Here is a 143,770-nt window from a genome sequence, read left to right on the forward strand (position 1 = left end):
TTGTTCCTCCAAGTAAAACCTTATGCTGGTAAAGGTCAAGTTCAACTGCTTTGAAACTCTGGATATCAGTAAAACTCTTTGTGGTGCAGATAAAAAGGAAGTTTTTTTCCAGACACAGGTGGTTTTGAGAGGTGCAATACAAAAATGTCTGTCCACCAGACAGAGATAAATGATCCAGCCTAAATTCTGAGGTTTCAGGCATAAAGGTTATTGAATGTATAAAAGAGAGGTGGTGAAGATCTGAAAAAACACAGGTGAGGTAGGAAAGCTCACCCTTACTCAGAACATTTAGCCTGACCCCAAAAACTAGACAAGAGATCAATTCAAGAAGAATACTTGTATTTGTAAGCAGATTCTGTGTTTTATTTTCTGCCGTTTGTTTGATTCACTCTAGGCGCAAAACCCACTTGGCTTCTTCACCAGTTCCTTCTCCCCTGATTAGAGCAGTCAGTGGGACACCAAGTTTAGATTAACTGCTTTTAGCAGAAGGGTGACAAGCACCGTGCCGTTCACCTTCCCTCTGTATGTAGCTGTACCAACAAATTCATCTGTCCAGGCTTCTGCAGTCTCCTACAGGAGACAAGCACTGTAGAAGCTATGGTTTCTCTGACAGGAAGTGGGACCAGCTTCCTGCTTCTCATCTCCTGACACCCACACTGGATCAGTGTCAGCAGAGGCTGCTCATAGGTGACACTCTACAGAGACACAGCACGTCAGCTCCACCCAGCCTGGCAGACGCTCAGATGGACTGACCACATCCGTTATGTTCAGGTCATGTCAAACTTCCTATTATTTGGAGGGAAACACTATCACAGAGGAGCACACTGTGCACTTCAGAGAGGTAAAGATTAATGAATAACAACAAATGGAACATAACTAAGTGAAGTCATATTTTGTACATTTAACCCAAAAGAGCATGTAAGTAAGAGCTTTTTAAAGGATGCTCTTTCATTCTATCCACATGAATTTGTTACCTGTTTATTAATCCTGTTCACAACTGAGAGAAAACTGAGCTGGCTTTCAGTTGTTTATCTTCTCTAAAACAGTTACCTGCAATTATTTTTTTTTGTAAGAGTTCTCACAAACCCAAACATACTAACAGGTATGTCCTTATTCAAACAAAAGTCAGCAGACTGGACTACTTACAGAAAAAACCCTCCAAACCTGCCACGCCTTGCTATACCTAGAGTATACTCTTCTGTCCCAGGAAAAGACTTCTCAGAACAGTTTTTTTTTTATTCTTTTTTGTCAATATTATATAGCTGAAGATTATTAAAGTCTTCAAGAATGTTTTACTTGAGTATACACTCACTCTACAGAAGGCTGTAGTGAAATGGCTGCTGGACAAATTAGTACAAAATTAAAGAGTGACACTTTTAAGATCACAGTTTTCATTGTTTTTACTGTTGTTAGGCAGCATTTGATAAACTCAGCGGAAATCCTTCCTGCCATCATACCAGGAGCTTGAGCGCTTCCTGTAACAAAGGAAACTATGTTCAACAGATGCTGTCAAACCTTTTGAAACTTTCTGCACAATTTCTTGGCACTAGTTTCCAGGAAAATTCCACAAACAGCCCATCTGTTTTGGTCTGACTACTGGCTTGTATTCTTTCCCAAATGGATTCTTTGAAAGAAGGAAAAATGCTCGTGGACAAGCCATGCTGAAGAAGGATAGGAGGAACTCTAAAACCTTAAAAGAGCTCCCTTACCAAGATACAAGAAGAAACTTCTGCCCTAAAACTAGAGGAGGGATGGGAAACTTTTTGTCCAGGGGATGCCTACACTTCAGTTTAATTCTTTGTGTTACTATTGAATAACACTAACATGTCATTTTAAGTATTGTCATCTTTTGAAAACCACAGGAACAGGAAGATATTTTTGAATTAACAATTGCAATTAGTTCATTATCAAGAGGAATATTATTCAAAATAATTATTCTGCTCTTCTGACCTTGAAATATTCACCTTTGTGGATTTTTACAAGAGGATGCATGTGAGCATTTCAGGTACTTCTGGGATGGAGTACTGAAATGCAGCTAATACTAATTACTAAGACCAGGGACAAAAAAGAACAGAGTAAAACTAGGCAGTTAGTGAAAGATTATTTCATTATTCAAATCGCTACTTATTCTCAACCCTGCTCATTCCAGTGTTGCGTGGGAATAATTGTGAAATGGTACTGTTGGGCTGTTACTAGGAAGTTGAAAGACATTTCCAGCAACACCAAGCCCTGGAGCAATAGCTAAATATTAGCTGACACATGAGAAAGCCCTGGTAATGGCATTTGCTCAATGAAAAGATACATCAAAAGGAGGAAATGACAGATGAAAATAACCTTTGCTACCTCCAAGCCTTCTGTGGAAAATCCCCACCTATAAGCAGTATTCATGCAGAAAAGCCAGTGCTCATATCCTCTTTACTTTAACCTCATGGGTACTGAGGTACTAACTTTTGCTGAGTTTTATTTCATGCCTTTGCCAGGTATCACCCAACCATTTCCTAAAACATGAATCCATTCACAAGCAAAGGGAAAGCAGTGAGGCTGCAGGAAGTAGGCCAGGGTTTTGACAGGCACGTTGTTCTGCTGCTGGTTGCAGCCCCAGGAGAGGCCGGCGTGAGCACAGGCCTGTGCGCATGCACGTGCAGCTGCCCGTGGGGGCACACTGCAGCATTGACATCCCCGCACGGGCACGCGGCCAGCGTGGCAGCACAGCATCAACCAACTCCTTCTTTTTCCAATTAACATTTGTCAAACTTGGAGAGAAGCCCAGGATGCAAAATTTGGATGCAAAATTCAAAGAGCACAGAAGCTGGAAATGTTCACACACAGGCTCTTCATTTATGCTTAGTTTTTTTTATAGGTCATGCATAGATGACTTACTTGCTCTTACTGTAACTCACAATTTGCAATACTAATCATTTTTTTCTATGTCATAGTGAACAGTAGAGCTGTACTCCAAAAAAAGGTGGCAAAGTTTAATAGTACGTGGACATAAAGGTTTTCCCTTTAAAGAAAAAATTTTCCCTGCAGTTCCTCTTTTGGGTGGGTGAAGAGGAGAAGGCCTTTAACGCCATCAGCAGACAGGAGTGAGAATATTTGGACCAGCTTTGCGAGTTGTTTGTAATAGTGGTTTCTCAAACTCACTTGAACTCATTCAGCTTCCTGCATAGCACTCAGCATTGCAAGTTCAGATTATTAACCCGACTCAGTGCTGAAACAATGAATTCTCAGCACATGCTTGAGAGGCACTTTTCAACTCTTGTGATTTCCTTATTAAGTAGCCAGCTCTATAGAGGGTTCTGTCTGAGAGAACCTTCTCTCAGTGCTTCTGAGTGCACTTTTTATCAGCACAGCAACTCATGCTATCTGCTGACTTTAGAAGAGAATGGGGACTGGGGTATTATATTTATTAAAGTAAAAAGGTAATGCATGCAATCACTCTCAGGTATCCTAAATGGCCTATAAACCTCTAATAGAGTACCTAGCACTAAGGCTATTTCCAGTTCCCAGCAGGGCACTTACATCCTAGCCTAGACAAAAGACAGGGAAATAAGACACTGGGTTATGTTATGAGGTTCTGAGATATTTCAGAGCTGAAGAAACCCTAAGAAGCAATATGCTACAAGTGTTCCTTTCCTGGAACTTTGAGGAGTACATGGAAGAGCGTGAGCAGGCTACTGATGAACCTTCCTCAACGTGTTTCCAAAAGCCAAGTGTCAGCTCATACCAGGGCCACATACAAGACTGAACTATTGCAGTCCTTATGGCAACGACAAAACCCCTGGCTTCTCTAACCAAAGTGAGCAAATGAAGCTCCTTCTTTCTCTCTCTGCATGATTTCTGGGTCTGTCTACAGCCAGCTTCTAGGTCAAATCTGAAAATGACACTTTGCATCCATGCTGATGTTCCAGAGAACTGAAAATGTTAAGAGACCTTGGAAGAGGACAGCTGTATACAAAACTTAACTCCTGTGAATAGTCGTTTCCTAAATCTCCAGATGAAGAGAGACTCTTTCATGGAAGAGCTTTATGTGCATCCTACTAACTTAGAGACATCTTTGTTTTCTTGTTCTTCCATTCTGACACTGCATTAGTTAATGAGTAGTGCAGGAAGTAATGTGAACCAAGTAATTTAATTTTAATGTGGCTTCAGCTTCCTGCACTGATTCAGCAGGACTAATTACACAGATCTTTGCCTCTCTAGAAGGGCCTTTCAGGCTGCTTGTGACAAGCCTCACTGCTCTCCTCTGCTTTTAAGGAAGATGGTGTGGTCACTTACTGGATTAGTAAGGCTGCTTTCAAAGCAGGGTCAAGTACTTTTACTGTCTCAAGGGGCAAATGCCACTCTGCCAGATGACAATCAAAGACCATGTATCACTGATACCAGTGATAACAACAGAAATGTTCTACTTAAAAGAAAGCAGTTGCAGACAGTACCTTAAAAAGAATGTAAATCAATTCCAGATAATTAGCAGGCTATTTTAGAATTGCTCTGGCACAAAGTAGGCTTTTCTTCCGGAGATTTTGGTCACATTAGAGGGTTTTTTGCCATGCTTGTCTTAACAGATTCACTTCTAATAGAATAAGAGGCTAAGTTCAGAAGGAAAGGTTTTTGATTAATCATGTTTGTTGTATTAGCGTGAAGTAGGAGTTTTTTTGAGGAAAGTGTTTACATAAATAACATTTATACAACACAACATTGCAATCCAAAAGCATCAGTGAGCTGCTCTGCAGGCGATGCAAAAGGGACTTGCTTTATCTTAAGCTGAAGTAAAACCACTGTTAAAGTAAATATGCAGTAGCAACAGCACCTAACAAAGGGAACATGAATAATAACTTTTCTAATTTCAGCTGAATGTGGGAGGATCGAGGTAGGCAGCAAAAGGAGCTGGAAACCAATTTCCAGTGTGATTCATGGAGATTTTCAGCAGTGGCTTGCACAGGTAAATTGTAATACTTGACATTTACAGATAGCTTTTCACTTATTAAAATCCAGTAGTTTAGGGCTTTTTCTTTTTTGGCAAATGAAATACTGAAGCACAACAAACTTATATGGGCTCATATTACTGACTCTGTCAAGTACCTTGACTTTCAGACACAGAATTGGTTCACTGATTCTGCAAAATACTGCTCACCTTTAAATGAGAGAAATTATTTGTCAGATGAATGGAATACCCTGCAGAAGTTCGGCGAGGATTTTAATGCCACTGAAATTGTACTAATATTGTTCACGGCTCATGAACAACCAGAACCAAAAGGATTTACTAGTACTTTAATAAGGTTATTTCTTTGCTTCATGCTCCTTCATTATCACTAACATCTAGAATCACTCCCTACCTACACATTTACTAAGACAAAGCAAGCTCCCTGTTGCCATTACATTCCCAACCCCTTCCTCCTACATTTTTCTTCTTGCTCTATATTATTCAACTAGATTTGGCAACATTTTTCCTTCACAGAAATCAAAAGTGGGTGTTCTGACACAAGAACAGAAAACAAGAATAATCCAAATTATGTCCACAGAGCTCTTCTAAATACTATAAACAAAAGCAGCATTTGACCCAATGCTAATAAAAAGTGATTCTGAAAAAGTGATGGCACGTGGAAAAAAATTAGAAAGCCAAGAGTGATTTCCAAACTACACTTTTCACCTTCTTTGATCACATATAAATTTTTATATTGTTGCTGATGTTAGAGGAGTTTTGCAGCTGATATCAGTTTTGACCCAGCCTGTTAGAAGGGGTAATGCTGCATTATTTCAGTATCATCAATTAAATACCTTAAAATGTACGTAACTGGAAATGACAGACATTTTACCTTCCTTGCAAGTCCTTTGCAAGCAATTTCCTTTCAGCGCTGCAGAGTATCAAGATTACAGGCTGTCAGCATCATTCTACAGACTTTCACACTACATAACATTCTCCAAAGAAATAGAGACATTTTCACTAACAAGAATTTATTAGTACATTTGGAAGAGATATGCAGTAAATCTTTACAGCACAAAACTAAACATGGCTCCCTCTTGAGTTTAAAGTGTGTATGTTACTTCTTAAAAAAGTGCATCTTTTAACAAGCATCTTGTTCAAAAGGAACAGGAAAAAAGACCATCCTCCTACCACAACATAAACAAAACCTCTGAAGTCACAAAAAAGCAAATGGTAGAAAACTGCATTTTGGGTAAACCAAGTCAGGTCCAACCAATTTTAATAGGTACCTACTGTGGCTTCTGGAATCACTGTTGCATGCATATCTCTAGTCATATTGGATTTCTCTTTCAGCTTTGACTGGAGCAATGTGTGTTCCATCACACCAATCTGTATGTCCATCTGAATGGTTTCTTGCCTCAACTTTGTTAAGGCCTGTTTAATCTTCACTAGAGGAGCTGTCCAAAAAAAGATAAACAGTACAACTCTGTCAGCCACCTAACACAAAACCATTGTTTGCTGTAATTTACTCCTTAAAATGGAAGAGTTGAATGAACAAAAGGGTATTCTACTCTAAAGACATGATTGTACTGATACATGATTTTTAATATGCAAAACACTTTCAAGACAGAAATAGGCAATGACAATTTTGCTGTCTTCTTGACATCTAAGAGCTTCATAAAAATGTGCATCAACATTAAGACAGGTTTTTCAATGATGTGTTTTGCTCAGCTGAAAAGCCTTATCCCCACTGAGGTTTAAGAGAACTGACTTGAGGTTTGTTAGAGAACTGAGGTTTGTTAGAGAACTGAATACACCTTTAGCAGGGTGTGAAAATCTTACCTTTGAAAAACTATTAAAAATTTTGTGCCTTACATTTTGTTTCTAATTCCTCCCTTCCCACTAATATGATGCTGCTGCATCATCTTGCTCCTTGTAATTATTTTAATGAAGTACATATAATGAAACTGTCACCAAGAAAAAGGGTGTGTTGTCTGAAGCAAAAATGTACTTACCACCATCAGTCATACTGCTTCCTTTCTCTTCTGTTTCCTGCTTTACTTTCTCTAATGCTTCTGTAATCTTAAAAGAGATTTTTTTCTTAATTAAACCAGATGAATATCAAATTTAAAGTCTCTGCTGAATAACTGCTTTTATTTTAAAAATTAACTAATCCATCTTACTTGTTATATAAAGAGCAACAATTTTTCAAACATTCAGAAATTTTTAACTAAAATAATGTTGTAAAAAATTACAGAAAAAAGGTAATCATTTGACCAAACACCATGGTGTTGCTGAAAATCTGTGCATCCCCAATAAAAACAGCAATCTAAGTGTTTCAGTGTGATGCTGGATGGAAGAACAATGGAACCCATATCCCTGCAGATCAAAATTCATCAAAAAACCATGCCCACTGCCCTTCTGGAAGCATCAGGACTTCAGCATGTGACACTGGGAAGCTGAGAAACATGCTGCAACAAAAGAAGGGGCAGCAATCCAGCCTGCTGGCACTGGTACAGGTACAGGTATGTAAAATCCATGTTTGAAAAACAAAAGTGTATTTCAGCAGTATCTAGCAACCAGTTTGCTTTTGTAGACAACAGAAAAAAAGCAAATACATGATTCTGAAGTATAGCCAAGGTAATAATTTAGTATTCTTGTTGATAATGTGAAAATAGTCCTTCATTAAGGCTTCAATAAGCCTTTTCAGTAACAAAAAGGAATCATTGCTGCATTGTTACTGAATACCTGCAGTGGTAAAGGTATTGCTGGGTGTGCTGAGGTCTGACTGCATGCCTGAAAACAGATCAGTACTAACAACCAATGTCTGGTTTACCTCGGGCATGTGCCAGTGCACCTACCACTGTAGTCTGAAGGATGCCAGCTAGTAACATATTCACCATTACTTATCAATCAGCTCCCAAAGCACACACTGTAAATCTGAAGTCATCAGAAAATACTTTTTCAAACTTACTTCCTTGAGAGTGAAATAGAAAGCAGCTCTAATTCTGCAGAATTCATACACTGAGAAATCCTTGCTAGAAAACTCACATTGAACTGTTGTATTACTTACTGCACCTGCACTTGGTATCACTGTAGATCCCCTCCAACTCAACTGTTCTATCTGTTCTAAAACATCTGAAACTTGTACAATTTCTAACACATTCTTTTTGTATGTCCTATTTTATGCAACTATTCCTGAGACTTCATTGTCTAATAAGTAAATCTAGTTTCTAAAACCCAAACAGAGCCATTTCAAAAATTTGTGAATTGGATAAAGAGTTGAAATATTTGGAAATCAGGCTGTAATTCTAAATGAAATGCCATGAAACACTCAACATGGTGAGGCAAGGAGATGTTTATTTCAATTTTTCAGAGCACCAATATAAAGGAAAAAAGAAAATCCACAACAACAACAAAAAAAAAAAAAAAAAAAAAAAAAAAAAAAAAAACCAACAGATTTAGGTAATCAGATAATAGGATGTATGGAAAAAAAAATACTATTTAGTCAAATATTGCTTTTAAGTGCCTGGAAGATAAAAATTTCAAACTGTTAATTTTAACTAAAAATAAAAGTTAAGCTTTTCTTCTTCCAAAGAATTTATGGGCATGATTTATTAATCGCCCATAATTCTAGGATACAGGTCATAAAATACAGAACATTTAACTTCATTTACAAACTGAGCTCACATTTCTTGAGTTAAAAATCAATGGCAGCCTGGATTTAAAATTTAAATCACCTCCCCCAAACAAAGAATAATCTTTAACATGAGAACAAATCAGAGAGAACTAGTTTCATTAAACTGCAACCACTAAATGCCAACTCTCTGAAGACTGTTTTAAAGTAAGATGTGTTTTACCTCGGAAAGCACTCTAATCCTTTCAGTTACTCCTCCACTTCCCTCCTGGTACTTCTCTTTAGCCTGGAAAAAAACATGTCTTATCTGTAATGACAGAGTTGAAGAGATGTATCCAGATAGCTCAGAGAAAATTTCAATACTTGCTCTCATATGTTTCAATTCCAGAAACTCTCCCACAAAGCCCCAGTGAGGTTTATAAATGAGGACAGGCTTGAAAGAGCCCCTGCAATGACTGTCATTCAAAAATGTAAAGCAGCAAATAGTCCAAATACACACTTGATAAGAACTATGCTTTCTAATCATTTACATGAGGAAATAAACATGAAGAAAATATGCTATAATGCAGAAAGCATTGAATAGTGAAATCCAGAATAATACTTCATCAACAGTAAATCACTATGTCGAAAATACCTTGACAACAAAGCAAACAGAAGGTGCAGAGGTCAAATTCTTTTAGCATTACTGTCAGCGTGGCCACAAGCAGGAGGGCTTGCCAAAGGGCAGACTATAACACTTCCCAGACAGGGGATCAAAAAGCTTCTTAGACAGTTCTCTATTGGCATAAAAACTAAATGAAGCAAAGAAGTAATCAGAGTCCTTTGTGTACTTTAGCACCAGTACTCAATCTAAGGGATGAATGTTGGACTCAGACTGTAGTCTTTCCACTCCTGGCAGATGTGTGAACTTCGCAGGGAAAGCAGAACTAGCAATTTACTAGCTGCTCAAGACTGGCAACAGCTATACATAATACTCAGGCAAAACCATCTATTTTCCCCTGCAGAACAGTTGAATAAAAATTGCTAGTTTAGCTTAGGAAGAATATAATTTGACAGCCAATCGACATTTCCCCTGCTTTATATCCAACAGCAGAATTCATAGATAGCTCACTCCATGTCATCTTTGCCTCTACCCTTACTTAACAGCAAGTTAATACTGCAGAAGGCAACAACAAAAGATCAGCAGTACCTCACTCAGCAAGGCTTGTGCTGAACGGTATTCTTGAACCAAGTGCTCCAACTGATTGTTGATGTACTTTTCCCTGCTATTGATCTTTTCCAGTGTTCTGCTGATTTCATTATGGAGTTTGTCAAGGTAGCCCTAGAAAATCACATTTTGTGGGTTGACAGTATGCAGACAGTATGGAAAGAGTATTAAAATGATGCTGCAGTTAAGGAAGGCTATGGAAGCCTACAGACAGAGAAAAATAGTACAGAAATACCGTGTTTAGCCAACAAAAACTTATTCCCAATGGGTTCTGGTTTGCCCACCTCCAAAACATGTATTTCAGTCTTTACTGCTTCATCACTCTCCCCTCCTCAGTTAATTACAATGTCAATGTCAGTAAGTTACTCTAGCAACAGCATTTGAGGGGTTTTAACAGCACCTTCTAGATGGTATTATTCTATTTTGTCCTCTGTAGTCAGGATGCACTTACGGTAATGCATTCACTACTAGACCCTGATAGCCCTGTTAATCCTCACCCATACAACCCTTTCCCAGAAGATATTTTGCCACCAGCACTGTCCTTAATGATCATTGTCATATCTTTCCCTTTTTAATTTTACAGCAATAGCACAAACAAATAGAAGAAAAAAGAGATTCATTTAGTTCTTAATGCATATCAAATAGAAAATAAAAATGCTGACAGTTAGTAAAATACTCTGTACATACAAGACATACCCTAGTTTCTTTCAAAGAAGAATCAATTCCATCCTTATGCTGATGCATTTGATCTACATGAATCCTCCAATCCTAAAAAAGACATCACAAATTAAAACACAGGTAAGTGCAACTTTTATCCTTCTCTGGTTACTAAACAACGGCGGGTATGCAAAGCAGGGTCAATTCTCTTTTATACTATTGCCATGTATCATCCTGCCACTGCCATGTTCATAGCCAGCGGCACTGGCTCAATGTGACACAATTTATAAACCTCCTAAATGTCACATGTGACACTCAGATCCATAAACAAACACTGACATCCTCACTGACACCATAGTAGCTATGCTTTTTAGAGTCTGATCTTCATGGAACTATATCTGCTAGAAACCACTCTGGGCACAAATACTAAAAATATTGATTGTAGCTGCACTAGTTCAGTTTATTCTTAGACAAAATGACTGTTGATGCCCAACACCTTCCAATTCTGGACTATCTGTTCTTTCCTTTCTATTTCAGTCCTTACTGTTACCAGGAGAAGAATGGAAAGAAAAAGAGGCAGAAATACCAAAACTTGGTTTTGGTAACGGGATACAGTTAGAAGGGGGAAAATTATTTCCAGCTTCAAGATCATAGGAAACGTACATGGACTCAGGGGTGGGGGCTGAGAAAAGGTGCTGTGAATTGGCCCTGAACACCAGGTAATGAGTCACAAACAAAAATATGCTTACGTTGTGTTTCACATTTGCAGGAGACTCCTGATCTCTTGTTGGTCTTATGACAATTGCTCACAATTTGTCAAACTTTGGAGTTTAAATAAAAACAAAAGGCACACAACCCACCCCCACCTCTGTCCAGGACTTTACAGTTAAGTTCTAGTTTCTAGTGCCATTGATTAAACCATTAATACTCTCCTGGCACCATGTTTACAGCTTAGGAAACGGAATATGTTTTCTGTCACAATGGAAAAAGGCCAAACACTTCTCTCCAATTATTTCTGAAAGAAGCTAGAAGAAGAATCATTCTCTTTTTATGTTCATTTTGACATATTCCTTAAGGCAGAGAGACGGTGCATTAAGCTGGAAGCTAGTAACCCTCAGATCCTACAGTGGCTTTAATTTTTCATCTACGTCTTTATTAAGTTTTAATTCCTCACTGTGAGACTCAAGCATCATGTTCTCTGCAACAGATGGGCTTGCTGAGTATCACAGCAGAGTGGTTCAAGCCAGGCAATTCTTGACACAGAAAAATGCAGGATGGTGTAAGACAGTCATGCAGCTCAGCAGACAGTTGAGCTGTCCCCCAAGTTGAAGATTTCCCCTATTTTTGGCAAGATAATTATCTTTCACTGTATTAATGTATATGTATTGTATTGCTGTATCAGTGGTGCAGATTGCTCCAACATCCCAACTACCTGGGTCACTGCAAATGAACAATTCCAATACTGTACTGATCTGTGTGTGCTACACAAGCTCCTGGAAAGAATGCTTATGGCAATGCCAGGAGCAGGCACTAGGTTTGGAATGCCAAAGGTCCCTTCTAAGCTGCTGATTCTAGGCTCCTTAAAATAGAACTGTGTATTTCTCTCAATAGTCTAAGCCATGATTAATTTCATCCTGAGACAGCAGGATATGGTGAGCAAAAGCAGTTGGAAAAATGCTCACTTCTTTTCACTAAACATAAGGAGAGTTCAGGATGACTAGACCAGGGTACAGACCTACTTGATTGTCATGTAAAGTTCATCAAGAGGAATTCCATACAATCAGTCTTTCATGTGGTTGAAAAATGGAAGAGTTGAAAGGTAAGATCATCAGCTGTCCTCCAATAAGATGTTTTAACAGCTGTTAAAGTGAGGATATAATTTTTTTAGAAGTGTGGATACATTGGAAATGTCAAGAGGACTGAAAAAAATCCTCACTGAATAAATATGTAGAAATAAGGTGCTTTGTAAGCAGCAGAAAAAAAAATTAATGTTGAAAAAACACCTTACTGAAATTTACTGCTTCTAGGGTCAAAGTAATTGACAAAGGTTCAGATAAGGTAGCACTGGAGAGCGCATTACTCACACGTTTTTGCATGACAAAAGACAACTGCAAACAGAAAGCAAACAGCATCGACTGAAATCACATTTTAATCACTACATGTACACAGGCAAATCCATTCTTCCATACCTTATTGTCAGTCCTGACTGTGACTTTCAGCTGTGGAAGCACACGTTCCACTTCCAGATTCCACTCTGCTGCATCTGTTGTGGACTGTAAAATCTCTTCCTGCTTTGCAGTGTCATTCAAGTTCTATGTAAAAATCACAAAGTTTATACACAAAATATCACTGTTATGCACAGTGAGAACTGTTAGAAATCACTATAACAGTTTGCAGTGTTAATATTAGAAAAATATTTATATCCAGAACAATCTAGACTACAGATGAAACAGATTTCTTTAATGGCTTTCTTTGAGTTCATAAAGATTTGGAATTAAAATAAGTATATATTCTCATCATACTTAAAATTGAAGACTATTAAATGTATATATTAAGAAATTGTATTACATTTCAGAAATGGTGTATGTATGTGGGATTAAAATATATTCATGAAACTAATACCATGTTTCTCTAGAAGTCTCTGCAAAAAAATTCTTGCAAATGTTCCCAGCAGCCCTTCAGCAGTATCAGTTTAGAAACTGGCTGCACATTGTTCTTTCAAAATTATATTAATATGTAATATTGGATTCATTTCAGATGGGTTTTTTTCCCAAGTCAATACTATACAAGGATTTTTAGACTTAAATCCAACAGACAGAAATTGCTGCTACAGATGTAAAAATCTCTCATGAGAGGACTAATGGGTAACAACTTACTGATCTGTACGTTTGTGCCTTTAAAACATTCAGGTCAATATAATCTTCTTCATTGTCTGACTCTTCTTCCTTAAGAGAAGTTTCAAAGCAAGACATCAGTAACTATTGCACAATCTGTCTGCATAATTTTATTTTGCAGGAGAACAAACCAAGGAGTATTAAGTTCCATATTTCTGAACAAAACAAGACATGGAGAATTTATGATATGGAGCTTATGAAGAGACATAATACATGGGACAAGCTGAAAGATCAAAGCTACCCCATATTTCCTTCAGAGTGGCACAGTATTACAAAAATAAACCAACTACCAACAAAACCCAAACCTAAACCTAAAGCCTCTGACATTAAATGTCCCATTATCAATAGTTGTATGGTATTTGTATTTTTTATGTATTTCTTAAAGCTCTACCTTAAAAATAAAGCCCCATCAAAACAAAAACCAAACCACAACCACACCTCAACACAGTATTCAAGATGTTGTTTGCACTACATATTTGGAATTACAGTATGATGCCACATCTTAAGTGTGCACACCTGAAATTGAGGCAATTGATTTTTTTCTTGCCCATGAGAACACACACTCTGTTCATGTGCCCTATAAATCTGTTACAGTCCCAAAATTCCCTAGTTCTCGTGATCAGCTGAGAGCCCATCACCCATAAGTAACAATGCTTTTTCTGTGCATTAGCCTTCACTTAGCTATACTGTACTTCATCTGCCATTTTATCATCCAGATCTTCACCCCTATACATCTTGTCCCACTCTTGACTGTCTTTTCCACCAAAGTAAAATTTTATCATCCACCTCCTTTCTACACAAATCACAAAAACTGCAATAACACAGGTCTTAGGGTAAAATTCTTCAAGACTCAGTGAAAACCTTGGAGCTTATTTCTCTTTCCTCTATTTACCCAGCTTTTAACTAACATGATTTTCTTCTGGCATGTCTAACCCTGAGTTCCCTGAATACTTGCAAGAAGTTAAGACCACATTTAGACTATCTTTTGCTAAATAGACAATACATATTTGTGCAGCATGTAAAAGAACATACCACCAGAACAAGAAGAGTGGTTATCAGAACTGAGAACCAAACTGTGCGGATTTCCTTGCACACCCAGCCTCACTGCCTACTGCTGGCCACCTGATACAGGCTATACCTGATTTACAGAACTAGGCTGTCTCTGGCAGCCTCATCATTTTTATTCAGAAGAATCAAAACCAAAGAACAATCAATGAAACTCATCATTAACATTTAATTGCTGGAAATACTGCTAAATTCAATTATGGATACAGCTAATATCAATATACTGGCAGCTAAAATGGACCGGGCAAGAAAAAATTACATTGGCATGTAATTAATCCCTGTAGAATCACTTGGGGCTCTAAAAAGTGAGTATCCCTTTGGTATGAACTGCGTGGTAATGTAACACCTAGTAAAGGAATAACACCTCAGTGGTCTTATTAACACATGTACATTCCACAGAGCTAAAAGAACACATTAGTTATGAAAATCATGGCCTAGGACAATACCTGAGAACAAACCCAGAGGTTCTTTGAAGGATTTCAACTGTGCTTTAGTTAACTGTTTCATTCCCACTTCCCAGTTTAAGCACCTTAGACCTTAACAAGATAGTGAAAAGACCAGACAGCTGTTTTCCTATTTTAAACCTTTAGTTTAACATCAAGAGTAGATTTATCAGTAGAAAAGAAACTACTCTGAATCTCCGTGTCTTTTAATGCACAGTTAGATTCCACTGCACATAAGAACATACACTCTGTCTTGAAGAGTTAATCTTATCTGAAAAGCAACAAAAAACCCTACAGAGAATCTGACAATGCACGAATAGAGCTGCAGGAAAAAAACTTTAACAGCTAATAGATAAGACTTCTTAAACAAAGCCAAACAAAATAAACAGTGAATAAAAATTTCCTCATAGTTGACCAATAGTAATAGAATCAAAACCAATGAAATAAACCTACTGCAACATCCTCTTCCAATTTACTAAGTGTTAATTCTGCATCATCTTCTGTTATTTCTTCTTCTTCTGGTTCTTCTGTTGGGTATGCTGGCCTGAAATTAATTCAAAGAACAGCAGAACTTTTAAACACAATAAATTGTAAATACCTCTGCAAACAAGTCATGTCATGAGAAAAATGGATGATATGGAATATACCTAGATAATAATTAGTGTTTCACAACTTAAATAAATATATACTCTGCCTTGAAAGTCTTGTTCATCTTGGACTGTCTTAAAAGTAAAGGCAGTACAATACATTCACACCACAAAGTCACCTAGGAAGTAAATTTAAGGGTTTTTCTCTATTGGTCTAAGATCTTAAAATTCAAGTGCAAGTCATCACAGGCTTATTTGCAGCCTGCAGTGGAATTAGTGTACTAAAGAGAAGTAACAGTAAAATATTTCCAAGGTAGAAATTACTTTGCTATATCTATTTCAAAACCCATTTGAAGAAAAGAATGGAATAAAGAACACTTTTAAAGACATTTTCATATACTTGAGATTATTTGTCATCTAATTTGTACTAAGATTTCCTTCAGATTAAATAAAATTAGTCTACTTGTAACACAATCATACTGTGCACAACTCTGGGAATTTACTACTGATTGATAGAACCTAAAAGGACAAGACATGTTTCAACTCAAATATAGATTAACAAGGAGTTATGTGTAGGGAAATAACAAAAAAGAAAGTCACCAGTTAAACATTAATTAGCTACATCTGTGTGAAACTGCATTAGGAATTAATTGGTCACCCTGCTTCAAGCCTAGTTGAATTTTCCATCTCATGAAACGTCAAGTAAAATGGTTTTAGTCATTCCCATGTTTTATTTTACCACTACAACTTACATCTGTTTGCTGTAAAACAACGCATAAGGGACGACGCTTATAAGTGTACTGTACCTTTTCCAGCTAAACCCAGTGTTTTTCAAGGCTTCTTCAGCTAAACAATCCAGAACATAGCACACTTGCTCTCCGCAGCCTGTCTTTAATTTTGAGGGAGGAAAATCCACAGGCCTTCCCTAAAATAAAGAGACAGGCTGTTTACAAATGGCCTACCAACCCAAATTTCCTCAAAGGGAGGTAAGTTTTGTACACTAAAGCCAAGAGTCTTGTGTATGAGATTTTATTAATGACAATTTACATTCTTCTCCTGTGCAGCTCCAGTGAGGCAAAGGAAGGAAAAGCAGATGAAGCCAAGGAACAGATGCAGTGTAGAAATCTTTAAACACATGGTAAGAGCATACTCCCAGGTAGCAGAAGAGGCAGAAGCCACAAGAGATCTGGATAGTCAAGCACACGAGTGACAAGGCAAGAACAGCTACAGAAAAACTCAAGTATTGAGACCTAACTACCAACTTTTCAACAGTGTCCTGCTTGCTCCAGATTTTACTTATAAAATATTTTAATTTATTGCTGTTATGCAGAATAAACATAGTAGTTTGATATAGTTTAACTCCTTCAGAGTGTCCTTAACATAATTCACACTGCAAAAGAGTATTATCTCCCATAAGAGCATACTTTTGTCAGTTGACATAGTCTCCTGACCTTTGGAGTTTGGCTTTTTTCATTAAAAAAAAATCTCAGTAGTTTCTGGCAGTTTGTATTCCTTTTACTCTTCAACAAAACAAAACAAAACAAAAGACACAAACACTATTCTAAACCACTTCCTACACTACAAAGACACTACAAATTAAGTCATTCACTTTGGCCAGAGCAGGATATCACAAGCTGTGTAACCCTTCCAGATAAAATCTCTGAAAATTATGCTACTATAAATTAGCAACATATGCGGCACTACAGAAGGTAAGCCTGGTTTAATCCATTTTACAGACTGCAGAACAAAACTAACTGGAATCATTTATAAGACCATTTTTGTAATGTTAAAAATAATAGCAAGTAGGTAATGAGACAGAGTGAAAATTTCACAAAGTAGAAGCCTATTTAGATTTAAGTGAAATGTGCCGCTTTAAACTTGCTAACATAAGTGAAATACGCTATTTAGTCTAGTAACTACAACACTAGCAAAGTTATCCTAGCTAATGAAAAAAAAAAAAAATACAAATTTCCACACTAAAAAAATAAGAGATAAAAAAGACTCCTCAGACTTTGAAGCAAAGCAATGTAACCCAGGAGTTCTTTCTATACTTTCTGGCAAAAACTAAGTACAACTAACTAAAAATATAACACAAAATCAACAGAATAAATATGCATAGAGCTATTGTAAAATTCTATGCATATGAAAATTAATAAAAGTAATAAAAAAAAAATCAAGAGTTCTCAAAAGTACACATACCCTTTAAAAAGAAATCCCTGCTGTGTGATAAATCCCAGTGTACGTCCACTATCAACATACCGTTCCCTACAAATCTTTATTAAAATTATAAGGTTTTAATTTTTCATCCACGTTTCAGTACAGCCTATGTAAAGTTCCAATTTACTAAGTAACACAGTACAAACTTACAGCCAGGAAAATCTGTCCAGTCCTTGGGACCAGACCCAGCAGGAGAAGAGCGTGTGACTGCTGTTATTTCTGAAGGGAATGCAGGCACCTGGGAAGGGAGCCCGTGTGACACTCACAAAGGAGCGCAGCTCCGAGAGCACATTTGAGATGACGGCGTTGGGGTCGTCGTACTCCTGCGGCTGCTCGAAGGGACGCCCCGCTTTGCTGATCAGCCACGCGGCCAGCGTGCAGAACATGAAGAACTGCTCGCCGGGGTTGGTGGGCAGCGCAAAGTAGTGCCTGCTTACAAGGGGGACAAGTGGTACATCTTGTGAGTTTCTGCAGCTTACAACACTATAGGTAAGCACAGGCTACAGAGCAGTTTCTTTACCCGGTTTCCTCAATGAGCAATGAACTAAATTCAGGATGCAGCAGACCAAGTTTTCTACATCTTTCTACACTACAGCTTGCTTATTTCCACCTATGACTAAGTTATTAGTCAACACCAGACCTGGCTGCCAAGTTCCCCAAACCACATCTTTCACACTTTCCTCAAGAAATGCAGGAAGATGGTATTCCTACATTTAAAAATTCAGCTCAGACGAGGAGCTTGTTTTGAAGTGATCATTCCGCCTGTCCTTACCTACTGTGCTTTGGGTTGCTTTGGAAAGCAATGAAAACTGGATCTGACTTGGATCACGCCAAATTCAAATATGTGGTCCTAACAAGAAATCAATCCATAAAACCAGACCACCCCACAAAGTATAAATTACATGCATGCTGGACACAGGGAACTTCTGGAAATGCTTCTCTTTACCAACACAGCCACTCACTAAGGTACACAATGGTCTGCTGTCCTGCTCCAAACATTCCACTGGCTCAAGAGCAGGCTAGAACTGATTTACAGCCACAGTGCTCATACTTGAGCCTCCTTCCCAAAAAGGGAGTAACTTGGACCCCTTTAACAAAATGCTCCTTGTAAGAAGCTTAATTCTGTGACAGCCCTGCAATGGAGCCTGGCTAAGAGCGACAAATGGGTTATTTGGGCAGGTGGATATTTGGAGCACATTGGTCCTGTTTCCCAGGCTTCATGTCTCCACCATCATTTAAAAGAAAGACATAAAAAACATTACATATGAAACAAATATATACTGGATATGAAACCCCAGCCTTACCAAAAACGGGCCCTCTTTGCAAAGGGTTAAAAAATACACATATCCCACGAATAGCTATCCTGAATTCAAGATACTTAGAGTTATTTTGAACTACTTGGAATTTAGGCAGAGCTACTTTCTGCCGAATAGGTAGAATTACTTTTTGCACGGGTACCGCGGCACGCAGACACCCAGTACCTGGGGGGCAGGGAAGGTCAAGGGACTATTATTATTATTATTATTATCATCTCAAGCTTTCGGTTCCAGCTCACACGGGCAGCTTTGCAGCTGCTTGTCCCCTGAGGCAGGCACCCTGCCACACGAGCCCCTTCCTTGAGCTGCGAGGGCCCGGAGCGGGCCCGGCCCGCCGCCCGCCGCCCGCGCCCTCAGGCCGAGCAGGGCCGCACCTGCACAGAGGCCGCATGTTATGGCGCCGCAGCGCCTCCTCCTCGTAGCTCAGCAGTTTCAGCTTGTCCAGCAGGTCCTCCATGAGCACGAACATGTGAAAAGCCGCGCCGGGGCCGCGCTCCGCCGGCTCCTCGGCCCGCTCGCCGCGGCTCTCCTGCGCCATAACCACGGCAACAGGGCGGGCTGGCTCGGCGTGAGGGCGGCGCGGCGCCGGCCCGCCCCGCCGCTCCGCCGCTCCGCCCTCACACTTTGCCCTCTCCTGGAAGAGCAGCGCCGGGACGGCTCGCTCCGGGCAGCGGCGGTGCGGTGAGTCCCGGCAGCCGAGAGCCGCAGCTTCACCCGCGGTGCCGGCTGGAAGCGCCTGGGGCGGGGAAGGCAGCGGGGAAAGCGGGAAAACTGCGTGTCCCGGGATGCGCTTGGCGCTGGCGGAGCATCATCTCGAGCGCTGTGTCCATCTCTGGACGCCTCACTCACTACCGCATGGGTTTCGAGGCGCTGGAGCGTGTCCAGAGAAGGGCAGCGCAGTTGGCCAAGTGCAGTGCCCATGAGCAGTCTTTACAGCTTCCTAAGAAGGAAGTTTTAGCCAGGTGGGGGTCGGTCTTTTCTCCCAGTTAGCAAGTAACAGGACAAGAGGACATAGACTTAAGCTGCGACAGGATTTAGATTGGACATTGGGTGGAATTTCCCATTAAAGGGGTTTTCAAGCATTGCAATGAGCTGCCCAGGCACATCAGCATTCCTGAGTGTTAAAACTGGACGTGTGCCGTGATCTAGTTGAGTTCATCAGTCAGAGGTAGGACTCGGTGATATCTGAAGTCTTTTACAACTCCTGAATTCACAGAGTCATTTTGCAGACAAAGTCCTTGAGGGGACACACACCCCTTCTTGCCACTTCTTCCTGCATTTTTTTTGGAGTTTTTTTGTAAGCTCTCTTCCCGAAAAAAATTGAGTCGTTTTATTCTGCTGGAAAAAAACAGGACACACAGGTTTTGACTTGTCGGGAGCGAACGAGGTCACTGTTAAAAGCACTTTTAGAAAAGAATTACCTATCCCTGCAGGAAGCCCTAGGCTCCTACCTCTCATTTGAGAAGAGCTTTTTGAGAAGAGCGTCATGATTACTTTTACCTTATGTTCTCTTTCTCCTGGGCCAGGTTCCTGCACTCTGCCCCGAAGAGAATTGCTGCTGTCGCTGCCTCCCCGAGACTGCTGTAAGCTCGCTTACTGCTCACTCATTTCCTCTGTTACAGCTTGCAGGAACTTCAGGTTTGCCAGGCAAAAGTTAACCGAGAAAAAGTTTTTTAAAGTATGAAGTATGTTAGTTACTTGAACCCTGAGCCATACGTGTGGGGCAGCCAGAATGCAGATGGAGAGAGGCCAAGATCAACAGGGAGAGAGATTGTGGAAACTTTCTTCCATTCGGATTATTTCTCAACACCTGAAGTATGAAGTTAGCATTTAAGTTGTAAGGGTTTCATTATGGGGAGGCAGAGAATGACTTCTCTTTTACTGTGGGAAATCCTCTGAAGATTCAGTGAGGAAATTCTAGAAAGCTGGTATCATTGTGGCAGGAGATTTTAGCAATATGTGATTAACATGTCTTTTTGAGAATTTTACTTGTTAATTTTTACCAACAAGCAAACAAGAAAAACAAAAGTATTCTTCTGATATTTCCCAGTCCTCATAAGTGTGTGTACACTTGAAATGCGTTGTTGTTAAGTTGCATTGAAAAGGAATAAATCGGAAACCTTTGTACCAAGAAATAAATTTTATTTGAAAGGAGGATATTTTAGTTTGCCTGTCTGCTCTCAAAGAGGTCACAAAGTACACTGAGCAGCCACCAGTCCTGATGGCTGTTTGCTGCAGGAGTGCTCTGATCGTGTTCCAGCTTGAATGCAGAGCTCAAATATGGGGAAATACTTGGATACAGAAGAAAGTCTTCTTTTCCTGTAATGGCTGGAGCAAATGCAGCATTCCCCCTACCTTTATTTTAGCTGTTCAGTATGTCCTGGGAGATGCATTTTAGCACCTTGCCTTGCTCTTAGGAACCCTGGCTGAGCTGCTCTCCAGTTTAGTCTGTGGTGGTTCTGTATGAAATAATTCTCCTGAAACCTAGAGCATCAGTAACTAACATGACTACGGTGAGCTTAATTCTACTTGTGCACTGTTTGTATACATAATTTCATATTGATATTTCACTAAAAGCCTTATTAGGGCATGACTTCTTGATTGTGTTACGTCTGTGACAAACAGAAAAAGCATGTTTGTTTGTTCAGTACTTTGCTGTGTGACTAATTATCAGCGTACACACACTTTATTCCTATAAGACCCAGAACTTGCTGAAAAGACTGGCCAGAACCTACATTCCTCAGATTTTTCTACAGACTGGCATGCATTTTTCTCTAATGGAAAGATCCAAAGCCATGGTTTGTGCTGAATGTGAAAATTTTCAGCTGAGTAGTTGTAGCTGTGTATTTTTGAAGCAGGGTTATGGGGCACAGCTAGAAGATGGGAGGCAGTGTGCACTGTCCATGCAGCTCCCAAAGGCATCACAGGGGTACCACTGGAACCATGCTACTCTCAGAGCATCACTGCCAGTGGAAGGTGACATGTCAATTAAACACGGCAGATCCCTCACTAAGGGAAATACAGCATTGATTGCAGTTTCTGAAATGGAAACATCAAGCACAGTATATTTTGTTGATTTTGTTCCTCCTCCACCCAGGTAATAGTTACAGTAATGTAACTATTATTTCTGTTATGCATGAGAGATTCTGGTTCATTGCTGTCTGGCAAAACAGAAAATATGATGAGTCTCCTCCTTTGCATTCCTACCCTAGACTTCCATGCACATGTTTTTGAAAGTGTAAAAAGTGTGAAAAGTTCTCTATATCTGCGGTATTTGCAAATGCAGTCAAATTTCCCATCCCCGAAAGTCAAATGTTGCAGTAATCAGAAAAATACTTTAAAAAGTAGAGAAAAGCAGGTTTGACAAGGGACGTCTTACATCCTTTTGCAAAATCTTCTTGACAGGTTTTCCTTGGTGTCCTGTTCAGGAATGAGGAAGCTAGCCCTGTAACAACACTGAGAGTAAACACTTTCTATTTATTAAAATTAAAGCATCAATCTGCAAGGGGATGCAAGATAACGAGTGAGCCTTCACTATTATGTAATGCATAGGATCACATAATGAATGGCTTTAAGGTCAAAAATCTGGACCAAGTCTGTTGCAAACAAAAACATGATAAAAAGGGCTATAGTCCTTAGCAAGCTGTAGAAAGGAAATTATATATGGACATGTCTTTTATCTGCATTTAAAGAGATTTTCTCCCCTGCTTTTATTTTGCCAGTTTGACCTGAATCTACAAACCAATGAAGAAATGAAAGGACAGAACATACCAACTGTCATTATCTGTTTATTTCACGTCAGTGCTACACTTTGGGGTAGGTTTTAGCTGAAAAATAATAAGGAAAACCATTACTATTAATTTTTATTAAGGAGAGTTAGTGAATTCAAGCACTGTTTTTAATGGTAAAGAATCAATTTTGGGTAATGTAAAACACTTCTGGAGCTAAAGACTGTTTATCAGGTGGCTGCATGGATGGCTGTGGCCATTGAGCCCCCCAGACCTGCCAATGTTTCTGCCCCACGGCTCAGCAGGCAGTGCTTTTCAGTTCAGACTGAAAATGATTTGCAGCAAATGGGCTGACCTAGCATTGAGAAGACTAAGGAAAAGTCATTTGGATTGTTCAGATGAGCCAGAGACTGCATCAGAATGTCTGAGAAGGCAACTGCCCTTGGGCACTCACTACCAGCCTAACAGGTTGCAGTCAGTTTTTTAAAAGATTAAATTGCTCTAGTATGCCAGCAAGGTCTAAGTTAAATGTTAACAGAAATGAGATGCTTCCACTTGTGTCAATTTGTGGAATGTACACCTTAATTATTTCAAGGGGCTGGGACAGAACTTCCTGACGCTGTCTGTGGTGGCAAAGCTGTTTCAAGAAGTTCTGTCCTTCCCATCAATTGCAGCACCATGTCTTTTTTCTCTGTGGTGGTACAACTGCTGGGCACTGTGTGAGGGTAATTGGTAACATATGGGGCATTGCAGCATGGCACTGTGAATGTTTGAACACGTAGAAAGATGCAGCTCAAAAGGCTTTTAAAGTCTAAGGTAGAAAAGATGGGGTTTGAGATGTGGAAACACATTTGAAGCTCAGGTGGTAAGTTGGCAGGGTGCTGATGTGAATATGTAGGTGCTGATTTGGGATTTCTACATAAACTGATTAGAAGTTCAAAGAGCAGAGCTCTGTGTTGTAATCCTGTAAACTGGAGGGACACCCTTTCTGTCTCAAGAGACTCATGTGACAGAAAAGTCATGAAAGAGACTTTGGCACGCCTCCAAGAGCGTTTTTTTGTCAGGGATAAAAAGGTGCAGAAATATACTTGTAGATTGGATTAAATTTACTCATTTGTACTTACGGGCTTTAGGTTTTACAGAACAGGAAGAAGTAACAGGGCTGTTTTCCAAGGATTGCATCCTCCCTTGTCGTTTCCCACCTGGGCATGATGAAGTAATTCACTGGAAAAAAGAGAACAAATATGTGCACAGTTACTACCAGCACAAGGATCAGCTGCAAGGACAGGATCCACATTACAGACTCAGAACACACCTTTTCCCCGAGAACATCCCTAGTGGAAATGCCTCCTTGAAACTCAGTAACCTGACCATGGCTGACGAGGGCCCTTACACCTGCTACGTGGGAACGGTGCAATATCAAACAGAGGTGGTAGTGCTGCTACACATAAAAGGTCAGTGAGGCATCAAAAGCCCTTGGATCACACCACTGCAAATGGGATGGCACCAGCAGATCTCCTTGTGTTGTTTCTCCCATGGAATCAAAATCCTCCAACCCAGCAGAGCACATTTTGGGCCTGATGGTGTTATGCAGTAGTTTTTTAGCTCTGGTGAGATATTGCAACATGGATTGGAAAATTTTAGTGCAGCACTTGTTTTCATAGCCTAATGCACCCTGGTTTCTAAGGGGTAATTATGTGGTACATATAATGTGGCTTCTCAGAACAGTACAAATCTTGGCCTTGTAAGTAGCTGTGCTTTCTTCTGAAATCAAACACAGCTGAAGTTTTATTCTTGGCTGTATTCATTCTCCCCAATGGTATTTCAAAAGAGTAACCACTTCAAGTTAAAAAACATTTTGTAAGTAGTAGGACTTATTTTCTAATTTTTTTTTTTTTTTTCATCTACAGCTCCTTCTTCTTATGCACTGGAATACCAAAAGACAAACACAGAAAGGAGACTGAAGTGCTATGCTTTTCTCACTTATCTGGCACCATCTATATCTTGGGTACAGGGCAATACATCCATCCAAGAGACAGATCGGGAGGCAACTAGGAATGGAGTTTTCTATTCTCTTAGAAGTGACAAGGACATTATAAACATAACAGATACTTACTACTGTCACATTCATTTGGATCATGAAGTGTGGGCTGCTGAATGGAAGATGCAAGGTAGGAATGAAATCTCTCTCAGCATTGTTAATGAATTTTAGAGCTGGCTTCAGAGTCAAACTAAAGACAGTCTTCCTGCAGTGGGGCAACATGGATATGGGACAGTGCAAAAGAATATACCTTTCTCTTTGAAATGCATTTGTTAGGATTACAAGGCAGCATTGCAAGTTACTTCTGAAAAGTAGGAATGAGAGGGGCTAGCCCACCCTTCTGTAAGTTACCTTGACTCTTAACATCTTTTCTATATCAGTTTCACATTTTAAGAGGTGCCTAATAAACTTTACCTTCTATCAATAAAAGAATTCTGCCCATTGGACAAATATGTGGAAACCTTAGACAATATGTGTGTTCTGTGAGGAAGGTGAAAGTTTGCCTGCTGCTCTAGCTGCACATGAATTTTATTCTGTCCATTTCCCATCTTTTGCCAGATTTTTATTGGTACTGTTTGATCCTTTCATTGTACTTCTCTTCACATGCATGCTTGAGTACCAATCTGCTGGGGTGCATGGGAATGGAGAGCAGCAAACAGTTTACATTTTAGAAAACAGCAACTCATTTTGTTAGTTAAGAAAAAGCAGGACTATGAAAGACTGCTTTGTCTTCCTCCTGAATTTCATTGGAAATTCAGTTTGAGTAAATAACTGGTGGTTTTCAACCTGTCCTGTTTCTTAGGGAAATATTTTTAATTGATGGAAGAGCAATGCAAGAGCAGTTCTCTTGTGAGATTTGCTTCCATCACCCTGATTAACCCCTAAAGTGTATGCAGACATTCAGTTCCTAACCCACTGCATAAACTCTGGAATAAGAGTTCAGTTTTTAATTTACATGGAATAGCTTACAATATGAAAGGTTTCCAGTATGGCATCATAGTAGCTACCAAGTGCACTGTAAGTGTCTGTTTTTTATCTCTGCCTGATGCACAAGAGAAAAAGGTACATATCATTACACATGTATTGCATTTCCCTGCTTCCATTTAACCCCTCAGTAGAATATTTTGAAAATAAAATGCTTTCCTTTTGTTTCTATAATAGCAGTGTGGGGTACAATTTTGGTTTTTTTTTGTCTTCATGATTTTCAGCCCCACACCTTTGTTTATTGAACCCCCCTCCCTCACAGAAATCAAGTGTAGCTATACTATGTCAAAATAATCTATTATCTTCCTCTCCAGTTGACTGCCAGCCACCACTGCTGTCAAATCCCTGTTGTCAAACCTGTAGTTGTGCTATGATGTTAATTTGTCTTGTATTAGTAATTTATACATTAGGTGTTAATTCCACTTACCTTCTCCTTCCCTTTCCTGTTTTTTAAAATTTACTTATTAATTGTTAAATGTTCAACATAGAGAAGTAACGTACTTAAATTCACCATAACTGAAAGTTATTCCTAACTACATAGAATCTTTTTATTCTTTTAGTTTAATTATGTTGTGTTTTATCATTTTGCTTCAGATGTGCAGGTATCTGATCAGTTCCATTTTCTCTCTGCTCCCAGCATGTGCAATTTCCTGCTGTTTTACATAGTAACATAGAGTAGACTAAACAACTTCTATTAATAAGCCCCTCAATTAAAGGAAAAATAGTCAAATTTTTAATAAAGAATATTCATAAATATTGCGAATATCAATTAGACTTTTTAGTGTAAGATGCATGTGTTTTTAAAATCTTCAGATGCTTCTAGAAACATACTGTGATATTTGAATGCAATATCAAAGCAGTGAAATCTGTTTTTGTATTTGTTCATGGTAGTATCAAACCTAAGAAAAAAAATCACAAAATGTCTAGAGAACCTTCACAGTATTTTCCAAAAAAAGTGCAGAGGGCTCTTTATCTGTTTCAGACCACGTGGCTAAGGTGGAAGGAGAGAGCACTGTAATTCCGTGTGAACACGGCAATGACGCTGCAAGCACTGATGGTTTCAGTGTTGTCTGGACATTACACAGAAATGCAGTGACCTCAGTCCTGGCCTCCTTCAATGGCACATCTCACTCTCACCATCCTCGAGTCCAGGTTAACGAAAGTGACTTCTCACTGAGGCTGGATCATCTTACTGCAGGCGACAGTGGAGAATATCTGTGTAATATCTCAACACCTCTCTACACAAAACTTGCTGTGACAACTTTGCACGTCGGTAAGTTGCTGCTCCTTTCATTTCAGAGCATGAGGACCAGTTAGGACAATGCACAGCCTAAGAGTCAATCAGAAATCTCAAAAACAATTATTACATAAAAAGAATCAATGCTACAACAATGAGTTAAAAACTAGTCATGGAAACAACTCTGGAGTTCAGAATATACCCCTTGAAGGGGGACACTGGCTCCACTAGAAGATGCTTTTCTGGGTGAATGTCTTCAGCCTTCATTACATGAATGGGTGGGCATGTAGTTGGGACAGCAGTGATGGCTCTTTGCCAGCTCTCAGGACACTGATGCAACGTGTGCTTACTTTTGTGTAATTTGATGTGATTGGTACCGTTGGGTGGAAGAGAGACATATTTTATTTTTGTTGGCTCGGGGAGAAAAAAAAGTTACCAAAGATGTGTTTATTTAAAGTCTGGAAGTTCCTTTTTTCAGTCAGCAGCTTATTGTGGCAAAGGTTACCAAATCAGTGTCTGCCTTCAGTTGCCACCAACTGCTCTCATAGCTGAGGGCACAGCAGGGCTCTCAGAATTCTGTCCTAAGTGCTCTGCTGAGGGCAAACATAGCTTTAAATGTAGCAGAGAGATGATGGGAGGCCCAAAGCTTGTGGTAGAAGTTGGCTGTAGAAGAAAGCTTATTGAGAACACACAGTTGTTATTCTCAAAGCTTTAATTCTACACAGCAGGCCTTTTTTAGGCCTGGGGATATATATGTTTAAATGCCTGTGTTTTTATGAGCTATAGTAAATTCCCAGCTGTGAAATCTTACTTACAGTTATTTCATTGTCAGTAGCACATAAAACAGTAGCACACAAACATTTCACACAATTACATACAATCACTGAAAAGACTGAGAACTAATAAAAGGCATCTCTTCTAAACAAAGAAGATAACTTGAAACAAGCCATGAAAAGCAAGACATGAAAAATAGAGACAACATAACAGATAAGGGGCTAGAATAAGTGATAATAACTACAGATGAGCACCTTTGTGGCTTTCAGCCCAGCCTGAAAGCAGATAAGTGGATGGAGACAGTAGGGAATGGGCTAAACTGTGTTGGCAGCCATAGCACAGCAGCTTCTGAGCCATCAGAAGAGTTTCCAAGGGGTGCTGAAAAGAAGGCTTTTGAGGGGAAAAAAGAGATTTACAATCACCTCCTGCATAAGGAAGAGTTGTAGCTTAAAGCTGCTCTTCTAAAGGAATTTACAAGATATAAACATAGGTCTGCATGTGGTTACAGAGTCAAGCTAAAGGCAATGACCAGATTAAATGCTGTTTTAGCAGTTCTTATTTTTTAGCTGTTTTTCAGACATCCACAGGAAGTTTCCAGAGGAATGTAGAATTTTTCAAATTCTTTGAACAAGGCACAGCAGGGAAAAAGACAACCTGAGGTAGAACAGCCATACAGTTCTTCTGAGAGAAGAGTTTGGTGCTGTGCAGAGGTTTCTTCTAGGTGGGCTTTGATCTCCTGTGGAATCCATGGTTATCACTCATCTCAGGATTTCTTGTGCCCACCTGGATTGTTGCGCTATCAAGCTGGGCAACATTTCAGATTAAAGTTGCAAAGATTTTGCAGCACGAGTAATGAAATTTATGATCCAGTCTGGATAACATTTACGGAGCTGCTCTACTGTAAATCAGCAGTGCTCTTAATGGCACTGAGCACCATACCAGGAGACAGTATTTAGCACACTGGGCAGTTGATTGTTTTTAAATGGGACTTTTATTAAGAAGTTGTCAAATCCTATCCCATGAGCACACATAGAATTTGCTATCAGCACAATTAAGTGAAAAAAATCTGCTTTCAGCTATTCACACTTAAGTCAGTAAAGTATCACTTCAAAGTCTTACAGTATGAGTCAAGTAACTTGAACATCGTTGTCCTTGTCTCAGTTTCCTTTTAATGTTTCTTTTTCCCTAAATCATACCTTTTAGATTATATATAAGAAAAAATCATAGCTTTGATATATTTATTGAACAATAAGCACTTCTTTTATCTACTTGTATTTTTAAAGAAAATTCAGGTAACGCTGGGAAAATTCTGTTTGGTGCATTGGCAATAGCAGTGGCAATAGCAGTGGCAATAGCAGTGGTACTTTTCTGTCTCAAGGTATGTACATCATTAGAGTACTTATTTTTTAAGATACTGTTATACCAAGCCCCTCAAGATTTGAAGAAGGGTCTGAGCCAAACTTTGGAACTTTAAAAAAAATGGTAATGAGTACCTGTGGCTAGACAGTTATGACTAAACATCTGCATTGTTAGCATTGTTTGCTAAACTGATCTTCTGTTTTAAGAAAAAGGGAAGAGAATCCTAATGTGAACAGGGTGTCTGGACAAGGGCCACCAGGAGTAAAGTGAAAAGAACTGAGCAGTAAGTGGGGAAAGGTAATTCTGGCACTGGGAGATTGAAACCTCAAAATGGACCCCCAACTCAAATTGAAGGGAAGTACCTAAATCCAGACCTTGAATATTTATTTGAAGATTTTGTCACAGTCTGAATTTCATAAGCTTCAGGAGACATTTTATGGGTACCATGAGGTACAGCAAAAACACATGAGAAAGAAAACTCTGAAATTACTATGCCTTAGTCTTTTTTTTTTCTCTGTACACAGAGATTCACTTGCATGCTGCTTATTAAACAGCTGTAACATGCTTTAGAGATGATAATATACTTTGAGATGCAGTTGTCTACACAATTTAAGCAAGATTAGGTTATCTTGGGACCTGTTGGGGTTGTCACACATATTGTAATCAGAAGAAGTGGAACAGTTGACAGGTTAATTCAGCTCTGGTTACATTGATGGAGGACTAGATGGAAAAACCAGGCATGTATCTGCACTGTTGTGTGGATGCTTATTTTACTCAGATAAAACTAAAATGAAAAATGCTGACTTACCTTCATGGTGATTGCATCTTGTTCTTGTTCCGCTATTAGGGGATTAATTGTACACATCAGTAGTCCTTATAAGTATTTTTATTTTGTCTAGAAGAAAAGGAAGAGAGGAATCATATGAACACGGTGACATACAGGAAGAAAATAGCTCTCTAAACACAGATACTACTGATGTTGGTGATGAAAACAACCAAGAGTTCTTCCACCTTCCCCTTTGAGTTACAGTAAGAGCCACATGCAAATGTGATTTTCTGAGCAACAGTAATGAACAAATGGGAAGGAAGAAAGTCAATGGATACTCATGTGAAAAGTCATGGAGCATCTCATCCCCCACATGAGCTTACCTGTTGCTTTTTAACTGGTGAGTTAAACCAGACAGAGCTGTCTTTAACTGGTGAGTTAAACCAGAGTTGTCTTGTAGCAAGTTATTTTGGCACCATGGCATTACCATCTGGAAAGATAAACTGGAATTCTGACTGACAGGCTCTGCCTTTACAAACTGTATAAGCTGCATCAAACTTTCATGATGCAGAAGTCTTCCACACATTTTCCTGGAAACTGGAGTTTCTCCTCAGAGCAGGGATGCCTGCTTTGCACTTAGTCCTCTGGTGGCCGAGTATTTCTTTTGCTAGTTTTAATATAGGTACCTTGATATCATGTACTGTTTTATGTAATCTACTGGTAGTTATTTTGTTTTATACTGTGTCAGAATTAGACCTTTCATGTGTTACCTTCTGTCTGTTCAATAAGTAACTAATTTTATAAATAGGCCTGATCTGCCATCCTTGGAATTTGCAGGCCAGAGTGATTTCTTAAACAGCTTAAATAGCTGTTGCCAAAAATCTGAGGCTAAGGCAGGGCTTGTGTGAAGCTCCCACTCATCCTGTGACAAGTCAGCATGCGAAATTGGATTTCCTAAAGGGACAAAGAAGTTTCCAGAGAAGAAATCCCTAAATTTTAAGTTTTTTTTTTTTTTTTTTTCCCCAGAGTGAGGGAAAAAGAGCTCACTGGTTTTCATTTCATTTATTATTTTATTTTAAAGTAACGACCATGTCTGCTGTCGACAGCAGCAAGTCTGAGCCCAGCAGAGCGCGCTGGGCTGGCAGTGATGGGGGAGCAGAGGAGTGTCAGAGTGGGAACAGCTGTGGGAACAAAGCAGTGGCAGAGTGAGGTGTGAGAAGCTGGATGCTGCCAAGCACAGCCCACCACAGTGGTCTGGAAAATGGGCTTTGTGACATGGACCATCCTGCTTTTGTCCTGGGGTCCACATGGGAATGGTTGCCACCTTGTCTTAGTCTGGAAAAACATGTGGAGCCAGCTGCCATCTTGTCCTTGTCCCAGGGAACCACATGGACATGACCTACAGGGAGTGTTCACCATCTTGTCTTTGTCCCAGCAGCCACATGGAACTAAATTGAGCTAGTGAACACCTTTTTGTGGGTAAAGCATCTCTTCTTGTATGCTTTTGTTATTAACTTGTTGCTCTTTGCTGTCAGTAAATTATCTCAACCCACAGTCTCTGCTTTTGTCTCTCTCTTACCAGAAAGGGGTGGGGGGAAGGGGAGTGGCTTATTTTGAATTTAATTTTCTGGCTGTTGTTAAACTACCACGGATCAGTTCCCTGTTTAAAGGCAAGAAAGACTGAAGAGAATTCATTATTTCTGAGCCACAGGGAGATGTCCCTTAACACCATCTCCTGTGCCTGTCCTGCAGCTGGCAAAGAGAAGTCCCTTGACTGGTGGTAGTGGAAGCTGTTTATATGGAAATCTTTCTCTTTTCCAAAACTCAGGGTCCTGCAGGCAGGATAAATGGAAGCTGAGTTATCCCAGCTTTAAGAACTGTCCCTTCCAAAGTTTTAATCTGTGCTGCTGTTGTGTTTTTGCAATAGCCATGAGGGGGCATGACCAGAACCCAAATGCTATTTGATACTACCCCACTTCACTGGGGAGAGGGACTGTCTGTGTGGTAAAAGAGGTTCCTTCAGGGAGGGGTCCAGGGTGAGCATTTCTGCATGTGCATCACCCTCTCTTTTGTATACTTTTAAAAATTAACATTGTTGCTGTTACCATTAATTTTCTTATTCCACTGCTGTTTCCAGGAAATTGTTCTTAGCCTGTGGTTTTTCACCTTTTGTGCTTTCAACTCCCAACTCCATTCTGGGAATGGGAAGGGAAGGGAGAGCAAGAGAATGGCAGTGTGGCTTCAGAGAGTGAAGGGAGAAGTACTGTTCATAAACCAGGATAGCTGCTTTAACAATCTGCATATAAAATATGTGAGGCTGTGCAGCATGACTGGATTTGCCCTTAGTTTTGATTTTGTTCAGAGATCTGCCAATTAGGATTTGTTCCAATATAATGAAGTCGGCTGTTGGCGAGATGTAATCTTCTATTGATCCCTAAGGCTTGGCAAAATAAAAAGTAAATAAATGAAATATGCTATACAGTCTGTTTAGATTTTCACTTGATGTTTATTTTTGTAAGTGCTTATTTTTTTCTACATCTGCTTTCAGTTGTGCATGATTATGTCAAGTATTTTCTCGTATTTGTCAGCTTGGACTTTTTTATTCCTCTTCATGAACCTGAAAGGCAATTGAGATAGTATGCAACTGTTAAAAAATAGAAATGTCAAGAGGTTTTAGTGTGAGTTCACAAGTAAGTGACAAAAGCTGCATTAATGCTTCTGTTCCCTGGTATTTGGTATTCTGTTTCCTGGTATTATACCAGTTTGTAACTGACATAGACTAGCAGCAGTCTGGCCAACATTTGCCATCTTATCCCAGCTAACAAGGCAGGTATCCTGTCCTTTTTCTAGATTATATAGATCCTTGTGATGGCAGAGGACTTCAACAACCATTTTTTAATAGATGGTGGTGCTCTGATCGACACACACTCCCTGCAGTATTCAGGAAATGGGTACTGTAGCAGTAGGCAAGGTATTTCTAATGCTGCACGATTAGAGTAGTCTCTACAGTGTCCTTCTCTCCCCAAAGGACATGTGATTTTTGGGACAGCAGTCTCCACCTAAATGTACCTCCTGGCAGCTCCTGCATTTGCTGCCACAAGCAGCGAATGTTCCACCGAGCTCATCTTTTGACAGAGCAACACTCTGCTCCATTGCCAGAGCTGCAATTGGTGTTGGCAAACAGCATCTGACTAGTAAAAACAGGCATCCACTTTTCTGTGACTTCTGCATGTTTGAAGCACTAAGATGGTACCAGTAAGGTACAGGAAATAAACAGCAACTTTAATAGTATTTAAAAAAATAAATTATTCTCATGGTGTACCTGTTTCAGTGTTTGTGTGATGCCATGGCTTTGTGAATCTTTAAATGAATTTATATTAATTTTGATTTTTTTTTTTTAGGGGTAGAATAATTTAGAAAAATCTGCGGAAATTTTTTATCCTTAAAAGCTGCAAATCTTTTGAGGTTCCATTACAGTACTGCTTAATTGTACATAAATGTGTGATAAACCAGATATTAAGGTAGTTTTAATGTATCTTTGCTCTGGTGGAGCAGCAGTAATTTATATCAGTCACGGGTGATTTCATTAGGTGGAGCAGCAGTAATTTGTATCAGTCATAGGTGATTTCATTAGGCCAATACAAAAGCATAAATTAAGAGTGTAAAGGGCTTTTATTCCCTTAGCTTGGGAGCTATCAACTCCATAAAACATATGTGATGTTAAGCATGGAAGTTTGTTAAACTTGCAAATGAAATAGATTTAGCAATGACCCAGCTCCTGTTCCTATCATTCCTAGAAGTAACAACCTCACTCTTTTTTGCCCTGTTTGCCACAAGGCAAGCATAGATAAGTTTGCTTTCAGTTCCATACTAAGTTCTTCAGTGCCTTCTAGTTTCATCAACATTATTGCTACCATTCAGTTCAAGTGCAAAACACCACAAATATATGTCTAATCACTAATGACTTCCCAGCACCTAAGTGACTAATCACCAATATTTTCTTTTCATCCAGCTCTTCCAGTCAATACAAGTTCATTGAAAGAGCAATGTTAAAATATCTGCTGATGTGGTAATACCCAGGTTTTACTACATACATAGAAATCTACATCATCAGGGAGAGAAAAAGGTGGAGTCTTTTAATATCCTTTGCAAAAAGAAACCCCAAAACCAAAAACAAACCCACCAAATCACCAGTTCTGCTTCTGCTGCTGAGAACAGAGGTTAAATGACAACAAAAATACAGAGAATATATTTTGTTTAAGTATCAGATTGCTGTCCTACATGGTTATCTTAATATTAAAATAAAGGGCAGAATGAAACAAAACAAATGTAGAAACCCAAGATTTTCCTAGTCTACACTACTTTCAGAGGTGTAACAGATACAGAGCATCCACTGTTGTGTGTTAAACACTCACATCTACCCCATACAGTATGACCATACCTTTTTCATGCCAATGTCTCTTGACTTGCTCCTCAGCTTATTAACTTGAGATTCAGCTATTTCAGCCCTTTCTTCAGCATCATCCAGATCATGCTGCTGTTTTCTGTACTTTGAGAGGTACAGATTGGCTTGAGCTTCCTGGTGAGAAAAAAAAGAGTACAGCTGATTTCCTCCTGTCCACATGAAACAAAGCTTTTAATTTCAAGTGGGATGGAAAGTGCTCAGCGTGAGTAGGTAACAGCTGTATGGGCACCACTTGCCTCCTGCAGAACTGAGATTGTTGTTTTACAGGGTTGATATTTCTAGTGGCATTTTCCATGTTAAGTGAACTGAGAGGCTCTCAATGTGTCTTCTGAGGGGCTAGGAGGGGCTGAGGGGCTGTTCCTTCATCCCCTTCTCTTGCAAATTACACTGCAGTCTTAGGCTAAAATGGCATACTTTTTCTTAAATATAATCAACACATATGCTATATATTTTACTTTATATATAATATAAAACAGTTATTAAAATAATTATTTATGGGCACAAAAGATGTATTTGTACTAGAAGTTTCTATGAATAAAAAATTGTGGGTTTAGAACAATACATCTCTCAAAGGTAGAAAGACCCAGACGGTTACTTACAGCTTCCTCTGCTTGGTGCTTGTAACTCTTCACTTTTAATTGCAGCTTGTCAATTAGATCCTGCATCCTGGCAAGATTCTTCTTATCTTCTTCTGACTGTATCAAAACACCATTAATTGGGTTGATAGAGGAAAAAGGCTTAAAGCATCTACCACAGCACAATAATTATGGATGCCATATATATTTTTGAAACTTATAGCTCAAAGCACAAGCTAGCCATGTCCTGTGTACACATAAAAATTTCTACATCGTCATTGAATATACATGTGTGAAGAGTGAAGACTGAGATTACCTTTCCCATGTATAGATATAAATATAATTTATGTAAAGAATGTAAATATATGTATAAATGTAAATATAAATGGATGTAAAGAAAGATATATATGTGCACACACTTTCAGAGGTGTGCAGATACAGGCAGAGTTCCTTGCTCAGGGTGAGGAGCACGCTTGTCATTATAAATCGTGTCATTATATGTTGAAGCAGATATGGGTGAGCCTGGAACTATGTTATTTGCATAATTTGAAGTTTGATTCACAGGCATTTCTGGTAAAAAAACCTAGTTTAAGCTGTCATGCTCCATAAGCAGAGGGACCAGCTAATTCTGCCTGCACGCTGTATTCAAAGAAAACAACCTTCAGCTTCTGTGTACGAAAGTCAGAATAAAACAACAGGTAGGAGGCTAAATAATCTCCTAAGGCAGATGGATGGGTTTATCTTCTTAATGCTGTTCAAAGCAAAAGGGTAAGTGCTCTGTCCTGCAGGCCTTTTTTGAAGGCCAAGCAGCATGAGCAGCTGTTAGCAAAGCTGCAGGAGGCTCAATAATAGGTGACAGAGCCCTGGGACTCAGCAACCCTACACTGAGCAGGGCATTAGAGCCACCTGAGTCCTATGGCTCCTTTTAGCAACAGCAGCACAGCTGAGAGGGAGCTGGGCTCTTTCTTCCCTTGCATTGTAAATAGTCATTGAGGCCTGTTCCATATTAATACTGTGCTAAAAATGTCCAAATCCCAGCAACAGAGGCTTTCTAACATTAGTTACAGCAAATCAGCCAAGAGGATGATGATCACTGGCACAGGTTGCCCAGAGAAGCTGTGGATGCTCCATGCCTGGAAGTGTTCAAGGCCGGGTTGGATGGGGCTCTGAGCAGCCTGGTCTGGTGGAAGGTGTCCCCACACATGGCAGGGGGGTTGGAATGAGATGATCTCCAAAGTCCCTTCCAATCCAAAGCATTCTGTGATGGAAGCCATAGGGAGATGCTCCTGCTGTGCCTAAAGCTTCCAGCAGTCAGAAAGCTCTGCCTAAGGCCATCCTTCCTCCTTCACTGTAACCCCGAGGCTGCTCAGGACGTGTCTTGCAGTGCCCTGGTGCTTGCTGCATACCTGGTAAGTCAGCTCCTTTATGCGTCTCTCAAACTTGCGGGCTCCTTTCTGGGCGTCCGAATTGCGACGGAGCTCAGTCTCAAGTTCATTCTCCAGCTCACGAACCTGCCAAAAAGGGAAAAAACCCTTGCCATTATGCTACATATATGTAAAGCACCAGAAAATTTGGCTCACAGTTCAGGAAACGCTTACTTGCTAGGTCTCTCCATAGAGTCAAATTTCAGGAAGAGATCAAAATGTCACCTTTCCACTCTGTTTTTTTCATAAAAATATTCCGGCTGCACCATCAATCAGAAGTGCAGACATGTGCAAAGGCCAAAAAAGTTTAACCAAAGCAAGCACTGGGGTAGGTTTTTGCTGAGTTTAGGTGCTGGGGCTTTTAACTCTTTTCTAATCAAGGGCTTTGTTCATCTACTGGTCAGCAGCTCATAGCTGGATAATGAAGGGGAATCGTGCCTCCATGAGCTGCTCACCTGCATTTTGTGAAACAGAGGAAAGTGTCCATACTACCCCTTCTCAGCCTCTGTGAACTTACCAGGCAGCACTAGGCTACCCATCTAGTGCCAATTCTGTAAGTAGAAAGTAGCAGTCTGAAGTTGGATCACAAACTTACCCTGGATTCCAGTTTTTGGATCTGCTTCTTGCCACCTTTCAGAGCTATTTGTTCTGCCTCGTCCAGTCGCTTCTGGAGGTCTTTAATGGTTTGCTCCATGTTCTTCTTCATTCTCTCTAAATGAGCACTAGTATCCTGCTCCTTTTTGAGCTCCTCAGCCATCATTGCTGCCTAAAAAACAGCCACATTTTACAGGAAATTCTGGATGCTGTTGGATTATGTTTCAGAATAAATGGTGGAAGATCAGTCCTGAACTATCCCTTAGTTGGATAAATCACTGTAGCCAAAGCTCTACAGAATACCTTCTGTGTGCATATCTTGCCTGGACAGAGAAAATGGAAGGACAGAAAAACCTTGGAGGCCTTTTCCCTCCTCTCTGATCTAATGCTTTTATTTAAGATTCTGCCTCTCCCTTTTCCCTGTTTTTTTTATCCCCGTGCTTTACCACTAGGGTTCTATTTTACATTGCCTACAAGTAAGTCTGTGACATTCACTACACTCCAGTGTCCTTGGACACTGTGGTATGAAAAGAAGTGAGCAAGGAACAAGCCTACTTACATCTGTGATTGCTTTCTTGGCTTTTTCTTCTGCATTCCGACACTCCTGGAGTGATTCTTCCACTTCATTCTGCATCTGGGAAATGTCACCCTCCAGCTTCTTCTTTTGATTGATCAGGCTTGTGTTCTTTTATTAAGTTTTCCCCAAATGAATAGTGGAAAAGGAGGAAAAGTGATGATTAGAGACAATTCCTCTAAAGACCATAGCACACCAAAGCTTCCTGATTTTTGCCACTTCCGAATTACTCAGAGCAATATTTGGGAATATGTAGTAAGGGCTGCCTTGACTATCATAGGTAGCTTCAAACGGAAGAAATATTAAAAATACTCTTACAGCTGTAAATATTCAAATTTTGATTTAGATAAAATAATAAGCAATAGGCTGAAATAGAAGAATTAATAAGGCTGTTCATTTTGGTAAATTAATGATCCTTAATCAGCCAGTGAGGTGATTAAAACATCACCAATGGGCTGGAGTAAACACTGCAAAACATTGCCAGCCTTTAGCACGTTTTCATTTCTTTGTGACTATCATTTGGTGAAGAGAAGTTTTGGGTTTTAGTAAAAATGCTGTCAAGGCGGGACATGCCCCTCCGCGGCACCCTAGAAGTGGCAGTGCCCACCTGGACAACACCCAAAGACTGATCTCAGTGGAGACCTGCAGGCACAGAGGGCACTTTGCTGCAGGTGGGTGCCCTGCATGATCTCCCTGTTGTGAGAGCCCAGCCCTGCAGTTTTTCCTGCTGAGTAACATCACAAAAGCAGTGCCTGCATTATTTCCAGAGAAATGCCTCACTGTCTAGGGCATGGCTTAACTAAAGCAGAAAACTGGTTTCACAGCAGGGAAGAATAAAAGAAATCAACTCTGACTCTTTTTGTTTTCCATCAGTGTTATTCCTGGAAGCTGCTTAAAGTGAATCATCTCTTCCAGCTAACTTGGAGTCAGGTAGGACATCCCCAGGGTGACTTAACTCTTTTGCCTCATTTTACCTCTGCAGGCATGCCAGGGTGTGTCTGACCTGTGGTGGCCATGGGACAAACTGTGTCAGTGATCAACAGAGAAGGCTCAGGTTAGCCAGTGAGGGAGAGGGCACAGAAAAAGCCAACCTGGCTGTGAAGCAGGTTCACACGTTCGGTGGCTTCCAGAAGCTCGTGCTCTGCCAGCTTCCTTGCCCGTTCAGTCTGGTCCAGCAAAGCCCTCAGTTCATCCAGCTCTGACTGGAGAAGATTGTTCCTCCTGTCAGAGACTGCCAGCTGCTCCTTCAGATCTTCATTCACGTGTCCCGAGTCATCCAGCTGCACCTGAAGCTCCTAAAATAAAACACCCCATTTCAAGCCTCTGTCCTTATATCAGAGAAACACAGATTGCAGTGGCTACCTGGGATCAACCTCAAGAATTTCAGTACTTTTTAAATTTATGATATTTTAATTTTCTTTCCAAACTGTAAGCTGAATAGCTTTTGTGGTATGTAGTGCAATGGAGGGAAAAAAAATCTGCGTCCTCAAATCTCTCAGAGCTGGTGGTTCTGAGAAGAGGTGTCTTGGCAAGAAACACTTTTTTTTTAAGCTACTACAAATGTTGACACAAACAACAAAGCTGAATATACACACAGTCCCTGTACTCCAAACAACCCACTTGCCCTCTGCTTCTTTTAAAAGCCTTGCAATCTTACAGGAAAATCACAGGCTTTTTGTTCCTCATGCTGTAGCTTTCTGCACCTGCCAGAGGCTGCAGCCAGCAAGGGTTTTATGACAGGATCTCATCCAGCTTGCATGCAAGTCTGAGAAGAAATCCACATTTCAGTATTCTCTTATGCCAGACATGATCACTAAGGCTTTCCCTTTTTGTTGTTGGGAGTAGCTTCTCTCTTAATCACCATCACCACCGCTGGTTTGGTCTGTGCTCAGGAAACCCAGCCTGCGAGTGCTTGGGGGGCACCACTACCTTTATTTGTGTCTGCAAGACTCGTGCTGACTTGGTTGCTTCTGCAGCATGCCTATTAGCATGGCTGAGCTGGATTTCCATCTCATTGAGGTCCCCTTCCATCTTCTTCTTAAGGCGGATGGCCTCGTTTCTGCTGCGGGCTTCAGAGTCCAGGGTGGACTGCAGCGAGTCTATGGCACGTTGCTGGTTTCTCCTGGAAAGGACATGAAGGATGAATGGAATGATTTTCCTCTCTGTTCAAGGACAGAGAAGTACTTGCAGCAGTACTTCACTTTCTGAAAGTGTCTCCCTTACAGAAAGAGTGTATTTCTGATGGGCATAGGTAGCACTCATACATAGCATGCATAGTTTGCATTGCCTCACTGCTGTCTAACTGGCTGGTGTGCTTCACACCCTCAGCTAAATCCTGATCTGTAAGCACCTCCAGAATCCTTCTTCTGTATTTCCTTTGGCAGTACTGGAGCAAGGAGTGCTCTCAGAGCTCTTGTAAACACAAGCAAGTATGGATTTGAACCTGACAGGGAGCACTTCCAGCCTAACAGTCACTTAGTAAAATATTTACTGAATAATTTCCTGGAATGATTTACATCTCAGCCTTTTGCTGAAGGCATTAGTGGAGGGGATTAATCAAAGTGAAGCTTTTTTTTTTACGTTCTAAGCTGTAGGTGCTCTTAATAGTAAATGGCATGTGTAAGCTACAATTTATTGTGTCTTAAAATAGATGTTGAAAAATCTTTTCTTGTGCTAATTATAAGGGGATTGATTAATTAATACAAATCTGTGTTATGGACATCTGAATTTAGAAGTGATTAAACCCACCCAGTTGACAGCCTGGTCCCCTTGGGAAAGGCAGCTTAATGTCAATTTAAAGACAAAGCAGATGCAAACAGCCTAATTTTCTTGATTCTGTAACAGAGAAGTCTTACAAAGAAAGTTTTGCTCTGTTACAACCAGAAAGTAACTCAAAGCACAGAACAGGACACACTTGGAAACATTTATTTCACTGCTGGACAAGTTCTGCTGAAAGTGTAGGAGTTCTGGGAAATCATCAAGTCAACAAGATAAAACTTGACGGCTTTATTGCTTCAGCAAGATATTGAACTGTGCCCAAAACTTCCAGAAAGCAGCACAGAATGTCTGCTGAACACTCATTGTGAAGCTGAAGCAAAAAGCACTGATTAGCACATCTTGTCCCAAGATATCTGCAGTCCAGACATCTGCAGGACTCCAGAAGGTGAAAGGGCCAAAATATTCTTGGTTTTGAAGCAATGAATATATAAATCCCTCTGGGTATGCTGGCCAGGGTGGGTCTTGGACTTCCCCTTCCCTTTAGCCTATCAATAACCAATAACATGATTCTTGAATTAATGACATCACAACACTGACTAATTCAAGGCCAAAGTTGTCTGAATAACTGCACAGACACATAGGCTAGCATGTTATACCCTCCTCTTAAGGGTATAACTCTTCAGACTTTTCTGCTGGGTGGGAGGGGAGAGACAAAAGCCACCATCCTCCTCTCACCTCATTGCTTTCCATTTTTTCCTATTTATCCATCTCACCTGCAAGCTCCTCTCCTGTTCCATTCACACTTTCTGCATGTCTGCAATTCTCACTGCTTACCCTAATGGTGTACACATAACAGCAAGCTCTTCACATCCTCCCACACTCAGCATAGCTGTAATTGCATAAATTAATGAAATGCCTTCAGATAGATGGGTTTGAGCACCACTGGGGCAAGTACTGCTGATTTTGCCTGGGGGTCCCCTTGGGAGGCAGCCATCCCACACAGGATTAGGAGATGGCAGCTCTCTAGACCTACTTACCTCCACACTGTCAACATGCAGAGTTAGTGGCCCTGGTCTGCTGTGAATTGATTATGTTAGCCTGGTTTTTTTACATCTGCAGTGTGTTATGCATGATGGGTTTAATTGTACACTGTCAGAGTCTGAGCTGACAGGAATATTTGAACTGAGCAAGGGAAATGTGGCAGGGCTAGCCTTCAGCAGATAGTCAGAGCTGTCTTGGTTTCTGGTACAGACAGTATCTGCTTTTGCTGGCATAACTACCTGCCGTGTGTTTAGCTGGCTTGGGTCTTGAGAATAGTTTGTCTTTTCAGATTTTCCCTTAAGAAACATGCTGCTTCCTGCACACTACCTTATATTTTCCATTTCTTCCTCCTTTTCTGTGAGTTTCCTTTCAAACTCTGCTTTAACCTGAGAAAGCTCAAGCTGGAAACGAAGGGTCTTGCTTTCTTCATGTTCCAAAGCTCCCTGAAATAGAAAACACCAAGAGCTTGCAAACCAGGAATTGATTTTTTTTTCCCCCAAACTACAAACAGCTGCACAAACATGATCCCTTCACATTTCTCTTCTGGTTTCCTCACTTCTCTCTCTAGGCAAGGACACAAGAAGCTTACATGGCAAAATAATGCATTTATTTGCTTTCTAATGCAACCTGACAGCTGGAAAACCAAGAAGCAAGCTCCTGAGAGGACAAATTGTCAAACAGTTCACAGCTCACCAAAAAAAACCACCCAAACAACACCCCAGCACCTTCAGCCCTGCCTGCATGGTTTTGACACCAACAGATGTTCCCTGCTCCACACCTCTGTACAGACACCCTCTGGAAATTCACAGGCTGGGACAGGGATAAGCTAAAACAAGATTGTTGTTGGGAGAGTGAAGGTGATAGTAAAAGGGTTTTAAAATCATGGGGGTTTAGGGTTAACAGGAAAATAAGCTTAGTAAGCCCTGGAAAAATAAATACCTTAAGCACATGGAGACCTAGTACTTGCTAGAACTGCACTGTGTAGCTAGTACATGATAATTGATATACTTGTTAGATGTGGTGATTGTTTAGTAATTAAATATAATTACTGTTTAATTGTAAGAATAATCATGAGAAACTGTGGTCAGTGACCTAAGAAAGATCACGAGAAACTCATGTCAATGGATACAATAGAACACTATAAGTTTAATAATGAATATGTAAGTTATATAATGAAAGAATATAAAATACGTTCAGCTCAAAAGTCGTGTCGGAGTCAGATTTGGGTCTGTACCCCTGATTCCCAGAGCTCTTAATAAAAGCACCTGCATGGAATCATATCCCATGATTATGGGTGTTTCTGAACGCTGACAAAGGGGTGCACACATCCATTCCCTCCCGCTCACAAAAATCTCTCCAAATCACAAAGTGTTGGAAACTTTCCAATTACATAATCTTATTAGGCAAGATGACTTCAAGGAAAGAAATAACAGACATCAGCTCTGACAAAATGCAAAAACTGTTCTTTCCAATTAACATGAAGACAAATGTGTGAAACAGGGGTGATTTGTTCCTGTCTTTTTTCCCACATTTCTCTCATATATAGAAGTGAAGAACTAAGCAGATAACAGCCCATAAAGAAATAACAAGGCCTCAGACTTTCAGGTCTCACATAAGCCAGTGTTATTTTGTCTCCCTGAACAGGAATGAAAGCACAGAACAAGAATGAAAACCCAGAACTGAACATCATATTTTGGGAGGTGCTCTCTGAAGGATGGAATTGCACAAGCTTAGCTAGGCTTCCGTTGAGACAATGAGGAATGAGGATTGTAAAAGCTGTACAAAATCCCTGCTGATCTCCAGACAAGATGCAGGAGGTCCATGCATCATGACCAGGAGCCAACACCATATTAATGGGAAAGCCACGTGGAAATTCTGTCATCAGCAGTGATTGCCAGAGGCCCACAATCACAATAAAGGGAGAAAATCTGCATTAACCCATTTCTTTCCCATATAAAGTAAAATACCTCACCACTTTACTTTTGTTAGTTCCTAATACCACTGAGTTTTAGAAAGCCATTCCACACAGTCCAGGAAAGTAAACTGTGCCCCTTAGATCCCTCAAGAACTGATGTATTCTTCCCTTCCTAGCAAGGGAAGCTTTTTGACAGAGCTCATAATCATTCTCTACATCCCAGAGCTGTGGAAGGAAGACATGCTCTGGTAAAGTAGGGCAGATGAAAATGATGGAAAATCCTGATAAAGACACCCTCTTTCCTTTTCCCTTGAGCATTCTTTCCTTACCTCTGCTTCTTCCAGAGCCAGCTGAACTTCCGACTTCTCTTGCTCAACCTGCTTCTTGATTTTTTCTATTTCATGGAGGCTCTTGTTTCCTTCACTAATCTGATTGGTGAGATCAGAAATCTCCTCTGAAAGAAAAGAGGATGGATGGATTTAGCAAACAGAGATTTTGGAACATCTCTGGATGTCTGGATTAATGGAGTGTGAGTAGAGAACCCATGCCTCAAGCTGCTACCTCAAGGGATCCTCTGTACAAGAGGCCTGCCTTACTTTCACCTACAGCAAGAGGTTTTACCTGGACAACTTGAAGGCACAGCTTTTCTTGTGAATGCTTTTTGAAGTGGCTATTAGTGATTTAGTTTTTATTTGTGACCTGCAGGCTAGGAACACCATGCTCTGCTGTTTAGACTTCATCCAATGCACCTCTCTCATCTTTCTTGTTCCTCCCTTGGGACTGCTTCCTCTGCCAGTGGGTTTCATTGGCAGAGGGGCAAAGGGAAGCCTCTGCTCTGGTCATACCAGTCTCCATGTGCAAAACATTCACTGGCAGCATTCAGTGTCTCAAATGACATCAGAAAGCTCATCTCAGGATGAGACAAACATCTTTCCCCACAGCTGCTGCAGGTCACCTGCATCCCCTCCAGCCATCTGCTGATGTGGCTCTTGCACTGGCTTCAGGACCTGAATGAAACCTACCTTGGAGGTTCTTGTTTTCCCTTTTCAAAGTCTCCAGGTGGTCCAGTGTCTCCTCATAGGCATTCTTCAGCTTGAAGAGCTCAGTGCTGAGGCCACGGGCCTCCTTCTGGGAAGCCTCCAGCTCTGCCTGTGACTCCTCATACTTCTGCTTCCAGTCACTGATGATCTTGTCAAAACCACGCTGCTTCTTGTCCAGTGAGGCAGCTGCTGAGTTGGCCTTCTCCAGGTCAATCATCATGTCTTCCAGCTCATTCTGCAGCCTGTGCTTGGTCTTTTCCAGAGAGGAGCACTTGGCATTGGCTGCCTCAATTGCTTCCTCAGCCTCTTGCAGGCGAGCAGCGAGCTTCTTCCTAACAGTGAAAAGACCACGTGTCACTGCGGCCGTGTTATCCAGAAAAACTGACACCAAAGCAATAACTCAGGAAATCAGTTCTTACAGGGAGAAGAGGGAAGAGGTGAGGATGAGGATGGGCAAGGGAAAGAGGAACTGAGAGGGAAGTTGAGCCTCTAGAGAGAAGGGGCTATGATGGGAAAAAATAGCTTAAATTATGAATAGTGGTACGTGGCAAAACATTTTGTTGTGTGTCTGTGCATGTTTGAAATTGAACTTCTGAACTCTCAGGCATCAGCTAGCTACTTACTAGCTGCAACCAGTATGGGCTGGTTGTAAATTTTTTATAAGACCTGCTCTAAATGACAGTGTCCTTTTCCTCCAGTTAAGAGATATGAGACAAGCAGCAGCTAGGAAGCTGGTCATGCCCTGGGCTTTTGTTCATAGACTATTTAGATTGGCAAAACAGGGAGTCCTGGCAAGAAGAGGTGCTGGAAAGAAAGGACAGCCTAGAAAGAGGATTGTGGAGATATTACATTAAGAAAATATGCTGAAAGTGTGGTAAGATCCTGCAGATCACAGATGTGCAGAGGCAGAAGTTGGAGATGTTCAGAGACCTTGCCCAGGAACCTGAGCTTGTAACTGGGAGCAGCTGTACAGTGTGAACCAACATGAGTTTCTGCCCTGCTTTCCCAGGGCAGCCATCATCTCCCAGTGGGAAAGGGAAGTCAAGACCAAGGAAAAATAGTACTGGGCTGGGGCAAAGTAAGAGAATGTGATGTAATTAAGCAGGACTATCTAATTTTGTTAGTTCTCAAATAAACCCCCGTATCTGCAACCACTGCTCCAGAGACAGGCACGCAGCAGAAACATTGATCTGCCCAAGCAATAAGAAGAACAGAAGTCCTTCTGTTCTTCTTATTGCTTGGGCAGATCAATATTTCTGCCCCAAATTACAGCATTGTGTCAGAGGGACTTTCCAGCTAGGGAAGTTTATAACCCTTAGCACACAAAAAGACCTGGTGAGCACAGCTCTGCCAGTCAAGTGAAGCCCACGTAACTCACTTGGCATCTTCCAGCTCCTCAGTTCTCTGAATGGCATCAGTCTCATACTTTGTTCTCCACTGGGCCACCTCTGCATTGCCCTTGGAGAGAGCCCTCTGCAGCTCTGCCTTGGCTTCCTGCTCCTCCTCGTACTGCTCCCGCAGGAGATCACAGTCGTGCCTGGCTGCTTGCAGCGCGTGAGCCAGGGCATTTTTGGACTGCAGGGACAGAAAGGCCACAATACTGCAAGGTTACCTACAGCAAAACCAAAACAAACAGCCCCTAGAAATTCAAATGGAAGCTTAAGCTTCTTTTTTCCTTTTTGCCTCTGTCTTTGACAGTCCAGGTCAAGTGAGGTGAAAATTGAAGTCATCCCTAACTGGTGACACGAGGAGGAAGCTATCAAGACTGAGGTTAATTTAACAATTTTGGAGAAACAACCCAAAATTTTAAGATGTAAGATCTGAAATTTTGGCTATCCTGCAGGGTGTTTCATTTAGTATTTATGATTTATTTAGCCGGTGATTTTTCCCAAAATCTTCTCTTGTGACTTGCCTCAGTCAGGGGCAAGAATTTATATCAGCACAATTAGTAGGAATCATTGTCATGCCTACGTCTCATTTTAGCTTTTATCTAGGCTACAATTGAACATGAACACTTTTCACCATTCCAAAGAATGGGACACAGATGAAGAATTACCTTGGTTTCCTCTTCAAGCTGTCTCTTAAGTTCTTCAATCTGTTGAGTAAAGGATGTTTTTCCCCGGGACAGCTGACTTATCAGTGACTCCTTCTCTTCAAGTTGTCTAGTAAACTCACCTGCCACAATATTTGACAAATAAGCAAACAAAAAAAAAAAAAACAGCAAGATGATGAAATGACAAAGTTGCAGTCAAAAATCATAGTTCCACCTGTCCAATTCTGCTGAGGGAAAGAACTCACAGTGATTGTGATTGACCTGTTGTGAAACTTCTTCCAAAGTTGTAACCATCAGATACTTCATCAGGATAGTTTTTCTTAGATTTTCTTTTTTTTTTTTTTTTTTTTTTTTGGGTGAATTTAATGACTTGAGCTTTCTTGTTTGGTCATTTGGGGTCTTTTTATATTGCCAATAGCTTGATTTATTAATTTTACTTCAGTTTTTGGATCAGACTAAACTGATGCTTACTTTCATGGGCAGTTGTAGCTGGTTTCACTTTTTTTCACTATTTTATATTGCTTTTCCACAGAATTCTTTTCAGGGGGCAGCAAAGCACCCTGGGAACTTTGCAATGACCAGCATACAGGACAGATGAATTAGGAAATATAAGGAAAACTTTTGTTTCTTATGCCAAACTTCATTGGGCACAGGAACTGTGCCACTGCAGGGTGAAAATCACAGTCTTACAGGAGACACAGAAGTTACAACTAACAGTAAATAAAAAATATGTCTTTAAAAACACACAGAACAGTGGTATCTGATGAGAAAGCAGAAATTAAATAATACTGCTCTGGCCAGAAAGGTAGCAAGAAGTTAGAGGATATGTTGTATTTAGAGGATACGTGAACATCTTCTAGGGTGCAATGCTCAAGGTCAGCCTGAGGAAGGTGGGATGCACACAGCCCCAATTCCTTTTTCCCTCCAGTATTTCTAGATGCACATATCCTTGTTCCTGAAACAACAGGCACCTAGGCAGCCCAGCCCATCCTGGGTTCTGAGCTGGCACATCCGTTTTGGCTCATGAGATGATATCACTGCATGCTGATAAATATGGGTATGGGTTTGTTTTAAAAGCCAGTCCAAGGCAAGGTGTCCCCACCAAGGTTATAAGCATACTGAAGTCAGAAATGTCAAAAGACACAAATCTATTGCTCCATTCAGCAACTCCAACCCTGCCACCTTCAGAGCAGATGCACTGCAGAACACATCTCGCTGATGCAGTGCAGAGGTGCCCCTGAAAAATTCCTGGGAAACACTGGGCAGAACATGCACATACCATTCTCACTCTGGAGTTTAGTCTTCTGAGTCGTGAGGTCATTCATGAGGCGAGTCATTTCCTCCAGTTTTGTTTTTGTCTCGTTCAGATGGTCTTCGTAAGTGCGACAAAGCTTCTCTGCATTGGCCTAATGGGAATCAGGAAAAAAGACAAAGCAAGTTGTAAGCTCCAGATAAACATTTGAAAGCTCTAGCCTTCAAAATGTATCATTTTTTTTGTGTGTTTGTCTTTCAGAGGAATGGCAGATAGCAAAGACACAAGTTATCACAGCAGTAAAGCAGGGAAGAGCAGCCCCATGTCCATGATCCCAGGATATGGGACTCCCCCATCAGACCACCTTCCCTGTTTGTTTTCCCTGAACTCTGTTCTGGATATAAGCAACAGTGTAAAAAGGCTCTGCAAGAGCTTCAGCAGCAGTCAGTGCCTAAGAAGTGCAGGCATAGCCACTTCATAATTGCTAGATGGGAAAATCACCTCCAATGAAAATTGCTCTACTGATTCTGCTTTAATTGCTATTTATTATAAATTGGGTTTGATGACAGCTTTCTAACTCTGAGAATACTGACATTTCTTTTCCTCACTTGCACTGAAAGAAATCTATTTTGAGTGCTCTGAAAGCTACTGAGATTATCTACTCAGGAAACAAAATCCACAATTCAGCTGTAGGAAGTGAAAATACAGCGTGATCATGCAAGCCTTTGCTTTACACTCCGTGCTAACATGGATCAAAACTGTGAACCAAGGATCTGAAAGGACTCTGCTTAGGGTGAGAGATATCCTGAATGGGATGGCATCACGCCAGCTGTCACCAGCCAGGAGGAGCCCAATGTACTTGACACGTTTTTGTGCCCTGAGATACGTGGATAAACAATATGCCTGGGACTAAGGATGCACCCTGTGTTCAGACAAGCCATCTTAATTGCTGTCCCATCTCTAGAGAAGAAGGGTTGCACCACCAGCTGGGTAAGGGAGACATGGTACAAGACACCACCTTCTAGAGCACTTCAGAAGGTGTCCTGAGAAACCTTCAGACCAGCCTTAGCTGCCCATGACTTTTGGAGGGTTTGGGAAGCCTCGGGACCCTTACCTTTCCCTTGACCATCTGCTCCATGTTGGACGACAGATCATCCACTTCCATCTTCAGCTCGCTTTTCTCCTTCTCCAGCTTCTGCTTGACCCTCTGCAGGTTGTCCAGCTGCTCGCCCATCTCGGCCACGCTGTCCGCGTGCTTCTTCCTCAGCGTGGCGGCCGTGGCCTCGTAGTGCAGCGTGGCCTCCTCCAGGTCCCGCCGCAGCTTCAGGAACTCGGCCTCGCGCTTCTTGTTCATCTCCAGCTGGGCGGCCGTGGCTCCCCCCGCCTCCTCCAGCCGCTCGCTCAGCTCCTCCAGCTCCCGGGCCAGATCCGATCTCTGCTTTTCCACCTTGGCTCGAGCGGCTCTTTCTGCTTCCAGCTCCTCTTCTAGCTCCTCGATCCGAGCCTGCCAGAGAAACACGGACACTTTTGGGTCATTGTTACAATGATTCCCGTCAGAAGACCATGAGGCACCTTACAAACTGCTAAACCCTCCGCCAGCCCACATTTTACCTCGCTGCAGAAGCTCAGCAGTTAATGGATTTGCCCATTTGTGCCTGTAAATCAGATCCTGAGCTACAGTAATGATGGTGAGTCAGAGAGTCACATCTTGCTTGCAAGTTCTAATTCAAGACATATAGGTCCAGTGTGTTATGGACAGGCTTACAAGGAAAACTTTAAAGTAACAAAAAAGATTGGCATCTCCTCCCTGGTTCCACTCCCCTTTTAGGTATGCACAACATGATTAAGTTCTAATACAACTAATCACCTTACTTTGTACCCGCAACATCCAACCCTGCACCACACACTGTTATACACATTTCCAATTATAACTTGTTACTTGTATAAACAACATCCCTTTTTATACATTCATTGTTAACAACATTCCCCAAAAGTTTAAATTTTATTTTTTTTAGTTCATAACACAGTGTATTGAACTTATGTTCACAGGTTTGACATTCAGCTGAAATACATGTGAGGAGTCACATGCTAATAGGAGTTACAGCAACAAATTCTCATTTTAAGACTTCCACGACTGGAATAATTTCTCTCTAGGAGCATTAAGACAGGTTTAAGCAGTGTATAGAACTGCCTGGATAATTAATATTTTTTGGAAACAGTCTTTCTTATTAAAAGATTCTTTTCACCAATCTGCACTTTACATCCAAGTTATACAAATATTCTTTATTAACAAAAAATGTGGAGCTGTTGTTTTTGGGTCCAGATATTGTGTTTGGACTGTGTTGAATTTCCTTGGCCTTTTCATTTCTGTTGAAAATTTCCTGTTTGTTTTAACCTTTTGTCTACATTACAAATCCATGCTTATCACTGCTGAACCCCTCTCCACTAACTACCCTCACTTCCATGGTTTGGAACAATATTATTTACTTAAAACGCCAGAGCCTTTCTGTCTTGCCACTAGCATCCTGTGGTCATCTGTCCTGCTGCTGGGAGGAAACATTATAGAGCAGCCATCCTGAGGGAAAAAAGGGATCTGCTGGGAAGCTACGGAGATGTAGCACTTTGTGTCTCAAAGAGGAGCTGCAGCTAGCCATGAAAAGTTTCTGCAAGGTCTTTCAGTGAGGCACAAAGAGAAACTTGTCCTAAGATATACAATAAAAAAGCAAGCTGACCTGAAGCTCCTTGATCTTCTTCTGCAGCTGCATCACTATAGCTTGTTCATCTTCTATCTTGGAATTCAGCTGGCTCATTTCAAATTCTTTCCTGGCACAGAAAGGAAGATCCTACTGTGACAATTTGCCTTGAAACATCAAGTTAGGATTTTTAAATTTTTAAAGAGTTGTACAATAAAACTTCTAACATATCTAAAAATGAAAACAATTCAAATGTATTGCAATTTGCATGAAAACACATTTTCCTCTGAGCAGCAGTTTCCAAGTCAAGCCTCTGCATGCATTTGTGCAATTATATTTTTGCTTCTTTGTGTCATACAAAAGCAACGCTATTTTCAGACTCAATGGAAAAACATATTTAACAGTCAGGTCTCCTAACAATACTACCACAGTTAGTTAGGATTAACAACTTTATAGAATTTCTTCAGCTTTCTCCTCTAAGCAATGGAATCAGTAAGTTTCTGGGTTGTTTTTTTAATGTAGGAAAGTTTAATGAATTCTAATGTTTCAGGTGTCTTGTACATAAGAGTTATTTTGCCTCCCTCCTTGGCTATACATTTTCATAATGGAATTTTCTTTCAGCCACCATCAGAGCAGGATGACACACCTGAAGGCTCTTAAATGACACTTTAACTGTGCTGCTTTATTTGGTACAACAGAATCAACTTCTTACTTTTTCAGCTTTTCTTCCATCTGCAGTTTATCATTTTCCAAGTCCATGACACTCTCTTGGGTCAGCTTCAAATCCCCTTCCAATTTGCGTTTTGCCCTTTCTAGATCCATCCTCACTTTCTTCTCTTGTTCCAGTGATCCCTCGAGCTTTAGGAGCAAAGTCACTTAATAAATATATTGAACACAGGTGGTTTACAACAGTCAGATGTAGGCAGTGCCCAGTCCTGTGCTGAGTTCTAGTGAGCTATGAAGCAGAGGCACTTAAGCACAAGCATCCTAGTTTACAGGGTTTATTTTCCAGCAGCCCGTGGGCAAATGGGCTATGGAATTAGAATAAAAGGGTTAGTCCATGCTTTACATTTGTGCAAGCATTACAGTTCCCTTAGTGGCAAAATTCTGTTTGACTTCATGTCAACTACACTGCAAGTGTGAGTTGGGAGGATTTTCCCTTGTTATTGCAAACCTTTGAAAGGCTGAACACAAATAAATATTTTGTGGTGTTCCTGTAATTATACCTTTTACAGACAGTACAAGGAGTACATGTCTAAAAGGAGAGGAATATTTTTCAAAGTTTTGCAACCTTTCAGGCTCATGGAAGGTCCACTGTAAGTGGTGGTCAAATGAGTCTTGTGAAACATAAAGGAAGAGCCAGCTTACATCATCCACTTGCTGTTCCAGTTTCACTTTAGCTTTGCTCAGTGTGTTGACCTTGTCCTCTTCTGCTTGTAGGTCATCTAGAACTTGCTGATGAGATTCCTGCAAGGACTTTTTCTCCTTAGTAAGTTTGCTGATATTCTCATCAAGTGTTGCCATTTCTTCTGTCAGATTTTTGACCTGTGTGAGAAAGGAAGATGTGTTTGTAAGACTTTGAAGGAAGCGATTATCATAACATGTCTCAAATGATTATCTGGTCTGAAATTGTAAGCAGGAAAACTAGACAAAGAAAGGGATCTCCCCTTCCAGCACCTCATGGTTTTTTGAGTTAAATTGTCATCAAGGGAATCTGCCAGTTTTTGATGTGGGGGTAATACATTTTTTCAAACATACTAAATTCTTTTCAGAGTCACTCCCATTGGTGGACTCCAGCATCTGAATCCCTCTGGGAGGCGTAGGAGATGAGCTTTTTACATTTGTAGGCTTTAAGGAGGAGATCTGGAGGAATTCATGGTTACAGCAGAAGATTGTTTACTTAAAAATGCCACAAATAAGTACAATTCTTTAGCTGAATCACAGTAAGACTCACTTAAAAAAAAAAAAAAAAAAAAGGAAACTTAGGCTTAGAGGTATTTATTTTCACCTCATAAAGTCAAATTAGTGTATCTACTGACCCTTCAGGGTGGCCTGTGTTAACAAAGAGTGTAAAACCATCAGAAGACCAGTAGCACTTCATATAAAGGTAATCCATGCCAAACCTCTTTTGAATACACGGTGAAGTTCTGAATGTACCTTGTTTTCAGTAGCATGTTTCTCTTTCTCTACTTTTGCAAGTGTTATTTCAAGATCATCAATATCCTTCTTGAGCTCGGAGCACTCATCTTCCAATTTTCTCTTCTTAGAAGTCAGCTCAGAATTCATCTCTTCCTCATCCTCAACCCTCTCTGTCAGCTCTTTGACTTTGGCCTCCAGCTGAATCTTTGATTTAATCAACAAGTCGCAACGTTCCTCGGCATCTGCCAGGGTGTCTTGCTCCTGGTGTGGCACAAGGGAGAGGACAGCAATGACTGCCTGGCCTTTTTTCTCCCTCACTTGTCCCCTAGCCTGTAACTGGTCAGGGAGCCTGATACAAAGCAACAAAGCACAAGGAAAATTTCCTACTCTCGATTTCAGAAGACAAGTCATTAAAAAGCAGAATGAGATAGTGGTGAGCATACGTGGATGGCCACATATGAGACTACTTGCATGTGTTACTGCTGTGAACATTGCCTTAAACAGAATCTGTTAAGATTTGCATTGTTAGCCCACCTAGTTATATGCCAAAACATGAGAACTTCTATCCACTCCAAATTTTGGCAAGGCTCTGACAAGATCAACAGCTTATTTTTATTAAATTCCACTAACACTCTAGTCTGTGAACCTTTGAGTTTCAAAGAACATCTAATAAGTGTAGAAATCTATGCGTCTACTTACAGCTTGGAGCTGGAGGAGCAAATCATTTTTTTCCTGAACTAAAGAGACTTGCTTTTCCTCAAGTTCCTTTCTCCGGGCTTCAGATTTTTCCAGAGCCTCCTTCAGTTTCAGGAATTCTTCCTTCATATTGGCCATCTCCTTTTCAGTTTCTGCAGTCTTCAGGAGAGGCTTGATCTTAAAGAAAAGCTTCATCCAAGGCCAGTTCTTGACAGCCATAAAGGCACGGATGTTCCACTGAATTACAAGAAGGGCGTCCCTGGTTTAAGAGAAAACAAACAAAACTCCCTAAATCTTAGCCTGAATTGAAAAAGTGAGGGGTTTTGTTTTCATTCTCAGTCAGTTTAATAGTTTTTTTCTGAGCAATATTAGGAACCTTTACTAATTTCCAAGTGATACAAGAAACTTCCTCCAGATCTCTTTATTTTCAGAGACACAAAAAATTTCCAAATCTCATTTTCACCAAAGCTGCAGGCAACTAATATACAGTTGCTATTATTTTTATCACACATACACTTAAAGATTTTAATTTAGGGTTATCTGTAGCCTTAGGGACTGCAATTAATGGCTCTATTCAACTTATAATTAAATGGTAATTACTATTATCTGCTAAGATTTAAGAGGGTGCCTCCATACCTGCGCTCCACTATCTTCTGAAACTCAATCCGCATCAATCTGCCACGCGCTCTTGCCTGGATCATCGTTAAGATTTTAGCAAGTCTTTCATCCCTCATTTCTTCTAGATGGCCCAAGAGACCAGCCTTGAAGAACACCTGGAACATGCACAGATGTCAGTTCACCAACAAAGAAGGACTTAGAGCTACAATGACCTTGCTGAGATGGTTCACCCCGTATCCTTATTGACACGTTATAACCTAGGGGAGTAGAGAGGGCCAAATACTACTTGCCTAAGGGACTTCATTGTACAGTTCCAGAGTTGTTTTAAAACTGGGTTTCATCTCCCCAATTTTGAATAGGCCAAGCTACTTTATCACCACAATACCTTTCAGCTGTGGCAGGGTTCCAAGTAGGTTAGTTGAACCACAACTCCTGACTCCCAGAAATCCCTGCTAATGGGATCATGTGAGAATTCCACACGGCCTCATCTCAAAAGATGTAGCTGATCTTGTGGTCCATCTGTGTTTGAATGTACCTATATTATACTAAATAAGCTGTTGTTTTGCTGGGGGGGCATGGAGCATCAGCTGGTGCTGTGTCTGCCTGTAGAGTTCCTCTAATAAAAACTCTGTGGGAGCTTGAGCTAGAGAGTTGAATTTTCTCTAGCACAGCTTAGAACATTTGCTGCTATTTTGCTGGTTTCTTCGATTATTAAATCTCCATTAAACACCACCACCAAAAATCACTACGTCCTATTCTGCAAATTAAATACCAGATCTATCACTTTTCTCTTTACATGAGCAATGAAAGTCTCTTCCAGTTACCTTGGTGTGTCCAAAACGATATTGGGTATGGTCAACATCTAAAGATGCCATCAGTTTTTCAGCAGCTTTTCTGCTATCCACAAACTTATCCTCTGGGATTGCTCCTGGATTCAGGATGCGGTACCTGTTAAAAACAAATGAAAAATGTGTAAAATTGGCTTAGATTCCACTTTAGGGTTTTTTTTTCCTCTTCCCCCAAAAACTTAAAAAACCCAAACCAAAACACCCAGGGTAGTCTGCTTTGTATCTACACAGACACAAGGAAGAGCAGAATTCTGCCTTCCATGCCAGGCAAGCTGGAAGGTAGATTTGAATGGAAGAGGAAACAATCCTAGCTGTGCATTACCTTTGTTTGAAGTCAGCATAAAGCACCCTGTTTGGGAAACCCTTCCTGCAAATGCGGATGCCTTCCAGGACACCGTTACAGCGGAGCTGATGCAAAACAAGGAATGCATCCATTTCGCCTGCAGGGGGAAAACAAGGCTACATTAAAAGGAGTTTCTCCACAGGGCTTCATCTTCATTTCTTCAAGGAAATTGCCAAATGTGAGATTTCATCTCCTGAGAGAATAACGTGATTGGATAAGGTAAAAAGCACAGACAGTATTTAAGTACAATCTGGTGACTCAGAAGTAAATAATAAAATGACAGAGTTAAACATTCTAAAAGTCTAAGACTGTTGTCTTTTTCATACCTGGAGTTTTTGATTCATTTGGGATAATGCATCGCACAAAGTGAGGGGCTGTAGATTTCAGGTTAGTCATCAGCTTATTTAAATTTTCCTAGAACAGACACATTAAAAACATGATTAGCTTTAGTGGCTTAGCGGAATTCCAATCATTATTTCTTTGGTTTGCTGGTTATTAATTTAATAAGCTCATTTTTCTAAACTGCAAGTTCCTCATATGCCAGTCAGGACAACAAACAACCCGAGCTGGGTACTAACAGCTGCTCATGTGCTGGAAAGTGGGCTTCTATCTGTGGCTTATTAATTATTGTCTGAGTGCTCTTCCAGCCACCTTTATGCCTCTCTAGCTGGTAAGATATAAATCTCCATTTCCTGTAATTTCCCTTCATGGGGAGTATCTCCAAACAAGAAAAAATAGCATGACTTGTGGGTAACTACATCCTTCCCAACCTGAGGTTTATCTAATTACAGCTTTTTTGATGTTATCCATAGAAATTATAGTAATGGTTAAAAAAAAGGTAATTAGCCCCATTTTTCCTCAGGCATGATCCTAATGACAGCTTCCACCCCGAGCACATGCCAGTCCCAGAAGAAGGGAATAACTGAGGAAAAAAGAACCTTTATGCCACTTCATCCAACAACTTTTGTTTTCCATGTCTGCTCTAACCCCAGGATCCAATTACAAGCAGTAATCAGATAGGGACTTGCAAATTACTTGTAATCAGTTCCTGTTCCAAAGACAAGCATGAAGCTGTAAGCAACAAAATAAGTGATACAGGTTGTCGGCTCCATTTTGTGAAACTTTCTCAAACACAGTAAAAAAAAAATAACATTGTCCTGACTGCTCCAAGATGATGAAATGGAGCAACCCCTGGCATGCAATTTTAATAGCAGTGTATTTCCATAGCCAAGGTCAATAACCATGTCCACAAGTCAAATTTCAATCTTGGAATTTTTTCCTGTCCATTACAGCCCTTAACATTCTTCTTCAATGCATTGTCTTAACTCAAACTGCCAGATGTGGAGAGGCAGCAAACCTTGTGCAATGAGGACACAGTTTGGAAAGAAGCACCTTTCTTGCGTTTCTTTTCTCCACCCTGGTCACCTAAGGAGGAAAAAAGAAGCATAAAACAATCTGTATCTCAGTAAGGGGTGCAGGCAGAGTGTGGAAAATAGACCATTTTAATAGTGCTCCTCTATTTGACTAAAAGGCTCTGATTGCTCAAATTTTATACAAGACAGTCTGAAAATCATGTATGATACATCACACATTTGCAGCTCTCTGTCCATAGTTAGGAATTTTGTCAAAGACCACTGTAAACTTTCTGGATTGCATTTGCATTTCAGATCTATACTGCGTCATTTCTTATGCAGAAAAGCCCATAAATATGAATATGGCAGAAAAAAACTTTTAACAAAAGTAATTTGTAGTTCATTAAAAGCTCCATAGGGTGAGATGATGTAGAAAAAGAAAAACTTAAAGAAAAATAATGCTTACAGAAAATTTGTACTGCACATTGTACTGTATAGAAACTGATTCTCTGCTATGCAGACACTGAACTTGTGCAAATAAGATTTGTCTAGAATAGAGGGAAATAAATATTTTAAAATTAGATAATTTGCATCCCCTGAATTTTGCTTAAAGCTTTGGAGTCAAAATCACTCAGATCCTCCCAAGGAATGCTAGTTTCTGACAAGACCTTTACAAAGTTTCACAGGTTCCTGACATGACCCAAAAATGTACAGTAGCTGCTGCAGCTTAAGCAGTGGGCCATTAGATCATTCCCAGGAGATCTGTCATTGTGTCACCTGTCAACATAAAAGGAAAAGTGAAGAGTGAAATGTGCTTGATGCAATTATCCACAGCCTTTTCACCCTCAGAAGGTGATACTGCTGAGGGTGGAAAAGGCTAATCTGGACTGACTGTTCCTTTCTCCAGGACACCAAAGAAAAGCAAGGTAATATTTGGATAGACAGGAATAGCCACAGGCAAATAGGCAGTTAGTGACTTGCAAGGATTTGCAAGATATACATTAGTATAATGTACATTGTCAAATTAAAAAAAAAAAATCCAGCAGCAAGTAAAAAGGAATATATATTGGCAAAGCCTTCTTGCTGCGACCAATGTAGGATGGTGTTCCAGTACCTTCTGTGTGAGCTTGACACTAATCCAATAAAATATTTCAAAACTCTCCCTTAAACTTGGTATTTCTTATTTATTTCAAGCAAGGAATACTACAGCATGAGAAACCAGAGCTGTTCTTTTCCATTGGCATTTATGACACAATCTTTTGTGCAGCACTTGGCTGCATGTCTGAGCACTTGCATACTCAGATTCCCACTGGATTATTCACACCACAGCTTTCCTTGCCACAGTTGCTCAGAGGAACTATACTTTCAACCTAGCTGAGTTAATGGTCTCCTTCCTTGTCCTGGCTTGTAAGATAAGCATGTATTCTATTGCCATCTGTTGGAGGTGGGGCAGTTTTCTTATCTCTTCCAAGAACAATGTCTCCCTCCAGGGAGATATCTTCTGTTAATGGACCATTGAATACTCACTGTGTGACTGGTAAAGTTACATCAGCCCATTGTGAGATGTTCTACCCAGAGGGAGGAGCCAAGCACCCCTACCTGCATAAAATCAGCATTTTTTGGGACACCAGGGCAGCCCTTTGCTGGATTCCCAGAGGAGCAGCTTCTTCTCTGCTGAATTCCCAGAAGAAGACCAGGTCCAACTTCTACCAGACCTTCAGAGAAAACTCCACCCTTCTAGAGATCACCACTCCAGGAGCATTTCATCTGCCACTCCAGGAGGAGCAGCCACCATTTGACTGGACTACTACCAACACCCTGACTCCTCAGGGTGCCAGGTTTCTGACTACATCACTAGTTTTGTTTGTACTAGTTACATTTTTTTATTATTATTTTTTTAATTTCGTTTTTCTCCTAGTAAAGAACTGTTATTCCCATTCCCAAGTCTTTGCCTGAGAGCCTTTTTTAAAATTGTGGTAATTCAGAGGGAGGGGGTTTACCTTTTCCATTTCACAGGAGGCTCCTGCCTTCCTTCACAGACTCCTGTCTTTTCAAAGCAAGACATTCCTATAACTGGCAAACTCCTACAGCTGCTGTGCACATTCAAATAATTAGTCACTGCCCCATCTAGCATTGAGGAATTGCAGTTGAGAGAGTTGCTGAGTTTCTGAAATTCATTCCCAAGCACGCATCCCAAACCCCAGAGGAAGCCCACGTGAGCTGGTTCTGCTTACCACTGTCAGCACCAATGTAGCTTTCAAACAAGCTTGCCAGGAGTTTGTTGGATGATTTCTGGAAAATTCCTACTACGGTTTCATTCAGCGGGTCCTTGTTCTTCTCAAGCCACCCAATGATGTTGTAGGGAACCTACAGCAAGGCATGGAAAACAAACCTGAGGTTGCCAATGTTCCCCTTCAGAGCAGTTCTTTGCAGTTCAGCTTGCAGCCAATGAGTTTTTGTGAAGAGCTGTGCCCAGAGCAGTACCAGCTGCCCTGGTTTTCATCACTTCCCCTCCAGTTCTCTGCTTCCTAATTCCCAGACCTCTCTTCCTAATAATTACCAAGTGAATCCCACACACCCCTTCCAAACTATCTGGTCCCTACATCTTCTCATGGAATCCATGTGGTTATCTTTAGAAATACCATGTGGCATTGGTGTCCCAGGAACCTTATTAAAAAGTACTCTAGTATAAAATGACACAAGTAATAATTTAACTTCAAAATAGCATGCTACACTGGAATAATTTGGGTTTTCTAATAGTCTTAATGATTAAAACTAACTCCAGGACTTCGCTGCAGCTCTGTTTAGTGGGACAATATGTTCTATTATCAGTACCATAAGGGAATAGAAATTCTAATTTTCTCTGCTGAATGCATTAAGAACTGCAGATAAGCACCAAGATCAGCATTATTTCTTTTAATAATTACAAAATTATCTTAATGCTCAATTATAATTTGAAATTAACAGCATCAGGTAAATTCCTGCTTTGCTATGCTGAGACTTCTTATGAATTGTAATTTGATTTAAAAATTCCTGTGACCCTCTCAAATTATTTCTGCCTATCTGGTCTGAAAACTGAACTTCAAAACTGGACAAGTTTTGGCTCAGGTATCACAGTACTGGATTATGTTCTTGTTCACCTCATCACCAGTGAAACTGTAAACTGAATCACCACATCAAAGCTAACCACACTTCCTTTTGCTGTTTTGACACACTGGTCCTAAAATGAGTAAAAAGTTGTATCTTTCTTTTTTTCTTTTTTTTAACAGTCCCTTGAGTTAAAGCAAAAATTAGTTCATTTTTCCAGGAAACCAAGGTGAAAAGTTAGATACTGCTGCTAGTCTTAATTACTAGTCTTACTCAGATTGGAAGAAAAGTGATAAAGGCAAAGCAAGGCAGACTTCCAGCAGAAGTACTATTAGCCCTCCTCAGTTTATTTCATTCTATTTGTGCATCTAAAGAGCAGATGTCCCTGAGTGTGGTGGCATCTTGCTCTGCTGCAACACTTGTGCAGAGAGAGTAGATATTTGTTTTTACTCCTCACCTTCCCTTTCTTCCCCTCTTCATCCTTCCCACCCTCCCTTGTTGTGAGCTACAGCCAAACCCCACCTGGAAGACCTCTGATACAAACTCTGCCTGTCAGCAGAGGAACTTACTGCACCAGCATAATGAAGGAGTTCAAAGTGAGCTTCATATTTCCTTTTCTTATCAGGCCTGGGCTTCTGTAAGTTGGGTGACTTGCCAAGATGGTTGTCATAGAGTTTGGATTTGAATGTCATATCTGTAGCTTTTGGGAACATGCACTCCTCCTCAAGGATAGACAGGATTCCCAGTGGCTGTGGATTTAAAGAGCATCTTTGTTGGGAAATGTTTAGGCTACCTGCTTTCAGTGGCTATGCAGCCTGTCAGTTTTATCTGATGGAATGTTAAGTCTGCAAAATTTCTTCTCAACCTGAGTAGGAAGTTTTTGACTATTCTGTTAAAATAGTAACCACCCCGTTGACTATACAGTATGTCACCTTTGACTGTTCAGTATGTCATTTCTGCCTTAGGAGCCTTTATGATGGCTTCCAGAAAGAGTTTGATTTATCTTTCAGGGCAGCTGGACCAACTAGATTTTTTCATTCATGTCTCTGGAAGAGATGAATGAACCTTGTAGCACTGGGCAGATTGGTTTTGAGGGATTAGGATCATGCACAGATATCCTGCCCTTGGACAAGAAAGTGATCAAAAATAGAAGACCACTTAATAATCAGACTTTCAACTGCTGTTACAAATTTCCTGCTAATGCAAGATGCAAAATTTCATGTTTCCTCACAGATCAGCAGGGTTAGATGCTGTGCCATAAAACATGGCAGAAAGAGATACAAAGACAGGTTATACAGCAGAGGAAAGCTGTCCCTACCAGGACCATATTATACTCCCAAAAAAGGGAAAAGGAAAGGGATATCCCATGCTGGGGAAGTGGTAAAGATTTCTTTCCTTTCCAAGATAGAAAGAGCACAAAGGACTTTGCACATCAGCATATAATGTGAGAAAAAGGAGCCTCACAGGAGGCATACAGGGCACAAGACTGAAACAGTGCATTTGCCCTGAAAAGCTGATGAGTTTGATGTCAAGCATATGTGGTGCAGACTAAATAGAGGAACAGCAGGAACAGAGAATTAGAAAAGTGCAAGCCAGGGAAGACACAGCCATACAAATTACCAGTTACAGCTTGTTGGCTGCTGTTGGCTCTTTAAGGCAGAATTCCAAAGGTAAAGCTGAGTGGCCACAAATGCTGATTTTCTTTTGATTCTGTATTGCAGGTAGACAGGCAAGAAACTTGTCATGCTGTTTATCCTACCATGAGGACACATCCAAAAGAGCATTGTGAATAAAACCAATTCACTGAATACTCCTTGGCATGCACATACCTTCTCAATTAGATCAATGCAGGCCTGCAGGTCCATGCCAAAGTCAATGAATACCCACTCAATGCCTTCCTTCTTATACTCTTCTTGCTCCAGGACAAACATGTGATGATTGAAAAACTGTTGCAGTTTCTCATTAGTGTAATTGATGCACAGCTGCTCAAAGCTGTTAAACTGCAGAAAGAGAGAAAAAATAAGCATTTGCATTGCAGTTTACTTAATGGAACAGCAAGAAGGAAACTGTTTACAGCCCAAAGCATATGAGATATTGTTCCCAGGAGCTATTGGCACGTCCAGCCAAATGGTTTTTATATCTATTCATGGGGGAAAAAAAAAAGTAAAATCATACACATTATTTGCCTTATGGCTTTCTCAGCACTTTGCTTTCTGTTCATTTATAAAGAGAAACACCCAACCAAGAGCTATCTCTTGGCATCTTTTATATCCTTCCACCCAGTCCTCACACATTAATACTCACATCAAAGATTTCAAACCCAGCAATATCCAGGACTCCAATGAAGAACTGTCTTGGCAGCTTAGTGTCCAAGGTCTTGTTGATACGGACCACCAGCCATTTGAACATTCGATCGTACACTGCCTTAGATAAGGCCCCCACAGCATACAGAACCTAAAATACATGTTTTAGAATACTGCAGTGAAACAAAATTTACCGTGGAACACAAAGATTTTGGTTCAGTAGACTATTTCAATGTCTGTTTACAATTTAAATGAAATTTCCCAGTGCTTCGTATAATCACCAAGACATAGTTAATATAACACAGTTTCTCCTATTATCTCTGCTTAATTTCCTTCAAATCACTGCTAAATATATGGATGTCTACTAACATGTATGGTAAAGTGCTCACTAAGAATATTTTGGGAAACAGCTGGACAGCAAGTTCCAAATGTTTTAATCCAGTATTGTCTCTATAGGACACGAGAAAGCACAACACGAGCCACTGTGATGGCAAGGTAAAAAAGAAGAAGGTTTATTTTCTGACTCCAACTTTTATACTTTTCCAAAGGTGACAGTGGGTTGGAGAGTGAATGGGCCACCTCTCCAGTGACATTGGACAAACCACCAGTACATCAACTTCCTCCACCCCCACAAAGGAATGCAAAACAATACGTTGTTTATAGAAAATGTGGGGGAAAGTTTTCTAACAGAATGTAAACTTAGAAGGCTTTAGAAAATCTTAAGAATCAGGGCGACACAGTATATTTCTGTGGAAATAAGGTAGCAGAAATTCACAGGCCAGAAGTCAGCTATGATGTCCAGAGCTACTGCCAGAACAGGGTGGAGGTTTATGCTCAAGTTGTTCATTGACATTTCCTTCTAATTTTTGAGGGATGCTATGACATGAGCAGGCAATAGGAAAAGTTTGCCTTAAATCTCTTCTGTAGCCTGTGCTTATCTGCATCATCAGAAAACCTATCTGCAGTGGTTTTTTTACTTTCTGAGTGGTTTTTTTTTTTACCACAGGCTGTCTTCAAACAGCAACTTTTATTGTAACCAAAATGCTGCAGCATCTTCTACAGTATTGCTGCAGCATAGCAAACCAAGGACTCCTTTTCCCTTAAATTAGGAGGTAACTTTAAATGGATATTGCCTTAAACTGATTGAGGTCACACAGAGATTAAAACTACATGAATAATGAATGAGCGATGAGTGAATAAATAATCCATGGCTCAAATCTTCTAGGTAACTATTCTCATCCAGAATTAGCTATCAATCCCCATGTGGTTTTAACTGCACCTGATTTCCTGGAGTGACTGCTACTAACACATCAGAAAAGCAATTCTATCAACAGTTGTGCTGGACAGTATTCCTTTGTCAGGCTCTTCCCCAGTTTCCCTCACTTTCACCATGTATTTCCCCACGTTTGGGCATATAAAATGAGAACAGGTACTAGAGGCTTGTGTTAATTTTTCTAGCAGCTGTCTGTCTCTCTGAGATGTTATGAGCAAATCCTCTAGGCTCTCAGGACATGTATCCAAATATCGTGAAAGCATCTCCTTACCTGTTCAACACTTTGACCTTTGGTCACATACTCATTGCCAACTTTCACCCTAGGGTGCAACAAACCCTTAATCAAATCAGAGGAGTTGATTCCCATCAGGTAGGCAGCTTTGTCAGCACCTGGTCAGGAGAAATAAGGTTTCAATTGTCTTTAAACGTCTACATTTTGGAGTACATTCACTTCAAAAGACAAACTGGATAAAGGCCTTGTTCTCTTAATGATTTGTGGTAGGCATGCCTGTACTCTCTATTATGGTAGGTTGTCTGACTACTTTATACCCCAGTTGCTACAATAATCTCAGTTAAGAAGCTCTTCAGGTTTAGGAAAAAAAAAACATCTTCCCACACTGGTTATAGACAATTTCAGGTGCAAGAGAAAATAAAGAAGCAGGACCTGAAGTCGTGACAGAGAAAGTTAAGGCACCGGGATTTCCCAGCCATTTTGTGTAAATGGTCTCAAACATGGAATTTGATCCTGTTGGTCTGGCTATGCTCATCTCCTGCTGAGTAAGGTTACCCACCACTGAATAAGCCTGTTACAAATACAGCCACAGTGTGCAAGACTAAAGCAAACAGGGAGCTGCTTCCTCAGCACAGTGCCTGGTACATGCCAGACTTTTGAAGAGCTGAGGAGTAATTTTAGGTGTTTTTCTTACTTTCAGTGCCATCAGCCTCTGCCTGCTCCTCTCGAGGTCTTTGCTTGAATTTCATATTCCCAAAGTGCATGATGGCACCTGTGAGCTTGTAGGAACCAGCCTTCTCATCAGGCACAAATCCCAAGATGTCCATGGCTTGCTGTGAAAAGGAAACACAGATATGTTGTCACTCCCCTGCTCAAAAGCAGTGGTGGATGCAGCCCCAGGATCCACCTTTGCATGGCAGATATTACTGTCCTGCCAAGGGGTGTTAGCACCCAAAGCAGCCACTGGAACACCCTGAAGACCCAGAAATGGCAGGGAACCCAGGGGAGACCTCTCTTCATCTAGTATTCTATATATAAAAATTATAAAAGTTGGTCATTCTGATATAAAATCATGGGGATTTTGGGTTAAAAGGAAAATTAAGCTTAGTAGGCCCTGAAAAGAAAAATAAATAACCTAAGTACATGAAGACCTTGTACCTTGCTAGAACTGCACCTGTGTAGCTGGTACATGATAAATGATATAATTGTTAGATGTGATGATTGTTTAGTAATTAAATTTAATTACTGTTTAATTGTAAGAATAATAATGAGAAACTGTGGTCAGGGGCCTAAGAACGATCATGAGAAACTCATGTCAATGTATACAATAGAACACTATAAGTTTAACAATTCATATATAAGTTATATAACGATAGAATATAAAATACGTTCAGCTCGAAAGCCACGTCGGAGTCAGATTCGGGTCTGTACCCCTGATTCCCAGAGCTCTTAATAAAAGCACCTGCAGATAATCATATCCCATGATTATGGGTGTTCCTGAACGCTGACAATTCCATGGAGCAAGGCCAGATTTGAAAGAGCAACATTTTATCAGGCCTTGTGCTTCACAGTCAATGCAGTTAAGACCCAAAACTGCTTTTGTTTTTGTCCAATAATTTCAGGGACAGAAGTCATGCTCTTCCCAGCAGTCTTCCTCCCCTGGTCTAGGAAACCCAAAGTCAAACCCATACAGACTTACATCTGTTGCCAACAATTCTTCTCCGTCGTCCAAGTTGTCCACTGTGACCACTCCTTGTGAGCAGAAGTGGTAGTCATATGGGTTGGTAGAGATCAGGAGCATGTCTGTAAAAGAACTGCCAAGGTCAAAACTGCCATCCATCCAGGTCATCAGAAATGCAGATGGAAAAATCAACTGTAACCTACATTTGTCTCTGCACTACTAAGTTGTTTTGTTGTTTTTATTTTAATAACTGCAGGGCAGAAACCAGCTCTCTTATTCTACTATATTAATGTGAAGATGTAGAGAAAGTGAATAAAAAGGTTATGGAAATGCTGCATATTAACATCTACTGTACATACACATCTATTGAGCTTGTATTGCAGTATATTGGGTCCATAATTTCCTGTATAGTCCTACCTTCTGCCTCACATGTTTTTAGGGTTAAAAATCCCATCTAAATAGAGAGGAGAAAAAGATTTTAGTATGATCCAAGACAGGGAATATGGGCATGGCTCTCCTTTTTTATAATAGACTCAGAGAAGAGTGACTTCCAGCACCCTTTGCAGAAGATACTTGGCTTTTGAAAAACAAAAGACAGAATATGGCTTGCTCCATTGTCATTCCTTCATATCAAAACCTAAAAATGCAGAGTTGTTTTCTACAAAGCTAGCTGCCTCTAAAAGTACAGGCAAAGCCCTGCTTCCTTAAATCAACTGGAAGTTTCACCCACATTTCCCAGACCGAGGTTTGGTCTAGATTTCAATCTTTTTTATGCAGACACACACTACATATCTAAGTATGTATGTATGTAAATAAATGGCTATCAATATTATGTTTATATGAAATCTTAGTCTCTATAAGCTTGACTTTGCTGTGTAGTCACTCTGATATAAATTACTTTAGTTTTCATCCATACTTATTGATATTTAGATACAGATGTGTTTATATACAAGCACATACACTTCTTGTCTGCAAAACACAAGCCCCTGTTGGTTTCAGCCTCTTCAAGAGCCTGCAGACATATTCCTGCTGGCCACAAAGGTGTGTGCTCTTGTGGAGCACATAGAGAGGTTATGAGAAACACAGCATTTTCCCAGCACAGGAATTCTCAGGGATTCTCACAGTGCAAAGCTTCCTTGAAATCTTTCCCATAATTGCCATTAATTAGGCCACGTAAAGCTTAGAGTGTTAGAGACTTGACCACGCACTGTCAGGATAATAAGACTTCAAAAGAGATTATGATTATAGCTTAGTGGGAGTGTAGAAGAGCAATGAAGTGACTCTCCAACATATTTTACAAAACCTGCTCCTTCAGAACACATATTGAAGTCAGCAAAGAGTGTCACTTAAATAACTAGTGAAGGTTTTATTCAAAGCATCTCAGCCCCTCTCTGCCCTTCTCCAGAGGCTCTGTGGGACCACGCTGAGCCAGGGGAAGCTTGAAAGGGGTAATCAGCACATAATCAGCAGCAGGCAGCTTTGAACATTCTCTCCTGCTACACAACATGCTGGAATGCCAGTTTTGTCACTTGGGGAAGAAAGAGGAAACTAACTTTTCTTTGTGGACCTATAAGCAAATCTTCTCATATGTGAAAATCTGGATAATTGAAGTTTTATCGCCACAAATGCTTTGGAGGCATGGCATTTTCCAGATGTTGTGAGACCTTGGATTACACAAATTCAGTGTGACACTTTTTGCCTTTATAGTGCTATGCTTTAAAAGTCCTGCCTCAGTCTTATTCCCATTAGATTAATCTGTAATATGAGAAAAATGGTCTCTGCTGCTGCCACTGGAACAACATCTCTAAAAGATTGTAATTGACAGTGGAAGTTCAGTTTCATCAAGTGGAATCATAAGGGCCTTTCTGCACATGGGTTTGCCTCCTAAACCCTTATCCACTGTCTATTCAGGTTTAGGTCCTTAAAAGCTGTGGATCCACATAATGCTTACCTAGTAACTCTGGTTTCTTTCCTGACAGGATCTGGTAGAAGATGTGATAGTCTCTTTCACCAGGTTGCTGGAAAATCACTCGGGATTTTTCCAATAAATCTAGTCACACAAAGGAAAATTCAGTGAGAAAGGGTTTTGCAGCTTTCAGATGAGCAATTGTATTTTTTAAAAGGAGAGAGTTTGCTGCTTACAAATCTCAATATCAGCAGATGACAGCTTGCCTGTAGTTCCAAAATGGATTCGGATAAATTTACCCTAATTCACACAGAAGAATATTCTAATTAGTGCATATAGTATACACAGAGGGAAACAAAGAATGCAGTTTGAAAGCAATCATTTGGCCCAAAGAATCAATTTATGCAAGATCCTTGGCTTTGCACAGGCATATTTTCAATGGAAAATATCAAACAATGATATTACTGTCTTCCAAGCCTAAATCTGTACATAGAGCTATGTAATCTGCTTGTGGAGAAAGGATAACAGTGTACTTATCTGCCAGGCTAAGACATGGCAAAGCACATAGCTTCCAGTTGCATGATGCAGGTTTACTGTAATGCAGGACTCAGAGCATTAAGTCTGGGCTTAAGACACACAGGCTCCTTTTTTGGCTTCTCCTCGTTTGCTGTCCTAACTTACATGCACCTACTTATGTCAGAAGAGTGCTGTGATTTTACACAGCTTTGCCCATTAAATTTACATATCCATCTCTCCCAATTCATAAAAAATCAGTAGTCTTCATTTAGTTTCTCATATTCAAACGCACAAAAATAATTAATTTCCCTTCCAGCAGACAAGCTCCTTATACAACTGTGTAGCTCTACAGATGCTTACAACCTCTACTCCTCTCCACCCCTTTGATTTAATTTTTAACAAGGTTTGCTAGGGAAGCATGGGCTCCAAACTCAAGCTTGTCATCCTCATGCCATTCCTTTTGGACCTCTCAGACAATGTCAACCAAATGTGGCAGAAGCAGAGGATTGCCCTCCTGCCAGCCTAAGGGGCAGGAGGAGAGCCCCAAGGTGATGGCAGCACGGAGCAGGGACAGCTTTGTGAGCCAAAAAGGGAAACCCAATGGCTCAAGGATAGGAGAACTGCTGCAGGGAGGGTGGGCACAGGGGAGGATGTGGGAGGGAACAGGGGCTGTGCTGAATTTCTGACATTTAGTGGCAAAGTACAGCTACTACAGGAAGAAAGACAGGCTAGTGGAAAAAGGGGTAGTTCTGAGTAGGATCTACCACTGGTGTTAAAAGGGCTTCCTAAAACTGGGTTTTGCTTTTCCTTTGTTCATTTTCAACAATTTAAACAGTTTAAACAATTACTCAAGCTTAATCTTTCTTTATTTCTCTTCAGGTTTTTGTTAGATCCTACTATGTTATTTTTCCACTCTGTGGAAATCCAATAATTTTATTGGGCAAAATGCAATCTATGAAGGGATTATGACATAGATGTTATTAATTGACCATGTTGAATAAGATGTCACTAGATTATGCTGCAGACTTACGAAACGTGAGGAATTGTCGTTTCTCAGGGTTTTGGCATTCCCAAAAGCTTCTAGGGCTGGGTTTGCTTGAATGATTTGATCCTCCAAGGTTCCCTAGAAATCAAGGTTGAAGTACTATTGAGAAAGCTACAGGCCACAGACTCAGCTGCCAGCTCTAGCTCAGCCACGCATTCACTTACAGAGCTGAGCCTCTGTAGCAAAGTGATTTATTTAGCTTCACCCCAGGGGTGGCACAGTGTGAATGGCAGAACAGTGAGACCATCACTCAATTACAAATGCTTTAAAAGGCCTCGAACATTCTGCTGCTCCCTACTGCTTGGTTTTGTGGATTTATATCTTGTGCCATTTGCATGAGAAAGAGATCACAGGAGCATGTGGGGACACCCAAGGAATGAGGAATGTGTGCAGGAGAGGGGCTCCTGAAGACAGTGGCAAGCACTAGAATGCATTTGATATAAAAGCACTCGGAGCTTGTAACATTTGGGATTCTTGGAGATGAGGAAAGCACAGAGTTCAGTTTGGGAAGTGGATGACTTTTCCTGCTGGGGCTCCTGGGATCATTCACTATTCACCCAGGAACCACACAAGGTGAAATGCTGAGGCTCACGGCACAACTGACTGAGCCCAACACCAATTCTGCGAGGCAAAAAATAAAATAGCAAAGCTGATGACTTACCCCAGTTTTCGTAGCTGGCTGTTGACAAAATAGGAGCACAATGGAGAGAAAGAAGAGAGAATGTGAATACCAGCACAGAGAACAATACAAAATATGACAATTAGCAAAGTTAGCTGTCTCGTGGGCACCAACACACCAGCCGTGCTTTTTGAAGCCTTCAAAAAAGCATGTGTGGCTATTACTTTGCATTCACCATACATCACAATGGTGCAAAAACATATATTGCAGCTGGAAGATGTCTCATGTAGTTCAGGTTGCATTTTCATCACCCTTTTTTACCTCAGAATTATCCAAAAGTTCAAGTGAGGCACAATCTTATTGCCTAGAACTTGTCTGTTTGCATTTACGCTCTTTTATTTTTGCCACCTAGCAGCAGTTTCTTTTGTCTGTTCACTTAGCTGGTGTTTTGGTCTATCATAGGACATCTCCAGAGCAAAGCCAGGTAGATTTCTGCAGTGGAAGTTCAAACAGTAAGCTTGGGATAGGAGCACCATTGTTGCATGAGCACAGCAGGCTTTACACACCATGACGAGCACCAGCCTCGTTGCATGCAGGAACCTGGCTCTGGACAACTCAACCATTTGTTAAAAAAGCCTTGCAGGCCTCAGGAGAACATATATTAGAGTTTGATGGCGTGAGTTCTCTGCACAGACTTGAAGCATGGCTAAAATTTTGGCCTTATAGACACAGTTCATACGAATCAGTTAATTCACCACAAAAGAGCACTGAACCCTTCAAGTGCAATGAAGCTCATAGCAAAAAGCTCATAGCAACACAAGATAAAAAGCAGCATGAATACAGTATTCATTGTAACCTTAGAGAGCACTTATAAGCAGAACATCACTTGTCCAAACAGAAATACAGAAAAGCTGATTGAAAAAATATCTTTTGTCAAAGCAATCTTTTTTTTTTTTTTTTGTGGACAAAAAAGCTTTCAATGAAACAGACATTTTGCTGAGAAGTTATAATCTTAGTCTCTTTGAAGACTATTTTCCATTTGAAAAAAATAAAAAAAATATTATTCTTTACAGTCTCCCATCTTTTGACCAGTTGCAACACAATCAGAAGGATATTTAGCAAACACAAAAAACCGAAACTCCTGGGAGGGGGGAAAACAGTGGCAACAACAAGAATCTGTGCAGAACCAGAGGTGATGCTTCTGCTCCATCTGGAGTGTGGTAAGTTCACGTGTGCCTTTCTCCCTTCAGACCAGCATGCTCTCAGTACTTCAGACCCATGAGGTTAGTTGCATAAAAGAGAGGAACCTTGGGAGTCTGAAACCAGTCAGCCAGCAGCAAACTTACATTCTTTTTACCAGTTTCACCCAGGGCTGCCACTGTGGCAAAGTACTGGATGACTCGTTTTGTGTTGACAGTCTTGCCAGCCCCGGATTCTCCGCTAGAGGAAGGGGGAAACAAACAAAAACATTGCTCAAACAGCTGCAGCTCATCCTTTTAAAGCCTGTCCAGCCTGCTCCTCCTGTCAAAGCTGTTCTCAGACTCACTGACTCTGGTATCTGCAGCCATTTCTGTGGGAATACCTCAAATTGGTGGAATGAAGGGGTGCAGATCCTCCTACAGCTGAGCTCAGAAGTCCTGTATGAACCCACCCTACACCAAGCTTCTTTTGGGGGCATGAGGTTTAATTACAAGCAGGCTGACTCTCTGGTGTACACATATCTACAGCTAATGAGCTAGAAAAAGCAGAGGAAAGCTGCAGTACTTTGCCAGCATTACCCAAGAGTACATGTAACTTTGTAGAGGCACCCAAGTCTCCATCCTTTCATGCTTGCCAGTAAATGTCACACCTGCTCTTTTCTACTTTGGCCATTTCCCTTCATTTTTTGTGTCTCATCTACACAACACTCTGAAATACAACTTTTAGCAAGAGTATCCACACTTAACAGGAGTTCTCTTTGGCCAAAGACAGCAGCACAGAAAGGTGAATCCTGCACGGAGCAGTTTTAATTGCCTGCTTGGTGGTTTTCATGCCTACATGGAATGTTCATCAGTTGGGGATCAGAAATGGGCCAGACTCCATCAAACCTTTAGCTACTCCTTTCTCATGGAGGTCAAGTTAACCATCAGATGGCCAAATTAACAGTTACTCGATTCCAGGCAATTTAGCTGAGATTTTAAGAGTCAATTTGTATTTTATCAGTGGGTTTTTTTTTCTTTGAAGTTTTTCACAGCAACAGAGTCTCAAATCAGTCAAAAAAGAAGAACTTACGTGATCAGCATAGACTGATTCTCTCGATCTGTGGAGGGGAAAGAAAGAAATAAAACATAGAAACTTAGTAGGGTGTACAAATCACTTATTATAATTGCAAATGAGTACCAGAATCAGTGATGCAAGGACAGGAGAGAATCACATGCAGCAAAGACAAAAAGATAAAAACTGGTACAATTTAGAATGATTTCCAGAAGTGCAGGTTCCAGCCCTGCCCTGAATCCTTCTCTTATGCTTTGCTCAGATTTGTATTAAATACCTGTCAGTTGTACACATTCATCTGTGTCTGGGAAACTATAATAATTTCCTGTTCTGAAAACATTTGTTCTCTTACTCCTGAGTGTGTCTTTGCTCATATCTGACCTTTCTGCTCCTGCAATACTAGACCAACCCAAGTAATTTTGCTCTTTTTTTCACAGGCTGTTCCTTAAAATGCATGTGTACTCCTCTTCAGCTGGCCATGCTACTGGCACTAAGCAGCCTATTGTCCACGCCTAATTGCCTGATCAGAAACAAGCATTTATTAGAACGCTCTGCAACCCTAATATATTATTAATCAAGCTGAGAAAACGCTAAATCATGGCAGCTTCCCAAGTCATTAAGCCTAAATTATTTTCTTTTTATAATTCCAGTCGTCATGGCAGGCTACATATTGAGGAGCCTTTTCTGATAAAAGAGCATCTCTGCAGCCACACACACATCCCTGCTGCCTGGAGCTTTTTGTGCCCTCCCAAAAAGGGTGAGGGCACAAAACAAGAGGTGCCCCCTTCCATTTTTTTAAAAGCAAGTGTCAGCACCATGTGTTCTGCCCAAGTCTCTTTTGGATTTACCCTGCTGCCTCGCCGGCCCTGGTGTGAGCACATCCCTGCTGCCCTCTGCAGATAAATTCTTTATTCCCCAGGGTCAGGGTGAGGAAATTCCCCAGGAAATGTGGAGTTTGCTGCCACAGGGTGGGTGCCCGGAGGTCAGGGTGACGGCAGCAGCGTGGCAGGGCTGGTGTGACAGCCACAGCGCTGGCCTTGCCCGGCCTGGGAGCGCCCACATCGCGCCAGCGCCGTGGCACCGAGCAGAGACTGCCTGCAGGTCTGCTCTGGAGTTTGGGAAAGCACTGACAGACCTCCGGGAGCTGCCCCATTCTGGACTCGCTCAGCTCAGCCAGCCAAATCTGTGCACCAGAGGTGTCAGAATTTGTGGTATTGATGATTCTGAGATTGTAATAGTCTCTGTCTGTCAGCCCCGCTGCCAAAGCAGAAGCCATAACTGGTCTGTGCTGGTTTCCAGGTTGTTTATTCTGTTTATCTCTCACATGTTCTGCTGCCCTGCCCAGCTCTGTCCTGCAGGGCAGCGTGTGGGGCTCTGCCCTCAGTGGGATGTGACAAACATTAAATACCAGAAACTCCCTGGGCTGGATTTACAAGAACGTGCCAATATCTGTCACCTACGTTGGACAGTGTGTCCCCAGCCTGAACCAACAGAAAAATGCCAACACCACAGTGAGACATGGAGGGCATGAAGAAGGAGAAAAAGGACAAGGCACACCCAATTTCCTCCAGCTTGTCCCCTTTGGACCCCTTATCTAGAATCCTAAAATTGTACTTTTACACCCATGCCACACTTAATTATTGCTTATATCAAACACTCAGAGCTGGTAATTCATCCTGTAAGATTGAAAACTCTTTTGCATGGACAGAGATCACAGGCAGTGTCTCTGGGGGCTCTGTCCAGGGGGGTTCCTGACCCCTGCCAGGGTCCCAGGGCAGCCAGAGGGATGCTCTGGACTCGCACACAGAGGTTCTCACACACTTCCCTGCAGCACAGCCTGGCGAGGCCAGGGCTGTGTGGGACAGGCGGTGGCACTTACTGCGCAGCATGTCGTGGTACGCGTTGTCGGCGATGGAGAAGATGTGGGGAGGCGCCTCCGAGCGCCGCTTGCCTTTGTACGCCGCCACGACCTCCGACTTGTAGACAGGCAGCCACTTGTAGGGGTTTATGGTCACACAGAATAAACCCGAGTATGTCTAGAGAGCAACGCAAAGCCAGAGGGAAAACGTTCACCCGAGCAATAAGGCAAAAAGTCTTGGTTAACCAAGCAGGATGTGGAACTGCAGGCTGATGATTTAGGTTTGAATTCTGACTTGAGTTTAAGGCTTTGTGAATTTTGGAAGCTACTGATCTGCTAAGTGACTTCCTAATAGCAATTTGCAGATGTTAAACAGTTTTCAAAAAGGGGAAAAGGGGTTTTGAGGTGTCAGCTTGAAATGAAAACATCCCCTTCGGTAAAACAAAGGAGCAGCAAATAGACTGGTGTCTGATTTTGTCCCTTGCTGCTCCATGGGAGTTGTTTCCTCTTGAAAACAGACATTGCAATAGAAAGTTACAGCTTCCCTGTTTGAACTCCATTTTTAGGACTCCTCCCATTATTAATTGCATGCAAGAACCTTGAGACAATTTCTGGTGGATGTTCAAAGAGAAAAACCACACGATAGTGTTGTACCCCAAAGCTGTGAAACCTTTTTCAGCTTTTGGAGATGCCAGGTTGGTAAAAATCTCTTTATAGTTGCTCTTTGGATGATATGCATCAGTTCTCTGGGGCCTGGTCACTCTGAGGAAGAATGAGTTTTGAGTTGTAACCCCAGGCAAAATACGTCAGCTGGAAACTTTTCAAGCACTTAGCCCAGCTTGGAGCAGTATCTTCAAAGAAACCCAGTTATCATAGGGGCACAATCGCTATATGCACATAGATTATTGAGTTCAATTTAGTTCTAAAAGTTTCAGGTGAAATCCAGGTCTGTTCCCCTAAAAATAGCATTAGGTCATGCTCCCCAAGGGCCTTGGCATGAATGCTCTGTCCTGTTTTCTAGAAAGAATCCACCCCTACCAGTAAACAGATTAAGGCAAGATGCCAGCTTAATTTTCTGTCTATACTGATCTGCAAACAAAGCTATGCTTTAGGCCCTAGATGTTCATAGAGGGGTTATTAGAGAAACACAGAAAATGTTGGACAATCAGAATTTAAATGGGTAATGTCAGATTTGCTCTTCTGATGAATACCAAAAAACAGAGCAAGGGTTGGCTTGGAAAATCATTGGATTCCTTTGACTGATTTAAAACACAATTGAATGCAGCTAACTGGGAGCAAAAGAAATCCCCATGGCTGGCATTAACCTGGATAAATATCAGAAGATGGTAAACTGGGTCTCCCCAGCACATTTACATAAGAAAAATGTCCCCCACTGTGGGTCTCAGATTCAGTCAAAGAAAGAAACTGAGAGTTTCTAGCCAGGCAAAAAGCCTGGGAAAGAGTTGGAAAAGAATGTAAATAATTCTTTATCTCTCTTGTTTTTCACATTGTTTATAGTTAAGTTTTATCACTGTGTGTCAAGCACTCTGCACCAATGCGGTGGGTTGTTTTCACTTCAGAACCAATGGGTTTGATCCTTGCAAAGCTCTGTATAAAATTTTGAATAAATTGGAGTTTTACTCCAATTTAAGTCAGAGTCTTCTCATTCCCGTCCTGCCTTGACAGTGACACCCCACCACCCCTTTCCTAGGCAAGCAAGCAAAACTAAGGAGCCAGGCACCATCTTATTCATACAGTTCTGTGTTTGTGTTCGGCCAGCTCCAAGCAGCCTCCTTCTTGAGGTGAACAGCAAGACCCTCACTTTTGTGACTTATCAGAGTTATAAAATGAACATGAAGAACACAACACGTTCACACACAATGTCAGATTGTTAAATCCACCCCTGCAGTGGCCCTTACATAGATCATCCAGTTGCTGTAGCGCTTCCTCAGGTTGTACAGCACCGAGGCCTCGTTCAGGTGGGTCAGCATGGACATGTCCTCAATCATGTCGAATTTGGGAGGGTTCATGGTCTGCACATCATCTTCTTTTATAGTCATGGTCTGCAAAGACAAACAAATACAGCAACACTGGAAGACACTGGGATCCTTTATGGAAGAAAACATTTTCCCCCAGCAGAAGGATGTTCTCCAGCTCAATCCCTGCCTATGTGTGCAATATCGAGTGTTTCCACAGGTATCAGAAGGATGGGGGAAGGCTGAGATGATAAAAGTAAGAAGCATCTGAGCCATGGGTGCAAAAGAAGCCACGGAATTTGGCTAGAGCCTGGATTTTTAGCTCTGGGCACCGAGCCAGAACTGGTTGGTTGCAAACCTTCCGTCGCAGCTCTCCCCCGGCTGCACGGTGGCTGATGCTCACCCACCCATCACTTCACTGCTGGATTTCCCTTGGTGGTTTTTCCTGTGCCATCCTATCCTGAGCTGGCATCGCTTACTGAGGCTTCCCATTCACAGCCCATTTCATGAAAAAGGCAACTGAGCTGAAGGCAGGACAATTCTGTAGCTTGCAGTTCTGTCCGTGTTAGTCCCAGATCACACAAAAGCAGTTGTGTACCTTTCCATCCGCTGTCTGCACCGTCACTTTGCCTTCGCTGCTTTCTGTAATTTCAGCTTCAACGTAAGCTTTCTTTTCATCAGGAACCCAACACTTCTTCTTCCCTGTGAAATTAAGAAGGCTGAGGGTTCACAGCCTTGCATCAAACAGCAACACCATGCCTAGGTAAGTGAGATTGCTGGGTTATTTTTTCTGCAGAACTGACACAAAACCTCTGGGATTGCAGCAGACTGGCAGTGCTGGGGAGCTGCGTGATGAAGCAGAAGCATTGGGCTCCCAAATGTTGTCTTCCTTTGAAACTCCTGCTCGGCTTCCTCTAGATCCTTCTAGCACAAGGTGTCAAAATATTTCACAAATGCTGGCTGAGCCTCAGCCTCCATGGGAAATCCATAATCATTATCACCAGTGTGCAGATGGAGGAACTGAGATTCAAGCCCAAATTAAGACGTTTGCTAAAAAGTCACACAGGGAATTTCGAGCTGCTCAAGGAATCCAGCCCACATTATTCAACTGCCATCTATCAGATTTACCCTTATTCCTTCACGCTCTTCTGAGTATTGTGTTGAAATACAGCAATATTAATAATTCACATTTAGTTATATATGTGCCTTTTTAGAATTTGGAGCAGCTGCACAAGGTCTTTAGTTACAGCAGCTGTTTTGAATAGTGAAAGGCCACAGTTATTGATGTATTCACACTTACTACTAAACCTCAGCGCTTATAGGAACCCATTTAATGAAAAATAAATTATGGGAAACTAAAAGCTAACATTACATTATTATACAAGCTGCAGAGCAAATAAGACATCTAGTCAGGCCACAAAAACATCAGTGTCTGTTGTTTTTCTGTAAAACTGACAGAGAGATGATTCCCCTTTTAGCAAAGTGGTACCAATACACCTTGCTTCTAAATCTAGATAAACACTTATTTGCCATAGATTATTTTTAATTTTTACCATCTGGGAGTTTTTAATAGCTTTGCAGAATAAAGGAACACACGCTTGGTTGAACCAGCTACCTCCAACAGCAGCAGCACAGCAGAGGCTTTGCATCCTGCTTTGCTCTGCATTTCTTTGGCTCCATTCTTATGCAGCCCTCACCCCTCTGACCAGCACCAAGGGTGTGAGTCTGCAACTCACCATCGAAGGCCACGGTCTGAGCCTTCATCAGCTCCTTCTCGCTCTTTCGGAGGTAGGGAGCAGCCTCCCCAAACTCTGACATATCGACCATCATCTTGGCAAGGGGTCAAGGTGGCACAGCTCACAGAGGGAAAAGAAAGGCACCCAGTCTGCTAAGGAAAAAGGGGGAGAAAAACAAAGCAATGGCATATTTTGTGAGCAATGTCAGGAAATAGAAAATGTGCAGCATAACGTGGCAGGTGGCTGATCAGAGGGATGATTAATGCCCAACGCAAATGCCTAACACAAATTTGGGACTGCACGACACTTTTAGTTAAACCCTTCCTTGGCTCAGTTTATTAAAAGTCAGACACATCTTGAAGGTTTCTAAACCTCAACGTTGGTGTTATCCCCACAGGAGGCTGAGAGCAAGTGTATCTGCAGAATTGGTGCAAGGGCTTCATATATTTTCAGATTGCTTTGATTTTATCAGTCCAGCTTAATACCTACAATTCTTTTCTCAAATTACAAGGGCACAGTGTTTAGGAGTCTTTTTTTTGTGAAAGAGAGGGCAGGGGACATGGGTCAGTGAGACTAATTTGCTGTGTTTGTACTGTCAAGTAATTAATTTGTTTTGTACTCTCCAAAATCATCTAACAGCTATGTTGTTTTTTTGGGTTTGTTTGTTTGTTTGTTTAGTTTTGGGACTTTTTTACAGACATAGACATAAATACTTATACACTCAAACTACGCAGCATGTTTTCTAGAGAACGTCTAAAAGAAGTTCCATGGCTGTTGCCCTGATTTTTAAAAGTGTTAAGTTTTCTTTTATAGTTCTTTTGAAAGTTTTAAAGTTCTCATAAAACTTATTTAGCCTCTTGATAATGTTTACATATTTCTACTGAAGTTCTCACACATTGTTCATGTAAATAATGATTGTTTTACGTTCTTCTTTGTGAAAAGGGAGAATTGAAAGACAGTTAGTTTGACCAGTGTAGCTGGAGAAGTAACAATTTCATCCTCCAATCCACTGTCACTTTTAGAATTCTATATATTACTAAGTCAGAAATAAAATTAGCTTTTTTTCTCTCTTGAACTCACCAAGCTTCTGTGTACTCATTTCGTGTCCAATAAAAACACATTGCTACAAGGTGTACGTGCACAATTTTAAAATTTCAGTTTTTGTATTTTTTTTAAGTCAGGACACCATTTGACTACTATTGTAAAGCTGCACAACTGACCCTCAGGTTAATCTCTTCCCTTATTTTATTTACTGTGCAATATCCAGAGCAGCTGGATAAATTAAGACAGACACTGTAGTCTTTCAAAGTGTAATTCAATTTATTTCTAACAAAATCTTGGTAGAGATAAAAGTTCCTTGTCAACCAAGGCAGCTTCTTTTTCAACATGTTCTTCCTAGGGAACATAAAGCCCTAAGACAGCAGAGTTGCCAAAGTGTTACATCCAGCCCTCTCCCACTGCTGCAGTAAAAGCTCGATACCTTCTGTCTTGTTGCTGTAGAGCAAAAATTTTCTTTCTCAGAACTAGCTTTAATTTTTTCTAGATTTTTAAGTAATTTTTAAAGCCTTAATCTTTTTAAAGATTAAGTATTACAGGCACAAGTATCACCAATTATTTTAACATCATCTGAACTGGCCAAAATTCCCAGCTGGAGACACAACTCAATGGCAGAGCCTCTCTCTCTCTCTGTGTCTCTGCTCTACTGGAGCAATGAAATTACATCAGTTCAGACATTTTAACAGAACAGCACTAGAGCACATAAGTGTAATTTCACATTAAACGTGCAAATGCCAGAGGGGCCCCTTCAGTGTTAATCTCTGGGACCCAGGGCAGGTTCCCACGAGTCCTAAAATGCACTGAAGTGCTCTGAATTACTTTTGTGCAACCTGGCTCCATTTGCAGACCTCCTAGGGACAGTTCCTCAGCTATCTCCTCCTTATCTCTTCCTTTTTCCCCCCTCATGTTCAGGGTGGAGCACTACAGTATTTTATGGTGTAAAGCAGCATTCTGGCAGCTGGGAGAGAATCCTTTTTCCTTCAGCAGCCTGGGTGTTTGGGGTTATGGCAGAGGCCATGCACCCCTTGGGGTGCAGAGAACTCAGTGAGGCAAACCCATCAGCAGATACAAGAAGTGGGAAGTTTAGTTTTGTTATGGATGCAAGATTATTTTTAAAATGCAGAATAGTCGGGAAAGACAAGGCTAAAGCTAAAAGTGTTCCCTTTCAACCTGTTGTAGCCAACAACAGAAAGAGCCAGCCCTTGTATATCAGCTGTGGGAGATCCTTGAAAATGCCTGTCCCTGTGGAATCCTGCATTATTACACAAAGTGAAGTGGCATGGCCAGCACCAGCAGTTTGATGGTGCATCCAGACTTGGAAAAAAAGGCACTTTGTCTTTCCTGGGGCTGTTGGAAGTGACTGCAGCATTAAGGGCAGGCAGGGATAATGCAATAGTAACTGTGGTGGCACTGCCTGGCCTGGAAAGGGAGCCCAGCAATGCTCCAAGGGTTGTAAGTCAGGCTGGATTAAAGAATGCCTCGGACCAACAAGCTGCTTAAAATTGTAACTTGCATAAGCCATCATCTCTCGCAGATGATGGAGAAGGCAAAAAGATGACTTGCAGGCACTGGCTAATCATTTCACTCAGCTGCATAATTACAAGGGACCTGACACTTCCCTAAGTGGTTATTCCAGCTGGTTAAATGAATGCACTGATGTTAGAGAAGAAACACGTATTTGCTATTCTACCATTCCAGCAGCATCCTCCAGTGACTACCACAGGCTAGATGTTTACTGATACTGCTGCTAAAACTTTAAGCCACATGAAAACCTTAATCTCATCAACCCCACGGCAGTGTTAGAGCACAGCACCCACACTTAAAAGTGAGAGAGTTTGGTACTCACCCTGGAGAGAGCACACAGAAAGTGTCACAACTCTGCCTGGTCCAGGCTTTAAATGCCCCTGTCTCAAGGTCACTGCTGATAACTCTTTAAAGGCACCAGCAGTTTTCTCCCATGCCTATATTTGTCTGCTGGATCCCAGCTGAGGAGACAATGCCCAAGGAGGGGACACGTGTGGCTGTGCCCTGAGGAAGGGGGGCAGGAATGTCAGTGGGGAGTGGCACTCTCGGTCCCAGCCACCCCTCACCACACTTTCCACTTCCATTCTTGCCCCATGACTTCATGGAAGAAGCCTTTCCTGCTTCTGTGTTTTCACTAGGGCAAGAACTGCTTTCCCAAGTGCTTCAGAACTTAATTGCTGTGGGCTCGTAGGCTGTGTGTGTGTAAATTAAGACTATTCAGACATGACTCCTCTGGAATATGCAAATCAAAGCTTTTGCACCAGGAATAAGTGATTATTAAGGGAATTTGGTTACGTGAGCCAAATTCCCTTCAAGCAACAAGGCTAGGATGTGGGTTCTCACATCCCAGCCAAGGGCTTTAAATCCCATTTTGGGCTCCAGGAGTTTAAAGCTAAGACTGTAGATCCAGGTTTGGAATACACAGGTGTTCCCCAGTTTATGAACAAGGCAAGACAGGGAAGAAATCTAAGAATATATTGATTCTGCCTGGAAAGTGAATCACAGATAAAGAACAAAGTAAGCATCAATTTTAGTGAGTCCTTTGCTTCAGGAAACTAATTTATGAGTCTCAGTTTAGGCAATGTCTGCCTTTTTATTGTAAACTCATTTTTCCTGTGAAACAGGCACCGTGAGTAACTCAGGTCTCATTTCATTGCAACCCATAAATAACAAAACAACTGACACTGCCAGACTGATTTGCTTTTACCAGCATAAGTAGAGATATATATCTCCTTTGGTTCTAGCATAAGCTGGATATAAAAGCAGAAAGGAAAATAAATACTGTGGATAATGCTTGTTGGCCACAAGGGAAGGCAATTTATTTGTGCTCTACAAAACTCAATTCCAAGGAAGCAAGGAGGGAGCTTATCCACAACTTCATTGAATTCATAGATACCCACAGGAACAAGTGGCTTGGTTTGTGACCAGCCAAGAAGGAAAATGTCTGCATAGGGAGTCTGCTATTTTTAAAGCTGTTATGCTGATGATTGGACAGGGACAGGTTGTACAGACAAAGCTGGTTGGTAAGAAACAGGAATTTCTGGAAGTGATAGGCTCAAAGACAGGAGACTGATGTGGCAGCTCTGAGGATTCGAGCACTTTGGTAACTTGGTATTTTTAGCATTTGGGGAATGCAACCAGGAGACAGAGAATCACTCCTGCTGTGCTAGAGACATGCTCACCTCCAGACAGACTGGAGAAAAGAGTGCTCTGCTAGGGAGATCTCTGTCGAGGCAGGACGGGAATGAGAAGACTCTGACTCAGAAGGCTGCTGAGAGTAAAACTCCAATTTATTCAAAATATCCTGCTCTGTTATACAGAGTTTCACAAGGATCAAACCCATTGGTTCTGAAGTGAAAACAACCCACTGCATTGGTGCAGAGTGCTTGACACACAGTGATAGAACTCAACTATGAACAAGGTGAACAACAAGAGAGATAAAGAATTATTTACATTCTTTCCCAACTCTTTCCTAGGCTTTTGCCTGGCTAGAAACTCTCAGTTTCTCTTTGACTGAATCTGAGACCCACAGGGAGCAGAGACAGGGATAAGAGCTAGGGATGGAGCTTTCCATCCTGGTCTGAATTTGTCTGTGATAGGGACCTGCACAAGCAGCTTGTGTCACATTCTAGAGTTTGCCTGTCGTGCTCACACCAGGATTGCTGCCTAGCCTGCTGCTTCAGAGGTGTTTGGTGCCCTGCAGCACAGATGTGTGCTGGTGTCAGGTCTAAATCACCACCTTTTTGCTTTATATCTGGCTAAAAAGAAAAGAGAGGTGGTGACTTTGGCTGCTGAGGTGGACTATGAGTGGCTGTGTAAACTCAAGCATATGCTCCTGATCACATAATTGGAAACAAGGTAAATCACAAACATCACCAAGCTTTATGGGCATTGTTAATCTGCTGAGAAGACCTAGAATATGATTATTTCAAGCCATGAGGATATAAAATGTTGATACTCTCTCCCTCTTGCTCCTGTCTCACATAGCCAGGAGCTTTAGTTCTAAACACAATATTCTCATTTACCACCTACATTGCTTAGGAGAAGCCATCTTCTTACAAATACATAGTTATCATTTACATCTTTTCTGTTCTGCAAATATTCAGCTTTCATCAGTCCTGCATGAACACTACAATCTTGCTCCCACGCCTCCCTTTTCTTTTTTGGGGTTGCAAACAACTGTTTCCATAGCTAATTCTAAAGCAATTCCAATGCTTGTGTCGCTTAGAAAGGGACACATATAACTGGTTCCAACATAATTTATTTTCTTTGCTAGCCCGATGTGAATGGATGCTGCACATTAATTCTGCCTTTCTGGAGTTTATTTGCTTTCTCTTAATATGAAACAGAAATTGCAGCACATTTTCCCTAGATGAAATTTGTAGCAGGGACAACCAAAGACATTTGTCTTTTGCAGGGGCTACTTTTAGAAAGGTTAATGCTGGTCACTGTTTCTAGGGAAACAAGGGTCTTTGATAAGGAGCTCTTGTGACTAAACTATTTTTAATAACATTACATATTGGAAAGGAATGCAATAACATTTATCAGCTCTAGACAGAAGATAGTGTCAATATTGTGGTCTAATATAGAAAAGTTGGCATATTGTATCTGTAAAAAGTTCAGTCATGACCCCTCTCTATTTTCTTAGGCAAAAAAGATCAACCAGCCAGCTAGCCTTTGACAAAAGCTGGCCCTGATACTACTCTTAATAAAATGTTTAGTGTAATAACTTGTCACTCATGAAAAGCAAGATCAATGGAGGAGAAAGACACCAGTTTAAGACACAGATCCTTGGAGAAAACGTCTTTGGAGTCAGGATCCTCTGGTTTGCTCTATAAAAAAGGCAGGAAGGCTATTGCTCCACAAGATGCATCTAAAGGCACTGAGAACCTGTGGTTTACCTCAGAGGCCTTTTTTTGGTCACTGGTCCCTGCTGCTGCTGCAGTCTCTATTTTAAAAACAAATGGAAAAGAACCAAAATGACTTATTTGGATGATAAAATTCATCCACCTAGGAATAATTTCAGGAGAAGAAAGGTGCTAACATTGTATACCCAAGCAAAGCCAGGCCCACTCTGTACAAGTGATTTATTTTTTTCTTCTGAAGATTTATGGTTTAATTCCTCAAGCCGTTGATGGCCCAAAGTGAAATTGGAGGGGGAGAGAAACTTAGATTTTAAAATAGTTGCGCTCTGCTACGTCTCTTAAGGATGAGAAAATTGGCACTGAATAGTACATTGAAATTGTGTTTATGACAGCTAGATTCCCATTATTAGACTGGAGCTTTTCAGGTCTCTGCCAGCCTTTGTGCTCCCCCTGCTGCAGTGCCTGTGCTCGCCCAGGGACACACGTACCTGCAGCCTGAGGAGGCACCAGGAGCATCTCCTCACCTTCCTTTCAGCATCATCATTTTAAAGACTTTCCCTCCATTAATTCCTTGCTGACAGCTACTGTGTGGTGTGACAGCAGAAGGCAAATTTAAATCTCTCCACGGAAAGCATTTGCTTTCACACAGATACGCCTGGTGAAACAATTCCTAAGCCACCAAAAATATTTTAAATGGCTTTTAAGCCACTGTAATCCGTGATCTATTGCTATCAACATGCAAATCCCTGACACCTCTTCCCATTTTGAGCAGTGTGGGGTCAGCAGGGAGTGCAGAGCATTAACCCACTAAACCACAAGGGTGTAGCTGATTTTCCCAGCTTGGCAGTGCCCATCCCTCAGCCTCTCATCCCATGCCAAGCACAGAGCTCAGGGATGCAGCAGCACTAACCCGGCCCGGGACAAGAAACATTTCAGAGCTGTCACTGCTGCCTCTCCCCTGCTGACATTCAATCATTACGGTATCTTAAGAACGTTTAAACAGGTCAGGTTTCTAATGGGAGAGCTTGGCTTCTGGGAGTGAAGCTGACAGCCTTTTGAGAGCAGATTAACAGCGCTGATAAATCAATCTGAGACTGACTCACAGCCCTAAGAAAAATAAGAATATGAAAAAGGAGACTAGTTAAATAAATGGTCTTGGTTCTTCGGCTCTGGAGATGTATCAGGGAAGGAAAGAAGGATTTTGTCATGTGGCTCGTCACTCTTCTTTCTCCAGATTTGACCACATCCCCCACTCCACCAATGCCCTCTGTTGGAAGTTTTCAGTCTCCAATGATCTTGAGCATCTCACCCTGCCCATCAGATCAGAGATTAATGGCATGTTTTGAGAATTGCTGTGCATCCTTTCCCAACTATCACACAGCCTAATTGCCATTAGTGAGTTTTGGGTTTCCCTCCCCAACCCCACCCCACCTTAAACTACTCTGCATTATCCATAACTGTGGCAAGCACATTTCTCTCCCTCTCAGGATAGTGAGGTGCACAGAGAGAAAGGAAAGAGAAAACAATTTCTACTTTTGCTCTTTGTTTTTCTCATATGGAATGTGTTTGGATAATTGTTTACCTGGGGTGAGTGCTTGGTTGGATTCTGGTGAGGATGGTTTGAGCCTGATGGCCAATCCAATCCAATCCAATCCAATCCAATCCAATCCAATCCAATCCAATCCAATCCAATCCAATCCAATCCAACCCACCTGGGGCTGGGCTCAGAGAGGGTCACGAGTTGTGTTAGAGTCAGATAGAGTCAGAGAAAGTAGTATGTAGTTTTAGTATCTTCCTTTTATACAGTATATTAATGTATTTTAGCATAGTTATAATAAAGAAATCATTCAGCCTTCTGAATTGAGTCACACACAGTCATTTCTTCCCATTGGGTTTGCCTACATTTACAATACAGAACCACTGGGGGAAGGCAGGGGGTTAAAAGCACTCAATAATTCATGTAGACAGTTCAGGTTAATCTTTTGAGTATTCATTAATGAAGCATTTGTTTGCATAGCACGTCATTGGAATTACCCTAGTTCCACCACCAATTCCATTAAACATTTCTGAAGTTAATAGCAGAAGTATTTTAGTCTTGATCAATGCAAGGTAAAAAAGAAATCTAAGGGTCTCTCTGGGGTTTGTATTATGCAATCTGACTTCAAAGACAGCCTACTTCATTAGCCTACTTCAGCCTCTGACTATGATGCACTCTGTCTGCTCAAGCAGCCTGAAAACCACATTTCCATTTCAATAGGCAGCGCTGTCCTAAAATACTCCTAGGTCTTCAGACACAACATATTCTAGCTCCTGGTGCCAAGCCCCTGCAAGACAACTTGCCTTTTTTTGGCCTTTTTTATACTTCATCTTCAAGGATTCAGAGCCTGCCCTTCAGGTATGGGTAGGGGTGGGTACAGTCCTTGCTGATTTTCTGGCTTTGCTGCTGTGGAAGCTTATTTTTCAGAGGAGCTGAGGGAGAAAGAAGTAAAATATTTATGCCCTTTCAGACACAGGAGGTTTTGTGATTTTTCAGTTTTTCGCTTCTGTAACTCTATGAGTCATAACTCGACTTGCAGTCAAGGATTGTTTGCTATCTTCTGTTTACCTTATGCCAACTGCAAACTACACTAAAACATGCAGAGACAGTTTAATTGGTGAAACAATTGTCATGGGGATACTTTATTAACTTTGCAAGTTCTGACAGAATAAACCAAATGTGATTGGCATGATGCTAAATAGCAGGAAAACACTGCAGGAAGGAATGTGAATTTCTCAGCATTTACATTCTGTAAGCAACAACAAAATATAATTTCTTTCCAAATACAGATACACTGGGCTGATCACCTCTGCTGAAAATTCAGTCAGCAAAGCTTCTTGAAATATTAAGGCCAGTTTTTAAAGAAAAATCTATTTCCAGGAGTATTACCTTCTGCCTGAAAAAGCACAAGTCTGTGCTTCTCACATGGCCTAATGATTTGAAGCTTTTTGTCAGCTGAATTTAAACACCTCCAAAAATGGACATGACATCCTTCTCTCCAACAGCAACATTCTGGAGTGACTGGCTAGGGTGTGCATATAAGTGTATGTATAGGAGAGACACACATATATTTATACATCTGTGTGTCTATCTAAATATATCTATACATATATAGACTTATAAATAGAAAACATGTTTATTTTCTAAACCTCTCCCCTCCCAGCTGTGATGCTCCACACTTGGAGCTCGATACCAGATGAAACAGCCTTTTCCTTGGAGACCTGCAGAATTAACCCTATTCAAGTTGATTTTAAATATATTTTTATTTATACATATATGTATATTTTTATAACTGAAATACACACTTTGTCTTTACAGGAAAAAAAATAATGAAGGAGATGGAACAAAAAAAAAAATTCAAATCATGTACTTGAGGCTTCTTGCATAAAGCTAAAGTATGTGCCACATATGTAGCTATAGGCACTTCAGTCTCACCCAATGGTCTAGAAAAGAAAAAGGGAAGAAAATAGTAACGTATTCAGCATTATGATGCAAAGCTAGATTGCTGTGAAAAGGAAGGGAACACATGTCCTGCCTCACCGGGCCCCTCTGAAGCTTCACTTTAAACACCAGTACCTCAGCAGCATGAAAACACTAAAGAACTCATTTGACAAGATCATCAGCCCAGCTGAGTGGCTCATTTTCATCAAAACTCACTCAGCAGAAAACCTTGGATTTGGAGTTATGTCCCACAGTAACTTCTCACCAGCAGGTTCATAACTCTTGCAACAAGTACAACAAAATAACATTTTTGTTTATGTAGCCGTAGAAAAAGGTATATCATGATTTAAAAATCAACCTGATGCTTTTCTGAGGATCCAAACTTACAGCAGGAGGCTAACTAGAAAAATCTAATACAGAACTTTGAGAAAAATATAGGCTAATTTTGGGCATGAAAATGCTATATTAAAAAAGAAAAGGAAGCTGTATTTTTTGAGTTGGATCATTCTACCTCTTGTCTCTCAAGCAACATGGTCTTGGTAGACTCTGGTTCTTCTTGTACTGCAGTTGATGAACAGGGATTTTCCAGAGCAGAAAAATCTCCCCTGTTGTCACCACCCAAATGTGCACCAGAACAACAGAGAAGGAGCTGCAGATCTAAAGTCCAGGTGATTTCCACTGGATTGCCTGCATAGCCTGGATGCCTGCCTTTATCCATTACTGACACACCTTCATGCTTCAAGATATGCAAGACATCCATGATCAGGAGGAAAATCAAATTAAATAAATGGTGTGATGCTGGAATTACTGTCACCTTTCTAGGAAAGGGAAACTGAGGCAAAAGTAGGGTTTAAATCCATATAAATAATGAAGCTTTCAATTCCCACTGCTTGTTCTGTGGAGTTACAAGCAGATTACCTTCAAAGAAGGACTAGGCAGTGTGTTCATGGTCATTCTCCAGAAATAATAAACCAAATGACATTTAAGTAGAAGGCACCATTCTGTCCCATACTCATGCAATGCAGACAAGACTTTGTCGCCCTGATTCTTAAGATTTTCTAAAGCCTTCTGAGTTTACATTCTGTTAGAAAACTTTCCCACACATTTCCTATAAACAACATATTGTTTTGCATTCCTTCATGGGAGTAGAAGAAATTAATGTACTAGTAGTTTGTCCAATGTCTTTGGAGAGGTGGTCCATTCACTCTCCAATCCACTGTCTCCTTTAGAAAAGTATAAAGGTTAGGGTAAAAAAAAATAAACCTTCTTCTTTTTTATCTTGCCATCGCAGTGGCTCATATTGTGCTTTCTCAGGACTTACTGATTTTTTCATAGCATATGCATGAAGTTTGAAGTTCAAACCCAAATATTTCCCTAACCAGAAAGGACACAGTCTTTGCAGATTCAAGACGTGTTTTAAGGAGAGTTTTAAAAAAATATGAAGCTTGTGGGAGGAGGTTCCAAAAGGACAAATGAAGCAGAACCTTCTACACTCATCCCTATTGGTGATACCAGAGCCTGCTTGTTAGCAGTGACAACGTGTGACATGTCACACGGGGCTCTGCTGAGATCAGCTCCACACCCCTGACCCTGAATCACTGATAAAGTCAGGGCATGGAAAATGGGCAGCCTGAGTGCCTTCAGACAGACTCAGCAATGCCTGCCATAACCCTGTTATCTCCTGGAAGTGTCTCTGGCACTGTTATCACAAGCAGAAGTGCAGGGCTATTAGCAGTAGAAAGGTATTTTGGCACTGTGCTGCCTCGCTGGATGGGTTTCTGCCTGTGTCCCACTGCCCAGCTCCAACGAGGAGCTGAGCACGGGGAGCTCAGTGTGATAGTAAAAGGGTTTTTAAAATCATGGGGATTAAGGGTTAAAAGGAAAAATAAGCTTAGTAGGCCCTGGAAAAATAAACACTCTAAGCACATGGAGAACTCGTACTTGCTAGAACTGCACTGTGTAGCTCGTACATGATAATTGATAAAATTGTTAGATGTGATGATTGTTTAGTAATTAAATATAATTGCTGTTTAATCATAAGAATAATCATGAGAAACTGTGGTCAGTGACCTAAGAAAGATCACGAGAAACTCATGTCAATATATACAATAGAACAATATAAGTTTAATAATTAATATGTGAGTTATGTGATGATAGAATATAAAATACGTTCAGCTCGAGGTCTGTACCCCTGATTCCCAGAGCTCTTAATAAAAGCACCTGCAGATAATCATATTATGTGTGTTTCCCAATGCTAACAAGTGTGTGGGGGCATTCCAAGGGAATTCAAACCACTCATTCAGCCACACCTGAGCAAATTCAGAGCGTTTGGTTTTCCTCAGTGTCACCTCCCTTCTCTCCCTGCCCTCACCTAAGGAGAAGATGGGCAGGAGGTAACCTGTGATCTCCCTTCACACCTTTTCCTGCACTTGGGGGAAAGTACGTGGCAGAAGGAGAACACCACAGACCTCTGTGCTTGTGGCTCCACTTTTACAAACCAAAACAACCAGATATGGGCAAAAAAGAATAGCTGGCAGAGATTTGTTTCAAAGATATCCCCAACAGAGATTTGTTTCAAAGACATCCTCTTCTTCCCCCCAAAAAAACTCTCAATGTAACAACAGTGTGGACACCTTCACCTTGGTTGCTGCTGCAACCTGACAAAAGATATTAAGCACTGACAAAATTGACAAGATTCAGCACTTGCCATGTTTATCAGTTTCTTGATATTCTTCTCAAATATTTAAAAAAAAAAAAAATCAGTACTTGCTAAGAGAATATCTTCCTAGCCATAAAGGATTAAAGTCCCTAAATAAAGGAAAAGCTAAAAATTCTGTGTGAACTGATGATAAGAACAGATCATTAATATTAAAAATGCAAATACAGAGAGGATATATACCATACTCCCACATCACTGGTATTTCTGATCAGCCAATCTAAGTAAACCCAGCCCAGCATTTCTGTACTCAGCTTGAAGTAAAATATCAAGGACAGAATAACAGTTAAGAATATGACAATGATGTTGCCTCCAATAGCCTCCAACCAAGCATCACTAATCCAGGAAATTAAGAGATCAAAAGAAACCCAATTGAATTGAAATAAGAAACAGGCAGTCTTCAAAAAGCCTTCATGTTGTGGCACAGTGAGGACAGATTGTGACTAAAGCATCTGTTTGTATTCCTGTGAGCCTTCTTAGAGCTGATTCCACCTTTCTGGATTCATTGAATGAGTAATCACTAGCATTCATTCATTTTATCTGGCTGGATTTTTTTTTCCCCCTCCCCTTCAGGAAGTTCCTATTTCAAAATGTCTGTGTGGAGCCTGAACAAGAGGCACCAGCTGGGCTCCTGTACAAGATTTCTGGAGGAGCAGGATGATATTTTAAGGGCAGAGTCACTGGAGAAGCACAAGACAACCAGCAGCCACCAAACTCTGAGGAGGCTGGCAGCAGGTTAGCCTGACTGAAGCCTGTTCCACATGGGTTTGGCTTTTAATATGGGTTATGCCCTTTTGCTCTCTAAAGGGAGAACACCTAGAATGAAATGCTGGAGGGATGCTACGAGCACCAAATGTTCTCTGTGGTTCTCCCTCGTTCCCAGTAGCAGGCAAGGTCTCATGGCATGGGGGCATTTCAAGCAGAAACAGGCAAACCAGTCAACCATTGAGCCATTTAACCTTCCAAGGCTAAAGCTAAGTGACAGAGCTAATCCACCAGTGAAAGTCTGGGTGTTCTCTCCCATAACAGTGACACCCCAGCCACTGCAGAATGATGATGGTAAGTCGCATTATTTCCAGTTTCATAGTGGAACTAGTTAAATTTTTTTAGGCTATACTGTAGATGTAACATTAAATACAGCCACTGCTAATTACTTAGCTTAATTATTAGCTGATTTATTCACATACATTCAGGCAGAGGATTTCAATTATTTTTAATTATATGGAAAGTTCCAAGTGTCTTTTTATTCCATTAAGATCGTTCCAAACTCTGTAAAACCTGCAAGCGCTTAATTCTTTAAATGACAGTTTTTAATTAATTTGAACTCTAATTAAAATATTTGTAGGCTGCAACAACCTAATTCATTTTTAAAAAGGAAGCTTTTACATCTGCAGCAAATATGCTCTATTTTCCATTGGGATTAAAGATCCAGCCCCTATTTGAAGTGCAAAACCCTCTTCAGCCCTAAAAGTGAATTAATTACAAGTGACAGCAGGTAATAGAAGTGCTCCATCAGCTTGGGCTGTGTGCTACAAATTACCTGCAAGTAATCCAAGTCCACTGCTCCCACTTGCATGAAAATCTGGGCACTGGAGACAGGAACAAGTGTTTCAGCAAGCCTTTTGGTGGTTACAGCCTTGGCTTAACCCCTCACTTATCAAATATTTACCTCTCTGTGCAGCAGTGGATAAAGGGAAAAACCAATGGCCCCCTCTGACAGCCACCCTGCAACAAAATTTGCTAGGTACCCTGCAGAAACTCTAGCTTCACCGGGTAGCTTCAAAAAGGAAAGGCTTTAAATTTGTAAGCAACAAAAATAAGGCTGTGGTTGTGCTACAGATGCCTCACCACCCACAGCTGCTTTTGTCTTTACTGATGATTTCTAATGTCATTTGATAAAGGAGAATGGCTCCAAGGACAGCCCAACAAGTCAGTAGCTGGCTGCAGGCTGGACTATGAAGCCAACAGAGTTAGGAATTGTTTTTGTCATGTTCTGTATCCCAGAGCCCAGGCTTGCTAGCACCTCCCTCGTTTCCAAGCCAGAATCATGACATGCCATTTCCACCCCAGGGACCCCATTGCTGGAAAGTTGTGGGATGTGATTGAACCAGATTCTATACAATCCCACCTAGGCTCCCTTTCCCAAAAAACTGCTGGACCAGATGATCCTTCCAAGTCCCTTCCTACATGGGCTGTTCTATGATCTCTAGGGGCACAGAAAAGAAGAAACTTTTCTGTAGAGCAAAGCAAAGGCTTTAAGGAGGACAAAGGACCTGATCCCACTGGATTTTGCTGCTTTAAAGGCATGAAAGTCACCAAGTCCTTTACTGGCATGAGCCAAGTTGGATTTTCATCACGACACCTTCACACAGCTGCTGGCTGTGAGCTTCCTTCATGTACAAATATAGCTAATATATACAGTGATTGCTGGCTTGGTTCCTCGTTTGAGTGAGCAATGCATATAGCCATAGTAACCAGCTCCTGCCACCTAGTCCTCCTCTTCTGAAGGCAACCCATTTATGCATGGCTCTGTGAGGAGGAGCTCACATTTCTCCTGTCTGGAAGGAGCAGGAGAAGGAGTTCTGGCTCTGCAGCTCTGCCACACGCTGCAGACATGACAAGGAGTGACCTTGGCTATTGTTCTGTCAGTGGTTTTCCAACATGTCACATGCATCTGTTACACACTTATCGACCCACTTGAGGCTGTATAAACGAGCCAATATTCTCTTTCCTAGGCAGGGTTATTAAAAATGCATCATCAAAGTGCAGTAATATCTCCAAACAAATTTCTTAGTCAAGGTATTAATAGCTTTAAGGTTTTGGAAAAACATTTTCAACGAGTTCATGGAGTTTCATAGCAAAATAGGCTTCTAGCTAACATTCACATTAGCATTTCTCCTGCCTAAAGGATATTGAATCTGAGGACATTTAGCTTGTAATGCTTTAAAGATATGAGCATGCCAGAGCCTTTAACACAAGATAACAAAATCCAATTTCACTTGTCTCCATCAGCCTTTGTAAGTGTTGCTACTCAAGTGCTGAACTCAAGTCCCAGATCTGATCTAAGCTTTATCCCTTTCCAAATGGGTAAAAATAAACACAACCTTTCTTGCCCTTTATGGACACAAAAACATTGCAAAGAAGGAAGAACACTTGTACTCTAAAGAACTGAGCCAAGCAGCAAAGATTACCTCAAAAGGGCACACAGCAAATACTACTTTAGTTGTTGAGCTCTTTATGGTAAATAGTGGTGTTTATATATAAGATAAAAGATTCATATGGCAGTTTAGACTACAGACCTGTAAAAAAAAAATCTCACCTCCTTCCCCAGAAAGCCCTGAAGAGTTTGCAGAGATCTTTGCATAGAGAATAATATGCAGAGACCATGAAAAACCCTAAAGCTATTGTGATATTTTTAATTGCTACACAGTGCTTTACTGAATGAAAGGAAAGCTGGCCATATGCATGAACTGTGGAAAGCAACTATTTTAGACAGCAGAAAAAGAGGTTTGACCTAAATGCCCGAGCCCAGAATTTACCAAAGCCTAGCTGGCATCAGTAGCTCATGGAATCCCTGAGCTGTGAGGCATGAGTATTTCTATCCAACAAAAAATTACCTGTTTCTATCAGTGCTATGAATGGTCATCGTTTAATATTTCAGTCCAACAGAGTTCTGATCCAAGCACATATCCTTGTTGGATTTTCCTGGGATTGATGATGTTTAAAGAGTCTGGGAAAAACCCAGGAAAATGTTAGCACAGAACAACAGAGACTGATGCCAGACTTCAGCTACCCGATCTAAAATGGTTATCACACTCCAATGAATGGAAAATAGAGGGAATGGTCCTAATCTTTGGGAACTATCTCTAATTACTTTCAACCTTAAGCTCTGAGAAATGGAGGAACTCTGGGGAGGTGTAGGGCACACTCTAGTTTGTGTAAGACAAGCCCCATGCTTCCTAGGCTGTGGGGCAACCCCCACTCTTGCATCCATCTATCCATGGATGTAGTGCAATAGTTTTTTAAATTACACATATCACACACAGTGGTAAAATTCTTACAGTTTTAAACACTAAGACTTTACTTTAAAATACTTTCCCTCTTAGACTTATTTACATAAAACCTCAGCTTTATCTCAGCAGGATAATAAGGGGGACTTAACAAGTATTACCTTCCAACCAACAGCAAAGTTATCACCTGGAGAGCTGCAGCTCAGGACTTGCATTTGCTTGGGCTCAGCCAAAAGGCTTTTCACCCTCTAGCAATGGTCACTTGTAATCCTCCCTTGTAAGCAGAGTTGGTAAGCTAATAAAATCCTGACTGTAGCTTAGGCCTAGCTTCTATCTTTTCTTCTCACCAACTTATGAATAAAGATAACAGCATCATCAGGCCTTGAGTAGTTAGACATATAATAAACAAGGTTTGGGAGGCAGGAGGGGAAGAGGGAAGGAAAAAATGTCATTTGAGTACTCCACGCTTCAGAAATAGAACACAAATTGGAGGCTGTGACCTCGCACCAGCACCTGCGTGCACAAACACTCTGCTCCCAGTGCTGTGATTAGATGCTATTTTTCCCCCAGGGGCTCTGCCTCATTCTGCATATGAGATATGTCTGTGTGAGGAGGAAGGCAGAGTCAGGTGGCCAAGGAGACTCTGCTGCCTGCTTGTCCCTTTCCACTCTGTTGAGAAGCTGCCTTCCGTATGAGTCAGAAGTGGGAAAAGAAAGATGATTTTATAAGATTCAAGTAATTGCTTGCTGCATTAGTATGCCAGGAGGCTTCACTACAAAGTACCTGTGTGTGGCAAGCATATTTCACAGAGAGAAATGAAAGAGAAAGCAATTTCTGTTTCTGCTCCTTGTTTTTTCTATGTGGAATGTGTTTGGAGAATTGTTTACCTGGAGTGAGTGCTTGGTTGGATTCTGGTGAGGATTGTTTGAGCCTGATGGCCAATCCAATTCAACCCAATCCAATCCAACCCACCTGGGGCTGGACTCTCAGAGAGGGTCACGAGTTGTGTTAGAATCAGAGTCAGAGAAAGTAGTATGTAATTTTAGTATTCTCCTTTTTATACAGTATATTAAAGTATTTTAGCATAGTTATAATAAAGAAATCATTCAGCCTTCTGAATTGAGTCAGACATGGTCATTCCTTCCCATTGGGTTCACCTGCATTTACAATACCTGTGTGATGGCAAGCAAGCCATTTACACCAACTTTCAGACAGGCTATTACCATAACTGGTTGCATTTCCTATGTGGCTAGAGGTTGAAAAACCAGATTTGCATGGAAGTGCTGAGAGGAAGCACATAAAAGTACAGCATGGCAGGGCTGCAGCCAAGGCCACCAGGACCAGCCTCTGGAGCCATGGAAAGCACACTTGTGCATGAAGGTGTGAAGTGCTATGGACTCACAAATGGAGGTATTTAGCTTTTCATATAAGGAGCCCCAAAACAACAATTTACCCCATTGTGCCTTGGTACCATGAAGGCAATTTCTGTGGATGCTGTAAGTACCCCACAGAAATGGGTGAGTGACACATTACATTTTCTATCTTAGGGTTTCACAGCTACAGGCAGGTGTATCTTTGCACACACATAACCACAGGATATGCTCAGCTGGAATGTGTTATGTGTAGTAGATATAATTCATGCCATTTCTAATATGATATGTGTGATATTGAATATTTGTTAGAGTATACACGTTTGTATTAGGATTTCCCCCCCACCCTCGCAGGTGAGACTGGGTGTATATTAGAAACTAATTTACAAGTAAGAAGGTGCAGCTCACCAGGAGATGGGGATGGGCCATGTCTGGGGAGATACAAAAACCCCAAGTGCTGATCATGGCATAAATGACCCGAGATGGATATAATGGAAATCCTCAGACAGATCCATGTGAATGCAGCCTTCCCTAAATTTCATCAAGGAATTCAACAAACTCCAGACACTGAATTGTTCTCCCTCATCACCAAAAAAGAGAATCTTATTAACATATTGACTCTGAATAGAAGAAAAGACTGATTGCTAAAATCTTGGCCTCAGGTGGAATTTTCCCTATAAAAACCACTTGTGCCAGGATGGAGGTGTGTGGGCACAGAGGAAAACCTCTGCTGAGGCTGACTCCTTGTTGCACACCCATGGCCGACCCCGGGCTCAGCTCTGTTCTTTCCTTGTGGCTGGCTAGATAGAATCTGATTGCAAAATAAATATTTGATTTTTTCATATTAATTTGGCTGGACAAATTTTCATTTCTAACAAAGGGACCCTCGAGGATCACCGAGTCCAGCTCCTGGCCCTGCCCAGGACACCCCAGGAGTCACACCCTGTGCTTGGCAGCACTGTCCAAATGCTTCTTGAGCTCTCTCAGGCTGGTGCTGCGACCACTACCCTGGGAAAGCAGTTCCAGTGCCCAGCCACCCTCTTGGGGAAGAACATTTTTCTAAATCCAACCTAAATCTCCCCTGACACAGCCTGATGCCATTCCTGTGGAGTGTTTGAGCACTGCCTAAGCACAGCAGCCTTTGAGCATCTGCAGCCCCATTCTGCTGATGCAGGGAGGGCCAGGAGCAGCTTCTGTCATGCCCTGCAGAGCAGAGCAGCCTGTTAACCTCTCTGGGGGAGAAAAGTCATCTGGGAGGGGAGCAGGCATCAGCCAGCCCAGAGACTGTGCAATCTCAGCACACCTGGCCTAAAAACACAGAGCACTTGGGCAGCACTAACCACAGAGGATGCTGTTTCCCAGAATATTCACACACACTCCTCCCCACAAAAAACAGCTTCTTCCCTGGACAGTGAAAGGCATGAGGGCATGTGCTTGGTCTTTGCAGAACACATCTGAAGCAATAGCACAGTGCCTCAAAGCATATTCTGAGTTTTTTGGTGCTGAAGCAAACCACTCAGCTGATACTGAACACAACTCTGTGATTTCCCGCTGCCTTAAAAGCCACAGCAAAACTCACATTGTTTCACCTCATCCTGAATAGAAGCAAGAAAATTAAATGCTTCTTTCAAACTAGAGTCACTTCCAATTACTAGATACATGACAAAAGCAAAATATATTTTCCTCAGATTTAATGTCAAAGGATAAAAAGAGGAACAATTAAAACACTCATCATTGCACATGAGCAAGCAGAGATGATCCCCACATTTCAACTAAGATTAGGCAAAATATATTTTTACTGATCACCACTGGATTTTTTTTTTCATTTTAATATCAGGCTTATCAACATCCTCTGGCTTTTTAAATTACAATAACCTTAGATTTCCTTACAGGACACCTTATAGGGCACCCTGGCTATGCTGTAAAACATAGTTGAAATTAATATTTGAGTATCAATATGAGCAAATATTACACCCAGATAGATTATTCTGAAGTAAAACTGAGTCAAACCAAAAGCTGTTTGCTTACAAAATTAGTTTTTAATAACTTAATACACTGTAAGAAACCTAAGCCAGATTGTTAGCTCAGTTACTCTAAAGAAACATTTAACCAGTACAGGATTTGTTCTCTCATGTGAAGGCTTAGCTACATATGGGTAAATCAAAGGCTGGCCTCCCCTGCTATGAGGGGGATCCCAGCATTATGAGGTGCTTGCTCTGCATGCAGAGATAACCTTTCCAAACATGTACAAGATCCTTTGGAATTTAATCAGTGCCTATTCAGTGAAAACTCACAGGCTGGACTAGAGTCTCTGTAACATGAGCCAACGACTTTCAGAGAAAACTGTAGTCAAATACAGCCAAAGATAGGATGATACATCCAAAGAAATCTGGGAGTTTTTCACTCCTATCTTAGGACCTGGTAACACAATCTTGCCCTTTCCTTGTACTCCTCATCCCAGTCCAAGCAATGCTGGAAATGTCTCAGAAAAACAAACAAAACTGTGCTGGCTGTCTCTCTAGACTTGCCACGTTGCAATGAGGGATGTGCAAGCCACCTCCATCACATTTCTCAAACACTGATCATTTCTGAAGCAGAGCTCTAGAAGGAAAAGCTGTTTTAATGCCCTGCAAGCAACCAGTGCTTTCAAAGTCCATCTAAACAGCAAGAGAACAATGCCCACTCCCAAGTAACCTGCTGTCCCTTGGCTTGTCACTTCTTTCTTTAAGGAGAAAGCTGGGAGCTTTGTATCACACATGGATTAGGTACTGGCTGAAAAGATACTTCAGATCACCCCCAAACATACTTCAAGACCCTGTGGACCTTCTTCCTTCCTGCCTCCATACACCAAATAAAATGTTTCATTACCTGCTTTCCTCGAGGTCGTGCAAAGGCTCAGCCATTGTCTCAGCATCTTTGGATTCACTTTTACAATGATGCACAGTTGATACAAAGAGGTTAAATACTTCCTGTTGCCATTAAGACTTCTTGCCTCACCTGTGGTCCCTTGTGGCAAGCACAGTTCTCTCCCTCAGGAGTTTCATAGAGGTGCACAGAGAGAAATGAAAGACAAAACGGTTTCTGTTTCTGCTCCTTGTTTTTCCCATGTGGAATGTGTTTGGATAATTGTTTACCTGGAGTGAGTGCTTGATTGGATTCTGGTGAGGATGGTTTGAGCCTGATGGCCAATTCAACCCACCTGGGACTGGGCTCTCAGAGAGGGTCACGAGTTGAGTTAGAGATATAATTAGAGAAAGTAGTATGTAGTTTTAGTATCCTCCTTTTATATAGTATATTAATGTATTTTAGCATAGTTATAATAAAGAAATCATTCAGCCTTCTGAATTGAGTCAGACATGGTCATTTCTTCCCATAGGGTTCACCTGCATTTACAATAGTCCCTTTTGTGCCCTGCAGTCCATTTTCCAAGCAAGGCCAGAGCGTGCAGTGCCACACTTAAGTTCCATGGGAGGTGAACCCACAGACCCTTCCTCACAGCCAGGTGCCCTACCCCCAACACCTTCTTTTTTGTTTGTCTCTTCTGTATGGAAAGTACAAAAGGCTACCTAAAGGAGAAAGTTGTATCCTGATAGTTTCATTATGTTCTGTTCCCTTTTTAGGGGTTTCTCCACAAGCCTTCTGCTGAGAAGGGAAGACACTGGCAGGGCAATGCAGCATGCAGTGATGTTCTTACACATTTCTCCTGGAAAGATGGTACAACACCACAAAAGTTTTAATAGTTAAGCACCGAGAGTTTGCATATTTCCATTCCAATTTGCATATTTCCATATTTTGCTGCAACGTTTGCTCAACACCCAACACAGCCCAAAAATATTGGGTGAGGAAGACAGACTATACACTGGGTGCAACATATAACATAAGGGATCCCATAACTCCTGAATTCCCATTTTTAGACAAAAAGCTAATGGCCATAAAAAATCCCAACCCAAACTGAGCTCCACCTTCTGCACTCAAACTTGCACTGAAAGCTCAGTTAAAAAGTCATATGGTCAAAGTCATGCAGGCAAAAGAGGAAACACAGAGAGGTTCATCTGTAATGCTGAGCATGAAACACATAACATGGACTGACTGGCTCTTAGCAACTGCCCTTGACAGGAATTATTCACAGCAAGACAAAATCCCAGCAGCTCTGCAGCCAAGGCAATCTCAGGTCTGAGCAGTGGCTCAGAAGGGACACGAGGTTGTTCCTTAGGAAAGGTTTAACATACTGCAGCCATGAGAACCTCAAGCACAGCAGATTCAGACAGAAACTGGGCATAAAAATGAGACTCTCACTGCTTTGTTACATCTGCTCTGAATACAGCTTCCAGTGTGGCATCACTCAGCCTATTTGCCCCTCATTTCTCTGCACTCCTAGGGAAGGATCCAATTTAGATTGGACTAGGGTAGAGAGAAAAGGATGTGTCACTGGGGACACAAAGCTAGCAGACTGTTCCAATTTCAGCGCTCTGCAGCAGGGAAATTGGTGAGGGAGATGGAAAGGAAGCATGCTTCAGTGAACAAATCTGAAGATTTTAAGTTACCAGATGGGAATGCATGGAGGAGTTTATTTATATATAAACCAACTTTGCAAGGTTGAAAGCATTTTTTGAGAAATAAGTACTAGCCTAAAAATACCTCATCTTTGGCTGCTAACAATAAACTCTAAGAAAAAGGACCAGAGAACCTCTTCTTACATCTTCACAAGAATGTTGAACCAAACCTATAAAGCTGGATGTCACAATTTCAGTGGAGTCTATCCCGTTTTTGGCCTCCACTTATTCCAGAAAAGTGCACTGCTAGAAAATTCTAGACACGTCCCTCAGGAAAACTGTAAACATAAAAAGAGAGCTGGCATAAATCCTGACCAGCAGCTATCACTTTCAGCACTGCTGAATCTGTAGCATATGTGGTTTCTAGATTTCTTTATTCAGAATTTTATGTTTTGTTTACACCATCATTAAATAAATCCTACTGGTCACCATGAGCACTAAGTAATTCCTGAAAAATCTGTCCAAGATCAGAGCAGCTGTTCATTAGATTGCTTGCTTTAAACAGGGCTTTTTACCAGCCCTTAACATTTATACTTTATAAATGTTAATAATTTATACTTTATCACTTTATACTTCCTAGAGCAAGGCCATGCCTTCAGTTTGTAAAGCTCCAAATTCCTGTTTGTACAGGATATTAATTTAATCCTGAAGTTAAGAAAATTCCTGCTGAAGTTTCATAAGGTTGAGTGGAATAGGTTTTTTGTCTACATGAAGTTGCATGTGCCAGCACAAATACCACAGCAGATATTTTGGCCACACTACTACCACTACTACTAAAAAACTCTGCCTTGTTTATTACAGAGATAAGTGTGGGGTGAGGGGGACAATGACAGGAATTGGTTCAGGTAAAGTTTTCCATTACATCTTCTATATAGGGGAGGATGATCAATTGGACTTAATTCAAAAGTAAGAAAACCATTCCACAGACTATTTTATCCTAGGGGTGGGAAAGACTCCACTAATAGATCCAAACAGCACAAAAGGAAAGATTCCCAATTTCAATAAAAGAGATTTCACCGGGGAAAAGCAAATGGCAGGCACTGTCAGTTGGAATCAGTGGTGAAAGAGAGGTGAAGAGATGGACAAGAAGGAGAAACTGAAAGGCTAAAATAAACCACTAGCAGGGAAATACAAAAAGATCAAAGGATGCACAGTCGAGACTAAAGAGGAGTGCTAAAATGAAGACAACACACAACAGGTGATGAATTGAAGAGCATCAACTCCAAACCCTTTATTGTGTCATCATTCCCAGTAAGGACATCAAAAGTGAAACAGAGAGCATAGAAAACAGAAAAATAAATACACATTTAAGGGTATTTTTAGGCATGAATGAAATAACATACAAAGCCATACAGAACCACATGTTAAATGGGAAACTTTCTCCAGATTATGTGGAATAAAAGACAGCTACTTTCAGACAAGAAGCACCGGAGTGCCCGATACTGAGATGTGACAGACAGTGCTCAGAACTAAGACAGCACAAAAGTCTCTGCTTGTAGAACATGCAATTGACAGCCTGACAGATAATTAAAAATCGACTATTGCAGAAGTATTTTTTGTGCTGGTGCCAGCTTCTCCCTGCACTAAATTACAGAGCCTGTGGGGAAAAGAAAAAAAGTGCAATAGTGCAGTGGATAAGGCACATAACATGAATATGAAAACAGCACTACCTGGGAACTTTATTACAGAACTATTTTAATTACAGAACTGGTAATATCACAATGCCTAGAAGCAACACCCCTTACACAGGTATTTCTTTGCATTAATTAAGTACAAAAATCTCTTTTTTTTTTTTTTACAGTATTGAGAGACATATGTTTTTAAAAAACAAAATTTTAAACAGACATCAATTTATTTGTTAGTTCCATTAGCCACTATTCATTACCATTTGGAAAAACACTGCCACAAAAGAACACAGAAATGCTGTCAAAATGTCTTGATGCATTTATTTTCTATGTAACCCAGAGTTTAGCTACACTTGGCTTAGAATAGCATATTGAAACAGTACATTTTTCTGGTGGGGGTGGGGGGGGTGAAATCAATATTTACATACTCTGGATTCCATCACATAAATGCTAAAGATTAATTTATCATTTTCTGTAGACCTTATTGCCACCTTACTCTGGTGAGCAGCTTGATGTATTCCCCCTCCCATTCCACCATTTGACAAAGTCAAACTGGCATTTATCAATTTAGTTATTAACATGCTTGGCATTTCCTACTAGAATTAGTTAACTCAAACACTTTCTGGTAGAAAAGGAGAAAAAAACCCAAGTAACAAAACCCCTCCCAACATTTACTTACCCCTTCCCCATGACCAAGACATTTAAAGGGAAAGCACCCATGTCTGCAAATTTATTTTGACACTAAAAGTGTTTAACCCATTACACTGACAGTTTTTTTCCCCAACTGAGTTTGCAGAACTCCAACTAAACCCCTTAATTCAGCAGCTCTGATAACATTTTATTTTGTTGCTGACCTTTCTAAGCAGTAATTGCAATATGCAAAAAGGCAACCAAACTGCCTGTGCTGTGTACAAAGCTGACAGTCACCCCTATAATTTAGTTCACTTAACAGAACTCATCAAGCACAGCAAACAGAACCCTACAAACTGAGGTTCACTGTTTCTGCACTTTGCTTGCCATCACTTAGTTTGTGAATTGCTGCAATCACACTGGTATGTATGTCCAATTTTTCCTTCTGCAGATTTATGAGTGCTTCTTTTTCTGCCAAGCAGCCTTCCAACTCGGATTTTTGAACTTCCAGAGAAGATGCCTGCAGAAACAAAAAAAATGTTATAGTTTCCTCTATTACCAACTGAAAACCATGTAATACAGTGAAAGCTGAGTGGCCTGGTAGTGAACTTAAGCAAGTAATTAAAAAGCAGATTTAAAACGAGCTTGTTTCAGAAATATCCCTCAGATGTACAGTTGGTGCACATGAGTGATTACAGCTACTGCCACACTGCAAAATGTTGGATACCATGGGAAAGCACCAACTCCTTTGTTATCATTGTGCTACCATCTACATTTCATTTCAAGCACCACAACAGTAAATATTTACTGAGAACAAAAGAAATATTTGCTATATACTGAATGATATTGCCTGAAGAGATTAAGCTTTTGCTTCCAGGAAATGGAAATACAGTAAGTGTGCTTGTCAGACTGCAAACTTTGCATTTGCTGATCAGTTGGCATGAAAAATGAATCTCTGCTTTGTGATTTTAGAGGGAGTCTTAATTGCAGTCAAGGACATGTAGGCTGCACTGAAGCTTCAGGGGCTTAGTTTTCGGTTTGGTTTTTTGGTTTTTTTTTTGTTTTTTTTTGGGGGGGGTTTTGATTTTTTTGTTAACATTACCCTGTTAACTTGGCATAGCCAAAGTGATCTCCTTTTGAAAGAAGACTCTTTTTCTTGGAAATAAAATTTTTTTTTTTTTTTTGTTAGAATTTCAATGATCAAAAGAACCCAGGCACATTTTGGTGTATAGACATGTACCTTAATTCAACGTGAGAAAGGGAAGGAAAGCAAGCTGACCTACATTTTCAGTAGTCAAAACTACTGAAGAGGAATTTGTTACATTCTGTTATTTAACATTATGCCACAGGTTTGGTGGGTTTCTTCCCTTCCCAACATTATGTATTCACACACCATGCCTCACAGAGTCTCATTAGAACTTGATCCTGACTTAAAACTCAAGAGGTACACAATTAAAGTTGAGAGAATTTCTTCTTGTCCACTACTATATCAGCTACTCTAGGGTCTTTAGATATTTAAACACCAAAATACTGAATTACCTCTATCAATTAAACAGATACCTAAAACTCCAGTCTCAGGAATGCAGGATCAGGTAATTCCTTACCTTGACACTCAGTTCTTCCCTTGCTTGCTGTGTTTCACTTAATTCCTTTCTAAGAGTATCGATAGTTTGCTCCATATCTATTTTTTCTTTCTGCTGAGCTTTTATTTTTTCTTCCAGAACATTTATATTCTGTTGCAAGGCTTAAGAAAATTAACACATAAAAAGATCAGATGCCAAACTTAGAAAACAGATACTGCATTGGCCTGGGAAACAAGGGGCTTTTATTAATTTTTTTTTGAGACTCAACATGGCTGCTAATTGAATTACTGAGCAGTGCCACCTACTGCTAAACTTCAGTGGTTGCTTCCAGTCATTTGCAGAGAGTTAAATTAAGCTCTTCTAATTTGCATTTCATACATAAAATAGTTCTAATGGACATGTTGCAAGAAGATCCTGAAGGAACACAGTATGCAGAGAAGTCTGTCAAATCTGGGAAATGAACTTCATGCTTACTTTCTAAAAGATTAAAATTTGTTTTTGTTTCATTCAACTATTAAATTATGTATCGGTGCCCAACTTTTAAGGTCTACAAGTTGTTCAGTAAGTTATAGCAGCTTATCTAGAGCCCATAATAACAACATCTAGTTAATACAGTTAGTTCTCTAGCTTCAGTGACCTTTAGGTAGGTAACTTACTTGCTATTGTGCCATCTCTCTCCTGTAGCTGTTGCTGTAATTCATTTCTGTGATGTTCACTTTCTAGTAACTGTGCAGCATTCCTAAAAGTGCAGAGAAATAAATTGTAATGATTAAAATGAGATATGCCACCATTTCCCTGCCCTAAGAAGCTAAAATGATTTTTTGTATTATTTCCTGTTGCTGTCAAGCACTTCAAATCATCAAACCTATGAATGTGCATGTTGTGAGCAGAGATAGATCTTATTTCCTTCCTGCCACCATGACCCAGTCACTGGCCTTCTCTGATCATGTTAGGAACTACTGAAAAGGCTGATACCTGGAGCACAAAGACCAAAAGCAGCCACCAATAAGTCAAAATACTGTGTCAGAACTAAAATTGCCATTCAATACAAGTAAAAGTTCCCTATTGCCATTAGTGATTAAGGATGCTGGGGTTTTAGCTCTTACTATGCTCCTGAAAAGACAATGCAATTAGTAAAACATGCTTCAGGTATTATCCTAGACACACAATCTGAACATCTCCTGGATTGTCACACAGCACTCAAAAGTGACCATAACCATAAGACAGTGACAAAGCTTTTGTACAGACCTGCCTCAGTTCTCACTAGTTTGTGTAATCCTCAGTTTCCACACTCATTTAATACAGAGGTACTGGCATTGACCAGCAGTACAGCTCGAACATGAGCACTCAACACTCTCTGAAGCTAATCATACTTTTTCCATTACCAGACAGAATAATTTCTAAGGCATATTCTACTTGCCACTTTCCTTGATTAGATGGCATCTGCTGTCACTCTTGTTTACTTGTTTATCCACTTCCTATCTACCAGTTTCTAAGCTGCAGCCTCTAGCAAGAGGGAGGGACATATATTTCCAGTGTCACCATTTCTGTGGAGAGTGGCAGTTCAAGAGTATCTATATAATAAACTGCTCCTCCAGACTGGCATTAACAAGGGTCAGCTTTCATCAGAATATCTCCCCAATTACCCTGAGCTGCATTTTGCACCATTTAATGTAAGGAGCCACATTTATTCAGTAGCAAACTAACGTATCAGAATGGAAATTTTCCCTCTGAATCAGAACTCAAGGCAGTTTGAGTTTGCTCTGATTACTGACAAGTCAAGAGCCTGGAAGGGTGAAGTGAACTTTCCAAGTAAAACCAAGAACAGCATTTTAAATCTCAGCTGAATACAAGGCCTGCCTAGGAATATATTTTAAAGACATCTTCTGAAAAGTTATGTATTGAATAAAATCTGTCAAAGAAGAGTCTATATTCCCTTAGTTACATTGGTGAAAGGTATATCAGACCTCTATTTTAATGCATTAAAAATGACAAATAACTCTTCAAGAAGCCATAGGTAATGCTAGTTTTATAATTGAAAAAGATGTTTTATACCACAGACAGAATATGACCCATCATGACTTATATAACTTTCAAATATGTTCATTGAGTAGGGTTGGTTGTTTTGGTTTTTTTTCCTCCAACTTGACAACATTAAGAGAAAACATGCCAGCTAAAAGAAAATACACAGAAATTTTTGTGTGACAAAAGCATCTAAGAATTCAACAACAACCAAAATAACACCTCCATACTCTCCCAAGTGCACCTAAGAATTGGGTCATCATCTTTCTCTTCCTACTATTGCTGAAGTCTGTTGATATTCCCTCACCACCTCCAACCAATTAAGGAACAAATAAAATAAACCACCAAAGTCTGTATTACAGATGCTCATCAAACATAAATGTATAAACCAACTCTGAAGCATCTTTGGCTAACTTCACTTCTCAGATGTTACAGCACAGTTGAAAAACTGAGAGTGAAGTGCTATTTAGTTTTACTGTTTGACTTGCTTTAAAAGACTGATCTATCATTCTGCTGCTTGAGTGATTAATTTATTTCATCATTGCTTCCACTTGTTTATTTAGTGAATTGCAGTAATCTGTAGATCTTTATATTGTCTTTCAGTTGTTCCATACCTCCAAATGAAATGTAATTGCTTTTGAAGAGAGCTTTCACTTTAACAGTTTGCCAAATAAAAATATTTGATATGATCTGTGCAATCATCCCACTCAAGGGACAAGCAAGGCATTTTTTTGGAAGGGGGGGTGTTCAGCTGAGTGTTTTTTGGTGACAGCTGGCTGTTAGTGTGTTAGATTTTTTAGGACTGTTGTTTTTTTTTTTTTTTTTTTTAATAAACATACTCAGAATCATAGAATCATTTAGGTTGGAAAAGACCCTTTAGATCATTGAGTCAAACCATTAATGCAGCACTGCCAAGTCCACCACTAAACCATGTCCCTAAATGCCCCATCTACACATCTTTCAGATACCCCAGGGATGGTGACTCAGCCACTTCCCTGGGCAGCCTGTCCAAATGCTTGACTGGGAAGAAGAAAACAGACAAACAAACAAACCAGCCAAGCTTCAGAGGATCCCTTACATATTCTGAAGCATTAATGAACAGGAAACAACCTTCCTCCAGCAGAAAACTTAAGAACTGACAAAACCATAAATACCTTTAGAAATTTGCAAAGAGCTTACCTATAACAGTTTGTGTATGTCAGACATTTTTTAAGGGACTCTTTAAGGGTCCCTTAAGGTCTATGGCCTTCTATGAGTTTGTCTTGTGATACTAGAAACTGAACATACTGAAGACAATGCAGTGTGTAATTAATACAGGCTTCTGAGGCAGATTTCATGCTCTAAGAAACATTTTCCTCCCTTTCTACCAAAAGGCAAATTCTATGCCCTGATGTCAGTCGATTGTTTTTAAGGAACATATTTCATATTTGAAGTATGAAGGTTGTTTTAAAAAGTAAGCTTTTGCTTTAGAAACATACTGTAAGGATTAGAAAGTTATGTTCCTAGTTTGGAGAATTTAAAACTGTTAGATACTAGATTGAGCTGATTTATTTACCATTAATTAGACAATACATGTTCACAAAGTGTATGACTGCCTATAATTCAAGCAAAAATAGAGACACTTCCACAATGACCATACTAAACACTTATTCAAGAAATCTAGCAATGGAAAAAAGTTTTATAGATTTTCCATCCTCAATGACTCATTTACTGGCAGCAATATACTTTCAAAATTGTCTACTAATGCTTGCTCTCATTATTAAGCAAGAAACTTGATCTCAATGTTACCAGCTTCTTTGCCTTGCTGACACCTAGTGTCAGCTCATGTGAGTTGAGAAGTCCAAGCTCTCTCAAGCCTTTATTCTTTCAAAGCACATTCTAATTTCAAATATTTTCTATCGTTATATACTTTGTGTCTCTCATAGATTCTTTTTAGCTTAAGATCCCAAAGAAATAATGCTTATAAATAACTGAGGACACAAAATGTGTCTCTTTTCTCCATACCTCACTTTTACCTAATTTGAATCAAATTTGGTACAGGCTTGACCAACAATACCAAGTCCTACATTATGCAAACACACTGATATTAGCTGCTTCTCCAGAACTCTTGCAAGCATGTCATCAAGACAGCATGTAAATCAAAGACAGACACTGAGAGCATGATATAATGCTAACAGAAAATAAGCATTGTAATGCTGTGTCTTAGAGAACAATGCTCTCTTTTTATACAAAGCTTGTGCTATTTCCTGAACTGGACCATCAGCACCTACAGTTCTCATTCCACTGAAAGCTGAATGTTAATATATTAATAAATTTAAGTATGTTAAATGTAACATAAATTTGAGTTCCTGAAAGACCTTGTTGATAAGCATACAGAAGAAAAAAAATGAACTTTTCATTCAAAAACATGACATAGCATGTAATGTTGCTCTTCTAATGTGCCTAGCACAGTAAAGGGCATCAGAACTCTTTTCATATGAAATATTTGTTTAGAGGTCCTGTATATCTTACCTTTGAAGGAGCTCAAGAGTGGATTTTTTTAGTCTTTCATGTTCTTCAGCAACTGCCTGCAATTTCCTGTTGTGCTGAAAGAGCTGTTCAATATCAGTCTGTGCTCTTTCAGATTCTACCTGTTGAGCCTTCAGCAAATCATCAAGCTCTTCATTTTTTCGTTCTGCATCCTTCAGCATTGCAGCAAGAGTCCTTGCCTTTGAGTGGAAAGGTACCCCCAAATAAAAAGTAAAAGAAAAGCCACATACATTAAAGGGAATTCTGTTTTTCAAGTTGTATTAGGCACGCTTGAGGCCATAGATCTAACACCAAAATGTCACCATCTACATTAAAAAAATAAATTCTCTCACCTAGTATCTACTACAAATTAATTGGTTCACTACATTCCTTTAGCTCCATTTATAAACAAGGTGAGGGAAGAGGGAAGAACAAAGTAAAAGATGATACATTTTAGTTGTGGATTTAGTAACCAGTAGCACAATCTTTAATATAACCTTTAAAGAATAGAAATCATTCTCACTTTTCAATATGCAGCTCAAATACTGCCAAAAGCTTATTTGAAAGTTCATCTCTGGCCAGTGAATCAAAAGGGACAAACATGAAACAGTTCTTTATACACCAGCAAATTTGACAGAGAATTCTAGTAAGTGGATTTATTACTTTTTAATATTGCTGAATTACCACTAATGGTTAACAAATTATAATAAGCAGAGCAGGCTGGTTTTGCTGACTTCTTGTAAGGGAAAGGACATTAAAGAAAACTGTGCCAAAAAGCAGTGCAGAGGTAAACAGGGTGTTCATAGTGAAAATTATGACTGCCCTAACTTGCAAGCACAGATAAGCAGTATAGTTTTCACATGTGCTCACAGTTAAAGCTACCCAGATAATCATTACTCAGTCCCACCTTGAAGCTCCTCCACTCACCTCAGACTCAGCCTGGGCTCTCTGACACCGGTACTGAGCCATCAGCCTCTCAGCCTGAGCCAGAGCTACTGCCTTGACTTCCAGCAGATCCTGCAGCCTCGTTTCTTTAGACTGCATATAGGGAGAACATTTCTCATTAACATTTTCTGAAAGTACCAACTGCAGCGTCCCCATGCACATTAGGCTGTACTCACTGCTAATGCCAACAGCTTCTGCTCGTACACATTCATTATGTCAGATATCCTCACATCAGCCAAGGGCTCCTTCATCTGTGGAAACATTTTCCAGTTACTGATACTGGAAATTTCTATTTACTTATCTAGGTAACATGTCCCTGAAGGGCTCAGTAGTTTTGTGAACTCCCCCTGCCACTAGACAAAAATTCTTATTTTTGTATCTGAGGCTATCTACTCAAAGATATTCACCTGACCCTTGAGAAAAGTTGTGAGCAACTGAACTGGTTAGGCTTAATAGGAGTCATCTGCAGAAGACTATCAGTCCAGCATATAAAAAGGTAAAATCATTCCCCTTGGTCTATTCTTTGCTGGAGAATTAGCAGGCCCCTCATAGGACACCTAAAATAATCTGCCCTAAGCTTAACAGTACAAAATGCATATGGCTCATACATTGAACCACTGAAATGCAAAACTCCTTGTTCATATATTCACACATATTAAGAGAAAAGGCCCAGGAAAGTTTTTCTAGGATACTAGAAAGGATACTATTGAGGACCTACAAAATCTACTGTGTTAACCCAGTGACTTACCAGAGGAAATGCACCATGTATGGTACAACAAGTCCTAAGTGTTTAAAAGTATTATTAAAGTATTTGCCTGAGTCAAGTGAGAATGCTACTTGGTGATTTCAGGATATTTTCTCTTAGGCAGTGCTGCTACAACACCAGTTCTGAGCAGCTCTTCACAAATGCTGATGCACAACCAAGTGCAAACTATGCCAGCTGTTCATACATTGAACACCTACAGAAAAGCCATTATCTCTACACCAGCCTGAACCATCATGTAAGAATGCTTTTTGCAAATTAACAGGAGACCCTGTGTAGCTCTGGTTCTCAGCTCATTTTTCTGTCCCTAAAGTATGAAACAAGTAGTTTATTTTCCTACTGCAAACTTAAAATATCTAAAGGAAATAAAAAATTACTCTAAGAATGAAATTACCCTCATTCTCTCTGAACAGTGATACTATGAAAAGTGTTCTCTCGATTGTGTTTTTACAAGCATTTGAGCTTCACACAATACACAGAAAGAACTCAAGTACTGGATATTTTAAGTGAATGTGTATATTGCTTTTGAATTACTAATTAGAAGGTCTAAGAAAAGAATCACTCAACAATTCATCAACAACTTTCTTCCCTAAAAAAAAGAAAATTTAATCAGGTTTACAATCTGTCACATTACTGTGAAGCTGCTGCATTAGTATTGTGTAGGCAGCTGTGCTTCCTTTGATTTGCATTAATATAAACACAGTAATGCACCTACAGACTGTCATGCAGTCCTGAAAAGAATGATCAATGGGAGCATCCAGTGGCAGAGTAAAAAGTAAGCCAAGGAAAACTCACCTGACCTTTTTCACTGTTATTTTGACACTTCTGAGATGTAGTCCTCTGAGTTTTGCTTTTATCAGTTACAACAAAGAGATAAAAGTTGCAAAGCTAAGGCTGGAGGCAATACCACTCATACAGATATCAAGCTGTTACCAAGAAACATTCTATTCCTTTTCCCAATTTGCATACCATTCTTTTAAGCCAAAAGAAAACAGAATCAACAATCCATCTCTCAGTCCAAAGCAGCTATGAAGCAGCTAAATTGCTTTGAACAGAAAAGAGAAAGAGGAGATATATTCAGTATCTGCCAGGAGGGCCCACAAAGCAGCACACAGTATGTGGTGCCTGGTTGGGTGCTTCATTCACAATTCAAGCTGCTGCAGAGGGAAGCAAAAACTGCCTTTTGAAATAATAACAGTGAAGGCTACAAAAGCTGAACTGCAAATGCTAGAGTTAGCTACAGCCAACAAAAGGAGAATGTCAGTATGCATGTTCAGGCACACAAGAGATGCACCATACATTTCTAAAGTAGCACAGCACCTCTACCCTGTTACAGGCCATTTCTTAGGAAGGAGAGGGAGGAGGTTCCTGGTATGTCCCTGCAAGTCTAGGCAGTTGGACTGTACCTGGCTCCTGCCTCCACATCTGACAGCTAAGATGATTCTGAGCCAAACCCATTGGAGAGGGCCCTCAGTAAGGAGCTCTACCTTCAGGTGTAGCTCAGCAGAGAGCACGTTCCAAACAGGCAGGAATCTAAACCAAACTTAACTGCTCCACACACAGTACTCTGGCACTTGGATTTTAATTTCCATCCCTCCCAGTGAAAAAAGTGTCAAATGTTCCACCAGGGTATATAAATCCTACTAACCTCTAGTCCAGTATGAAGTTTTTGTATTAATTCCTCAATATTTGAAGCTTTGGAGTCATTACTTGAAGGATAGGATGAAGAACACCTCACTGAAGTAGTGCTGGTCACAGGTGCCTGCATTTGGATTCTCTTTGCTCTGTGCTGCATTTCTTGTTGTCTGTAGGCATTATTTGCTACAATGCTTTCACCCAGCCTGTATAAACATGAGGCTGTTAATGACACAACAAATAGAACTGCAAGGATTGGAGATGAGATTGATTTCATAACAAAATGTACAGTCACATTTGCATTATCACACCTTATGAAGATGTGTGTTGGGCATGTGCTCAAACTGGCCAGAGAAAAAGGGGAAAAATTGTATTGTGGCTAACCTTTACAGAAAAATACAGAATCTCATCAGAAAGGGCATAGTGCTCAGCTCTTTTTGAGCAACAGATCATATCTCCTGTGAACCTTAGAAACAGATTAGTTCACCTGTTATTATTCAAATTAACTAGGCCACTGTTTGTCTCAAAGAAGATGGAGAAAGCATTAGTAAGAATTTTTATTTGGCATAAAAATAAGATTGAACCAAGAAAAGTCAGAGTGCAACCAATAAACCTCAGTTTTTCACTGTCTGCAATTCTATTTTACAAGACTGTATTGCATACAGCACATGTGATTTTTTAAGTTTTAACCAAAATTTAAGTATGCAGATAAAAATGCAATCTGTTTAAATTTGTATAGGGAAGAGAACTCAAAAACTTAGAAAAAAGTCATTTCAGCACCTATATTCAAGTGTCTGTATGTAATTTGTGGCTGGTATTTTCAAGGCAGGTACCAATAACATGTTTCAAACAAGAATGATAAATCAAGAGCTGATTTTAGAAGCACCAGTTACAATTTTTTGCTCTTGATGAATTCCTCAATTACTAAACTATCCCAACCACTTCACTGAAGTGTCATCTCAACTGCTTCCTAAGAGAGCATAGCTTATTTTTAACTTGCATTTATAGACATGCTATTTGGCTGTTACATTGTACAATTCCAGACGTATTTGATTTTACAGATCCTTCATTCTTTCAGCCAGACTATTCATTACTGGCTGCTATAAAAATATTTCTTATATCCACAAACCCATATAATGATAGAATAATTAAGATTGAAAGGGACATGCCACCTAGTTCAACTCTCCTGCTCTTAGCAGGTTGCCCAGGACTATGCCTTGTAATTTTGACTCTCTCAATGGATGAAGACTCCACAACCTCTCTGGGCAACATTTTCCAGTTTGACTTCACCTTACAGTTAAAGGGTTTCTTTTCTGATATTTAAAGAAATCTAAAAGGTTTTTTGTTGTGCCTATTTCAGTTTGTGCCTACATCTATCCTGTCAGTGGATACCACTGAGAAGCCTGGCTCTGTCTCTTTTTTTCTTTTCTATCAGACATTTCAACACACTGATAAGAACCCTGCAAGTCTTCCCAAAACTAAGCAAGCTCAGCTCTTGCAGTCTGTGCCACCCAGGGTACATCTTGTCTCTAGGCTTTCACATTGCTCTCAGGGACATTGCTCCGCCTTTGGGAAACCTCAACAGTGAAGACCAAACAAGGCATTTAGTATGTCAGCCTTTTCCATGCCCTTTGTCAACAGGTCTCCTGCTCCACTCAGCAGAAAGACACACATTTTCATGTCTGGCTTTTGCTGCTGATGTAATGGTCTTTCTTGATGCCTTGACATCTGTCAGGTTCAACTCCAGGTTGTGATACAATTAAAAATATTGGTTTTGTATTTTATTATATCTACGGAAATAAGGACTCCATCAGAGTTTCTCAATACTTTTTCCATTGTTTAAACCACCTTAAATATTACCTGAACTGCCATCTGCTTGTGTCTTATCTTAATCTGTTCTTTTTTGGAAGATACTGCAAGAGTGAGCAAAGCTTTAGGAACTGAAGAATGACACATCTGACAGAGTTCATTAGAAAGCAATCTGACAGTCAGATTGTTCCAAGCACAGATTTCAGACAAATGAGCACAGGGACAGGAGTCAATTGCTCCTCTGCTCTCTAGGATCTGACACAAAATAAACACCATCAGCACTGCAATGGCTTTCTCTGGCCTCCAGGATCACTGTGGTCTTGTAAGTGCACATAAAACAGAAACAAGACAATTTTTCTAAAGTTTCCATCTCTGATGATCTGAAAATAGTACTCCAAAAAACATGAATATCACTAAGCCAATAAAAATGTCAAATCTAACCAGAGTATCACAAAAATACTTACAATTCGGCAGGAAAATCTGGTAAAGGTGCAACTTTAAACAAGATTTTAAGCCCCACTTGGACCTGCTCTCCATGGTCTGATGTTAAAGCAAATGTCAAAGGTGTAATCAAGCGCTGATCCTAAAAAAGAAATTAGTTTGGTCAAAACAAGATACAGCAGGTAACAAAAAAACCCAAAAACCGACAAAACACAAATTACCAAAACATCACAATACGAAGGCCCATGAGCCCAGAAATGTTTTATTCAAAACTTAAGTTACCTTCTGAAGTATGCCCTTCTAAGTTTCTGAGCCTGAACTCCTTGGAAGATGTGATTTTAAAAGTGGTCTATACTTCTGAGTATTGGAAATCACATTTTACATTAAGGGCAACTCAATAGGTAAAGAGGCTAGTTAATTCCTGCAAGTTTTCAAGTGCTTGACACTCAACATAAAAGGTCACTAGGGGAAGTTAAAAAGACTAATCGTGGACTGTAACACTCATTGTTACCCATTAAATTAGACAATTCCCATTCTAGAATTAAAAATCTCCAAAACAGCAAGAAGTGTTTGACTGTCTGAATTGCTTTTCCACCTATAGAGTAATTTATTATGCTGTCATCTGACCAATAGGTATCAGAAACTGTTTTGGCCATGCAAAGTTCTAAATTAGATGTACATATTAAATAGTAACCAACCCCACAAATGATTACATAATTGTGGTAATTGTTTTCTAGTTTGCTACCTTTAAACTGCAGTCATAATGCAGTCTTAAAAGGATCATTACTACCAGGCAGCTAAACCATGATTTCATATGCATTACCAAAACCAATGACTAGAGTAAAAGCAAACTACTGCTATTTTAGAAGAATTAATAGCAAAACAACCTTTAGGAATTGTGCACAAGGCACTGTATTTTCCTAGAAGCTTTACCACTTCAGAGATAACCATGCAAAACATTTATAACTAAAACTACTTTAGTGCAGGGACACTTTATTTCAGATACATTTCATAAAGCATTTTAAAATCATACCTGTAACATTTTGTACAAACTGGCCTTCATACCAGATACATCCTGCTGCAATCTGCTCATAAGATCAAGTGTTTTCAAAATAATATCAGTAGCAAGTTTGCTTTTAAACATCCAAATCGAAAAGCAAATTGGGTGAAAAAAAAAAAAAAGGTGAGATATGTCAAATCAGCACTGACAAATCTAGTAAATAAATAAAAAAAAACAACCTAATAAATACCTTCACAAAGAAAATAAATATATCTAGCAAGGCAACAATGCTAGAACCAAAGAGATCATACTGAGTTCCCTGAACATGTGCCCGAGCTTCTCCAGCATGTCAAGGATTGCAACAATGAAGACCAAAAACACCAATTCCAGTTGCAAGTGAGGAGGGTGTAATTTTAAGTACAACTGTATTTCACTGGGTTTTGGCCAGTGAAACTGGTAATAAGTTACAGCTATAGCTTAGCTATAAGTTATAGCTAACTTATAGCTATACTGACTTTTAGCTATAATGACACTGAGCTGAAAGAAACATGTATTTAATTTTCAGTGCAACAACTGCTCCCCATAGTGATGTGTGATATTTTGGAACTCAAGTTTGCATAAAATCAAAATGAGAAATCATATGCCACAAGACATTCTAGTAAGCTTTTACTTGGATCAGACTGAACTACTTCATGAGGTTTAAGGTCATTATTCCACATAAGTGGATCTCCAGCTTATGCCAAAAACATTATCTGAATGAACTGACCAGCAAGATTACATTTTATTCCACAAAATACTTTTCATTTAATACCAATATTGATTTAAATGGTACTTTCAACTACCATATTCTTTCCATTGCAACAATACCACAACTCTCACACCAGTCATGCCTAATTAGATTTTAGAGAAATATGTGTGCTCACCACATTTTAGAGTCCACCAGTTTTGTCCCAAAACCAGTATCAATCCCACAATAAGGAAACTGATGTTCTATCAGACATGTGCATTGGCTGGCAGTCAGCACCTTCGAGACACACATTTTCAGTGTGTCATCTCCGCAGAGCAGTAGGCAGAGTTAAGAATAAATTCAATATACTTATGCCTAGGTATTGGCACTAAAAACCAACATTCTGTAATAATGAGGCTAGGGCACAAAACCTAGGGCATCAAAGCAAAGAGCCTCTAAAAATGCTTTTAATACCCAACAACATAAAGCACTTAAGCCTAACAAGTCAAATAAGCTTCACTTTTCAATTAATACACACACTTATTGGAAACAGAGTGAAGGCAAACCTTAATAAAATGAGTGGCATAAAGAAGCATAGTGAACAAAAGGCAGGGACCAGACAGTCCCTAATACAAGACCCAGTTAGATAACTAGTAACTTGTACTAGAAGTGATCCAGCACAGACTTCTCCACAGAACTCATCTTAGATGCAGGACTACACCCTGCAGTCATGTCCTCCTTAATAAACTTACTGTGGACACTAAGGACTCAATGAGGAGTGTAAAACTATCTTTCCACATTATTTTTCCTTGTTTCTTTATCTAAATGTGTATCATATTTGGCTGGGAGCTGCACTTGACTTAGCTAGGCAACAATACTACATGGATCGAAAAGATAGCTACCCAAATTCCTCTCACAATTTCAACTGAAAACACTCATCTTTGTTTTTGATCTGCAAAGGGCTTCTGTTCTGTTGAACAGCCACAGCATTTTATCCTGCACCAATATATTACAAAATAATTTCACAGAAATTAGAGAGCTACTTTAGATCTTGCAAGATGACACTCCTAAGTAAAATTAGAGCAGTTATTTTCATTAGAAGCTACTAAAGTGACCCAAGGTGAACATGACTTTTAATATTTTAGATCAGATCATGCTGGAGGAATAATAAATCAGCTGCCAATAAGCACATAAAAAGGATATTTGTCAGGACATTAATAGTCTTGACCATTCTTTCACACTTTTTCTTCACTAATAGCTCATCCCCAATCTGTTCTGGCATCTGAAGATGATCAAGAAGAACAGGCAGCAAAAGATCCACAAATTGTTCCGCTGATTCACCATTCTTATTATTAATAACATCCTGTTGGAAAGACATCTTATGTCAATATTTAAAAGCATAGCACAAGGAAGCCAAGCTTACCTCTACCTGTTCCTGCACTAGTCTGTGTCCTGCTTTCCCAGCCTCTTGCAATTTCAAGTTTAAGATGGTTAACCAGCATCATACTGGAGGAGGAAGTTTACAGGCAACAGAAAATTCTCTAAGTCCTAGAAAGGAATCCTGATAGTGTTCTACCTACCTCATGACTTCATGAACTGCCTTGTCTTCCACTTGCAACACAGAGATACTTCTAAAATACTGTATGTCTTTAAAAGAACATTTGTTTTACTGAAGTATGTGTATTTCAACGTAACTGTTTTACAATGGACTTTATTACAGGTATTTTTGCATGTACTATTTTTCATGCCAAATTATAACAGTTGTTTAAAAATAATTTAAAAATGAGAGCTACTAAAAAGCTCTTCAAACTCAGTTATCAGTTTTTGTACCTCAAAAATCTCTTTGAGTAGTTGCAATGCTAGACCTGAACAGTCTTCAGAGCCTTCCAATGGTTGGTTTGACAAGTGCACCAATGCAACAGATGGTTCAAAACTCTTGGAGCTATTCACAAGTCTGGTGTTTGCAGAGACTGGCAAGCCAGCTGGTTCCAGTATCGCCTGCCGCAGGGTGTGACGCAGCTCCAGCACAGAGCAGAAGGCAAGCAGCAGCTCCAAGATCTGTGTGAAGTGAAGAGTTCAAATGCTTTTAAATCAAGAACTTACACAGAAACTGCAGCTCCCATAACAAATCTAAAGAGATATGCAAGTTCTATGCAACTCCTTTTATAGCACTTGAAAGTTTTCTCAGGAATAATTTTCTTTCTTTAAAGCCAAGTCAGCAGCAGAAACAGTTCATTGGACTGGTGAAGGCTTGTGACAGTATTCTGTGTATTGCATTATTTTCTTCTGACATGACTGCTGACTAGTGATACAGCAAAAGTACAAACATGTATACACTCAGCATGAAGAAAGCTGTCAAAGAGAAAACCTTCTGAGACAGGAATGGATGCACATCCATTTTCTGAGCATGCACAAAGAGAAAACCACCCTGGAAAGCTCCATGTCAACATGCCTCTCTAAATAAACCAAATCAACGACAGCAAAACTACACAGAGAGAAATAGTAGCATCTATTATTAACTAGGATGTGTAACACATTCATAGGAAAAAGCTCCAGATCTGTTTCACAGATATATTTATCCCCAACATTTTCACATTTTATATTTTAGCCTTTAGTGACAGATAGCCAATGTTTAGTTACATAAGGTGGTAGCAACACAAAGCTGAATGTAACAGTTCACTGCTTAAACAGAAGTGGCATCTCTTTGTTCAGCTAAGGTGAGAACACTTATTCCTACATAGCTGAAATTAGCATCAGGGTTTCCTGATCAAAGCAAAGTGGGATACACTGCATTCCTGGTAGATCCCAAAATTTCTTATTAGCCAAAGCACGAAAGGTGTTTATATTGGCTTTTTGCCTTTACATCTGTTGCCTGAAAGCAGACACACAAAAACCCCTACATTACAAATTCAACCTGACAGCCTTTTGAATAACTACAAAATATAAACTTGATGAATTCTCTAGGTCATTTAAAAGTTCTGAAGACAGTGTATTTCATCACCAACCCTTGTACACAAAGAACCTATTTATAATAACAGATGAGAAACTAGATTAGGAATGTAGCCTCTTAGCCTTTAACTGAAAAATAAATACCTTAGCTGATGAATCAGGGTCCCTTCCATGAAGAAGATCTAATACTTGACCGAGGCAAGAGGTGAAGTGCTTGTATCTACAGCATGCATAGAGAAGAAAAAAAATTAGAAAACTGAAATTTCAGCACATTTAGGCATTTACACCAAGTGATGAATCAAAGTGCCCTATTCTCCTCCTTATCCCAAACACTTCAAGTACATTGATGGTTTTGATAACTTAATTTCTATTTGAAACAGCACAAGCATTAAAAATATTTAAACTTATTTATCACTAGGAATGAAAGCAAATTCCTTAAAATAAGCTATGATTTTTCATCTATTTTTACTGCTTGATTTAGATTGAAAATCAGCATCTAAATTAGCAGAATTTGCAGAACTATTAGTCAAGCTCTCCAAGAAACCACTCTAATACCCCCCTCCCATAAAATGATTATTTCTTGAAACGTCAACAATACTATTCCACTTTAGGATTATGTAACACTGTAAAAGGCAGGATAGCTACTCATCTTGTTGTCTGACTACCAACACTGTCCAGACAAAACATTACAGAACAGGGTATTCAATATTCCTTCAGTGACAATTCAAAAAACAGGTTTTAAGTCACACTTCTGTGTCAAACTAGTAACCCAGCAATCCTTTAGGTTCAGATATAGCAGTTATAATCATAATCAACTAGCAACATTCAAAAAGCATCTTGGGATTTTTTTTCCTAGTGTTTGGTTTAGAATTCAAATAGCTTACAGCAAAGAAACTGAACTAGAGCTTAGGAAAAATACTTTTAGGGAATGGAGCCATACCTGGTAAGATAATCTGCAACTTTGGGGTTCTTCATAAGATCCATGAGTAAATCAACAGAATATTTTCTTGTTAGAGTATCTCCATTTACAACAATATTGAATATTAACTGAAATGTCTGATGGATGTTTCTAGCATGAAAAAGCTGAAAGGAAGAAGAAAGTTACATACAGGCACATACTTCACTGGGGTGTCTTGCTCATTGAAACTGGCTGGAATTAGAAATTTATTTGGCGAGTGTGACAATTGGTTTTATCTACAACTTAAGAAGAGAAACAACTTCAAAGACACACTTACTTTTTCTCCTACTTCTTCATTTAAGGTAAGGCTTGATAATATTGAAAGTGCAAACACAACCATAGTCAAACTGCTGTGGGCCAAGAAACTTATTAAGGTACGATAGAAACTCTTCACATTATTCTACAGCAAAAAGGAGAAACAAAGGTATTACCATCCCACAAAATTTACAGGTTTGACATATTTATGCATAAGCCATACAAATAATGAATAATACAAAAATCAGTTAGTATGATAACAGTTCTCCAGGAAAGTAATTTCATTGTTCTACTGCACAATATTGGCATTGATGTTAATGCTCTCTTTTCAACCTGTATAAGAAAACATGAGAAAAAACACCCCAAAACAACAGAGAACCAACCAAGGAAGAAATTCCATCATTATTTTAAAGAAAGATGAGAAAGTCATTTTGCTAAAGCCTATAAAAGAAAATAATCACTGAAAATTGACTCCTATCCCTTTTCTGATTAATGATCATATCTGACAATAGCTTCTCTTTTTTTTTTTTTTTTTTTGCCCCCTGCCTCTCTTCCAAGGTAAACAGAACAACATTTGCTTTTATGTAGATGAATTTCTCTTTCTGAATTAAAAAATAAAATGTTTGCACTGATTTATGAAGACACAGGAACCAAGCAGTTCAGATATGTATATGTATTTGAGGATTCAAGGACCCTGACATGAAGATCAGTGCTATTCTACTGATCTTTCTTTTGAAAGGCAAATCTTTTTGCTTACCAAAATCCATCTACAGCCTTTATGTTTTAATGACATAGTTTTTTCTATGAAAGAATGATCAAATTTTAAAACCACTTTTCAGCTGCAGAGAACAGTTGCAAAAACCAAACACATAATACAAGCCAGGGCAACAACAAAGCAATGTACCAAGGGAAAGAGGATACACAACTTCCTGTTCTACTGATTATTTTCTCCAACATGGGAGAAACAACTGCCCACTGGGCAGAACAAGCAGGTCAGGGTTATCACCGCTGAAAGAAAGTTTAAGAAGTACTAAGGTAATTACCTAGAGTCAATTAACTCTTACCATAAAGCCAGAGAATCATGACACAAAAGCAGAGCTCTTACCAAAGATTTTATCTGACTTTGAACAGACAAGTTGTGACGACAGAGGTTTGCCAGGAGTCCCAAACACGGTATTGTTAACTCATCTTCAGTGGATTGACTTAAAAGAAAAGCCCAAAAGATATTTTCATCAAAGCATCCTGAATTTAATCACAAGAAATTGTAGGGTGGGGGCTGGGAGAGCTGGGTGGTTGGGAACTTATATTTTGTGTCTTGGCAAGAGTTTGTTTTTTAATGAGACACCATTTTGCCATGCAAAGCAAAAATCAGATTGTCATCCATGCAGTGTAGGCAGCTTTTAACTGAGTACATCTGAAAAAACCCCAAAGTATCAGAGATCACTGCTATCAGAGGTTGTTTATTACATATAAGTTGCACTTGAATCATATATTTATTAATCTAACAAGTCTGCTCCTAGTGACAAGGATGAATTCCCTCCTGGCTTTTCTCTTTGTAAGCTCCCAGAGGTGTGGAGGTGAGCTGAGGCCAATTAATACTCCATCACTTGAAGTCCCACAGTCACAGCATTTGACAATCTGTAACAAGTACACGGTTTTCAAAGAAAAGTCTGTTAACTTCAGAGCACAGCTCACTTTGGAGACCAGCTTAGTACAGTACTCTAATGGCCTTCAGAAAGTTTAGAAACTTAGCTTTCTGTTTCTCATAAAAAAAGACACTGAGTACACACTTACACACGATGCATTAGAAACAAAATTAATCCATCGATGTTGGCACCAGCACAAAAGATGGGAACGTTGTAGGTTAGTCTCTGCAGCAACTGAATACCCTGAGGAAACAGAAAACTGTTCACATGCTTCCCCTACACCATCTCAGGAGGAATGCTACAAAAGATGAAGCTGAGAGGACAAATCAATACACCACAAGTGAATTAATTTTCAGACTCTAACATTAGCATAACAATTACACAAGCTGCTGCAAGCACACTGTAATGTCCTAACATACTGATGTACTTAGCAAAAGCCCAAAAAGATTATTAAGATTCTATTTTGACAGAGGAGTTATCTTTTCAGCCCATTTGATGCCTTAAGTTTTAGCTTTCATATTTTTCAGATTCTGTACTGCCTTGGTGTATAACTCTGAGCTTCATACTAAGTGTCAGTAAGTTCTCTTCACAGGGAAGATGGACAAAACAATCCTTTTCCAGCTTGGTAACCAAGGACAACTGTTACAAGCTTCAGGCCCAAAAAGCATAAACAATAGTGAATTGAAGAGAGCAAACATGGAGGATGGGACTTCATAACCTGATGCTGTAATTGGACAATTAACCCCAATATGTAAATGGATCAAAACTTATAAAAGTGTGAAACCTTTGTGACCGATTGTCCATTTTGTGATAATTTTGGGTCCATCTTGGGTGTAGCCCTGGCCAGGCTCTTGCACTGCCCAAGGTGTATCCTTTTAAAGCCTTTTAATACATAGCTTCTTTATTTTTTAGCTCTGTATAGGTTCTGTTCCAGGTCAGCCCCTCAAGGCATCACATTCAACCCTCCACATTTGCCTCACCAGCAAGTTCTCCATTCTGTCAGTGATAAATGGGCTTTGTCCTACTGAAAGGTCTACAAGTCTCATCAAAATCCAAAAAAGCACTTTGCAACCTCTGGTAGAAAGGATGCCTACAGGAAAACAGGTTTGCTCTAAAGACTGCCAACAGATCTAAGAGTAGTAAAGACCTTAATACAGCACTCTTCTGGCACGTAACTGAAGTCAATACACTCAAACATGACAAAAATCACAGAAGAGGTTAGCAGTTAAAACAAAACCTAACCATTCAGATATCTAAGAGCTTCAAGGTCTTAAGACTGCATCTATCTGGTGACTACAAAGTCTCTCCTATTGACTGGCGAGTCACTTGGATCCCTAGATCTTGTGGTACTCCTAATGCTTTGAGAAATATGCAAACCACAAGAAAGGGGAACTTTACTGGATGCCTGATTTATTTTCCACAGAACAAGAGCCACAGCACTACTGGTAAATTAATTTTCTGTTTTTCAGAAAGAGACAAGTGACAAGTACTTGCTGAAAGCTTAGAGGAAAACCTGTGCATATTTGAAAAAAAATAAAGAAAACTTTAAGGATGGGTTAAAATTGGCGAGTTCAAACTGATAGTCAGACATTCCCTGTAAGCTTTGATTAGCACAGCACTTGGCATTCACTGGCAGATGGCACTGACCAGAAAAAAGGAGGCCACATATCCTCTGCAAACCTCCCATGAAAATGGGCAGCCACAGCTTTCCTTTCACTCCTTCACAGTTACCTGTCAAAGTACTCCTAAGACAAAATAATCTCCAGGCTTGTGTCAGGAGAAACAGATACCTGAACTGGAAATCAATCTTCTGAGCTCTCAAGCAGTGAGCTTGATTTTTCTTGATAATTTCAAGAAAAATTATTTCTTGAAATAACTTTTAGAAAGCAGCATTTTTTTTGGTTGGTTGTTATTTTTGCTTTATGGGATTTTTTGGGGTTCTTTGACTAGAGCAGGTGAGAAATACAGTAAGATTAAAGAGAGTACACAGAACTCTGTAAATTGTTAAATTCCTGTCATATCCACCTCATACAGCAAATAGACAACTAAGATCAACTTTCCCTTGACACATTATTTCCAATAGAGCTTTTGAAGGGTTATTACAGTATAATGTAAATTATGCAACAGTAGCCAAAAACTATGAAGCATTAGCTCCTTTACCTCTAATAAGACTGGGTCACTCAGATTAGTAGAACTTCGATGAACCACTCCTGCCAGCACACTGGTCAGATTGTAGGTGTCCTGGAGAGCTTCTCTTGTCTCCGTGTCTAAAGCTGGAATTTGGGAATTATCAACAAAATAAAGTGTTGTATTAGATACCAGTTGAAGCAGAAGCCAAAGTCTCTAAGCAGTTCTTCATGTATGTTTTAAAGGTAACTACAAACAAATGACAGCTCCTATGCTCTTGCCTCTCCACCTCACTTGTGGACATACAATTAATTATAACACTAATACATCTCCTTAAGATGCTTCGACACTGAAAGAATAGTCTACTTCCTACCTACCAAATTACAGTTCTGAGATCTTGAAACCTGCACTTCAAAGACTTGGATCTTAAACTCAATGAGCTCAATTTTTTGTCTCATGCTATGGTGGAAAGGTAGACTCAAACTGGTAACTTGATAGGGTTACCTAGCATTAGTGAAATAAATAAATAGAAGCCACTTCTGCTTAGGCAATCCTTAAACAGTTGTAGCAAAACAGGTAGAGCAATAGATCATTTGGAAGAGGACTTAATTCTTAAAATTTTCCAGACCGAACCCCATGACAAATATAATTTTACAGTAATTGTTCCAAAAACATAAAAGGAAGCTCAATGAGGCTAAAACTCCATAAATCAGAGAAGATAAACAAGGGAGCATCATAAAGGACTCAAATCTTGAATAACTACTCATATATGATGAGAAACTAAACAATGATGGGATAATTCTTCTCTATATATGTAGGTTGTGCTCTGAGCACAGAGCTCCCTGGACAATGAAGTTCCATTTCTGTGAAATAGATGGGGGGAACAAGACACCAAAAAAAGCATCTCGATACACAAACAAAATGCAGTAGAACCTCTTTTGCAGCTGGGAAATTTGATGCATATAGGCCAGGCTATTGGAGAGCCCACAATGCCAGCAAACACTCCAGTGGGAGAGGTAAACTGAGGTGATGACAGTTGAGGATTATTGCAGACAGGTAAAAGATGTTATAAAATAAAGGTTTTGTAAAAGATGGTTTAGGCCCTGCTACTCTAGCTAAAGCAAGGCGTACCTTGTAGGTTCTCATGTGAAGAAATCCTAAGAATGAGAATTTGTTTGCATAACAACCCATTCTTAGAGAGAAGAATAAGTGGCACCTGCACAAACAATAGATCTGTCCCATGAGACTCCACCAAAGAAATATGTAAACAGCTGTAGATGCAGAGAGCCTTAACACCCTCACACACAAGCACTTTCTAACCAATAAGTTAAGGAGCAAGAAAGCTACTAGCCAATTAGAGTTGAACACAAGGTCTGTGAAAACCATGTAAAAATAGTTATGTGAATAAAGAATTGGCTTTTCTGCATGAGGACACCGAGTCCTGACTGATTATTATTGCAAGAGAGGATGTGACACCATTTCTCCCTATCCTTGCACACCCTGGCCAGGTTTCTCACTTGATTAAAAAAGTAGTCTTTTCCAGCTCCAAAAATAAAGAACAAGAGAATAATTTCTCACCCTATCCAGTGGATAAACAAATTCTGACAAGCATGATCATTGTCATTCACAGGGATGACTTCAAATCTCCTTCTCACTGCAAAACTTCTTAACAAGTGTCTTAGCCAAGCACTCCACTACAATGCAAAATACTTCATCTTTCATACCTCATGCTTCCAAGACATTAATCACCCACAACACAGAATCAGCACCTATCTTATCTTCCCTTGCCCAGACACAAGATAAAATGTTCAGATGCCAATCTTACCTAGCTGTGACAACAAAGTAACCACAGACAAGACCAGAGAAGGGTTTATATTAGAGTCCTCCAGGAGCTCTACAAGGCAACTGAGACATTCACTTGGTAGAATCTGGTTTGAAGCAAAAATCCGGGTAAGCTTCAGTCCAGAGATAACCTGGAGATGACAAGAGAAAAACAACCTTCCTTACTCAACTGCAACAAATAATTGACACAGAAGTCTCAGCACAGAGTTGCATGAAATAGATCATGTCCTACTTGACAAGCTGAGAATGTAAGTGTCATTCTACTGGGACATTTACGTTCACATCTGCTAGGAAAAAAAAATGAAAAAATATGTTTTTCATTCCTTTATGCTTAGAAAGTACCATGTTTATTTATTTTGAAAGCACAACCCAACAGATGGCACAACACGTAGCAATCAGCCTGCCTTCCAAAGGCCTGGCAGTCAGTGCTGTTCTGGGAGGACTCTGTGATGGGGATGCAAAAATGGAAATTGAGCTAGGGGAACCCTATATAAGAAGAGGCCAAAAATTATATATACCTTTACACCAATACAGGTAGACATGATTTATATTTTGCATATGGGAGACACATAATGTTGGTTTTGTCCATTCCCTCTGTATCTTTTTAAAAGGGATACAGTGAAGAAACCAAATCGAGATACTAACTCTCACATGAACGTTCTAGCAATTAAAATAAACCTGTATTTGAAAAAGGTAACTTGGAGATAAATTCAAAGGCCACCACATAAATTGTACACAAAGCTGTACCTGAAGATCAGGGAAATGCATTGGCACACCTCCTTAGTAAAAAACATGTTTAAATACGTGTTGCACGGAACTGGAAAACTCCAGATATAAGACCAGTTCATCATTCATACACTACTTAAGCAGTGAAACTATTCATGCGGGCCAGAATTTAGGGGGTGTGAAAAGTGAATATTTTTTGATTGGCTTTTCGCAAATATTACAATAAATATTATATGTGTAATGTTAGAAAGTTATGCTGTATTAATTCTCTTAAGTAGTGTGTTAAATATAGTTTTAAGTTCCAACATAATGTTGAAATAGAGAACTATGTATGTAGGAGGGGAGTTTTTTTTAAGAATAAGATACTCACTTCAAAAAACACCTAAATCTTCCAAAGGAGAGGAATTTATAGCTTCTTATCAAAAAAGCCTAATTTCTTCAAGCCTTACTCAAACTCAAAGATGCCATAAAAATTAAAACAAACAATTAACATACAACAAACAAAGTTTCTTGTTTTAAATAAAATGTACGCATAACCATAAAAGATATATAAATATGCAACAAGGATATATAAATAGCGTATGAATGACGAACTGGTCTTATATCTGGAGTTTTCCAGTTCCGTGCAACACGTATTTAAATGTGTTTTTTTACTAAGGAGGTGGGCCAGTGCATTTCCCTGATCTTCAGGTACAGCTTTGTGTACAATTTATGTGGTGGCCTTTGAATTTATCTCCAAGTTACCTTTTTCAAATACAGGTTTATTTTAATTGCTAGAACGTTTATGTGAGAGTCTCGCTTTGGTTTCTTCTCTATATCCCTTGTAAAGAGATACAGAGGGAATGGACAAAACCAACATTATGTGTCTCCCATGTGCAAAATATAAATCATGTCTACCTGTGTAGACATATATATATATGTGTGTGTATGTCTACATATATATACCTGTGTAAAGGTTTATATAATTTTTGGCCTCTTCTTATAAAGGGTTTATATTGTTTTAAAAGCAATTCCTTTGATCCTAAAGCATACTTTTCGTAACTTAGTATCCAAGAGCATCCAAACGTCCATAGTTCTTTTGTCTTGTAATTGTCCTAACTCTAAACTTTATTGTTGTAATTGTATTGCTATTTTTATAACATTATTATTATTATTATTATTATTATTATTATTATTATATTATTCGTTTAAAATTGTAAAAACCAAGTGATTAGCATTTTTCACAGGGGAGAAATAAAAGAATTAAGCCTCTCAATATCATAAACTATCTGCTTGGCTGGGCGACTGCAGACCCGCAACACACCTTTATAAACACACCGTAAAACATGCTAACAGCGGGCCCCACCGCCACCCTCCCGCGGCCCCGGCGCGGGCGCGGCTCCCACCTCCAGGCTGCGCTGCAGCAGCGCGGCGCTGTGCGCCGTCCTGGCGGCGCGGTGCTCCGCGGCGGCGAGCAGCAGCGCCTTCATGCAGCTCGGGGGGTCCATGGCGGCCCGGCCCCTCCGCCGCTCCGCCGCCGCCTCACTCGCATTTCCCGCCGCCGCCATCGTCACGCGAGGCAGCACGGGAGGCGACGCCGCCGCCGCCATCTTGGTTAAGGGACGCCAGGCCGGGCAGCGGCCGCGGCGTGAGGCGAGCGGTGAGGGGCGAAGAGACGCCGCCGCCGCCATCTTGGTTAAGGGAGGCCAGGCCGGGCAGCGGCCGCGGCGTGAGGCGGGCGGTGAGGGGCGGAGAGGCGCCGCCGCCGCCATCTTGGTTAAGGGAGGCCAGGCCGGGCAGCGGCCGCTGCCCGGCCTGGCCTCCCTTAACCAAGATGGCGGCGGCGGCGCCGCGGGGTCCGGGCGGTGCGGAGCGCTGAGGGCGGCTGTGGGGCTCACGCGTGGATCGCGGCGATCCACAGGGAGGATTTTCCTAAGCGGAGCTCTGTGTGGCCGGTGGGAGCGGAGCCGCCCAGCCTCTGAGGGGGCCGCCTCGTGTTGGAGCTTCTTTTGGAGCTGCCGTCCCTTCCCAGCTGGCGCCCGCAGCGCTGCCTCGCCTTCCTGCTGTCGTTCTAGTCCCCCGTTGATATGTATAGTAAACAGAATTCGCGCCATTCCTTGTATGAAATGTGTAATATTGGGTACTTAGATTATGCTTGTTTGTATTAGAAGCCTTCCCACCCTCGCAGGCGAAACCTGATGTATGTTGAAACCTGATTTATACGTAAAAAGATGTAGCTCGTCAGGAGATGGGCCATGGCTGGAAGGATACAGGGATGCCCGGGTGCTGATCATTGCGTGAATTACCCGAGATGTATATTATAGAAATATAGAAATCCTCGGGCAGAAACATGTGAATGCAGCGTTCCCATAAATTTCATCAAGGGATTCAACAACTCCGGACACTGAATTGTTCTTCCTCATCACCAAAAAAGAAAATCTTATTAACCTATGGACTCTAAAAGGAAGAAAAGACTGATTGCTGAAATCTTGACCTCAGGCGGAATTTTCCCTATAAAACCCGCTTGTGTCAGGATGGAGGTGTGTGGGCACAGAGGAAAACCTATGCTGAGGCTGACTCCTTGTTGCACACCCAAGATCCATCCCCGGGCTCAGCACTGTGTTTTTTTTTTTTTCCCCGTGGCTGGCTAGATAAAATTTGATCACTAATAAAACTATTTTTATTTTTAATTTGGCTGAATCAATTTTCATTGATAACATGTATGATTATAATTTGCACCAATTAACATTGTTATATTGAATTAAGGAAAATATGATTTGGCATGTGTGAAAAACACCAATCGCTTGGTTTTTAAAATTTTAAAAGTTTAATAATAATAAAATGTTTCTAAAAATAGTAATACGATTAGAGTAATAAAGTTTAGAGTTAGGACAATTACAAGACAATAATAAAATAAAAAGCAAAGAATTATGGACGTACAGATGCTCTCGGACACTTAAGTCATGAAAAACATGTCTTTTGAATAAAGGAATCACCCTTAAAACAATGCATTTGTTGCATATTCAAATGTCCTTCATGGTTATGCATATATTCTATTTAAAACAAAAACTCTCTGTTGTATGTCAGCTGTTTCCTTTAATACCCATGGCATCTTTGAGTCTGAGCAAGGCCTGAAGAAATTGGCTTCTGATAAGAAAACCATAAATTCCTCTCCTTTGGAAGATTTAGGTGTTCCTCAAAGCAAGTATCTCATTCCCAAAAAAAAACCCAAAAAACTACATACATAGTCTCTATTTTTACGTTATGTTCGAACCTAAAACTATATTTAACACACTACTTAAGAGAATTAATACAGCGTAACTTTCTAGCATTACACATATAATATTCATTGTAATATTTGCGAAAAGCCAATCATAACATATGAATTTTTCACAGCATGTATAATATTTAGTTATTACAAAATACACACGCCAGCACTGTGAGCTGCCCCCGTATTTGGTTTCACCAGAGCTGGTTCTTGGGGATAATGCCTCATTTACAATCTAATACATTAATACATGTGGCTAGTCTGGAGATGGGCTGTCCCAAAAGGCAATATTGGAATACCTGGGAGCTGATCATCCTGGCAACGACCCAAAATTGGGATCACTGGAGACCTCTGGGCTGATAGCCACTCTTCCTGTAACCATCAGGAAAATCTTCCACACCTGGACCTGGATTGTTCAACCCCGGCTCAGAGAAAAGAACTTTATGAATATGTGGGACTCAGAATAGAAAGAAAAGGCGGATGGCTGAAATCCTTGCCTGGAGCAGAAAATTCCCTATAAGAACTGCAGGGCCCAAGAGGGTGGTGTGTGTGTCACACACCCAGCACCAAACCTGCCCTGCCCTTGTTGGACCATGTTCTTCCTTACACCATGTGCTCAAAGTTTGAGGTACAGGAGATACAAGAGGTTCCCCAACTGCTCAACCCAACGTGGACAAACACCCACCCACCTTTCACATGTTGGCATGCGTGAAGCTTTTGAACGTGTTTTCTCAACTTGTGCACTGTGAAAAATGCATATTTTATGATTGGCTTTTTGCAAATGTTACAGTAAATATTATATGTGTAATGTTAGAAAGTTAGGCTGTATTAATTCTCTTAAGTAGTGTGATAAATGTAGTTATAGGTTACAATATAATGTTAAAATAGAAACTCTGTGATATAGAATTTGTTACAAGCTCAAGCGAGAAGATGAGATAATCAAGAAACTGTTCGAAGACACAGAGATGTCAGCGAAGGGGGCCCATAAAAAGTTACTGCCTCCTTATCAGAAAAGACAAACATTTTTTCACCTTCTCTCCATCTCTGTGGAACCAACAGGATTAAGAAGTTGACAAAAAACAGAAAAGTTCTTAATGTATGAGATATATGAATATGCAACAGGCTATTGCTTTTAAGGTTATTCCTTTGTTCACAAGGGATGCTTTTTGTGACTTAGTGTCCAAGAGCATCCAGACGTCCGTAATTCTTTCCTGTTTATTGTCTTGTAATTGTCCTAACTCTAAATTTTATTACTCTAATTGCATTACTATTTTTATAATCATTTTATTATTATTAAACTTTTAAAAATTAAAAAAAAACCCCAAGTGATTGGCATTTTTCACATGCACGAATTGTTTTCTGCCATATTAGGTCTGCAAATATGTTTAAGAACATCTGTATTGGCCTCTGTATGTCCCTCTACTGTTAACAGGACAAACAACATACTGCTGGAGGCAGGGTGTGTCAGCACAGCAGTTCCTCAGTCTGCAACCTGTGATAATTTGCTATCAGAAAGGCTGCTGGATTCTGCAAGTGAAGAGACATGTCAGCTGTGTGCTTCTACAGAGCAAGGGCTGGGGTGTTTATGTCCCAGAGTTATCATTTTTTCATGGACAACTGCTTTCTTTTCAATTAATGAAGTTATGGACACATATTTTAGTATTTCTTGGCATTGCTAGGGTTAGTTAATAGTCTAGGTTGTTTTTTTTTTTGTCTCTTTCACACTACAAAAACTAGTTGAGCCTGGAGCCAAAAACTCTGCAACACTGTTAAATTCATAATGAAGTCCAAAGCACTGCTTTGACACATAGTGTGAGAGAAACATAATAGAAAAAAAAATCTAACTAGCATTACCCATTAAAATACAAAAATAATTTGTGAAGGGTCTTAAACATACAACCAATACAAATGTCTTCCTCACAGTCTCAAATGGTGAGCGAGTCTGTAGTAGTGACTGGAAGAGTCAAGACATACATTCCAGTTTTGACTGTGGCTGCTAGTAGCAGGCCACCTTCAGAACTGAAGTATTTATTAAATATTTAAGTTTGGGGTTATTATTAAAGCAAATTCTTGCATAAAAAAACAACAAAAACAAACAAACAACAAAAGACGTACATAATACAGAACTAATGGCAGTAGAAAATGAAACAGAGTAAGCATTCCCATATGTACAGAATCCATTAAAAAAAAGGATGTGTTCATGCTGACATTTATGTAGAACTTGTAGTCTTCTTGTAATCTTCCAGAGCTGTTCCTCAATCTTAGAAGTATTTCAAACTGTTTTCCTCTGGTTGGTTATTTTTTTATGTCATGGATATAACACAGCATTTTTGTTTTAATTTGCATTATTCAAATGACAGACTACTAGTATTCCTTGAGATTGCTGAAATACTGTTCATTCCTCCAACAATGAGGTAACATGAATCATGTGCAAAATAACAGAGTTTGGGGGTTTTAAAGCATCTTAAAATGCTAATAGTTTTGTCATACATGGTTTTTATCAACACCTATATATTCTGCTATGAATTACTGCTTTATGCCTATTCATTTCATGTATTTATATTGCTGCCTTCTAACAGAATGCTCACTCTAGCAGTCAACATCTTGGACAATTTGCTGGCTAAAAATCACCAGAAGACACATCCATGGATGCCTTCCCCCGTACCTATGTGCGTGTGTGTTTGTGTTTGTGTTTAACAAAAAGTACTTCTTTTATTGCTGAGCAAACATGCATAGTAGCTTGCTTGGTCTGCAAAAGGAGGAGGGTAATTCCAGATCAGGAATACCCAGCTGGAAGCTCTCCCCAGCAGAGGCACTGCACCAGGGCACATCCTGGAATGGCAGCTTCCCAAACCTTCAGGTGCAGATCCTTCAGGGTAAGACATCGACATAATCACCGCCGTCATCAACTTCTGTGGAGAAATACAAACAGAACAAGATGTCATTGCAAGGCACTCTTCTGAAAGGCCATGGGAAGCAGCACGGCCTTTGGCAGGGCAGGTATCAGTAACTCAGTTTGGTTTCTCAGTGTGCCATTGCAGGACCAACATTTAGGCTCCCAGTCCTATGGGCTGGATTCTCCAGGGAAAGGCAAAGCCTGCATTGCCTTTTCTGAGCCAGCAAGGGCTGTTGTAAACAGTTGTATCCACACGATAACCCTCCTTCCTGAGGAACAGTCAAAGGTCAGAAATCATCCATTCTTGGTAAATCAGATCAGTAGCTGAGTATCTGTGACTTTCATAATGCATCCCTTCTTCTGTAAATACATAACCAAGAGAAAAGTTCTCACCTCAACTAAAGGAGGAGAGCCTGAAAAATCCTGTTCTCTCTTAGACTTTGTAAGATTACGGTTTTTGAGAAGCCAGGGAAAAGGCAGAAATTTAATGCTTGGGAATAAAGCTCAGATATGGAAACCTATTGCTCTTCAAGCACCTGCCCGTAGAAAATCTCTTCCTAGGCTAGAAAACAAAGCTCAAATATCTCCAGCCACCAGGATCGTGACCCCAGTCCCTTGAGGTGCTCCACTGGTTGTGCTGGAGCACTCAGTCCCATGTGTGCAGCAAGGCCAGCTTCTGACAGCATGAGAGGGACAGCACAGGATGCTTGTTTTAGGGAACACTGCCGTGCTCTGGGCAGTGCCTGTGTTTGGAGAGAGCCATCATGACATTTTCATAAGGCCCTGCTGTGGCCATGTAATAATGCAGCCTTAGAGGGAAGTTTGGAATGCTATATAAGTGAAGTTTAAATTAAAAATAAATAAATAAATAAATAAAAATTTAATAAAAATCATTCCAAAGTAGATGGATTCTTTCTAGAAAGCCTCCGTTTTTATGGAAGACTTCATATATTTTGGCACTGAAATGAAAGGGTTTGTTTTCCTCCCTGTGAGTGCAGATGAGGACACTGTGCATCTTCTAGAAAAAATCCTATTGTGGGACCAAAAATAAAATCCATATTGCACCTGATTCTTCCTAAAAACATATCCATGTTGCTGCAATATTTTCTCTCTCCCTGCAACAGCAGTGATAATAAACCATAACAACATTTTTAGAGCACATGTGGCATATTTGCCGTGTGATACAGGTGACAAGGTAATGTTGATGATGTGGGAAATGTGTTTCTGCGGCTTCTCCTCAGCAAGCTTGCTGGGTCTGCCTGTCAGAGGCTGAAATAGTTCATGTCTCAAACTTTGATATAAAGTTCTGCTTATTGCAACAAAAACTGTATAAGGAAGCTACAACCAAAGAAGCCTCCCTGAAGTTGCCCAACTGGAACTTTGGACTGAAAGTCAAACTACTGAGATTAGATGAAGGAAAGCTCATTCCTCAGTCACCTGAAACAAACAACTAAACAAGGAAAAGAATGTGAGCCAAACCCAGCAGCTGTACTAAGAATCATCTCTGCCTTGCTTTGGGGCGGGGGAGGCCGTAGCCCACAGACTTATTTTCTGGGAGGAGATTTGCACAGATTTCTCCCCCAGCCAAGGTGGGGGGGAGGAAGTTTTGGCATGTTGCAACCTCTACTTTGGGGCAGTGAAGCCATCCTCCCTTACACAAACTGGCTTTGGAACCCCAAACCTTGGGAAGACCACATCCACAAGACATTCACGTGAGAGGCACCTGAGGGAGTGCCTTAATTCATCAAAGACCCCCCCCAGAGTATCCCCCAGAGTTGTTCCTGAAGCCTTGCACCACAGGACTGCACGTGATGCAAAAAGCCCGGAGTCTGTTGTAAGAGACAATGGAAAACTCCCCCCTGCCCCAGGAAGGTGCCTGGGATTTCCTGCCCAGCCTGAGTGTATATTAACCCATCAGATTCTATGCTTTCAGGGGGGACCTTCACCACCAAGAAGACCAGCTGAGAGGATCAACAGAACATTGTTGAGATCCATGGAGTGGTGACATTTTCTGTCACTCTCTTTCTGTCCCCCCACCTCTTTGTCCTTTCTCTTCTTTTTACTCTCCTTTTTCTCTCTCTCTCTCTTTCTTACTGTCAAATAATTCAGGCAGAGGTATTTCTGATAACTTTAATGACTAGATCATAACACTACCCCACGCCACCGTGCTGAGCTGCTGTTGGGCATGAGATGCAAATCACAGGCCAGGGTAGAGACTCCAAAGTTTTGTTTCCTTTATGATATCTGCACTTAACAAGAGGATTTCCCTTACTCCCTGGCTGGGGCTCTCAGCACACTCTGCCAGAGGTCATGGAACAATCCCAGGGTTATTTTGCAGCCCATGGCCTGATGGATGCTGCAGCTCAGTGTTGTACAGCAGGAACATGAAGAATGGTGTGAGGGATATTAGCAAGCTATCAACAGTATCTGCAGTCATGCTTCTCAAAACAAGGATATAAGGATGACATGGGGCTATACAACACAGTCTAAAGCTTTATGAGAACCTCTGTCTTTATTGTATCCATTTGCACAATTCTGTCAGGTAGAAGCATCATATCCTTGTCCTACAGCTGGGACTCGTGAACATAAATTAGCAGAAGAAGATCATTGAGAGACTGAACTCTGGTTTCAAAGCTGTGATCCTGAGCACAAGGCTATATGCTTGTTATGTCTGAATACAAATCACAAGCTGCCTTGCTTGCCTGCCCATCTTTGAACTAACTGAGTAAGGTTTTGATATAAAAGTATCTTGGAACCTGGACAACGAATGTAAAGGACAGCCTCAACCCCTTGGTAGAACCATAAAACTGGTTCTCAGCCTTCTCCAGCCTAGAAGCATCAACATCCATGAACAAGAGAGCTGGAGGCAGCTTTTTTTATCATTGTGTATCTCTAGTGATTTTAATTTGTTCATTCATAGTGGGTGAGGATAAGTAATCTGTAAGAATAATAATTTCAGTGAACATAAGAGAGAAGAGAGGATGTAAAACCTCTGTCCACGCATAACAATGTTTAGCAACTATTCACCACAAACCTGTCAATGCTATTATATTTAAAAAACCCACAAAGGCAGAGCTAAGTTTCTCACCATCATAAACGTTGTCCATTCCTGACTTGAACCTCCAGTTTCTTCTCAAGGCCTTCGGTTTCTTCACTGGGTAGCGGAGGTTTGTTACCAGTCCTTGATTTGGCTTTTCAAAAGCGTATATTAAGTCCTTTAATGTTTTGAAGGTCCTGTCTGCAACACCTTCAGAAGTCTGTAAGGAAAGGATAACAAAATGTGTTTGCAAGTTCCCTTCACATGGAGTCCCTTAAATGAAAAGAATGACAAGTTGTTTCTTATTTACCAAGGAGCTGTTTTGTAAACAGATTTGGTGACAGAATATTGAACTGTCCTTAAAACACTAGGGATACCTGTTTGGAGTCATGGTTATGGCACTAAAAGTAGCTAGCCTCCCTCACCATCTATTTTTCAGAAAGAACATCAGTTAAATTATTGGTGTAGATATGTGCTGTAACAATCCACTACAACAGAGTGTTGAAGAGTGACAGCATTACACACCACACTCTGGTCTGAGAGCAAAAGTTTAGGGATAACATATTTAGTTCTCACTTAAAATGCTGCCTTTAAAAAACTAGGTGACAAACAGAACCCAAACTTTTACAAAATATCAGCATTGGGAAGCAAAAGTCATGTGCAAAAAACTGTTCTTTAAGTGTGTGTTCATATGACAGGACTGAACTGCTCCTGCAGCTCAGCCCTGCAGGGATCCGTGCACAAACTTTACAGTGCTGTGACTTCAGGGCATTGACAGATAGTGAGCAGCCCACTAGTAGTCATTAAATGAGAACAGGGCTTTGGTTTCACTTAATCTGCTAGCTAACAAAGAAACATGTATTTATTTTCTTTGGTTTTCTGCATCCTTCCTCTTCCATTCAGCCCTGGATGGACTGGGTGCCAATGCCTGTGTGTATTGGGATGAGTTAACTTCATAGCATCCTATATAGTGCTGTGCTCTGAATTTGTGACTGAAACAGTGCTGATAACACAGCCACCTTTTGGGTGCTGCTGAACAGTGCTCGTGCAGCATTAAGGATGTCTTTCTTGCACTTGGTTTCCCTGAAGAGTAGGCTGGGTGTGTGCAAGATGCTGGCTGTCCCATCTCACCCCATCTGACACTATAGTCAGCAATAGAAACCTAGGGAAAGGGAGACATTTGTGGTTATGTGTGTGCTGAGGCCTCACGTTCCAGAAGGCTGCTAAATATCTGTGTCCTGATGGGAAGGAGTTGCTAAACTTCTTTGCTTTGCTTGTGTGCACCACTTTGCTTTACCTATTCACCTATTACGCTGTATTTTATCAGGTCCAGGTGTTCCCTCACTTTTGCTCTTTGAGTTCTCTTCCCCCTACCCTGCTAAGGAGAGAGGGAGAGAGTGTTGGAACTCAAAATATCTCTTAGACATTTTTAGAGGTTCCAGGCCTTGGTCAGAAGCATTTTAGACCCTGGCAGGCAGCTGGAAACAGCTGTGATTTTGAGTTTGAGCCATGGAATGAGTTACCAACTTTGGAGGTGGAACAATCACAAAAGGTTAGATAGTATACTAAAAGTAGTAACAAAGTAGAGGGGAAAATTTTTTAGTATTGTACAGGGGGGTTTTAGCACCTGTCCAGGGGGGTTTTTACTTTGTCCATGGGGGTCAGAAGTTCTAAGATGGAGGAAAATGGGCTGATCCTGTTCTTCCTCCTTCTTCTTCCTTGCCTTCATGTTCTTGGTGATGTTGGCACTCACAGATTGGTTTAGAGTAGAAAAGCACCTTGTAACATAGGTAGTAGGTATTGGGGAAAACTGTAAACATGTAACACGTAATATACCACATAAAAGATAGAAAACACCATTTAATATAGGTAATAGGCATTGGGGGAAAACTATAAACATGTAATACGTAATATATCATATAAAAGAGAGCAGCAGCCCTGGAGGGGAGAGAAGAAGCAGTCGGGAGTTGGAGAGGATGTCAGGGTGTGTGTGTGCCTCTGCCTGAGCAAACGACAGCAGCCAGAGAAGAAAATCTTTTAGATAACTTGCAAGAAACTGCCTTGAGACTGAACAACAAGAGGCTGTGGAGTTTTTCTTTGGAAGCACGGGTTGGAGGAGAGACTTTTCCACCACACGAGACCCCAGACCAAGCCCGGGATTCTCACAAGAGAGCAGCTGTGGGGGTGCTTAGCTGGTTGGGGCCAGCCTGCTGCACTCTAGAAAGCTCATGTCTGAATCTGGCATTAAAGAAAACCCAAACCTCTTCTCCATACATTATTTCAGTCAATTATTTTAGTAAGCCAAAATAATCTGACTTAAAGTTTTTAAGAACTGAATTGTTCTTTCACATTATTGGCAAAGCTTTATAAGGAAGAATGAGTTTGGAAAGTCTAAAAATATCTGTGTTACCTGCTGACAGGAATGACAGCATAACCCCAGTAGAGTGGCTAAGGTCCAAAACAGAATATTTTTTGCCAGTAAATCATTCTTCTTCATGGGAAATTGTGTCTTTCATACACAGGCAAAACCACTAATAAGCAATAAATTAGCAGCATATGAGAGCTTAGAGTGTTCTTTATGAAGTGATTTCCTCATTCCACTTAAATCCTGCTTAATATTGGCAGTCCTTTTGGCTGTGCTACTACAAGCAGGGGAGTGAGCCAACTTTTAAGTGTCTTTTCACATTGCTTGGGGATTTAGTCTCACATTTGTTTTACTTGAATAAGCAGCGTTATTTGGCATTGTCACTTCAGGTGCTTCACAATCACACAGAATTATAGATTTGTTAAATCAAAAATATCATTGCAGTATCCCAGATCCCTATGAGATGCTGCATGCACTAGCAGCACTTTCAAGTTGCAAAAGGTAATTAGGTAATTAGAACAGGAGAAAGTAAGAGAAGTACTGTATCTTTCATCAGTCCTATCAGAAAGAAATGGCCAAATGAGAAAACAGCTGGTTAATAAATAACAGAGCCACTTAGAATATAAAGAAATTCTACAAACACAAGAGCTAGTTTTTGAGTTCATCTATAATAAGAATTGAGTAAAGAGCAAACTTGGAAATGTTTTCTATAGTGTTGTGTTTATGGATTTTTTATTAATCAATGATCATAGACTAAAATGACAATATATTAAAATGATCATTGATCATAGATGAATCTTAGATCTTTTAATTTATGATTTTTTAAAAATCTGTGATCCTTAATGTGTCTTTAGAGATGTAATGAGATTTACTCACCTGTATTCTAAAATATCCTTGGTGTTCTCTGAAGATACGGTAAGTGTAGATGAGGTCTTCAAAGCTATGGAAAAACATTGTATACATAACACATCACATTAACAAAGTGGACATAGCTGCAAACAGTATTAAAGTCATGAGAAGTGCAGTAAAATTATAAGAGGCAGAGAAGGGAAAGCAAAAGATCCTAGAGATTACAAAATGCGTGGAAGTTTAATATCTTGAAACACAAGATTACTCTGACCAGGGATTTCAAAGAATATATGAACTAATATATGAACTAATATATGAGCACTGACCTTTAAAAAGCATAATTTAATTCCACAGACATCACCTCTTCTCATCTCTCTGTCATCTTCCTCACTGCTCTAACCTTCTTTTTGCATTTCTGTCACAAGAAGGCTGTTGAATTCTTAGAGAGATGTTGGCATGAAATGGCCTCCAGTCACCAGCACCCAGAAATTCACTGTATGGCTCCTACTTCTGAGAATAATGTTCTTCCTTTGCATTTCCCAGGGTTTGAGTTATTGTTACTTTTGATAATAAGCAGGTGTTTGAACACTGAGGCTACTGATGTCTTTGAATATATTTTGTCAACAGAAATAAAAGCTTGCTAGTAGCAGCACTTCAGGAGGTGGACTGAAGATCTTGTCTGTGGTCAAAAAAGGTAGCAGAGTTGCAAGAAAATATACATCACAAATAAGTGAGGAGGTTGGGGAGAGCATCTGAATACAAGTTTTTTTAACTTGTGTGCCTGTTCATCAGGAGGACTTCAGCTGTGGCTATGTGAAGTGAACTGCCATGAGAAGGAGGATCTTGTGGCAGAAAACTGGCTCAGGGCACTTGCACAGAAGTTAAGGGTTACTGAAAATAAACAACTTTGTTCTGCAAAAAAAAACCTTACTATGAACTGAGATCAGAATAAGGCTTTCAGTTATAACATATTTAATTTAATTCAAAAAGTGGTATCACAGGGATGCATATTTTGTTTCTTGTCTTCTTGAGATATCTGTTCCATGCTGAAAAGTACTTCTACAAATGTGAATGCTTACAGAGACATAAAAGTGAGAAAAAGAAATACCAGGAACTGATCCTTTCTGAAACTTGTTCTATACTGATCAACTAAGTATTAAAATGTTTCTGCCTGGATATTATTCAGGTACTATAATTTTTACAAAATGAACATGAAGCTATCATTAAAATGGAAACTTCTGTCTCCTCATTAACTACTAAATGCATACCAAGAGCTAGTAAAGGGTACAAATAAACAAAATGTTTGGTCTGGAAGAAAAGTGACGTGAGAGGGAGAATGGCATGTTGAACAGTAAGGAGAACAGTAGCAAAACCAGCAAGTCTGAAGTGAGGTGCTGTCAGAGACCTGGGATAATTCTAGGTGAAAGAGACAGTGTGCTGTGGAGGAAAAGCCCTGCACCTTGCTCGATTAAAGGAGAGATGCATTAGAACTGGTCACACCATTCTGCCTCCCAAGTCCTCCATGGGAATGCACTCTGCCCCGTATCACAGTAAAAAAGGACATGAAAGTAAGTTTGTTTGCTGTAGCAAGTGGATCAGTGTCTCTGCCCACACATCAGTTAATGTGAGAAGGGTTTTTCAGTTTGCACATGAACCATGTTAGTTGCTAAACAAGGTGTGAGATGCAATGCTAATTCAAAAGTTGCCTTTGAACACCACTGAGAGTTTCAGTGTTGGTTGCCCCCAGTTTCAGGACACTTTGCCTAGTGAACCACTGCCAGGCAGCCAGGTTCTGGGGCAATTCTCAGCCAGAGCACTAACACCATCCCATGTGCTGTCTGAACATTAGCCTTGCTCTGACCTGTGCAAGCCACCACCTGTGTACCACTGCTGCTGCTCTCACAGTTTAACTGTGGCATTTCTCCATGTCAGGATTATAGACAAATCCCCCGAACACTTCCATTTTTATCAGCTTTTAACACTAAAACCCACAGAGGCAAACTGGAAGTGATGATTGTTCATGTGCCTGCGCAGAATATTGTGGCAGGCAGATGTGACAGGCCAAAGTATGTCTGCAAGACATCACAAGGCAAATCTGCTTTGCCTTTAAAAAAAAAAAAAGATGAAAGGAGAAGCAACTGTGTTGGTGTGGCACAAGGCCTAACCCATTGTCACTCTTCCTCTGTGTCAGGTTCCCCATTTGTCCCTTCCTTTGGACAAGGTATGCATGTGCCTTCCCTCCCACCTTCCTGCCCTCCCCTCAGCATTGTCTCATTCCACACCACACTCAAAGCAGGTTCCTGTAGCTCTCTTGCTGACTGCTCTATTTGTCCCCAACTTGCTATTTCTCTTCTACTCATTGTTATTTTGCAGATCTCCTTTCTTCTACCCACCAACCCAACAGTACTCCATTTCTCTCTCCCTTTTTCTCCCCTCTCCATTGATTTGTTTCATAAGAAATTAATTTTTAGTGATTGATAAAAACGTCTTCTCATATTTGTTCATTAATTAGATGTGTCAAAAGGTTTTCATGTCACACTCAAATGTACCCGCAACGAGAGTATGAAACTTCATAGGTTCAAACAAAGACCTAGATTCTAATTTTTAAACTTTGACTGCATTATGAACAGATCAATTACATATGAAAAGTGTAAAAAGGGAAATAAAAGTGCTAGTCCCTACAGAACAAGAAAATAATAAAATTTTAATTGTAGCAATTAAAACTTCGGCCTAGAAGGAACAGTTTTCTAAGCCCATCTTTTCTTTTTACAGAACTTTGTAATTTTCAGCTTCAGCCAATGTTCTTATATCAGGTAAAATTCCTATGAACCACAAGGCTGAGCTTTTATCAGACAGAAAGTCTACAAAGAAGGAAGTGTTTTGCAACACACCATGAGAATTTTCAGTGTTTCAACAATGCTAAAATGCTGTTTACTCATCACTACAGAGGCAGTTACTTTGAGCAAGGATCTTAGCATATTTTGGCAGGCTGAGGCATTTTCTCTGGGCTCCCCTTATTCTCTGCAGAGAGAGACCAGCATCACCACATTATTAATTTATCATCTGTTGCATTAAATAGTTTTTTGGAAATGCCACACCCTCACCAGTCACTATAAAGGAAACTTAAAGCATCACTTGAATACTTGAATAGACACAGTCCCTTGTAGTTATTATCAGGGAAGAACTATCAGTGTTAGAGAAGATGATTGTTGTCTTTGGATCCAACTGAAAGCTCATAAAAAAATCAGTGTTGGGCTACTTACAAAACACAGAGACACAAGGCTCCTTCCACACTCTCACTCTCCCGTATTAAATAGCTGCCATTCTTTTTCTTCTTGCTCAGCAGCTCTTCACAGGCTTTCTTTGTTATCTTTCCGTGAAAAAATGGGAATTCCATGGACCAAACAAAACAGGGTATCTTGCCTTTCAACGCAATTCCAGAGCAAGTCAGAAGCCTGTCATGAGAAGAAACCTTGTTCCAAAAGCAGCTGCTTGTGGGCATCTGAAGCTGGAGGTGCCAAGGACACACAGGAGCTCATCTGTGTTTTTTGCTGAACTGTCCCCAGTGAGGTGGGTGAGCTCTGCAGCTCGACAGCTCATGAGCTCATGGGGCAGGAAAAGGTTGGTCTACACTGGTCACAGTCCACATCAAAAAGGAAGACACTTTTGTCACATTATACCAGCAGAATTTTGGGTTATTTATCACACCTCTAAGCTATGAAATCACTAAGTTAACACTGAGGTGACATTTTTAACTTAAATTTATTGTTTAAAGTTGCTCAAAGCCCAGCAAGTAGGGTCCTATGCTTCAGGAGTGTCAGGACTGTATAGGGGAGGATAAAATTATCTAAAAGAACTCTTGTCTTTTTTCAGGTGATTTTGAGAAGAGAAAATAAGTGTGTGTGATATTTGAATCAACATCAGTCATGAAGCTATAGGACGTGCCAGAAAAAAGTTGGCAATTCGCTGTTCGTGCAGAGGTTTAAACAAATTTCCTCAAAATAAACTGTAGAATGACAAAAAGTATTTAATGAAGGAACAGTGTGAGATGCCAGGACTCCTGTCATCCTGATCACAGAGAAAAAAAATCTGTGAAAAAACCAGCATAAATACTGATGGAACACTGTAAGCAAAAACAACCATGTTTTTCATGCAGCTGTTACATTTGTGTTTTTTCTCTGACAACTTTGTACACACAAAAATCTTACGTTAACATTTGTGTGTTTAACTGAAACTTGATCATGCATCACACCGAGATAATTTCCAGGTGGTATCTTAGCTAGTTGAGGAATAAAGTAACTCTAAAAAGGTTCTGTTTTGTCTCAAAGAAATGTAAAAACTTAAGAAAGAAAGATATACCAAGAGAGAAACTGAGAAATGGCAAGTCCAAGGTGCTGCTGTTGCTGAAGTCTGTCCTGCAGTGACCACAAGTTTCTGATAAAACAAGTCCTGACCACCAAGAAGGTGAGCTTGTTTAGATATTTAGATCCTCCAGTTTCAGCTGTCTGCAGACAGTTGCATTTGGAATAAGTCCTATTTTATCCTCCAATGGGATGGGGATAGTGATATCAGGAGGGAAATATCCTGGTCTTGTAAGCATCTTGAAGAACAAACATCCTTATGTGACAAAGATTCACCTTCTCATCAAATGCACTTGTATTTTTCTCAGGTTAAAACTGTGGCTTTTTTCCTACACATTGTATAAATAAACATTTTCCATGAGGTATTGTGAGGTGAATAGCTTTTCCAGAAGCCCAGCTCTGCAAATGAAGAGCAGCAACTGCTCAGCACCGTCCTGCTTCAGGCAGGTTCTCTGCTTGCATTGAAAGGAAGGTGGATGGGAAAGAACTGCAAATTCCTCTTTTGAGAAGGTAATAAGTAGACATTCTTCACAATTTTCCCTGAAGGTCTCATTACCTAGGTGCAGAAATATAAGATGGTAGTTTCAGTAGATCTTGCAGATCTTAATGTAGAATTTACTTAAAGTGAAACAGCAACCACACACTACCTGCTGTCGGATTAGCAGAGTGTTTGATTAAAAAAAAAAAAAAATCTTAAGAAGGAGGACGTGCTTGAGGAGAAATGGGGCTGGGGTCTCCTTCCAGCAGCAATCACCACCAACTGGCCTGATCACCTTCCTCCTCAGTTGTGGGTACAGCTCCCTGAGAGCATTCAGGAATGAACATTGTCCTTTTACCTCAACCTTATCTGTCTGTAATATTCAAGTGAACCTGAGAATAAGATAGAATGCTTGATTTACAAGCAGAAATCATTGAAATATATTAGAGAAAGGGGTCTGGGAGCGAGACAGTGTGGGTCTTAGATTTAGTCAAAGAAAGAAACTGAGACTTTCTAGCCAGGCAAAAAGCCTGGGAAAGAATGTAAATAATTCTTTATCTCTCTTGTTGTTCACATTGTTTATAGTTAAGTTCTATCACTGTGTGTCAAGCACTTTGCACCAATGCTGTGGGTTGTTTTCTCTTCAGAACCAATGGATTTGATCCTTGCAAAGCTCTGTATAAAAGAGCAGGGTATTTTGAATAAAGCAGTTTTACTCTCAGCAGCCTTCTGAGTCAGAGTCTTCTCATTCCCATCCTGTCTCTACAGCAACAAGACAGGAGAGAGGCTGTAAATATGGTTTGGTCAGTCACTAAATACATGTGGGTGTGGGTTTGTGTATGTGTGTGTGTTCGAGGGCTAATCCAGGGCAAAACCACACAGCTTCTGCCAAAAACACAACAGGGCTTCTATTCTGTTTGGGATACCTGTTGGTGGATGCTTGTGTAACACCTGGCAAGGGGGGATTTCCTTGTCAGACCTCAAAGAGCTGCACCATGAGCCTCACCACAACTCGTATGCACAGCATGGAATCTTTACAGTGCCTGTAGGAGTCACATAACAATATATTTCCATGGGCCTAATGTAGCCTAATGTAAACTCTGAGCAGACATTTCCTAACACAAACATTTCCACCTTAACAAATCTCACAAGTATTTTTGGCTTGCACAAACCTGCATACCCAGGCAGGTCTGAAGAGTGGTAAGAAATATGACCTGATGATATTAAGTCTGATTAAATGTGTGATGAGAAACCTGGGGAGCTGGAAGCAAACTGAGCAATAGCTCTTGTTAATCTGTGCTTAAAGTAATTTTATTTACTCCACTCCAAAATAAAATAGGGTTGTTTTTTATTCCTCATCCACTTAAGGAGATTTCATAGTTCCTAGGATAGCCTCCTGCAGTGACTATCCTTTCAGGTGGGAGAGAGCAGGGGAAAACCAAAGTCCTTTTTCCTGAAAGATTCAATCTTGGCCTGCTTCTACCGTAGCAGGGTGAAAAAACATAGTTTCCTAAAAATCCTCTGTTTGCTAAAAATCTGTGTGTCAAAACAATCACATCCTTCAGTCAACCTTATGCTTTCTGAAGTTAATGCAATCACTTCTGAAGGAAATC

At 40.4% G+C, this 143,770-nt stretch overlaps 5 protein-coding genes across 9 annotated transcripts; 1 reads left to right on the forward strand and 4 right to left on the reverse strand.

Moving 5' to 3' along the window:
• Window positions 1-5,934: 5,934 nt before the first annotated feature.
• IFT57 (intraflagellar transport 57) lies at window positions 5,935-19,535 on the reverse strand. The gene is made up of 11 exons (XM_021542406.2): window positions 19,322-19,535; window positions 17,898-18,060; window positions 16,221-16,339; window positions 15,281-15,371; window positions 13,302-13,370; window positions 12,615-12,737; window positions 10,465-10,536; window positions 9,751-9,882; window positions 8,785-8,847; window positions 6,940-7,006; window positions 5,935-6,381 (listed from the first exon to the last, which is right to left on the reverse strand). Exons 1-11 carry the CDS (start codon window positions 19,483-19,485, stop codon window positions 6,203-6,205), a joined length of 1,242 nt encoding a protein of 413 aa, XP_021398081.1. The 5' UTR covers window positions 19,486-19,535; the 3' UTR covers window positions 5,935-6,202.
• Window positions 19,536-19,544: 9 nt separating this feature from the next.
• Window positions 19,545-42,886, forward strand: HHLA2 (HHLA2 member of B7 family). Of its 5 annotated transcripts, XR_013342115.1 has the most exons (9): window positions 19,545-19,628; window positions 20,474-20,530; window positions 22,670-22,763; window positions 23,809-24,129; window positions 24,586-24,846; window positions 26,683-26,973; window positions 28,995-29,089; window positions 29,970-30,236; window positions 42,872-42,886. XR_013342115.1 is itself a non-coding variant. In XM_021542408.3 (8 exons), exons 3-8 carry the CDS (start codon window positions 22,700-22,702, stop codon window positions 29,994-29,996), a joined length of 1,059 nt encoding a protein of 352 aa, XP_021398083.2. In that variant the 5' UTR covers window positions 19,545-19,628; window positions 20,474-20,530; window positions 22,670-22,699; the 3' UTR covers window positions 29,997-31,390. The 5 variants fall into 5 exon arrangements, 4 of the variants coding, with proteins under 4 accessions (XP_021398083.2, XP_077647051.1, XP_077647049.1 ...); XM_021542408.3 differs by lacking the exon at window positions 42,872-42,886 and having other exon boundaries at window positions 29,970-31,390; XM_077790925.1 differs by lacking the exon at window positions 42,872-42,886 and having other exon boundaries at window positions 29,973-31,390.
• MYH15 (myosin heavy chain 15) lies at window positions 32,259-76,755 on the reverse strand. The gene is made up of 42 exons (XM_021542409.3): window positions 76,662-76,755; window positions 75,524-75,627; window positions 74,869-75,012; window positions 72,971-73,127; window positions 71,110-71,137; window positions 70,170-70,278; window positions 68,881-68,898; window positions 68,205-68,297; window positions 66,895-66,958; window positions 66,704-66,802; window positions 64,771-64,874; window positions 63,766-63,904; window positions 63,111-63,229; window positions 61,568-61,717; window positions 61,093-61,263; window positions 59,833-60,012; window positions 58,411-58,543; window positions 56,182-56,249; window positions 55,151-55,238; window positions 54,804-54,921; window positions 54,458-54,581; window positions 53,652-53,788; window positions 53,019-53,274; window positions 52,338-52,580; window positions 51,549-51,725; window positions 50,893-51,038; window positions 50,220-50,310; window positions 48,602-48,991; window positions 47,515-47,641; window positions 46,239-46,357; window positions 45,561-45,757; window positions 44,165-44,514; window positions 43,472-43,596; window positions 41,555-41,670; window positions 39,398-39,590; window positions 38,560-38,763; window positions 37,454-37,579; window positions 36,896-37,066; window positions 36,283-36,387; window positions 34,901-34,996; window positions 34,278-34,415; window positions 32,259-32,453 (listed from the first exon to the last, which is right to left on the reverse strand). Exons 1-42 carry the CDS (start codon window positions 76,753-76,755, stop codon window positions 32,436-32,438), a joined length of 5,829 nt encoding a protein of 1,942 aa, XP_021398084.3. The 3' UTR covers window positions 32,259-32,435.
• A 24,375-nt stretch (window positions 76,756-101,130) lies between these two features.
• On the reverse strand, window positions 101,131-126,411 carry CIP2A (cellular inhibitor of PP2A). The gene is made up of 20 exons (XM_021542402.3): window positions 126,310-126,411; window positions 124,182-124,329; window positions 122,390-122,502; window positions 120,378-120,472; window positions 119,689-119,785; window positions 118,606-118,728; window positions 118,311-118,453; window positions 117,515-117,590; window positions 116,252-116,479; window positions 115,625-115,784; window positions 114,618-114,759; window positions 113,728-113,827; window positions 112,718-112,836; window positions 110,458-110,650; window positions 108,223-108,297; window positions 108,029-108,139; window positions 107,105-107,301; window positions 103,228-103,310; window positions 102,593-102,732; window positions 101,131-101,508 (listed from the first exon to the last, which is right to left on the reverse strand). The coding sequence occupies exons 1-20, from the start codon at window positions 126,409-126,411 to the stop codon at window positions 101,338-101,340; spliced, it is 2,616 nt and encodes an 871-aa protein (XP_021398077.1). The 3' UTR covers window positions 101,131-101,337.
• A 4,631-nt stretch (window positions 126,412-131,042) lies between these two features.
• SH2D1B (SH2 domain containing 1B) lies at window positions 131,043-140,820 on the reverse strand. The gene is made up of 4 exons (XM_021542404.2): window positions 140,582-140,820; window positions 137,346-137,409; window positions 134,156-134,324; window positions 131,043-131,083 (listed from the first exon to the last, which is right to left on the reverse strand). Exons 1-4 carry the CDS (start codon window positions 140,818-140,820, stop codon window positions 131,043-131,045), a joined length of 513 nt encoding a protein of 170 aa, XP_021398079.2.
• Between the last annotated feature and the right edge of the window lie 2,950 nt (window positions 140,821-143,770).

The sequence above is a fragment of the Lonchura striata genome, chromosome 2 (assembly GCF_046129695.1).
Source record: "Lonchura striata isolate bLonStr1 chromosome 2, bLonStr1.mat, whole genome shotgun sequence".
NCBI classification, from domain to species: domain Eukaryota; kingdom Metazoa; phylum Chordata; class Aves; order Passeriformes; family Estrildidae; genus Lonchura; species Lonchura striata.

Excerpts from the sequence above, each read along its gene's own strand:
- IFT57 (XM_021542406.2), bottom strand. The coding sequence starts at position 19,485 with ATGGCGCAGGAGAGCCGCGGCGAGCGGGCCGAGGAGCCGGCGGAGCGC. Across the intron at positions 10,537-12,614 it reads CAGTCAGGACTGACAATAAG|GATTGGAGGATTCATGTAGA; the intron begins GTATGGAAGAAT and ends TGTCTTTTTTAG. Across the intron at positions 6,382-6,939 it reads AAGCAGTATGACTGATGGTG|CTCCTCTAGTGAAGATTAAA; the intron begins GTAAGTACATTT and ends TTTTTTGGACAG.
- HHLA2 (XM_077790923.1), top strand. The coding sequence starts at position 22,700 with ATGAAAGGACAGAACATACCAACTGTCATTATCTGTTTATTTCACGTC. Across the intron at positions 22,764-23,808 it reads CGTCAGTGCTACACTTTGGG|GTTTTACAGAACAGGAAGAA; the intron begins GTAGGTTTTAGC and ends TACGGGCTTTAG. Across the intron at positions 26,974-28,994 it reads TGTGACAACTTTGCACGTCG|AAAATTCAGGTAACGCTGGG; the intron begins GTAAGTTGCTGC and ends GTATTTTTAAAG.
- MYH15 (XM_021542409.3), bottom strand. The coding sequence starts at position 76,755 with ATGATGGTCGATATGTCAGAGTTTGGGGAGGCTGCTCCCTACCTCCGA. Across the intron at positions 58,544-59,832 it reads TCCTTCATTATGCTGGTGCA|GTTCCCTACAACATCATTGG; the intron begins GTAAGTTCCTCT and ends GCCTTGCTGTAG. Across the intron at positions 47,642-48,601 it reads AGCAGATGGTCAAGGGAAAG|GCCAATGCAGAGAAGCTTTG; the intron begins GTAAGGGTCCCG and ends GATTCCCATTAG.
- CIP2A (XM_021542402.3), bottom strand. The coding sequence starts at position 126,411 with ATGGACCCCCCGAGCTGCATGAAGGCGCTGCTGCTCGCCGCCGCGGAG. Across the intron at positions 108,298-110,457 it reads AACTTCATACTGGACTAGAG|ATGAAGGAGCCCTTGGCTGA; the intron begins GTTAGTAGGATT and ends ATGTTTCCACAG. Across the intron at positions 108,140-108,222 it reads AGAAGCTGTTGGCATTAGCA|TCTAAAGAAACGAGGCTGCA; the intron begins GTGAGTACAGCC and ends CCCTATATGCAG.
- SH2D1B (XM_021542404.2), bottom strand. The coding sequence starts at position 140,820 with ATGCCCACAAGCAGCTGCTTTTGGAACAAGGTTTCTTCTCATGACAGG. Across the intron at positions 137,410-140,581 it reads GCCTTGTGTCTCTGTGTTTT|CTTTGAAGACCTCATCTACA; the intron begins GTAAGTAGCCCA and ends GTTTTTCCATAG. Across the intron at positions 134,325-137,345 it reads AAGGATATTTTAGAATACAG|ACTTCTGAAGGTGTTGCAGA; the intron begins GTGAGTAAATCT and ends CTTTCCTTACAG.